The sequence below is a fragment of the Neopsephotus bourkii genome, unplaced genomic scaffold (genome assembly GCF_033783945.1).
Source record: "Neopsephotus bourkii isolate Nb327-2 ecotype Australia unplaced genomic scaffold, CSIRO-AGI_Nbou_v1 NB_1634, whole genome shotgun sequence".
NCBI lineage: Eukaryota > Metazoa > Chordata > Aves > Psittaciformes > Psittacidae > Neopsephotus > Neopsephotus bourkii.
In genome coordinates this window covers 7,632,511-7,776,689 of record NW_026902109.1, presented here as the reverse complement: position 1 = coordinate 7,776,689, position 144,179 = coordinate 7,632,511, and the positions used below count along the sequence as shown (strand labels likewise).

General features: G+C 39.8%; 2 protein-coding genes across 7 annotated transcripts; one reads left to right on the top strand and one right to left on the bottom strand.

Moving 5' to 3' along the window:
- The first annotated feature begins 24,641 nt into the window (after positions 1-24,641).
- On the top strand, positions 24,642-84,080 carry PHYHIPL (phytanoyl-CoA 2-hydroxylase interacting protein like). Of its 2 annotated transcripts, none has more exons than XM_061374073.1 (5): positions 24,642-24,797; positions 74,598-74,794; positions 78,125-78,299; positions 79,271-79,388; positions 82,828-84,080. In XM_061374073.1, exons 2-5 carry the CDS (start codon positions 74,630-74,632, stop codon positions 83,360-83,362), a joined length of 993 nt encoding a protein of 330 aa, XP_061230057.1. In that variant the 5' UTR covers positions 24,642-24,797; positions 74,598-74,629; the 3' UTR covers positions 83,363-84,080. The 2 variants fall into 2 exon arrangements, with proteins under 2 accessions (XP_061230057.1, XP_061230056.1); XM_061374072.1 differs by lacking the exon at positions 24,642-24,797 and adding an exon at positions 48,653-48,957.
- FAM13C (family with sequence similarity 13 member C) lies at positions 83,878-143,092 on the bottom strand. 5 transcript variants are annotated; one of them, XM_061374064.1, is made up of 15 exons: positions 142,934-143,092; positions 137,859-137,915; positions 135,920-136,118; positions 129,866-129,987; positions 120,684-120,747; positions 110,995-111,145; positions 105,311-105,521; positions 103,290-103,428; positions 101,787-101,868; positions 99,323-99,534; positions 93,614-93,697; positions 89,760-89,855; positions 88,399-88,598; positions 86,724-86,825; positions 83,878-85,912 (listed from the first exon to the last, which is right to left on the bottom strand). In XM_061374064.1, the coding sequence occupies exons 1-15, from the start codon at positions 142,993-142,995 to the stop codon at positions 85,789-85,791; spliced, it is 1,905 nt and encodes a 634-aa protein (XP_061230048.1). In that variant the 5' UTR covers positions 142,996-143,092; the 3' UTR covers positions 83,878-85,788. The 5 variants fall into 5 exon arrangements, with proteins under 5 accessions (XP_061230048.1, XP_061230050.1, XP_061230049.1 ...); XM_061374066.1 differs by lacking the exon at positions 142,934-143,092 and adding an exon at positions 139,953-140,041; XM_061374065.1 differs by lacking the exon at positions 142,934-143,092 and adding an exon at positions 138,664-139,138.
- Between the last annotated feature and the right edge of the window lie 1,087 nt (positions 143,093-144,179).

Below are 144,179 nucleotides of genomic sequence, written 5' to 3'. Positions count from 1 at the left end.
CTCAGAAAGTTTACAATAGCATAGCTTTCAGAAGCTGAATATTTATCTAGACAAGGGTATGCACAGGCCCCAGCTCAATAAGTCACTTCTGCCAGGATAAAATATGTGCTTTGATTCATGGGCAGAGTGGGAAAGTTCCAAAGCAGGCATAAAGCACTGCAACAATTTAAATTGAAAGCATCGCTTGGCAGACTTCAGTTTTCACAAATACCAGCTAGTGAGCTAGAGCAGTTAGCAGCTATGCGAGTATGTCCTCATCTTTAATGAATCTCTGATAACTGCTGCTTCTCCACAAAATCTCATTAAGGCCTTGGAGATTTGGAGCTAGGAAAAGATTGGCTTTATGGATGGGAGTCTTTGGCAATGCTTACCAGATGACCACTGGTCACAACCCACTAAAATAACTTGTCATTCACAGAGTTAACAAAAGAGAGCAGGGAGGGACCACCAACATGGTGCAGAGAACTGCTAAGAGGGAACATAAGAGGACAGAAGAGCAAGGAGACTTGGGGGCAAGGCGTTTACAGAAACATTGTCAAGAGACATGCAAACATGTTTTCTTTCCCTTTTGGGTGTGGTACAGATTTATTTCTGCTGCTGGCACAGCTTTTTTTTTTGTTTGTTTGTTTTCACTCTAGTATAATAGGAGGCCTTTTCTGCTGTCCATCAGCAACTAGCCTACGAGAAGGAGTTTCTTTTAGTTCCTTGCAACCAGTGCTGGCTTGTCACCCCTGCAGCTGGTGAAAGTAAATCAGCCTTCTCTGGTCGTTCTAATTCTTCAGACATTATGAGGGCTGCAGGAGGTTCAAAACACCCTGACTAAAATTTGCCTTATCAGCTCAAAGTGTCCAGTTCAATTTGAAAAACCATGGGTGAAAAACTTCTGCAACATCCAAAAGTAACAACAGGCCTTGAAAATAATCTGTGTAGCTTGTTGTTTTAGAGAGTAACTGTAGGCCATAGAGAACAGTCATCTTTCAACTAGTCACTGACTTCAAAAAGGAAATATGCTTTGAGTAGTGCCAATTACAGAACAGAAATTTCATCTCAGCTTTTGATCAGAGCACATATAAAAAGAAAAAAATAACACATGTATTTCACCTTGTATTTTCTCTCTGGCCAATACATAAATAAGGCTTGGGGTAACTGTCGGCTTTAAAATCGGATCAGATGTCTGCCTGCTCCAACACATGTATTTTGCTGAGCTCTATTTCTCGGCCTTCTAATTTGTTACTTTGGCACAAGCGCTTCACGTTTTTATTCTACCTTTCTGTTTTGAATTGTGGTTTCTCAGCTAAACGCAGACAGCACAGCTGAGTGAAAAATATACGAGGGCCTCTTTGCTGCAGCTTCCTGTGACATACACAAGAAGAGAACTTGACTTACTTGACCAGGCATGCATTTGTTTGTTGATGTAATTTCCTCATGATTCCTGGTGCGGGGAGCAGAGTGCTGATACAGTGTTTTCTGACCCAGTGTCTAGGATACTTCCTGTGGTACTCCCATGGCTTCTTTACTCACCAATGTACTTTGTTTACACACTTTTTAAGTAATATCATTTTAATTCTTGCTTTCTTTCTCTGGCAGTGTTCGGTTGAAGCCTTCTGCTGCAGTCAGTGTCATAAATCTTGTGTAAGTTGCCTGTACCTTTCTTGTCATGGCTTTCAATGAGTTCAGCAAATCTGTAGCCACAGTCGCTGGTCTTGTGTTCACTCACTGCTTTTTCTGCTTTAGTGCAGAACTGCTGGTTCCTGTTCATTGTTAGCTACAATAAAATTTCTTTATTATCTGTCTGCCAGAATGTTTTTGTTATGGGTGTTCCACTTTGTCTTTGGTTTGTTTTTTTTTTTTTTTTCCATTTCACACTGTTATTTTAATTACTGGTGATGATCCCTGGTTTGGCTTGATGACATCCATCCATGTCTGAAAGCCTGCTGGGAGCTCCCTGATTTTATCAGGTGTTCTGAAATAATTTCCCAGTTGATGCAGTCTCAGGAACAAACAAGCAGTGCTGACCATGGTTTGTATGTGCCCTACTGCCTGTCTCACCTCAAAAGATCATTTTCAGTGCACATGTTTTGCTCTTAGGCACACACCTGCTTTCAAACACAAAAGTGCCCCCAGTGCTTCACTGGACTCACCAGGCAGCAGCTTAAGTAATGCACCAATTTTCACTAGACATCCTTCTCTTGTGTTCAATGCATTCCTGAGCTATTGAGTTAGGGTGCATTTGTGGGAAAGCTGAGCTTTTGACAATAATTAACTAGTCATTTGTGCTGGCACTTGACAGCATAAACGATCTAAGAGTGCAATACCTCTTAAATGCAAAACTGCTTTCTCCAGTTTTGCGAGTTGGTTTCCTCTCTCTCATGTTGACCTTGGGAGCAAAAGCTGTTCTGGCCTGTAGCTGAGGCAAGGGAGAAGCTGGTACTCAAAGCAGTGTTACAGAGCTGTGTCACCACACCATTACATGGTCCTCAAAACACACCTGCTTGTTAGTGGTGAGGCCCCAGCAACTGCCAGCACCCTATCAGGAAAAATATTGAGAGGTTGTCAATTTCAGGAGTTGACTGGGATTGCTAAGGCTGTTGTTTTTAATAGGACTGTTTGTTTGTCAGAGCCTCGGCACTTAGGTAAATCCTGTATTTTCTTCCATTTTCAATCTCACATTAATCAGCTCTCTCCATAAACTTAGCATCACTTGACACTGAGAATGGAAGAAGGTAATTACAGGCAAAAATTGCTAAGAGAGAGTAAATTATGTCTCCTGATTTTACTTTTACACACTGATCTGAGCCTCCTTCACTCCTCCATCTTACCTCTTTTCTGCTGTCACTGTTTTATTTGTTTAGCCTCCAGATTAACTTTCTTGAAAACTTGGGTTTCTTGTGTTGCACATAAAACTGTTGCAACGCATTTATATAATGTCAGTTGAAGCAAGGACTGAAAATAGAAAGAGTCACACAATGTATTAGTCATCCATAAATAAAAAAATTACACAGCTTTGCACCTAGGGGTGGCACAGTATGAGAAGAATTCCCTGGTCTATGGACGGTTCTGGCGTAGCAGTTTTCCAGTGGCACTTCCCTTGTGGAAAAAGCACTGAGCACAGGTGGGAGGGAGAGCTGCAGAAGCACAGTGGACTCCGCACTGCCAGGATGGCTGTGCAGGGGCACACAGCAGCTACCTTCCCAGAATCAGCTTGTGCAGTAGACGGTGTCTTTATCCCAACTACATAAATAAAGAGGAGACAAAATTACAGCTGTCACAGTTGACACACGTGTCAATTTTCCTCCAGAAAAAGTTAAATTCGACTGTAATCTGACTTTCAAACTATTGTAGGCAGTTTATTTTTCTTCTACAACAGTGCTTCTAACTCACATAGATTTTACAGATAAGTTAAGCCATAAAGAATGGAGCGATCTCTACTAGGGTAACTGGAACTATTTAATTTGCCAAGTTTATCAAAAGCCTTTGGTCTGCATGGAGATCTGTTAATATTTAGTGAAAGTTAGGAATCTGAGAGGGGATGGATCTGAATTAGTTTTCTGATGGTGCATGTGCTGCAACCAAAAACCCAAAAAACAAAAAACAAGTTCTGATTCATATGTATTACTGCTGCAAATTGCATCAGAAGGTGCTGGTGGGGAGCCTTTTGTGGGTCATAAATAAAATGGAAGAACAAGACACACAACTTCCTGAGACCCTCTCCAAAAAAAGAACACCAACAAACCAGGGCTTATGGGCAAGGGTCAGTTAGAGCCTTAAGTTCATATGTTGAAGTTCTTAGGTACCTAAAGTGGAACATTATTTAAGTTCTTGATTGTAAAGCCAATTCTCTGTTCCAAAATTTCTTGCTCTTCTTATATACAGTATATATACAGTATATAATAAAGTAGCTGCATTTTGAGCCTAATTTCTAGGGAGGGACTTAGTTGGTGGACCAGAAATCAGCATGTACACAAAGCTGGTAATTGTGATCTGATTGCATCGAAGATGGATAAAAAGCAGTCCCAACCACTGCTGTCTATGGTGGCTGATTCCAAAGGTCTGCTTCGTCAGAGTTGAATAAAAATCAGGCCAAATACAACTTGTGTGCATATGTGTACAGACACAAAAAATAAATGTCAAAGATATCTCAAAGACCTCCAAGATTTTCCCAGGTGGCCAGAAGGGGAATATTCCTTGGCAATGTGAAAATACTTTTTTTGGCTAAACAAAATACTGTTTTGGCTAAAAGCATATCCTACTTGCAGAAGAGGAGCAGGAAAGATCCAAAATATCACCATCGTGCTGCAAAACCAGGGAATTTGCTTAATGACATTTCCAAAAAATGGAGTATTTCTCATTTTGTAGGGAAAGGCAAGAAAAATCTCAGGAAAAAAGAGTTCTGACAGAGAGAACTGAAGAACAAGAGTGGAATTAATGTGACCAGACATAGCTGACTTCAGCCTCTGAGGTAAATTTACTTTCTGACTGAGATGTGTATTTTTAGCACTTAGCATTGCAACACCAAACCTGTAAAGTGCATTTTACTGAATAATGAACAGGTCAAATGGTAGGTAATAACCATACTTTCAATAATCTGAAAGTAAGCATTTAAAATTGGATAACAAAGTGATTGGTAGAATATTATGGTGAGCACTTGCTGTATGACGAGGGCCAGGTCTGGGAGCTCTGCTCTGGCTGCCCAGGCAGTGGCCATCGTAGGCACCCAGACAGAAAAGATGAGAGGGGAGGCTGCACCGCAGAGCTCAGGGTGTAGAGAGTGCCTGCACTGGTCTGGTGAGGGGAGGGCGCACAATGGGCAGGGCTGCGCTCCGTGCACCCTGATGGAGGTCCTCCTGCAGCAGGGGCTGAGCTACGGGACACTGTCAATAGGCTGCAAGATGTCAGGGTAGCTGAGAGGAAGCAGGACTGCTTGCTCCAGGCCCAAAATGTGCAGGGGCCTCAAGCTTCCCCTCTAGCTCATGAAAGAAAGAAGGAGGCCGTTAACTGGCGAAGCTGGGGAACAGCAACAAAAAAAAAAGGGGGGGGAAGAGGACAATTAAAAGCAAGGGACTTCCTCCTAAGTCTGTTGTCCCCACGCAGAACCGCTTTGCTGTCCTGCAGGAGGCTCATGAGAAAACACACTCGCACCAGAAAAATCCGGCTGTGCACTGGTGAAGAAGATCCTTACTGGTGCTGCAAGGAAAAAGCGGCGGGTGGTAGTAGTTGGGGAATCTACTTTGAAAGGGACAGAAGCACTCGTCTGTCCGCCTGACCTGGTCTCAAGGGAGGTGTGTTGCCTACCAGGGGCATGGATCAGGGATGTTGCAGAGAGGCTGACTGCTCTAGTAAGGCCCACGGACCATTACCCACTTCTAGTGATCCATGTGGGTGCTAGGGATGTAGCTAGCAGTAGCCTGGGGAGCATAAAGAAGGACTACAGAGCCCTGGGAGAGGTGGTTAAGGGCTCTGGAGCTCAGATAGTCTTTTCGCCTATTCTCCAGGGTACAGGGGAGGACCTAAAAAAAGCTAGGAGGATTAGCCAGGTTAATAAACGGTTAAAAGGGTGGTGTCACAGTCAGGAGTTTGGGTGTCTTTAACATGGGACCCAAGTTTGTAGGCCAGTAGTGGGGGCTGGTGCAGCTGATGATAAAGGGGAAGAGCAGCTTTGGTAGGAGGCTTGCCAGACTGGTCAAGGAGGCTTTAAACTAGATGTGTTGGGGGAGGGGCATCATTCCATCCCAACACACCCAGTCAGTTGCCAACACCTATAATAAATGCTTGGTGTCATGTAGAGATATTCCAGCTGCTCCAGTCAATGAGCCAGCTTCATTTGGAGCTTGGCTCAGATGCCTCTATACAAACGCCTGCAGCATGGGGAGCAAACAAGAGGAATTAGAGATGTGTGCACGTCTACAGGGGTATGATATAATAGGCATCACAGAAACATGGTGGAATGGCTCCTATGACTGGAGTGTTGGAATGGAAGGTTACAGGCTCTTTAGAAAAGACAAGCCCAGAAAGCAGGGAAGGGGAGTTGCCCTTTATGTTAGGGATAGGCTGGAAAGTATGGAACTCTGTCTGGGGGCAGGTGAGCAGTCTACAGAGAGTTTGTGGGTCAGGGTTAAAGGGAGAACAGCGATGGGAGACATTACTGTGGGGATCTGTTACAGACCGCCTGATCAAGAGAAATCTGTGGATGAAGCGCTCTACAGACAGATAGGAAAAGCCTCATGCTCACAGGCCCTTGTTCTCATGGGTGACTTCAACCACCCTGATGTCTGCTGGAGGGATGGTACGGCCCGGCACAAGCAATCCAAGAGGTTCCTCGACTGTGTGGAAGACAACTTCCTTCTGCAAGTAATAGAGGAGCCGACAAGGAGAGGTGCCATGTTTAACCTCGTGCTCACCAACAGGGAAGGGCTCATTGGAAATGTGCCGCTGCAGGGCATCCTCGGTTGCAGCAATCACCAGATGGTTGAATTCAAGATCCTTAGGAAAGTGAGAAGAGCATGCAGCAACCTCAGTGCCCTGAACTTCAAGAGAGCAGACTTTGGCTTCTTCAGGAATCTGCTTAGTAAGCTTCCATGGGATACAGCCCTAGAGGGCAGGGGATCCAAGACTCTTGGTTGGTATTCAAGGATCACCTGCTACAAGCTCAGGAGTCTTGCATCCAAACTAGAAGGAAGTGCAGCAGGAGGACCAGGAGACATCCTTGGATGGATAAGGGCCTCCTGAGGAAACTTCAAAGGAAAAAAGAGTCTTATAAAAGGTAGAAGAAGGTAGAAGAAAGGACAGGCAGCCTGGGAAGAATACAGGGATGTTGTCTGGGAAGCTAGGGACCAGGTTAGGAAAGCTAAGGCCCAGTGAGAATAAACTTGGCTAAGGATGTTAAGGATAACAAGAAGGGTTTCTATAGGTATGTAGCGACTAAAAGACAGACTAGGGACAATGTGGACCCCCTCCGGAAGCTATCAGGAGAACTGGCTACCCTGGATTTGGAGAAGGCTGAGGTTCTTAATGACTTCTTTGTCTCAGTCTTCACTGGCAAATGCTCTGACCACACCACCCAGGTCTTGGAAGGTAGACATAAGGACTGTGAGAATGAAGACCTTGGGCCCACTGTAGGAAAGGATCTTAAAGAGGATCTTAAAAACCTGAATGTACACAAGTCCATGGGCCCGGATGAAATCCCTCTGCGGGTCCTGAACGAGCTGGCAGATGAAGTTGCTAAGCCACTGGCCATCATATTTGAAAAAACGTGGCAGTCAGGTGAAGTTCCTGACAACTGCAAAAAAACCCCAACGTTTTCAAGAAAAGAAATATGGATGACCTGGGAAATTACAGACCAGTCAGTCTCACCTCTGTGCCTGGCAAAATCCTGGAGCACATTCTCCTGGAAGGCATGCTAAGGCACATGAAAAACAACAAGGTGCTTGGTGACAGCCAGCATGGCTTCACTAAGGGGGAATCCTGCCTGACCAATTTGGTGGTCTTCTATGATGAGGCTACGGAACTGATGGACAGAGGTAGAGCAGCTGATGTCATCTGCTTGGACTTGTGTAAAGTGACGCTGTCCCACACAACATCCCTGTCTCTAAATTGAAGAGACATCAATTTGATGGATGGACCACTCAGTGGATAAAGAACAGGCTGGATGGCTGTATTGCAAAGAGTTGTGGTCAATGGCTCAATGTCCATCTGGAGACCAGTAACGAGTGGTGTCCCTCAGGGATCGGTGTTGGGACTGGTCTTGTTCAGCATCTTTGTCACTGACATGGACAGCGGGATTGAGTGCACCCTCAGCAAGTTTGCCGATGACACCAAGCTGTGTGGTTCGGTTGATACGCTGGAGGGAGGGAATGCCATCCAGAGGGACCTTGACACGCTTGTGATGTGTGCTAATGCCAACCTCATGAAGTTTAACCATGCCAAGTGCAAGGTGCTACACCTGGGTCGGAGCAATCCCAGACACAGCTACAGGCTGGGCAGAGAAGAGATTCAGAGCAGCCCTGCAGAGAAGGACTTGGGGTGTTGGTTGATGAGAAAATGAACATAAGCCGGCTCCAGTGTGTGCTCGCAGCCCAGAAGGCCAACCGTATCCTGGGCTGCATCAAAAGGAGCTTGACCAAAGGTCAAGGTCAAAGGAGGTGATCCTGCCCCTCTACTCTGCTCTTGTGAGACCTCACTTGGAGTATTGTGTGCGGTTCTGGTGTCCTCAACATAAAAAGGACATGGAACTGTTGGAATAAGTCCAGAGGAGGGCCATGAGGATGATCAGGGGACTGGAGCGCCTTCTGTATGAAGATAGGCTGAGAAAGCTGGGGCTGTTCAGTCTGGAGAAGAGAAGGCTGCTTGGAGACCTCATAGCAGCCTTCCAGTATCTGAACAGGGCCTACAAGGATGCTGGGGAGGGAATCTTCATTAGGGACTGTAGTGATACGACAAGGGTTAACGGGTTCAGATTTAAACAGGGGATGTTTAATTTGGATATATGGAAGTAGTTCTTTACTGTAAGGGTGGTGAGGCACTGGAATGGGTTGCCCAAGTAAGTTGTGAATGCTCCATCCCTGGCAGTGTTCAAGGCTGGGTTGGACAGAGCCTTGGGTGAAATGATTTAGTGTGAGGTGTCCCTGCCCATGGTAGTGGGGTTGGAACTAGATGATCTTAAGGTCCTTTCCAACCCTAACTACTCTATGATTCTATGATAATACCAAATAACAGGATGAGCAGGGTATCAGAGTTGTCTGAGATACTTACTAATCTGATTCTTTGGAAGAATGCATCTTTAGTAACAGGGACTGCCAGTTACATATAGGGAAAGAGGCGCTGTGCCTCTTGCTGGATATGACAGCTAACTGTTTAACATACGACAGGACAATTCCATGTCAACTCCAAGTATGTATTCAGCATTGGGAAGAAAAACCACAACAAAACAAAACAACCAAACAACCACAGATGGCTAAAAGAGGCATAATAAATAGGACAAATTGGGTGAGACTTTTTTGTATACCCTTGGTAAGTTGGTATTGGGAAAGATCTGACCATGATTTAAAAACAAGAGAAAAGCTAAAAAGTAGCCGCTAGGAAACAGCAGTGTGGTAAGAATTCCCAATCTGGTGCAAGGGCTAGAGATAATGCCTTCTGTAGAGAGGTTTAAGGAGCTCAATCTTTTTAATTTATCGGGAAGAGGCTTGAGGGGTGACTTGATTACACATATCAGTACTTCAATGGGTTCTAATGGGCTCTTGAATCTAGTGGTAGAAGGCATGAGGAGGATCATCAGCTAGAAGATGCAGCCAAACCAGTGCAAATAGTTAGATAAGGATGTTTAACAGTAACAGTGCTTTACATTGGATAAAGATATCAAAGAAAGCAATACATTCTGCTGAAATACCCAGTTCCTTACTGACTGCTTTTAAATATAGCATGCTTTCGTCTGACAAAAAGTCACAGGATTCAGTCCTGGAGCCTTTAATAAGCATGTCTGGCTACAAACTCTGTTTGTTTCTCTTCCACCCTTTTTTTTTTTTTTTACCTTTGTAGAATAGATACACTTGTGTATTGAGTAAAGAACACTAAAACTTCACTATTTGGGTATACTGATGGTCTCCAAGACATTCAGGTACTGTATAAATTGAACTGGCTGAAACATGATTTTATTTTCTTGAAAAACAAAAAAGTTGTGAAGTTTGAAACATTTCTGAAGCTTTCTTTAACTATGTTTTTGATAAATTCCTTCTCCCTTTCCTCAAAGCTCGGCTAAAAATGGGGTGTCTTCTGAGAACATAGCCTTTTTAAAAAAGTATTTTCAGAGCAAAAATACAAAAGAGGATTTTGGTTGATGCATTGGGGAATCTCAGATAGCTCCTGATGCATACGTACCATATGGCAAAAGCTATTTGTGGTATATTAATTCTCACATTTCAATTTTGGGATTTGTGTCTTTTTGAAAGGTACTGCATTTTCAACCCCAAAGCCAGTTTACCAAATTCATGTGTGCTTTTGTAGAGCAGCTGCACTGAGTTAGCAGTACAGTAGGCTTTCCAGTGTTTCAGCCCTGACCACAATAAACCATCCATTGCAGTGAGACTGCTTTTTGTAGCTCTTGAACTGTTCACTGTCTGCCACAGAAACTGGCAAGGCAGGCTAATTGTGATGAATGTCTGTGTCATTATTTTAAAATAAGTGGTCTCAAACAATGTCCTATATCTTACATAAACCACACATGGTGAATGGAAATTGGGAACTATACCTTGCAGCAGGCTGGGAGCTCTCTGCTGGTGCTTGCTGGCTCTTCCCTTCCCTGGCTTTGCTTATCTCAGAAACATTACAGCTCTGCAGTGTGTAGGCTTCACAGCACAGTAAACACTAACTTGTGTTATGTACATTGTGAAATGAGAATGCCTGCCACTATGAACAGTGAACACTATGAACTATGAACTGAAAAATTATTAATCTGAACCAGTGATACTGAGTTAAAAGGTTCCATCTTATTGTCCTGAGTTAGCTCACTACAAAATATGTTTGCTAAAGCGCACATGTAAATATGGGGAGAGTCAGTCCACAGACTGAAGTTAGTTCCAAAGTGAATTTTGATTTTGTTCAGCCATTCATCTCACTGAAATTTGAAGCAAAAAACTGCCCCCAGATGTGAACATGCAAACACTGTTCCTGAATAAATCAGTGTGCAGAGATGCATGTGCTTAAAGAGTGAGACAGATGTTTCTTGACTAGGCTTGGAGTACATTCCTAAAACTTATTAGTGTTTCATTGCAAGGCTCATTTTGATAGATGCAGGTTACCCTGCTTGCAAAGAACGGTATTGAATTTGCTAAGAGTGATTGGGTATTTAAATAAATGAGAATGAATGTACAATTTTATGAAGTTCAACATTATTCAGAATCTTCCTGCTAATAAAATTAATGGAGAATTTTTAGCTTGTGCACAAAAATATATGTTAAAGCAATTATAGGAAATGTATAGTAAATGTTTACAGAGGTTGCAGGAAAAAATCTGATGATAATTTCTTGCTCTGCAGAACAGAGATTCATGGTAAAACTGTGTAGCAAAGTGATCTATTTAATCTGATTGAAGAGTACTTTTCTTCTTTAAGAAAAGCAATTAGACAAACTCTATGAATATGATTAGAATCAAAATAAATGCCAAAAGGGCAAATATTTATATGGGCTTCAAGTTAGACTTTAGCTGTGAAGAGACCAAAACAAACACAATCCAAGAGCCAGAAATCTCTGATTGTATTTAGAACAATAGTTTTAAACAAAATAATCTGATCACTTTATTGTATAAAAGCCCACAGGGTGTATTGGTGCCAACATTTTATGCTTGAAGAGATAGCATGCTTTCAAAGTACTAAATAATAGAGTTTTTCCAGAACATCCTAATAGTGAAAATGAGGACACAGAAGTATCCCTTTGGAGGCAGAGGAACTCAGCAGTATTTATGATGAATTGACTACAGCTGAACTCCAGAAACCGTGGTCCTGTAGCTGTGTTGGTGAATGCAGAAAATGGCTGGCTATGTGCATTAGGCACCTGCTGCATGCAGTTGAGTCTTTAGATGAAAGATTTTGAGGACAAGGTAGAGTTTTTTTAGGTTTTTTCCATGCACAGTCTTTCTTGGAACACAACTGTGGAGGAAGATGGCATACTATGCAGATAAGTAACTGAGGTGCAACAGAAGTACAAATACTCAAAACAAGAAAGCAGGAAAAACAATTTTGTCAGTAAAGTAGCTAAACATTGGTTTGAACCTAATTGAACCTAAAAAGGTTTTTTAACACCTTTTGACCTGTGTTGACTGTTGATTCTTCCGTTTTAATCTCTTTTAGGTTTTTATAGTCATAATGAGCAAAATACATCGTGATAGAGTTACATTTTCAGGTGACGCTGGTTAGGTAGCGGCTGTCAGTTCCAGGACTCCCTCCCCAGCACATAAGCCAAAGCTCCTGCCTTGTGAAAGGCACTAAAGAGATGTTGGGCTGTTTCACCCTTACCTACTGCCCTGACTCCCCATCTGCAAATTAGCAGCTCCAGATGAGCTCCCTCAGCTTTACACACCTTTCTGATATGTGTTTGTTCTCTTTAAACACTGCTGCATTTCTTTCCTGGGTAATTTCTCAACGGCTTTGCTATCCTTACTGTTAGAAACATTTTAATTTTTTTATCTGTAAAATGGTGGGGGATAAGATGATAGTGAGTAAAGTGGCTTCTGATATCATTATCCTCTTAGTGTATTTGCAGCTAGTTTGATATGAGAACACAGAGTATTATTCCTCAACAGTCTCAGGCCAGGAAAAAAATCAGCTTCAGAACAGAAATAAAGCCTGTCCTTGGATCAGGTTTCTTGTCCTGTCTGAACAATTACAAATCAAAATTCATGTGCTCCTGATGCACAGACACATAATAAGCCAGAAAGAGTAACATGCAGGAGTTTTGTTACTATCTGAGAAAAAAAAAAAAAGCCACAATGCCCTCAGTGGTTTTGGACTTCTTTCTTAGTTCTGCCTCATGATAAAGGCCTCGTACGTTAAAACTGACACATGCTCTGAGATATCTTTCCATCCGCAGTTTTCCGCTTGTGGATTATGGCAGCATTTTCAGGCTGAACAGGGATTTATTGCCAGAAAAGCAGCCAAAGGTAGGCTTAAGCTTTCATGGCTTGTCTGTTCCTATTTTCTACCAATTGCTCGAGACTGAAATAAAAGTACTGACCACCCATCTTGAATATTTCTAGGGCTGGTGTGCCTTCAACAAATAACACTAAGAGCACTGTAGGTAAACCACAGCATTCAGTAACTGCTGGGTTTTTTTTCCAACCACAATGTATAAAGCATTTTGACCTCACAATATTGTCTACCAGCATCTGCCTTCATCACCCAAATTATTTCATATTATGTTGGGAAAAAAAAAAAATAAAGAGGTCATAAACTCACATTTTAAGCACAGGGCTTAAAAGGCCTGGAGTGCCCTAGAATTAACCTCAGCTCTAAATTTCTTTGGGTCTGCTCAAGCTTAGCAGGTTGTGCAGCTTCTTTGGTAGCTTATGCACAACATGGTGCCCCAGGATGTACCATTCCATGCAGTATAATAAACCACGAGCAGGGAGAGGTGCTTCAGAAAAGTCTTACGGTTAGCTAGGTTTCAGTGTAGCTTTGAGTAGGTGGATTATGCAGCACCAAGGACATCATTGCCTGTCTGGTGGTGAGGATTTATGCACTTCCCTCCCCTTCTCTCTTCCTGACTGTCTCTAGGAGCTACAGGGCACGCACATGCTTTTTTCCCCAAGCAGTAAGGTGTGTTCATGAGAAAGTGTTGAGGGTTTATATGTAAAATATCCTGGCAAGTAAAGTGTAAAGTGGTGAGGATGCTTGGGAGCAACTGGAGACACCAGTGTGAGGACTCCCTACAAAGCTCTTTGTCTTCTGGAATGGTGTGCCTTTGTGCTGTGAGCCGTCATGTCCCACCACAAAGAAGCAATTCCAAGCAGAAGGGTTAACTATTGATGTGGTATGACATTAAAGCTTGTATTATTAGTAGCTGAATGGTCCTATTAACACTGCAGAGCATGTTAAATATCTGTCAAACCCTTCCTGCTAAGATATGCTATATAAATGTAGTAGACTGGTGTGGAAAAATTGTTACGTGCTTACTGCATAGGTGCAATTCTTCTCCCTTAGTAAGGTCTCTGGCTCCAGTATGAGGAGGGTATTTCCTTGTGGTATATAGTGCTTGTGGAATAACACTGCTTTGACCTGCTCTTTTTTTGAAAAAGGATAGTATGTTTTACCTTTATTCAGTTGTTCTGAGAATCCTTTTGCTTGAACTTATCAAGGAACAGTAACTGAAACCTCCCAAGTACTGCTGCCTTCGTACTAATTTTTGTCCTGGACGTGGACTTGGACATGGCTGATTCCGTTCAAACTTGCACACTGTGACTGTCCTTACATAGCATCTGGGACTGTGGGATTCTTTCAGCTACCAGCTTTTATTTCCCCTTTCTTAGCTATGGGTTTTGTGTATCCTTTTGTCTCTATCCTGTCACAACAACAACACAGAGCTGAGGTCAGATTTTACATCTGAATGCTTTCCTCAAACAACTGGGTACTGTTTTCCCTCCTAATTCCATGAATTGGTACAATAAACTTTATCAAGCACTATATAATGACTCCTTTTAAAATAGCAAAATGTTTTTTCTGGCTCTTGTTTGTGTTACTCCTGGTGACTCAAAGGTCTGTAAAGTCACTTTCCCTGCCAAGCTCACTCTCGGTGGGATGCTTTAGCAGCTTGCAGTTTGGATGCACGCAAACAGACGTGTTGTTTTCCAAGGCAAGCACCCATTTGTTAGCTTGAGCTGCTCACTCTCTCCTCTCCACGGGAGCTCTTCCCCACTGAACTTTTGAACCACCAGAGCAAATCGAATCGTGTAGCACTACAAAATGGAAAATAGCATTTGGGCTGCATGAAAGAAGTGTTCCAGCTTCAGCGCAGTTGCCTGGGGAAGCAAAGGCAACAGAGAAACACATTGTTCTAGATGGCTAAAGAACAAGGGCCTGTTAAACAAGTTTTATCTCTCAAGTTTGTAGTATCTTTCTTGTGTGATCTCTTAGGCAAGACTGCATGTAAGATGATACATTTTTGCAAGATTTTTCCTGTTTGACTGTGATTGCTGAAATCTGTGCAGTACCTGCTAATAGAGCTTCCAGGATTGGTGGGATAGTGGGAACTAGTGCTAGAAATAATAGCCCATAATTTATAAAGGCTATATATACGTTCAGTCTTATGACAAAGGAATGTACCATTTCTTACAAACTTCTCTGAACCTCTCCAATTCCCAGGTTCCCTACGCATCACCTCCTCCAAGGTAACATATGTGTTCAGCCCTGCAAGCCAAGTACCTCCTCTAGATGCCTCAGGCCATATGTGGGGACATGGCCAGTAGCCACAGAGAGGAAAGGGGGATCTTGGAGCATAAGGTCTGGCAGGCAGGGCACCCATGGGCTCCCAGGGTAGCTCCTCTCCTCTCCTAGTAGTCCAAGCATGTGGCTGAGCAGAAGACAGGAGCAGTTGCAGTCAGTCAGCAAGTCTGGCACTAGGGCTGGCCAGAAGTGGTAAAGAAAGGTTCATATGACCACACTTCAGTTGTGACAGGCTGAGTGCAGTGAAAAATGGAGTCAGGCAAAACAAGGAAATGGTTTCTCTTTAAGCCTGCAAATAATAATTGAAGAGATTGATTGACCTATTATTATTGAAACAGCATCTTAAAAATATTGCCATGAAACTAGATGTGCTCTGGTGTAGGTTTCAGACATACCACTTCCCTAAAATGAGTTTAGAATGACCACACCTGCCCTCAGGAATGCTGTGTAACTGGAGTTAAAGTTCAAAAAGAAATCCTAACCAGAGGCATTTCCACAGCCAAGCAGAATTGTGTGTTAAAGAATACTTCTTAGTTGATCCTCAGTTGATTTCTTTTGCAGTAACACATTAGCTCAAATCTTGTTGCATTTCAAGTCTGTCTTCTTCAGAATAATGTCCTCAAGTCTGTCTTCTTCAGAATAATATCCTCTAAGCTTGAAAGGACAGTACAGATTTGAGTGGTCTCATTTGAAATGCCTTCATCTTTCACGCAAAGATGCTTACAAGCTTACACAACAGCAAGGAGTCATTCACATAGTGTCATGGTTTTGCTCACATAACAAAAGTAAAACTGGTATTCTCTGTGCCCAACGCCAGGATTGCTAATACGCAGGACACATGTAATGGATATGCTTTATGCCCTGGAAAAAATGAATTATTAGTGGGTGATAATACCTTCATAGTGGACAATTGTAGAGTAATTCATAAGTATTAACTCATTTTTCTTATTCCTTTTCCTTGTTTCCAACTGTAAATAAATCTGAATGTTATTTCTGCACTCCTTCACCTGGGAGTAGGAAAGGTCAAAGGTGCCAAAAGCCCCCGATACATTAGATCCACTGCAGATGTATGCTTACTCTTTATCCTTAGTACTGTGTTTATTAATCCTGTTAAGGATGACATATGATTTGTACAAGCTTTAACAAGTGAGCATCAATCTATTTTCTTGACTGAGAGCATGATTCAGCAAGTCCTTTTTCCATTTGCCTGACTGTGAGAATGTGCTAATCCACAGAAATTAGATGCAATTCATCGCTGAAATGAGGTATTGGGGCTGGGTCAAACCCATAAAATCAAGCAAAGCCAATTTTAAATAAAATCAGCAGCTTTCATTGCAACCGGGATTTGTGGCTTTATAAATTTCGGGTATGTAGCTGCCTAAGTGGGAGCTGGTCTTTGGAGGGGATCCCAAGATAAGGATGGGGTAGAGTGAGGTGCCTGTCCTACTGCATTAACTGTAGAGTTGTTTAATCTCTAATGTATGCATATCTAAACATGGCCAGTGAGGTGAATCTTAGCTAACTCCTGACTCTAGTGATCAGCTCATGTCAGATGTATAGACAGACCACATTGTTAAAAAAAAAAGAATAAAAAAAAAGAGGGGAAAAAGCCTGTTAAGCAAAGAGTAAATGGCAGCACAGTGTGTGGCCTCTGGGTTTTAACCTGGTTTTTGTTGGCTTCAATAATTTATCAACACCACGAGATAAATGAGCTTTTAATTTTATGTTATTTTAAATATCTAGAAACAGCACATCATGTTTAAATCCAGCAAGTAACCATTTTATAAAACCCTTGAAAGCAAGGATGGGCAAATTTAATATCTTTGCAGGCACTGACTTATTTCACTGTGTTCAAATAGAGATCTCTACCAACCACAAACTTAAAGACAACATAAATGCGTTATTCTAATGTATTTGTTTCATTATCTTCCTGGTATTACTCTGGTTTTGTGCTGGATGACATTTGGATTTACAGGTCCACTGTGCATTATAGCAGATTGACTGCAGACAAAACAGAAAATACGTGTGCTAAAATTTGATACACAAATCAATAACTCATGTGTCCCTTTAAATATAATGAAAGCAAAGGCTCATCATTGATCTACATCAACTCTGATTAGAGTTGCATGGTATTCTCTCTTGAAAAAAAAATATGCAGAATAGCTGACTATGAGTGAATTGTAGGCATCCGAAATTACGTAGCTAGCTCTCATTGCAGTCAGGCAGAGGAATCAAAACAAGTAGGGAGCCAAAGGACTTTACTAGCTTCTATAAAATGGTGTCTGAAAGCTGGGGTTTACAGTGTATTTTCCATAGCTCAAGTGTCAATTGCAATTTTCATTGGTGAGGAAAAGAGGAAAAAACATAGAAGGGAATCCCATCTCTGATCTGAAGAAATGTTGGCATACTTTGCAGTTCAAGGTTTTGATTTTAGGGAAATTTGCTAAGTACATGATAACAGGGCATATGCTGCCAACATATTCTGAGGAGAAGTAGAACCCTTTTCCAGTAGAAGTACCTGACCCTGAAGAAGTGTTGTTTTCCTCTTGCATTGGGCAAAGTATTGCTACAATAAACTTGGCCTCTTCTTCACCTGTGTGTTTTTCCTCAAGACTTGATCTCACCCCTTCTCTTACTGTAAATTTAGAGAGACAAATAACTATCATGGGTAGTACCATCACTACTAGGGCTGTGCCAACAGTCTTACGCTCTCTCTTAGCCCTGGTCTGTCAGGTAAATTCTTATTGTGTTAATCATTAGGCAGTACCATAGCTCAGCACAAAGTGCGTGCTGCTTTGGGTTATCTGTGGAGTCACCAGTGCACCAGAAGCTCTAATTTCATGTTATATGTTATCAAAGAATAGAATATAATCCTTTACACACAAGCTTTTCACGAGTTAAATCTCTACATTCTTCAACAGGCTTATTTCCATGCCATGCCCCAGCAGAACTTCTTTTCTGAAACAGTGCAAGACTACTGATAAGCATTCGTAAGAATGGAAGCATACATTGGTATATTTTATTGGAGTATTTGGAGCTTGAAGTGGAGGAGCACAATGGAAGTGGGACACCAGTGACTAAAGCTCCTGACTGGCATTTTTGGAGAAAACCACTTTGGGATTTTAAACGGGGTGTGCGGGTAGCTCTCTTCTGAGCTGAGGAATGCTGTGCTGTTCATTCACCACATCTTCAGATTATTTCTTGTAATCCTCTATGAAATGTGGACAAATCAAATAATAAAAGTGGTACTTTGGAAACAGTACATCTTCTTCCACTTATCAGAGGTAATTTTGTATGCCATACCTCCAAACTAGAAAATCTGTGCTTTTTAAATGTCGCCCATTCTTTATGTTTATTATTGCATTTTTTTTTTACACTGATTAAGTAGTACTGGCTGCCCACAAAAGATTAAGAATCCATATGGATCACTTATCCAAGCTCAAATCTTGTATACAATTAAAATCCTCCTGCAGTTTTAGCTACACTTTGAAACTCAGATAGATTAAAAGAAAAGCTCCTTAAGGAGATTGCAACTAGTTAGATATTTTATTGTATGTAATTGTACATACAAGCTAACAGGCAGATATGCATAATATGATAGTGTAGTTTGCTTTATCAGCATCATAGGTGGATTTAGACAAGTTCCCAGCTCCAAACTAGCAAAAAGCAATGCAGATCCTATCTCTCCATTTCAGATAAGATCTGTATTTTGGCCCTGCTCTTGAAAAATCAGATACTCAGCATTAGTTTAAACTCACATATGGAGGCCATGTTTCATGTCTAATAGCCTTCAGAACAGTACATCAGGGTTAAGAGGTCAAATGCTACTGAAACTCGACAGGAACTGGGCAGCTAGTTCTTTCAGACCCCTTGGAAAATCCCTGTCCAGTTGTGGAGGAACAAGACAGCTGCAGAACAGATTAAATGCTTACTTGGAACAAATCTGAATGTGAATTATTTTTAAGGCAATTCCTGTCCCATCTCTTCGCTTCTCATTCGGCACTAAATGCATCCTCAGCTCTGTGGAGCAAGTTGTGCTTTAAAAGCCATCACATTTTAATGTATAGAAATGCTTTTTTTTTTTTTTTTTCTTAATGGCCCAGGATTGAAACTAAGTTCTTTTGGGCTCTGAGGCAGGGTTAGTTTTCAAGAAAAGGTCTGTATTTTAATGTAGACAGCAAACTGGAAACACCAGCTGTCTGAGCCTGCTCAACAGTATAAAACTTCAGAAAAAGTCCCAAGACAGAATGGTTACTGGCCAGAAAGTAGAAAAGGGAATTAAAGGTGTATAGTAGGTGCATTTATAAAATAGCTCTGTGGTTTATCACATAGTTGTACAGTTTATCGCAGTAATATCACTTCCAGGCATTCCTGGCTGTATGTAAAATATGTGTGCTAGTCCTGGCTTTTTTTGTGGGAAACAGCAAAATTTGTAGAAGTCAGAGATCAAAACTGAATGTTATTTCCAAAATAACAGTAATACACAGAGTGCTGTCATGGAAACCTTCCTTACAGAGCCCTTAGCATAACTGGCAACCATTCCACACTATGCTGCAGAAGTACTCATGTGTCCCCACACCAGACTACATAGTCTATAAATTGTAGTCGCAATAAAAATACAAATTTTAGTTGCATGATACTGCTTTTCATGGACAAATGGTGAAGCCTGCTTTCCATGCCTGGATATCTATCTATACATTGAAAAGCTATGTGGGACCTCACTTGGAGTATTGTGTACATTTCTGGTGTCCTCAACATAAAAAGGACATGGAGCTGTTGGAACAAGTCCAGAGGAGGGCCAGGAGGATGATCAGGGGACTGGAGCACCTCCCGTATGAAGATAGGCTGAGAAAGTTGGGGCTCTTCAGTCTGGAGAAGAGAAGGCTGTGTGGAGACCTCATAGCAGCCTTCCAGTATCAGGCCTATGAGGATGCTGGAGAGGGACTCTTCATTAGGGACTGTAGTGATTCGACAAGGGGTAACGGGTTAAAACAGGGGAAGTTTAGATTGGATATAAGGAGGAAGTTCTTTACTGTATGGGTGGTGAGGCACTGGAATGGGTTGCCCAAGGAAGTTGCGAATGCTCCATCCCTGGCGGTGTTCAAGGCTGTGTTGGACAGAGCTTTGGGTGACATGGTTTAGTGTGATGTGTCTCTGCCCATGGCAGGGGGGTTGGAACTTGATGATCTTAAGGTCCTTTCCAACCCTAACTATTCTATGATTCTATGATCAGATGGATTTTGTTTCCTTAAAAAAATAGAATTTCTTATTTCCTCTGAAACCCATGTTAATATTAAAAACCACTGTAGTTTAATTAACACTTCTTAGCTTGCTTCTAACTTGAGATACAACTCTTCCTCCATCATGTCCCATCAAAATCAAAATTTAATTGATTTCACCTACTAACAGGTGGGGTTTTTTTATCCTTCACAAAACTCTCATGGTTATTAGTTGTATTTACTGAAGTAATTTTTCCTTTTCCAGACCATAAATAGAGGCACCATATCAAATTTCCAGACAACAAGACAAGAGAGCTTCTTTTCTTTATCAAGTAAAAAGCATATACAAAGATAAAACAGTGATATTTACACTGTGGGAATCAGAAGTAGCAGAGATTTTTGTATTTATATATGAGATTAAGTTTTGCAATTAAATAGCAGAAGGGTTTATAATGTGTCAGATCCAAGCCACATGCCTCAGAGAAAATCCAAATTCTCTAATGAGAGACCACAAATCTATCCAGATAGATAAGTTACAAGAATGCAGATATCAGCTTCCTTGGACTTAGTATATTTAAGTGAAGGGAACAATACATTCAGGCAAGTGTCACAGTATGGTTTTGGTTGTATCTTCCATTTTCAGGTGGAATAGAAAGGCTGAATCAGGAGTTAGTTATCAAAAACATGACAAAAGAAAAATAGAAAGATACATGCTCCTCTATGCCCATATAGGCACTGAAGTTAATCTTTGTTCCCCTTATAGGAATTGTAACTTCTGAAAAAGTCACAGGAAATGCTACAAGACAATATAACTGAAAACCTTGTTAAGATTGACTATTATTATAGGACTACCTCTAAACAAAAAGCCATGAAGATGTCAAATACCTCCTTTCTTATGCTACATATTTGCAATCAAGCACTTGAAATTAAGTCATATAAATTATACAGTTTGGGATAGAATTTTCCCTTTTCCTAGGTCTTACTGCATATTAAATAAAATGACAAGAAAATAATCAAAAGGGCTGCACAAAAACAATGATTATGATACCCTATCACAAATATGGAGCTGCCTGAAATTAGTTCTCATGAGTTGGGCTCCAAAGAATAAAGAGCTAAAAGTAGCAGATAATGTGCTTGGGAAATGTCATAGAAGTTAATGGTACTTGTAGCACTGCCTGGTATCAGCTTTGCTCTGTGGCCTCTTACAAAAGATTGTCAACACTACAGGAGGGAAATGGCATCTGTGCATTGTGGGGTAGTGGGGAAATAACCAAAATGTACTTTTCACTTTGTTTTTTTGGTGTGATAGAACATTTGTGATTCTCCCTCTTCCCCTCTTTACCAGATCTGTTTTTCAAGTGGGTGAATACTACTAAGTTTTATGCCGAAGGTGTTAGAGGATAAATTTCAATTGTGTTTCTATACAAAAGAAAATTTATTTTCAGGCTGAATAGGCATATGTGCTCTGTTCTTACTCCATGCTGTGTCACTTACTCCCCAAGAAAAAACATTTTTGATTACTCAGCTTCAAAGATCTCTCTATACTCACTGACGACTGAACCCAATTCTCTACTTCTGTTTTAGTTATGTCGTGACACTTCCAACAAAATGAGATTTGGGGGGAAAAAAAAATAAAAAAAATTAGTAAATTGTATGAGTTTCCCCTGCCAGATTTTGGGAGGCTTTCCTCATCGTATCAGAGAGCACTCATCCTACCTGATTTAAAGCTGTACGTGGGGTGTACTGCAAAAGGACGTCTCTTTCTCACATCTTTTTCCACCAAAATAACAGATCCAAAGTAAGAATTTCTGACTTTCTATTCAATATTTAAAATACTTAGAAGCTCCAGTAATTTTTGGAAGACATCATCTGCCTTGTGCTTTCATTTTCTCCCTTTTAATAGGAAAGTCTTTGTTACTGCATCTGAAAGTGAAGAAAAGTACACTTCATTAAGCCTGCAATTGTTTAGAACTCAGAAGTGTAGATTGATTAGCAAATACTCTACAATAGCTCCTATAATGGAGAGCTTTAAATAAATGGGTTTTAAACTATACTCACAGTTTCTAGTGCTTTTTATACAGTCTAAAGATGCTGTGTACACTATTCTTTGACTCTGCTGTGTTCCTGGAGGGGAATGAATTGGAATATTCTGAATGCCTTATGTAACGTATTTAGAGAACTTTTTTGTTTGTATCTTTGTTTGAATTTCTTGGACGGAATTAATTAATGGCAATGTATAAAGGCCAACTTTGAAATCCTAGCTGACTTAGACACTAGAGCTCAATTTGTATTCTACATCAAGGAAATGTTTGGATTTGAAAGAAGGACACCATTATCAAGAAGATTTCTGTAGATGGCTCTGTTCTTCAGAGCACTGTCTCTTCGCCACAGAACTGTAGCTTTAACATTTGGGTAATTCAAAAGGAGATTTATTTTTTGATCAGAATACATATTTAATTCCTTGTTAAAAATTAAAAGAACAGGAAATAGTAACTGATTTGGGATAGGAAAAGGAATTCTAAAGGTTGGATTTTTTTTAAAACGATGTTCATTTCAGAGGAAAGGTAGAGAGAATCAGGTCTGTAGGCTGTGCTTTTATGATTCTGTAGAAATCTGATGGGATAATGGCTTTTAGGAAAGAGAAAGATTCTTTCTTTTCATATCCATATTTGCATTGCAATTTCACAACTGTATTCCTTACTGCAGTAGTACATTAATGCAATAGTATGTAGTTTCTCAGTAGGTGTAAGTTTGTCTAGCTTCACTGAAGACAGTGAAATAAAGATAATATACACTATACTCCAAAGAGTTTGATCAGCTGATCACTGCAGCAATGGGGGAGTCAGCAGGAGAATCCTGCCTTTGTGGAAAAGGGGTTGTTTATGAAATGCCATGTTCTGTTTTACAGACAACTGAAGCACTATCTTACCATATGTTAGCATGTGTGCTTCAGCCCTCTTCTGTCTCTGTTGTGGTACCGGAAAAGGAGAGCAGATGGAGGTCCTGCTTGCACACCTATGCTTTTCTGGATTTCAGGTTCTACATTCAAGAACGGCTTTCCTCATAGGAACTCTGCCTGATTGATGACAAAGAAACTGAAAAAAAAAACAACAAAAAAAACCCCAAACAAAACTAAAACCAAAACCACCACAATTTAAGGTTATAGCACATGCACCAACTTCTGTTAAAGTTACTGGAATTTTCCCAGAGTATACTGTAGAAGCAACATTAACTCTTGGTCTGCTTGTGTTGAGGCCCAACAGAAGTTTGACAGTATTTGCAGAAGACTAGACCAGTACCTGTGTTACAGCTGTAGGAGACAGAATGCTCAACAATGAAGGCCAGAGGGTTTCAAGTCCATGCATTAAGTTCAGGAAGTACAGGGGAAATTTTTCAAGTCTAGAGATCTCAAGGGTTAGAGACGGCCAGCCTTGCTGGGTTTTTCCTGATCTATTTCTTCTGTTCTCAGACCTTGAAGTTTATGTGGTTACTCAAATCTTTGCAAAGTCAGCGTAATGCTCTGGTAGCTCATAAATAGCTTCTACCAGTAGGGTAGTAGATGAAAGATCTTGTCTTTATGTTTTCTAGCATTATTCTCCCTGTCAAAGAGAGATTAGCCAGGAGGGAGTAGAGTGTTGATAACATCTTTTATGCTTTTGAATATTTGTAGGGTAGAGAGAGGTTTTTTTGAGATGGTCTTTTCTGGTTTTAAAATGATTTTTCTCCTCTCACTAGTAACCCTCTTTTTCTCTTCTCAAACGTTAAGTACTTTCTGCCTCATTTATCTCATTCTGCTACCTCTGTAGCATCCTGCCATGGTCCTGAGAAATGTTAAGAGCTGTCCAGCTTGTTTCTTTACAATGGATTATTAAAGACAATTTTGTAGCATCAGACACTGGGTAAGAATATTTATCACAGTCCCACTATATTCCCTTGTTTTATTTCTCTGACGCCGGCAAACTTCCATGTTCCTACAAGAGACAGGAAATTAGGAAACAGACAGTAGCTGGTGTACAGAGAGTGGCTCAGTCCCAGCCTATTTGATGCTGCTTGATCATGGATTTCCTCCAGAGCTGTTGAGAGCACTGTGGACAAACTCGTGTTTATCCTCCTGCAGTACAATGTGAGCAGTGGCACAGAAATGCTGTTGGGCTCTTGCCAAAGGGCCCCACAAAGGCAGCCTGATCATCTCCCTGCCATGCAAATACGATGACAGTGGCGGCAGGGGAAGCCTGGTTTTGCAGTCACCCTCCCCAGTTCTGGTAACTGGAGAGTATGCGTACTAAGAGGGAGGTCACCAGGAGTGCTGGCTGTAAATGGGTTTTAGGAGGCAGGCTGCCTTCAGATCTCAAAGCTCACATCCACCTGACTTTGGGATGGGACGAGTCACATTACCCTTCAGGTGTCCTTCGTGTTTGGGTAGTGTCCAGAGTGGGCAGGACCATTCCCCTCATGGGGCCCCAACACAACTTGCAACAAAACCTCTCTTTTCTGTGCCCAGATGGGAAGATTGGTGGGAGCTAGGGGAGGAGCACCAGGAGGATAGCGCGGAACACTCTGCAAGGAGAAGAGCCCACAGGGAAGTTGCCATCTCCAGTGTGAGCGGGGAGACTCCTCAATCAAGGATTCCAGCCAGTCACCCAGTGCATGAGGTAGGGCACTCCTGGGGTAGAGGGAGATTGGAAGGACGGGAGGAATGGGAGCTGGCAAAGAGCTGAGCAACTAGGGGAAGCATGTGGCAAATAGAGGAGAGAAATAATGGAAGGGCTTGGAAGAGCATGACCCACTGCTTGCAGGGAAATAAGATTCAGTGAAAAGGTCACATGTGCAGAAAGTAGGGAATAGTGATGCTGAGGGGAGCAGAAGGAGAATTTGTTGTGGAATTAAAGGCTTGATACAATCACGAGTATTCAATGACTGAGGAATTTGAGTGGGAATACCCACATTATACAGGCAAATATGATGTGCATTTTTCTTTAAAATTTTATTGTTTATATCAAGTAGTTATTATTATTATTGTTATTATGATTATTATATGTCTGGTTTCTGCGTGTCTCCAGAGTTTAATAATATAAAATCATATTATTCTACATTGCTGATCTTCTTCTAAGCCATGAAAGCTGTCTGAAAATAACGTTCAAAATTAAATGTTTCCCTTCCTGAAATTAGCAAGTAAGGGATTCACTGCATCTCAGTCCATCAGGTTTCCCATCTATTCAAAAGGTTATGGCTGCTTCCATGCAAGGTATAAATTTTTTAATTTATTTTTTGAGGAGGGGTATACATGCATGTGATATGGGAATAAGATGTAAGAGATGGCGTCCTCTTCTTAAGAGATGGTTAGAACAGTTCTTTAGCATGTGTCAAAGCTCAAATATGATTTGTTCTCTTGGATGTGAATGCATTTGGACTCCAGATACTCAAGGATAAAGGTTTTCTTGTTTGTTGCTTCTTCTCTGAGTGGAGTTTTATTTATTTATATATGTCTGGAATGATCTATTCTACTGAGTGGGATGTCAGACTATTTATTTTAGCACATGGTTTGAGAAATAAGCTCTTTCACTGTACAGCTGAACGGGTTTTGCTTCAACAAAATCTAAGTCCCCTTAGGATTATAAAACCCAGTGAGCAGTGGTTCACTGCAAAATGAGGAGTACTTGGCTTTATACATTTCTCAAAACTTTCTACACTCTGTGTCAAATTCACACATATATCCTTTCGTTTTCATGAATCACACATGGGTCAGCATGCTTGGATTGGTTTTTGTTTTAATTTTAGTTCCTATTGGAAAGCTAGTTACAAATGGCATTAAGTTCCAGCTGCCCTTATTCTTATACAAGATTGTTTACTGATTAAGAAAACTTGTCCAAAATAACACTATATATATCATGGCAAAGTACTTTCTATATGAAATGTTATTTTACAGTATTTCCTTATTGACATTTCTCCTAAGACTTTTTTGGCACTTGGAAGGCACGCTGGAGACAGCTGGCCGGTACAGCTATGGCTTAAACCTTATTCTGTCATTACCAAATGCACAAAACATACAACTCCATATATAACATAAGATCGCTGTCCATGGACTGGCTATGAGCCAGATTTAACTCACCAAGAAGCATGTGCTCAAAGAGAAATCAGAGCTGGCAACAGCAGAAATAGTGATGCATCTCAGACACCTCTGAGCAATGTGTGAGTGTAAGCATTCAGGCTAATGGGGCTCTCCCAAGTCCTTAGGACACTGGAAACCCTAGGAAAGAACAAGTAGTAGATTCATCCCTCAGCTTTTCTATCCAGTCAGGCTGGTGATGGCTGCAGGAGGCTCTTCTAACTTCTTTGGTAAATACCAGTGGGGCAGCTTACAGTACAACCTTGGTCTCCAGCTGGAAGAGAAATGATGGCTTCGCTGGGTGGTCGGGCTCCTCACTCCTCAGTCCTTCATGGCGCTGGCCTGTCTCCATGAGCTCTTCACTCTTAGGCAGTGGGCTGAGAAGAAAAGGTCATAATCACATCTCCCATAGTCTTTCTTGGCTGCCTGCTGCTGAAATCAGTCTGCTGATATTTCACTTTCTGGAGCAGCATTTCAGGATCTTCATTTTAGGTGCAATTTTGTTATTTGGTTTTTGGTGTGAAGGAATTTTCCAGTTTAACATTTCTCTACAGATATAAATTTCAACCTGTTAGGCTTAAGACATAAGGTGAAAAAATTATCTTCCTTTTTCATGATTGTGACAATAACTGTGAATGCAAACAGCTACATTAATAAGGCTTATTGAGAGTATGCTACTAGGGAATGTACAAATCACTAATTTTTCAGTGAAAAAGTGTAAATGGCCTTTCTTGTATTTGCATGTGAAAATCCAAAAACCTATAAGGAAGAAGTTCTTCACTCTGAGGGTGGTGAGACACTGGAACAGGCCTCCCAAAGAAGTGGTAAATGCTCCATCCCTGGCAGTGTTCAAGGCCAGGCTGGACAGAGCCTTGGGTCACATGGTCTAGAGCGAGGTTTTCCTGCCATGGCAGAGGGGTTGGAACTAGATGATCTTAAGGTCCTTTCCAACCCCAACCATTCTATGATTCTATGATTCTGTGACTGATTCTATGATTCTATGATTCTATGCATATAAGCGCATTTTTGTCCATTGTTGCAGCCAAAGCACTTTAGTACGTCATTTTAGTTTGAAACAGTGCTATCATTCAGTACAGTCATTTTTTTTCTCCACCACCTTATATTCCTAAATTCTTTCATAAAAGACAGTATATAATTTGTGAATGTAAAATAAAAACACAGGTGATGTTCCATGGGTAGAATCCTCATTTTGGAAGCTACTTTGGAGAGTGGATAAGAACCATTAATATTGAATGAAAATTTCTTTTACCTGCATAGCCAGGCAGTTTTAATACTGGCTTGACAAGTCATTTTGTGGCATTTGTTTCAGAATTTCCTGGTGTTAAAAAGCATGCTTCCTCTGCAGTTCATGTACATGCTAGCAGCAAGATACTAGTGGACAGTGTAGGAAGAAATAAGAATGAGGAATTTATTAAATTGGTGAATTTTCATAGGTCTTGAACAGAAATAACAATTTACATCAGCTTATTAAATCTAGTGTGTTCATTTTCAATGAAATAAAGGATCAAGCCAACTGTCATAGTATATATTTTGAGTTTGCTCCAGTTCTGTGTTTGTTGCTATTTGTGTCTGCAGATCAACCTTTTTGAAATTCACAGACAAAACTTCTTGAAAATCTCAGTGATTTTGGCTCTTCCAAATGGTTATATTTCAATTGCTGGTGTCATGATACATTTTTATTATAGAGAACTTTCTTCTAAGGGAACATATCTGGCAGAAGTATAGAGCATTGGGCTCTGGGAATTATTTAAAATCAGTAGTTGCTTTAGGGATGAAACTCAGGAGAGTAGCAATGGTGGACCCAGGCACAGAAAGTGAGGAAGAGAGAAATGTTATGGCAAGATGAAAACAGAGCATGACTGGAAGACAGAAACCCACCACCATGGGTTTTTTTTCCTTATAGAAGAATGTAGTGAATCTTTCTGAAGGATTGTAAGAGTTCCACAGGGGAAAACCTCATAGCAAGAAATACTTGTATAAACATTTCCCACTGAGATCTAGTGCCATTTTTATCTACAATATTGTCTTTGTTGTTTAACTCCAATAGTTTAAAAATGCATCAAATTCATGTGAAACAGAAAAAATTTCCTTGGTCCTAAACCAATAATTTTAACAGCATTCCTATTTGTAACAGAAAGAAAAAAATGTTGTAAATAAGTGCTTTCTTTTGTGGATACACAAATATATAGCACAAAGAAACCAGGTCTCATAGTAACAAAAATTGTCACATATACTTGAAAACAGCAGGCCTATGTGTTTTTTCTTTGGGTCTGAGTCAGTTGAGAATAAGTTCCATGTTGAGCATTACACTTTTTTTCTCTGGATAATTCAATGTGTGAATTATTTCACTATTATGTCACTATTTCACTAGATTTCAATAAAGCAATTTTATGTATATGGTATTTAAGCACCTATGAAGGCCTGCTGACATTTACTGGGATTATACATAAAATCCTGCTGTGGATGCAGAGAATACTCAGTTTCTTCCTCCAAAAGGCTAGTCATATCTTCACATATGATGAGATATTTACTGAGTGCAATGTTAACAGCTACCATATTGCTGTACTCCCACGTTGATGCAAATGTTGGCAAAAGCTACTGTGCCAGCTTCCCACTTACACACCCTAGTGGCACCTTTGCTATTCCTCAAATACACAAATTGCTGTTTGCATCCAATTAATGCTCAAACACTAGTGGGTTTTTTTGCCTCACATATTTAGTAGGCTTCTGTTAGAAAATAAAAGATGAAGATGGATGCACAAAAGCCTATCAAACCAAACCAAACCCAGCAAAGTAAAGAATTTTTCAATGCCAGGAAATACCCTGGAGTGGTCTGTGGGATATTATGAAAGAGTACTAAGGATTAGTGCAGAGACTGAGGAGATAAAACCTTAATTAAAATAAGCAGTTATTTACAATACACATGGCAGACAAGTATTCTCATGGCTGTAATAGAACAGAAGTCTTCCTGCAGTTACACAGGAACTCATGCTAGCGAAGGAGTGGGTTTCTGCAGTGGCTGCTGGAGGCCACATTGTTTAGGTTAGTACAGGAATATGCAACTACCCCACGGCATGGTGCTTCTCTGTAACAAGATACGGTGACTTCCATGATCACCATTTGTATCTAACTGCACGTGTTTTTTGCCCTCCTGCTCATAGACTGTGCTGCTCCTGCCCATGGAGGATGGTATGTTTACTAGAAAGCCAAATCATGGGAACTGCATTCCGCTCTTGAGTGCACTAAGTGGAGGTGCCAATCATTTCTGATAATTTTTTCATCATAAAATGTATTTACCTCCAATCTAAGGTAGACTCTGACTGTTGACCTACAAAATATGCAGAAAGGGCATATTCAAGACTTGAATTTGTGCCCCTTTTTACTTGTAGATATGTTTCATCATTTTTTAATGGAGTTACATTTCTCATGGTTAAATAACAACAACAACAAAAATCAATTCAGTGCATGCAATTTCTCTGGTTATGTAATAATTTTTCTCTGTCTATTAATCTGTATTTTTATTTTATACTCTATATGCTTGTGATGGACTTGTAAAGATCACACTTCTGGTGGTGTTCATCATCAAATTGTGAGGAAAAAAAAAATGAAACTTTTGTTTTACATCCTTTCAGAACTTAATGGCCACTTCAATATTTTGAAATAGAAATACAGAATATCAAAATATATCTGAATGATATTCCGATATCTTTCCAAAATGGTTCTTTATATAAAAGGTCAAGAGGGGCTCTTCTGGAGTACCATTCTTTGAATGCTTTCAAATTTCCTGATATTATAATCCATTGATATCCAATATTTTATTATTCTCAGTAGGACGTTTATTGGCGAGACAAAACATGAGTAGGCATAATTTATTCTTTCATCAGTTCAAGTTGCATGGAACTGTTTACTCTTAAGAGAAACCTGAAGGGTCTTTACATTGCAATGGTGTTTGCCAATATTCCTTTCTGACCCAGTCTGTGTTTCAGTGTAAAGATAGCTGGCTTGTGGTGGCCAAGCGTTCATAGCAATGTCACTTTTTGATCCTTCAATGTCAACTCTTCCTATCATTGTGAAGCAGAATTCACCAAGTGTTGGATTGTTCACCCACTAATAGGGAACGTGAGGTGAGTTTAGAGCATCGTGAGACAGATTAGTTTTACCCTACTGATGATGTGTTGTTGCAGTAGTAATCCTGCCCAGTACAAGAGGAACCGGAGGTTCAGATCCCTGGTGCATGCACTTGGCTGAGGAGCCACTGGCACGTGGCTACCATCTGCAGGCTTATGACTGAACGCCTCTAAGTCAGAATCCTACCTAGACCTAGCAATACTGCAGCGCCGTCAGCACCTCGGTGGGCTCACGATAGTGGTTGCTTGAGATTGACCCAGGAAATGACAGTCTTGCTCAGAATGTGTGGGTTAAAGCCCTTCCTGAATTTTCGTTGGTGAAGACAGGTCTTCCTCATAGCAGAAGGAAAACTCCTATTTTCAAACCCGGGCAAATGGAGCTTGTCTAGCCTTGTATGGTCTTCCATCTAAGAGAAGGACACTCTGACAAAACCTATGACCTGTGGACTTTGCTGTCACCGTCCTAGCTAACTAGGCCGTGGCAGTCAAACCTCAGGTGTAAAGGGTGGGACCAGCTCTGTGCAAGCTGCGCTTCACATAAAAAATCTACTGCGCAGGCTGGAAGGGCTTACTGACACTTGCCAGATTTGCATATCCCACATACCCTTGGTCATCATGCTTGTAGTAAGCATGGTTAAAGCCCTTCCCAAATCTTCGCTCGCGAAGCCAAGCCATCATTTTAGGGAAATGTTTGATAGTTTAGAAGCAAAGTCTAGAAATAAACATTCACATGTAAATCTCTTCAAGTAGCGGGGCTTCTGATCAGACTCTGATAGCTTAATTCTTTTACTTTATTCAAGGGTTGCTGCACATATAAGCATTCCTCCAGATCCTTGCCAAATTATTTGTTCATAGTTTCAGGGCATATTATGTTTAAATTTCCTGAGATAGTGTTATAAGAGGTATAAACTAATTACTCTAATCAACATTGAAATACAGTGCTGTCAAGTTATAGATGTTATTTTAGAATGTTTTCCTGTGAAAATCCTCCTGTTCTGGCCCACTGAGGCTAATTGGGCTGCATCCTTCCATGTCAAAGTCAGTGAACTTCCTTATTGCTATCACTCTGATAAGAACTAACATAATCTCTGTTTTAGGGGACTTCGTAAGAGATATCTTATCCTTACACTTTTCCTTCCCCTCTATTCCTTACTTGGCAATTATATAGATGTTACATATACTTATTGGAGCCACAAAAATGATCAGAGGGATGGAGGACCATTCCTATGAGAAAAAGCTGAGAGAGCTGGGGTTGTTCAGCCTGGAGAAGACTCTTGGGAGACCTTATTGCAGCATTTCAGTTCTTGAAAGGGGCCTAGAAGAAAGATGGGGAAAGACATTTTAGTAGGTCCTGTTCAGACAGGACAAGGGATGATGGTTTTAAACTAAAAAAGGAGAGATTCGGCTGAATGTAAAGAAAACATTTTTTACAATGAGGGTGGTAAAATACTGGAGCAGGTTGCCCAGAGAGGTGGTAGATCTGCCACCCCTGGCACTCAACGTGCCACTCAAGGTAAGGCTGGATATGGTTCTGGGCAACCTGACCTAGGTGAAGGTGTTCCTGCTCATTGCAGGGGGTTGGACTGGATGATTGTTGAAAGTCCCTTCCAACCCAAACAATTCTATGACTGTATTAGTCTACAAATGCAAAAAAAATTATATTGCATGTGCTATGTTATTAGATGAACATATTAAAGGGGAACCTGGCAAAAGACAGTTGAAATGGGGGAGGATGAAAACCATGACTTGAGCACAGAAGAAAAAGCAAAAATTTTGCAGAAGCAGAGAAAATCTCTTCCTTCAGAATTCTAATAACCAGTATTAGTGTCTTAAAAAATTATAATGTGTGCTGGGGCATGTACAGAAGAGCACTAAGAAAGCTCAGCTATCTGGTGACTGACAAATGATACTGATCTGCAGCCACTGCCTCCAATACAAATAGCTCAACTTCATTTAAGTATCCTTACTGGAGGTAATAGATCATATACAGAACAGAGCCATTTCAAATAAGGTCTGCTGTTCATATACATTCAGTTGTTTTTGCAACTAAGCTATACTTGCATCCAAAATAAACATTTGGATAACCGAATGTCTCCCTCAGTGGAATTGAGGAAAAAAAAGTATAGGTCAAGAAAAATTGAAATTCAGAATTTGGTGCCTTGATGCATTTCATCTTCAGAACCAAAGTGTTGCCACCCTGTGCAACCTTTTGAAAGACACTGATGCCTTAGGCTTAAGTACCTGATGTCACAGTGAATGAAGAGATCCAGACAGCCAGCTTACTGCTTATGATGGAAAACAATACAGCAAGTGGAAGGAGGAGGAACACTATAAGAATAATATAAAAATTGCAGATATAGTTTAAAAAATTGTTAATAGAAAAGATATATTTGAGCAGACAGTCAGCTTCATGGAATACCCCATGTTTCTGTGTTTCTCAGTGGGACAGTAGCAGAATGCTTTAAAACAACTGATTTTTTTTAATCTTTTTTTCTTTGGGCCTGCCTCACAAAGAACACTTGTTTTAGGAATTTGAGCCAAGTATGTATCTACACACTGTGGGTTACCAGCTGAAAGGTCTTCAGAAAGGTCTGAAAGAGTCTGTCAAAAGTACTGAGACACACAAACAGATTCACTTGCTGGGCTCAGGACAGCAAAGCAGGAAGCTAAGTGCTGGTGTGTGCAACAACAGTACTGAGCAACAGAGCCAGAGAGCTCAGTAGGGCTAACATCAGCCACTCTGGTAACAGTGCTACTTGCATTCAGTAACTCAGTAATAAACATGGGAAAGTCTCATTTTCTTAATTGACTGAATCTAGTCAGATGATCTACATGTCATTACTGGTTTTCCCTATTAAACAACATGAAGTATATCTTCCCCTAGTTTGTTTTTGTTCCTCCTTACTTTCCCTCTTTTTGGACACTCTCTCTCCCTTGTATTTCCATGTTATTCTGCAGGGCTTAAGAGAAGATAAGTGCAGATGATGTGTTTGGGTTTGTTCTGTCTGTGGTATTTCATTGTAAATGGAACCAATGTCAGAAGCTTTAAACTTTTTTTCCTCAAGTTTGGTTTGATCTTCCTGCAAAGGAAATATGCAAGTGTTTAATAAAATATACATGCTTAGGCTGTGTTTTCCATTTGAAAGGCTGATAAAGTCCAGCATGAAAAACATTTTAATGCTAATTTCAGAACTACAGATTTTTTAACAGAAAAACAAACAGGTAAGAGCCCATTTGTTTATAACTAGTGTAGTGACAGGGCAAAGGTGAAATTTCCTTAGCTGTTTCTGTCTTTCAGAATCCAGCCTTTACCAATGCATTATTCCAAATACTTCACTGGATAATTTTCATAATGATTTCAGTTTCTGTGAGTCTTACCGCTAGCAAATTTGTTCATTAGAATGTATATGAATGACAAACATAGAAGGAAGTGAACACAGCTGAAATGAATTCATAAAAAAGTTTGAGCAAATGATGGTGGATTTTTTTCTCCAGTGTTTTTCTCAGCTCTCTTCAGAACTGATTCAAATCTCATCTAAAAGCAGTGAAAAATGTCCACCACTTACTGAGTTTTGTAAATCTATGAGCCCTCTGTACCTCATACTCAGAAGTAAAGACAGGACAGACCCTCTCCTGATTTTGACTTTTCCTCTGTAAGTATGAAACTTTTTGAGATACTGTCACATTACTACAAGCAGCCTCCACCCATAAGCATTCTTAACCTCTCTGGTATTTTGAGGTCCTGCATGTGCTGGCTTCTTGCCATTTTATCCGAGCACAATGTTCTTATAGCTTCCAGTATGGCACGTGATATAACAAAGGAAGATAAAGAAGGGAACAGAGCAGACAGTAATAAATATGAATGGAAAGTACAAAAGAGCTTCTCCTCATTTTCCATCCATTTCGCTACTCTTGTTTCTTTTCCCTTCTCTATCTTTTCTTTTACATTCTCCTCTCTCTGCCATCAAGATTTAAAGCATTATAAGTCATTCCCTCTGTCTTTTGCTACTACAAGCATGAGTTATGAGGAATGAGCGATTAATGAATGAATGTACTCTTCCTCAGGAGAAAAAGCACTTCTAGCAGGAGCTGCTGATACAGCACTTGAGGAGACTGAATGGAGTAGCACGGTACAATTTCATAAATCAGCATGCAAGAATTGTCAGACATCATGTGGTTATGGTTGGTTAGGAAAAGCAAAATACTCCAGGAACAACCGATTTGCAGTCTCTCAGCTCTAGGTTTTGGAGCTTTTCGCTCCGTTTTGGTTTAGTTTTACTTTGGATCAAAACTTACTTGCTTAGTAACCTCCTATTTCATTCACTAAACTGCTGGTTAGTTAGTGGATAATCCAGCTAGTGGATTATTGCACAGCATTCTTTGGTGAAGTACAACTCTTAAGATTCTTGTTTATATTTAAAATAGGGTGAATTTTATTTCTATTGGCTTTATAGTAGCTTTGAATATTCAGAAAACCTTTCAAGATGTCAGTACCTGTGTTGAGCTCCAGAACCACTGCTATTTTGCTGTTCAAATTCTGCTTTTTACATGGTTTCCTCAATCCTTACATAAGGAGATTGCATAAGAGAAGAATGTAATCTCCAAAATAATTTACCATATTAGACAGAAACTACCATCAGTGGATCTTTATCAGCCGCCTGGAGCAGAAAGGAGACACGTGGCTGTACATTTGGAAAATGGTTGTTCACAGTACTCATCAATGCTTGCTGCCAATTGTGGGCAGATGCCATCAACAGTCATTACGCAGTTCTGAAAATAGAATCAAACTTGACCTGGGCAGGTCCTCTAACATTGGATAAACTGCCTCTGAACAAGGGAAATGTGTGGAGCCTATTCTCTCTACCAGCCTCCTCCTGCTCAGGGATACTACAGACTGAGAGCTAGGGCAGCATGGGAAGGGGATACTTAACTTGGAGTGTACATGTCAGGTACTCAAGATGTCTCCTCACCCCTAAGAGTTATTATTTCTCTGTGTGTCCCTGATCTGTCCTTGTGGAAAGGAGCATGGCCAGCATGTTTCTGCTAGTCCCTGCAGCAGTGCTGTGTCATCTCTGGAAATGGCAAGTTACATTTGCCCCTTGCTGTTCTTCCTTTTTCTATTTTCCCCTAGAAACCACTAGTAAGCAACAACAGCAAGCAGAAGAAAGCAGTTGGGGAGGAGAAGGGCAAAGAAATTTTGAGAACACCTCTGCTGTATGTGTGCTTCCTTGGCTGTCACAGCCACTGTGCTGTGTCCTGGGAAAGGAAAAAACAGCATCAGAGTGCAAATGCCTCCCTCTTGCCCACTTTCCAAAACCATGTGAACTTGGCATGAAGTGCTCGTGTTGTGGCTTTGACAACACTCGTCCAATTACTGTGCTGTGTATAAGAGAACAGCCTGCCATCGTCTCTTATTCATATGTTTTCCCAAATCTGGCTTCCTCTGCTTAGCCCCATATGAGGATAAAGAGTACAGAAAGTGGCTTCCTTTCCCTGACCTCACAGAAGGCTTGAGAGGAACACTGTCTTTTCCTTTTCTTTGAGAAGTGCTGGCGAGCACAGACTGTTACCGTCCACTGCATACAGTGCTTGGCATCAGAAGTGGTCAGTTGTTCCCATGCTCCTGTTTGCTTGCTGGTGTGTGGCAGAGAGCATAAGAGAGAGGAAAGCAATGCTATACTTCTGAAATGAGGTATAGCAAGTGTTGTGTGCCCACAGCTCTGGCCCAGCCTGCCAGTGTTTATTCTTTAGTTAGCAGGTGGAACATTAAAAGTGATTTGCACTTAGTTGCTCCCCTGTGCAAACCCCTCTTATCTCCAGCAGGCCTGGAAGACATGATTTAAGGATGTAAGAAAAGTGTTGCTTCATCTTTTTGGAAATCACAGTATCACAGTATGTTAGAGATTGGAAGGGACCTCAAAAGATCATCTAGTCCAATCCCCCTGCCAGAGCAGGAATACCTAGATAAGGTTACACAGGAACGTGTCCAGGCGGGTCTTGAATGTCTCCAAAGAAGGAGATTCCACAACCTCCCTGGGCAGCCTGTTCCAGTGTTCCGTCACCCTCACTGAGAAGAAGTTTCTTCTCAGGTTTAAGTGGAACCTCTTGTGTTCCAATTTGTACCCTTTTCCCCTTGTCCTTTCATTGTTTGCCACTGAGAAGAGCCTGGCTCCATCCTCGTGACACTCCCCCTTTATATATTTATATACACTAATAAGGTCACCCCTCAATCTCCTCTTCTCCAAACTGTAGAGACCCAGCTCCCTCTCCAAACTGTAGAGACCCAGCTCCCTCAGTCTTTCCTCATAAGGGAGATGCTCCACTCCCTTAATCATCTTAGTTGCCCTGCGCTGGACTCTCTCCAGCAGGTCCCTGTCCTTTTTAAACTGAGGGGCCCAGAACTGGACACAATATTCCAGATGAGGTCTCACCAGGGCAGAGTAGAGGGGAAGGAGGACCTCTCTTGACCTACTAACCACCCCCCTTCTAATACAACCCAGGATGCCATTGGCCTTCTTGGCCACAAGGGCACAGTGTCGGCTCATGGTCACCCTGTCGTCCACCAGGACCCCCAGGTCCCTCTCCCCTACACTGCTCTCTAAGAGGTCGTTCCCCAATCTATACTGGAACCTGGGGTTGTTCCTGCCCAGATGCAGGACTCTACACTTTCCCTTGTTATATTTCATCAAGTTATTCCCCGCCCAACCCTCCAGCCTGTCCAGGTCTCTCTGGATGGCAGCACAGCCTTCTGGCGTGTCGGCCACTCCTCCCAGCTTAGTGTCATCAGCAAACTTGCTGATAGTACACTCAATTCCCTCATCTAAATCGTTGATGAATATATTAAATAATACTGGTCCCAATGTACAGCTAGCATTCATATGCCAATGTTATCTTTGAAATACAAGAGTGCTTTGTAAAGGTTACCAATACTGCTAACCTTAATGACAGGAAAAAATGATTTTTAAAATACATCTCTACAGCCAACAGTCCTCCCGCAACAGAAGAGGAATGGATATCTCTTTGCTATTTGCTTCTCCTCCTTTACACTCACTAGAAGGGTGTATGCAAAAGAACTTTTCTGTCTCCTTTGCCAAAACAAGGACACCACAGCAATAATCTTTGATAACAGAAATGTTGGTCTGAATCAAAAATTGCTATAAGCTATATATCAGAAGAAATTGTTACCTTTTACCTTGTGAGTAATCTCTTTATTTAACAATAGTTGCAGCAAAGGAAATGTTTCTGACTACAGTTTTGGGTTTATGCTTTTCTGAGCATTCTCCTCTCTGTTGGCTGTTCTTGAAAAGTTGTGACATGAGATCAGGAAAGCTTAAGAGCTTATGTGACTTCTTAGCTTGCCATCATTTCAAGATGAATAAGTGTTCATGAAGACAGCCTGCGGGAAGGGAATTGATGTACTATTTGGATGCCTTGACTTTATAATTCATACTAAACTCTCTCGGTAGGAGTGTGCCCAGTGCTGAAAACTTTGCCTTAGGGTTCAGATGGATCAAGCAGTAATAAGACTCCATGGCTAGCTGAGAGGGAGGGAGAGGAGAAAACAATTTAAAAGCAATGAAAGAAGATACCACTATCATTGTTGAAGCAAAGCTTGTGCTTCCACAGTGTGTGGAACCAGCACATAATAGGCTGGAGAACTGACCCCACTCAGTTGCCTGCCTTGCAGCTGCTCACAGGATTGCAACCTCAATTTGGGAACTGGCTCAAGGAGAAGCAGCTGGGTGATCTGCTCAGCTGTGTTTTGAGACAAGCCATTTTCTGTTAAGGTCACTGAGAGTTTGACAGTGTAAGGAGTTCAGACCACCATCCCCAGAAAGGGTGGAGAAATCGAAATTGAGAAAATAGGGATACGACCATACGTTCTCTCTAAAACTGGTTGCATAACCTATTTCAATCCGAATATATTTGTCGATAAAGTGTTTTTCCCAGCAAGATACAGGAAGGAGATTTTACTCCAAGATGAATTCACAGTTTTCATAAAGCTTGCAAAATATTTCCATTTAGACAGTGCTGTCAGACAGTCATTTTAATGAGTGCTGAAAACCTAAACCAACTGCAGCCTAATCCCACTGCTTGCTCCTATTTCTGTATTGGCACTCCTGGCACCTCCCAGTCATTTGCCTTCTGCAACCAAACAGCCGCACATTGGGAGTGAGCATCTTTGTCCAAACTGTCTGCTATTCAATAATGTTTGTTGATAACAACTGTTCTCATAAGTTCTAGATGGCATGGCTTCAAATGCTGAAGCACTGTGCACCAAAATGAAAACAGGACCCAGATAGCTTGGTTTTCCCTATGGTAACCATCATGTTCACTGAATATTTTGTTAGATCAGTTTTTGCAAGTTTTAACTAAGAATGTAGTTTTGGACTACTTGATGAAGGGACTGGGGGGACCAGCATCTACTTTCACAGCTGTATCTTGTTTGTTGGTAAGCGTCTCTTACCCCTTCTAAGCACGGAAGAAGACTTGAAAACATGTTGGAGCAGCTTCATGTGTTTTCTCCCTGAATTATTTGTTGTGGTGTTTTTATTGGACATCACTGCACCTGTGCTGGAAGCAGGAAGGCTTGCTTGTAATTCAGGTGAAGGCCAGTTATGTGCATTTTTTGGTGGTTTTGATAGCCTTGTTCTTAACTCCTGGTGGCATAAGACTTAGTGGTCAGGCTATAGATAGCTGATAGGTCTGATAACTGCTAATCTCATTAACCCTGTGACTTAACTTGATTTATACTTCATTTGCTCTCCCTAGTTTATAGTGATACATTACTCAACTTCAAGAAAGAACAAAACCACCGGGTAGATGATAAAATGTATCACAGAGCATTTTTGCTCAGGTCTCAAAGTCTCTGCAGGGAATGGAGGATTTGGATATAATTTAGCACCATTGACACTAATTTCTATTGCGCTATTAGGCAAATGTGAGTAGTCCTTAGTTGGTGCTAAAGAATTTCTATTTTCCATCTCCCCTTAGGCTCAATTTGCCATATCTGCCTTTTTGGAATAACTTTGCTTGAATAAATTTTATGAAGGTAAGCACACATGCAGTAACACGTTTCTAGAGTTTTTACTATAAAGAAATATTTGGCTCTGCTCCAGAAATATGCACAGGTTTCAGTACTGTCTTAATACCAGGGCAAATTCATCCTGGCAGGAGCTGTTTAGTGGTACACAGAATTTAAGGGGGGATTATGCTCAGTTTTTGTATTACATTAGCTGTATCACTATAGATGCTTGCATAATTAGGCTGGTGCAACGTCTAAATTAATTTGATGGAGCTACAGCTACAAAATATCTTTAAAAGGATAGTGACTTCTAAAAATTTAAGGAAATACACTGTAGCAGTGTAGCTATTGCACACGCAAAATGGTGGGACTAATCTAGGTGACTAACATTTAAAGTACAGAACTCTGTATAGCTACACCTTACACATTTACTTTTGTTGCTCTGCTGCCATTGTAGAACTTTCCTGGCACTTATATGCACAAATTCTTATAAATGGAAAAAAATAGTGAAATAACTCTAGTAAATTTGGTAAAAAAGCTCATCCGACATATCAGGTTAGCAGTTAGCATGGAAGGAAAAGAGGAAATTAGAGAAACAGAATTTACTGATGATGGGCTTTTGAAGTGAGTTCAGCAGGTCACAAAAAAAGCAGTGAAAAGACAAGTCTGAAACAGAACCACATTCCATCACACAGGAGCCACTGTCTGACCTCTGTCGTTGGGCAACAGCTGTGCCTGTATAAATGACAAGTTTTCTGCTTTGCAGCCAGCACTGCTCCTGTGAGCATGTGTAGATTAAGCACTCTGAACTTTGGACAAGGAGGTGAGGGGCTAGTGATAGCCTAGGAGAGAGAACTTTGCTGTATTTATCTGCTTTTCTCATTTCTCATTCCAGAATATATTGCAGGTTATCCGAGATGGCTGTTGCAAACACATATAAGAATAATCTGTGGGGGTATTCACAAAGACTAAGTTTAGCCACAGGATACTTCCGCTCCCGGCTTCCTGTAGAATCAAGGGAAAGCATTTCTTCTGAGGCCACTCAGAGCACCTACAGTGAGCTCCCATTGAGACACTCTGCTGAGGATTTTACAACTCCCCGCTGGCTGTGGAAAGATCCTCAGGCAAATAAGCTCCTTAGGCTAAAGGTGGCCTTTGCAAATATCCTCTTGTGCAGCCTGGTTTAAGACCCAGGAGCTGTGGATGAGTAATTAACAGATTTTGGAGTCAGTTCTATGATTTTCAAGGTTCTTATAGAATGCCACAATTCCTCCACTGACTTTAAGCCCCCTGAGGCACTGTGTATTGTACAGCAACTGGAAATCTGTATGGGTTGCTATAATATCAATAAATAACATACTGCTGTGCTGCCATATATTCACAACACAAGTAGCAGTGATAGGACATCATTCAGAGCAGAACATGGTTTAATTAAAATGCTTGTGTATGTTATTAACAAAACAGTGCTATAAACTAATGGTCACTTTACTGTCTGTATACTTTATCTAATCTGCATGTATATGGGTGCTAAGTGGGCATACATTTCTAGCAGAGTAAAACCCATGGAAAAAACAGCTCCTAAATGCTGTTTCTAACATATTTCCTTGTGAAATTCTAATTGTGGCTCACAGTTTAAATAATCATAGATCTGAAACACAGTATAAGAGTAAGTGGCTATGAGTCAAGTGAGTGAAATTTAAGACTAGTCTCACTACATATCCAGGCTCTGAGCCAAGGAGAGGGAATGTCTGGGTGTTGCTCCTCTTACTCATTTAACACAGTTTTCCTTCTGTTTCCTTTGCAGTTGATTAGCTATGTTCATGATAGCAGTGGGGGATAAGATAATGATGTCTTTCCTGTCTTGCCATATCACCTCATTCATATCATATCTTGATGGTACAAAAGCTGGTAGGCAGCAACATTAATCTGGAATGACCATTTTCTGTGCTTTACAGAAAGCTTAAAGCTCTGTAGTTATAAGAAAACTAGGTAAGTGGATGATACTGAGAAACTAGTCACTTAGACTTTCTTAATTAACTTTATATTACTGAACCATACCTCTTTCTTGGCTGTCTTTGAGGAGTTTTGACATCATCTAGTGAAAGGATGTAGTATTATGAGGAAAATCTCATTCACAGGATCAGTCAAGAGAGTTTAAGAAAAGTGCTTTTGGAAAGTTGAAGGGCAGTAAGAAAGACCTGAGAAGATAATGTAATGGAAAGCCAGCAGAAATGTGTCTTATTCCAATGAAAATGGGCAACACTGGAGAGAATGAGTCACTGTGGGCTACTTAAGCAAGTAAAAGTAAAATATGAACTGCACTGGAAACAGAAAACTGGAGGGCCACCAAATCAGGATTCTGTATTCCAAGCTTAGTGCACATGAGAAAAACAGGGACAGCATGAGGATACACTGAAACAGTTGCCAAGAGGTTAAATACGAAAGATGGTATTGTATTATAAGTCCTGAAGGCACAATAGCAAAAAATGACTTGACCAAGAAAATATCAGTTGTAATTAATTTGTAATAAGGAGACAAATTTTGAGACCAGTTCTTATTCCTACTGTTGGACTTTTGCCATGAAGTTTATTGGGAAGAGGATTAAACTTTGAGTAACAGCTTGGTTAAGAAATCATCGATGTAATTGTGAACTGCTGGGAAAAAGTAACTGAGAAATACATAACAAAATATCATCACTTGCACAAATGCATCAGAGGTGTCCCTTGGAGTATTTAAAGAAATGATGGAACAACTAGTTGCTAAAAAAAAAAAAAAAATCCCACACAGAAAATTGAGGAAGTAGCAGGAGACTAATAAAGTGTCAGTATGCCTCAAGTCTTTAAAAATTGAATTAAGAGTAACTATAGAAACTATTGTCTTATGGGCATGGCTCCAAATTGGAATATTAAAGAAGAAGGGGAAAATGTATTTATATGAAGGTGAGTAGTATAATGAGACCCTGATATGACACAGGTGTACCACAGTAAACTAAGCCAGACACATCAGAACTTTTATCCCTCCACTCCTTTTTAAGATCAAACCAGCAGCAGAGTACAGAATGGCACCAAGACTGTGCAAAGGCATTTGAGGTTCTGCCACATAATGTCTTAAGGGAATTACTGAAACCAGTCAGCTTGGGCTAAAATTCGCTTAAAGGTATCACATGCTGGCCACTGAACTGTAGACAGAAAGTAAATCTGAACAGCAGTCAGCATTGTCAAGGATAGGTGACTTCCAGTAACCTTTAAAGGTCAAGATATGTTCCAATATCTGGAGGATAAAGCACTAATTAAATGCGAAAACGATTACTTAAGTAGGAAGAATGATTAACAGCACAGGAGAGAGGAAACACAGAAGGTTCTAGTTATTCTCCAAGGATATTATGGATCTAATAAAGCAAGGCTAAACTTAAAAGCAAATTAATAAACAAGCATTAGCAGTACTTTGTGCCCATTAGGCAACAAACACATTTTATAAATCTTCAAATAATTTTTTTTTCTATGACTTTTTCTTTCTTAAATACTTATTCAGGCTTTATAAATCTGATCAGAAAAATTAAATTCAGAAAGCAGCACCATAAAGAGCATTAATAAAATGATAATTTGCTTGATATCTTTCTGTTTATCTAAGAGGAGCATTTCCTTTTAACTGTTTACATTGCTCAGAGGAAGTTGGGAGTTGCACACCAGCTGGTACAAGTGGAGGCCTCCATAATCTGAAGTGCTGATTATGAATGAAGACAGTGTGATTGTGGGTTGAGGAATGAAGGCTTACATACCAGGGTATTTTCTCAATTCTGCTGGGTTAGACCAAAGACCTGCCTAGGCCAGTATAGTCTCTTAGCAGTGGCTGAAAATCATAAAATCATTGAATAGTTTGGATTGGAAGGGACCTTAAAGATCATCTAGTTCCAAAACCCTTGCCATGGACGTTTACAGAAGATGAAGAGCAGGACAAGCGTATATAACAGCTTTAACTTTTCACCAGAGTGCCTAATAATTTTCAGCTTAGGGACTCTGAATCACTTGTGGCTTGAGTAACTCTAAAGGATTTCTTTTCCCTTAACTTTTCCAGCCTCTCCTTGAACCAAAGAAAAATTTTAGCTCTGACACTGTTCTCTGGCCTTACAACTTGAACCTAAGTTGCACATCTCCTTCTAGTTGTTGAAGCTTGTTACTATTAATAGCAATTGACACCACTAATTCTTATACTGGGAGACTTGGCAAACAGTCAAGCTTTGGCTACCCTGTTTATATTATTTGTGCTTTAGTGAATCTCTATCACATATCCCCTTGGTTGACATTTTCACAGACCAATTACCTTTTTATCTGAGAGGGAGATTAGCTTTTCCCCATACAGAAGCCATTTTCACATCATACTTCACAAAAACCTACAGATTGAGTAGGTCCCCTAGCACCAGAAGTCACAAGATTACCTCAGAATTATCACAGAGTACTTTCGATTGTAAGGGACCTTCAAAGGTCATCTAGTCCAACCCCCTCTGCAATGAGCAGGGACATCTTCAACTAGATCAAGTTGTTCAGAATCACATCCAGTCTGGCCTTGAATGTCTCCAGGGATGGCACACCTACCACCTCTTTGGGTAACCTGCTCCTATGTTTCACCACCCTTACTGTAAAAAAATATTGTATCTTTGGCTTTTTAAAATACGCTTTAAGGCCTTGCAAGAAAAGCCTGAATGCATGAACTGAATGCTACTGCTGAAATGAAGTCTTCCTAACGTTGAAGGACAGACTTTTTGAGATGTATGAAATACTGCATACATCTCACTGGAGTGTTATCAGATACAGCAAGGGCTTCCTATCACTGTGAGCAGCATCAAAACAGAAAAAAAAGCAGACAGACTCCTTTCCAAGAGAGCTACAGCCTCAGTGCTGGACTTAAGAGTCAGGGTGCCTGGCTGTTTGTTTTCTTTGCAGAGAGGGGGAGGAAGAGGGACAGACTTACTCCAGAGCTAAAACCGAGCACTGCTGCTCTGCCTTGGATTTTGCTAGAGAAAAAAGGGGGACCTGTGCCATCATCCTCCTTGTTTAAGTATTTGAGGAGGTTCCTGTTTTGCTATCTGAGTTAAAAGCAGAGTTTCCCTGTGAGATACCATGCCTAGTGCTCCAAGTTGTAATACATCACTGTATGTCTCCACATAGAAGAGGAAGCTGTGTCACACTGTACATTAGCTATACATAGTCAGGGCTCTCACTTAGGGCCTTAAATATTCTTTTGTCTTTCTGACACCGGTGTGTGGATTTTACTTCAGTTTCCACACAGCCCTTTGGAAGTATGTGCCTGAGCATGCTTGAAACACTGAAGACAAAGTATGACTGCGAAATTGCAAATAACTTTTTTCCATGAAACTTCAGGAGTTGGTTGCTAAGCTTAGCCAATGCTCCTTTTAGCACTGACTGAAAATGCTGAATACTGGCTTCGACCCTTCTGTTTATCTGTCCTTTAATATTTTGCTTTTCTCCTCAAAAGTGACAAATTAATAGGAGGGAAAAAAAAAAAAAAAGGCTGTCTTTATTCCCTCCTCCTTTTTCTTTCCTGAAAACTGTCTGTAGCCTTTCTGCCTTCTGCTTGCACAGTCCACTGAGCAATAACACAAATCTTTTTTATTCCCAAGTGGGAAGGAAGAGCTGGAACTGAGTCTTGCTGAAGTCTGAGAAAGGAGGTTTCTTTTATAATGTGCAAATAAAAACCTGCTACTGTGAAATAAAAGAGTGTTTTCAAATAGGAAGAATGGGGTTGCCTTACAGCTCTATGCTGTACTCTGCTGCTGCTGTGGAGCAGTTTTCCCAAGATGGAGTGCAACAAAGGCAGCACAGAACTTTGTAATGGTATGTGGGCTGGTTTGTGGGGAGAACAGGAGCACACAGCACCTTTATGTCCTGCTTTTATGGCTTGAATGAGGTTGTAGCTTGTAGGACAGAAGCCACACACCTCTCCAGCCAGCTAGCAGCCTCTGTCTGTCTGTTGTAGAACGGTAGCTCTGCAACAAAATCTTGGTGACCTACCTGGGAGGCTGTGAATGCCAGGCTAAGGCACAAGAGCTGAGATTGTTCAACCTAGACAGGAAAGACGTGTGTGTCACAGCTCATGTTTCCTGGTATGTGTATAGTGCTGGAAAATGCTGCTTCTCTTGCCTTATGTGGGGTTGCAGTAGTAACAGAGACACTCTTGTTGAACTATAGAAATTGGTTGTGTATTTTTCTAAATGTTGAAAGTGTGAAAGGTTGCTGTTCTGGCTAATTCTTTGCAAGCTTTTGCAGCTCTAAACACATGACACTGCTGTCTCTAATGTTGTCCTGCCTTTGGCAGACTTCCCATTACATAATGTTGACCCATACTTGTTATATATGACATTTTTTGCTAAACACTGTCAGGGATAATCTGTCACATAACAAACTTTCTGATTATACGTTAAGACTCTGTCATCTTTTAGCACAAGCGCAACTTGTGCTTCAGACATTGCCATTTCTTGTTAAGACAAGCAGAGTACAGTTCTTTCAGGTAAGAAAAACACCAAGAGAGTATCATGTGATTTGAGACTGAAATACCTAGGACTAAATTCACTGCTGAGTGATCGCATGGAATCACATCTGGGAGTAATCTGAGCTTTATAAAATGTTGAGCCCTAGCCCAGGTGATGGGAGTAGTGATTGGCTGAAGGAAGCATGAAGTCTGAAGTGTGACTGTGCAAAATGCTATCACAGGCAGGTCCAGCTTGGTTCTCGCTTTGGAAACATGGAGAGGGTTTCTCTCCTTTACTCTTCCACTGAAGTCTGACAGTGTTTGTAGACTGAACCAGTCTTTCCTTCAAAAAAAAAAAAAAATTGTAAAAAAAGAAAGGGTACTGGTGTGGGGAGATAAATAGGTATAGCTCAGCCAGGGGTTCTTGCTATAAGGCAGCTGAGAAATGAGAGGCCTTAGAGGAATAGAAACACCCCCAGAACTGCCTGCTTTCAAAGAGCGATGGAAAATCCATTAGTTCCTAAAAACCTGATTTCAGTTGCATAGAATAAAAAGCAGAGGAGAGAAAGGTGTATAGAATAGAGACAGAGAGAATAAAATGGGAATTGTCTCAGTATTCAAGAATATGGTCTGCTTTAAATGGACTTCATATAATGTTATAGCAAAAAAGTAACAAGATTGTGTGAACTGCTGAAACGTCTGCCACATTGTGGGGAGGAATGAATGTGGAACATAAGGCTGCGAGACTAAATACACTGTCTTCAGAGAAAGAAATTTTCCAGCCTGACGTAGGAGATGACTGTGTGCTAAGAACAGTTGCAATATCGAGGAGAAAGGTTTTGGTTCTATGCAAGGAATGAATGCTTGTCAGAGCCAAAATTAAAACCTGATGAATGCAGTCTCACCTGCTTTCATTTCTTCCCTCTCAAGATTCTACATTTGTCCTCATTCTGTCTGTGCATTCATTCATACATTCCTCTCCCCTCCCACCTCCCCATTGACTCACACTCTCCCTCCCTGTTTGTTATCGCTTCCTTTTAATTTTCTCTTCCTTTAGTTTTCCTTCCCACTCATTCCATTTCTCCTCTGCCTGATCCCTTTGCACACATTTTCCTTCATGGTGAAAAAATATCAGAGACACAAAGAGAAGGAAAAGTAGAAGATGAGTGAGGAAGGAAAGGGGCAAAGAGTAGGCAGTGCAGGAAGGGTGCTCAGTGTTGCACTTTCTCCCCTTGCTGAACTACAGATTTTTGAAGGTGTCATAGGAGTCAGGGCTCTTAAAACCTGTTTTTTTTCTTTCAGGCAGCAGCACTTGGCAGTGGCTTTGTGAAAGGCAATGCCAGAGCTCATTTCCTCAGATTAGCGTCCCTAGAAACCATCATAAAGAATAGAATAATCCCAAAGTCCAGTGGAAAGTCATCTTTGAGTGACAAACATCTGGCAGTGCATGGAGCTTGCTGCTCCAGACTGGGAGGAGACTGGGTGGTCTTCAGACTTCAAAATAGGAAATGGGAGCTTTAAGACTCTTTGGACTTGCTGGCAGGCAGTGCTGACTGAGAATCATCACAGCCCCAAGCTTGTCATGTACCTGTGTGCAATGAAATGGCGTTTCTCAAAGCAGCCAGTGCGTCCCAAAATCGATGGCCAAATGGTCCTGATTTTGGTTTAGTGAAACAACAGAGGTACCAGGAATGCTTATTGTAACGTGATAGGAAACGGGTTGAAACCACTTCATCTGCAGAGCGGTGATACCATCCCAGCACAATGAGCTGGATCCCAAAGTTAGTCTGTAACCTGGAGAAAGCGCTGTGCTCCTGCAGCCCCCAAAGCCGAGGCTGCTCCTTCGTCTAGCCTGCAGACCTGTGGGAGGAGTGGAGCTGAGCTGTCACACACTGATGGTGCACTGCCACACAAGTTTTGGCTTATTTTCCTGTTACTCTTTATTTTCATTCCTTCTCTAGCCCTGTTGTTCCTGAAACTGCTAACCAAGATGGGATTGTTTCTCCCCGACTGAAAAAAATCAACACTTACTTTTCACCAAAGCTTGGTACATACAGCACCATACACTGCGGGTTATTTCTCCTTCCCACAAAAGGAGCAGGAGGGAAGTGTGCGGGGCACATAGCCAGAAATTACTCTTTCCTTTACCCTGTCCTGCCACCTATAACCTTCCGCCAGCTTTCATATCAATTTAACATCGGCTAGCCTGTCTGCCTCCAATTTCTTGCATACATGAAGGATCAAAGTGGATGCTCGCAGCCTTTGCAGTTTAATGTGAATTATGTGCAGCGGTGGCGGAGGGCTGCGTGCTCAGGGAAGGGCAATCTGTGGCCGCGGGTTGTGGGGGTTTGCCTTAATGCGACTCTCGGGTTATGGAGCAGCCTGGAACCAAAGCATCCGGCGGCGCCCGCTCCGCGCAGAACAGGTGCGGGCAGCCGTGCCCAGAGCCCGCCGGGTGAACCGGAGGGGTTTGGCCCCCGGTACCTTCGGTGCACCTCGCGCAGGCCCCGCCCGGGCGGCAGCGCTGCGCCCCGGGAGACACTCGGGCCCGGCTGGGGGGCCTCCCCTCGGCCGTTAATAACGGTTGCCGCGTTCTCTGGGGCTGCGGGCGGTGAGGGGCGAGGAAGGGACGCGCAGGGGATCGCGGCACCGCTCCTCGCCGCCACCGTTACATAAGGACGGGTGGGGGAAGGGAGTGCTTTGCCGCGGCGGTGGCCCCTTTAAACGCGGAGCCTGGGGCGCGCTGAGCGCGCCTCTCTGCTGCCCCCTCCCCGCCTCGCTGCAGAGACAAATCCGCTCCCCGCCCGCCTCCCCGAGCCCAGCCGAGCCGGGCGGCGCCGGGAAGCGCTCCCGCGCGGCTCTGCACCGCCCGCCCGCCGCGGAGCCGGCAGCCTTAGCTCTAGACCCGGCGACGCGACAGCAGGGAGCGGTGAGAGGCGCGATGGAGGCTCCGCGCCTGGCGCACACCATGAACAGCCCTACTAGCCCCTGCGAAGAGGTGATCAAGAACCTGAGCCTGGAGGCGATTCAGCTCTGCGATAGGGACGGTAAGTCCAGGCTCGGCAGGGCTAATCCCTGCAGACGCAAGATGCTGCTGCCCTCATGGATGCTAATGCAAATTAATCCTCGCGGCGTATGGTCCTTTGTTATCCCCCATGTATTTGTAGGTTCAAGTGCTCTCCACACTTACCGCCGCCGCCACCACCCTCTTGCCACTGAGAACAAAAGAAAAAGCGAAGGTTGCACCTTGCTGGAGGGAAGGGAGGGAAAGCCGCCGCTCCCTAAACCATTCCTAGCGTTGCAGTGCATTTACCCCTGGGCGAGCCTGCTGCACAACCCTGCCCCTGCCAGGAATGGACGCTGGGGTTTATTCTGGGAGAGGCCATGAGAGGTAGAGCAGGCGCTGCCGGGAGCCCTGGTCTAGAGACAGGGTGATGGCCCTGATGGGCTCCAAACTCCTTTGTATCGCGGGACAGTTCCTGTGCTTAAAATACACGAACGAATCCACTGGCTGGTGGGGGATAGGGGCGAAACTTGTTGCCTGTCGCTTGTGCCACGATAAAGCGGGGAGAGGACTGATACTGGGGGTTGCAAGATGGGGCTCGTGGGGAGACAGAGCGGGAGGCGGCGGTTCCGGTGGGCCCCGCGTTTCAGCACCGCGGACAGCACCACGGCGTGCGGTTCTGTGCCGTGCCAAGCGGCCGCGCAGCCGGGGGACCGCAGTGCCCTAGAGCCAGCGGCAGCCCTTCTTCTGGGAGGCACAGCTACACCGCAAACAGGTGAAGTTTGGGGTTAGAGTTGCAGGTGCGGATATTAAAGGTTATCTGTGCCGAAGCAGCCAGATAAATGTAAGGTGGTGGTGTGGGATAGCCAGAACAAATTTACATGCTTAAAGCACACTGAGAGCTATGGTGGAATAGAGTAATATTGTTTATGCACAACTATGACTGACAAACTGGACAGAAAAACTTATAGTCAAGCAATGAAAAAATATTTCCTTGTAGAGTAGCATCTATTTTTTGTTCATGTACCAGATTATTCTCATCTTCTCATTTGATGTTGAATTATCAAAAATAACTCCTAATGTTTTGGTGCAAAATATGCTTTGGGTGTGGAATGTATGTTACCTGGTAAACATACCAAGGAATGGAATTACTGTGTCGGTGAATGGTACAACTGAGTAAATGAAGCTATTTCCTTTTCCTTGTTGTGAGTGTATTTTTGGAGCATAACTGCTATAGGTGATGATTATAGAAACAGTCCAGCTTTCTCAGTCATTCTTTTACAAATTAGTAGTGATTGAATATTTAGCTTTTTTTTTTTTGACTGAGGCAGATTCAATATTTTAAATGCTGGATTTTTGTAGGAACTTTATTTTTTCTGAAACATTCAAGAAATTGAGAAGGCATGAAAAATGTCTTTTCAGTAATAATTTTCATAGCTGCATTGCAAGTTCTTTGATTTTTCTGTTGTTTGAATTATAATATAATATGCACTTCGATCCATTCATGCCTTACTCACTGCCCAGAGAAACTGAACTATGTTTATAGTTGTGGAGTCTAGACTGTTCTTTAGTTAAGACACCTTTTCTTGTTTGTTTATTGTATTAATAGAGATAAATAATGCGATCTTCCTTGTTTGTCTACCTCAAATAATTGTTAATTCCGTGTTAATTATTACAGATTCTATGTGGTTCAGCATACTGTAATTAAGGACTGCTCAATTTCTATGGAACAGTGTCATACAGACAAGCAAATGGAAAAATTTAGTCCTTTTAGTTTTAATTCCCTTTTGGATAGGCTTTACTGCAAAACAACAACTTTCCTGTAGAACTGGCTTTACAAACTAATCTTTGTCAAGTAAGCCATTATCATACAGAGTCATTGTTTCCTACAATACATGGTTGAATTTCTGAAGGAGGCACCTATATTGGGCATGTCAGATGTGAACTCAGTGCCTCACTTGGCACAAGACTGCACTTGAGCATACTTTGCTATTTCCTACAGGTGGCACTTATGTATCAAAAAAGCTCATTTTAATGGGAACATAAAAACAAGCAAGTAAAGGTTAAGATATTAATCTTTCTAGGTAAGCATGTAAATGTATATTTAACATGCTTAGATTCCTAATTGTGTACATGGGTTTAGTTAGTTCATCATATTACAAATACTTACAATTTATTTTAGGGTATCTTTGTTGTAAAAGATGTGGTTCTTAAGGGGATATGTTGGCATCATTGAGATTAATTTAAATTTTGTGATAAATATCAATATTTTACCCACAGTGAAATAAAAATATGCTAGATTTTAATATTCTGAAAATGCCCTCAATCTCTGAGCTGTAGTAACTGTAAAGGCAACAGATTAAATGATAACATTACATATCCAACCATGATAAATTCTGCAGCACACTTAGTTTGGCATTTCAGACAATGCTGCACTATAAACATAAGCAATAATTGAATTTCTCTGCAGATAAAAAGCATTTTCCTTGGTTTATGAGACAAGGGAATTAATATTGAAACACTTTGTATTAAAAAACTGGGTTATACCTCCTTTGGAGGTATATGCAAGAGCCAGAAATCCAGGAACTGGAGTGAGCAATTAATAACATCACAACAATTAATATATTTCTAGATTTTGGGTGGTATGATATTTTTTTTTCCCAAGTGCCATCATCTTTGTTAATGAATCAAGACCATTTAGAAAACTTACAAATGCCAAATAAAAGAAAACAAATGTATGCATTTTGGAAAATATTCTTTTTTTAAATAAACACACCTGCTAAGATTTGGCTTAAAGCAAATGCAACATTCTAAAGCAGATTATCAGCTCTTATTTTCAACATTCTCTGTTATTTTTCTCTCTACATTATTTCTCTCTGCATTATTTTTCTTGTTATTTAAGGTCTACTAGCACAGCTTAATATTAGTCTCTTGCACAGTCTAATATGTAGCTCCTTAGAACTCTGCTGAACTCACTTTTTATATAGGAAAAAGTGTACCATCTGTTATTTTCCTTTGCCATATTTGAACACCACAGCCATATTTCTGTAAACTTAGGTCAGGAAAGAATGTTTAGTCTCTGCTAAAAATTCCGGTGCCATTGTTATAAAATTTGTATTAGCCCTACCTAGGGATTAATCCTTTAGTAGATGGATGGTCTTTGTGTCATGAGCAGGCCAATTCTATGGAAATATCAGAAAATCATACACTTTGAAAATACTGTGCTTTTTACAGACTTGGTAGAGCCATCTTGGATTTTAACAGCTGAATTTCCAGAAACTCCACATTGTGGTTGTGCAGTGCTCCCCCTATAGATACTGCATTTTGGCTGCTTGAGTCCTGCTAGAGTAAGAACAGTGATGGTGTCATCTGCTTCCCATGGTTTTACAGTCAGCATAGACAGGTGGAAAGCAGCAGACACCTGCCAAAATGCAGAAACGAGAAAAGCAGAGTGTCATGGTTTAAGCCCAGTTGGCAACTCAGCCACACAGCCCTTTCTCACTCCTCCCCCTTTTTTCCCCCACTACCGGAGGGATGGGGAGCAGAATTGAAAGAATGCAACTCCCATGGGTTGAGGTAAGAACAGTCCAGTAACTAAGGTATAACACAAATCACTGCTGCTTCCACCAATGATAATAATGATAAGGGAAATAACAAGGGAAGAGAATACAACTGCTCACCACCCACCGACCAATACCCAGCCTGATCTGAGCAATGATCTAACCTTTCCAGGTAACTGCTCCCAGTTTATATAGGGGGCATGATGTGCTGTGGTATGGAACACCTCTTTGGCTAGTTTGGGTCAGGTGCCCTGTCTCTGCTTCCTGCAGGCTTCCCCTCCTCCGTGGCAGAGCATGAGGCGCAGAAAGTCCTTGGTCAGATTAAACGTTACTTAGCAACAACTAAAAACATCGATGTTATCAGTGCTGTTACCAGGCTGAAAGTCAAAACCACAGCACTGCACCAGCTACTAAGGAGAAAAATGACTGCTACGCCTGAACGTGGGACACAGAGCAACAAACATTCAACAAGAATGCTGGAATTTCAGAGACATGGACTGGAGAAAAGAGCAAGAAAACTGGCCTAGAGGACACTAATAGAGACTTGGGAGTGGCTGGTCAAGGGTGAAAGAACAGGAAAGATGTGAAAACTGGGTATGTTTGTGAGAATTAGATTAAATGGGAAGGCGGAAATAGGAGACCCTGACTGAGAACAGGAGAAGAAGATGAAGGAGCAAGGAAGGTAATCCAACTTCAGCCAGGGTGCCCAGTGAAGTAAAACTGGGAAAAGAAGGTGAGAGGCCATTCACCCCGATCAGATGAATTGGATGACTGAGGATGGAATGAGAACTGGGAACCTGTAAAGAGTAAACCTGGAGATCTGTCTGCAAAGAAGAGACAGAGTACAAGAATAAGGAGGGGAGAATTGTACACAGAGGTTAGGAGTAAAGGAATGGAGCTAAGACTTGCTGAGCAAACAGGCTGGGACTGAAAGGAAAGCCTTAGGAATAAAGAACAGGACTTTTGGTGCGTGACTGGGGAGTAAAAGAAGGGGTGGGACAGGAAAAAGTTCAAGGAACAGGGCAGAACTGGCCATGTTTTGGTGTGACAGCCAGAGAAAGGTCAGTGTGTATCAGCACATGTCATCTTCCAAAGCCGCTCATGGCTCCAGGATACCAAATTCTTGTTTGCCAGCGAAGAATGGTACCATGGTATCAGGGCTTCAGGGATATTGAGAGTCAACAGCTGCAACTGACTTCAGCAAGTGTAGGACTTTGGAAAAACAAAGCACACTGCTAAATGCATGGAGAAAGTTATGTTAACCACCTTAAATAGGCAGTGAAAGTTAACCATGTTTTACTTGTCTGTGCCTCAGTTTTCCATGTGTAAAATGGAAGCAGTATTATTGCTTTTCCTCATAGAGGTGTTTTCAGAATAAACTAATGTTTGTTAAGCAGCCAGGCACTGTAGTAGCCTAGAAAACCCATGAGGTGCATGGAAAAACCTATGATGAGTGATGAAATCCATTTTTGTCTTCAGAGTAGAATATGAATAATATGTAGCAAGTAAGTCCTGGAACTACACACTGAACAGCAGTGGATAGCTGTTACAAGAAAAATAGTTCATTATGTATGCACTATTCATTATGTATGCTGAATGAGTCAGAATTTATGTGGAAAAATAGTATATCATCATGCAGTTAAAGACTGTATCATAATCTGAACATACAAAGGGGCCTATTTAAAGTTATTCAAGTATGCTTCATTCTGGTGTTTTCTAACTGTGGATGGCTTGAGCTACACAATCTCACTAATGTGCTTTTAATGTGTTCACTACATATATTTAAAGATAGCATTTGGGTATCAGGATCAGAACTGGAATTGGTGTCTTGGCCAGTTTCAGTTGCATAAGTCAATTTCATCACCTTCCAAACACTTGACACCATCAAAATTGTTCAGTCTAACAAGCTTGTATAAAACCATTACATCATGCAAACTAAGATGTCATTTCTGTTTTATGTTAGCAGCCTGCATCTTGGTCTTACCGTGTTATTTGAGCATGTCTCATGTTTTCTCATTTATTTCAGAGGTTTATTAGTATGCTGAAAGGTATTTCTAGAGTTTGTAAACAGGAGTTTTTATGGCCATATAATGTACACATTTGCCTTTAAAAGAGAAGGGATAAAATGGCATCATCCAGTCTCTGGATGCATTCTTCAAATCCCTTTTTTGGCATTGTGGAGCAGTGTCACTGCTATTTCTGAAATGTTATACTTTAAGTCTCAGAGACAGGGAAAAATTGAATTTCTAAGTAGACTTCTACATGAAGGACAACTGTGAGATTCAAATTTTACAGTAATACTTAGAGTCTTGTATGGATGGTCTTGCATAGCTGTTTAGGTTTTCTCCAATTTGAATTCTGAGCACAGGAATAAACAATTCATATTTTTGTAGTGAGCATAATAGAGAGCTGTTTGTAACTGTGATATTTTGATAGGAAACAAAATTCAGAGGCATGTTTATTGTTGTTCTTATTCCTCTCCCCAGCTGCAAGTTTGGAGATGTAAATTCACTCTACATAATACAAACTATCGCTTTTGGGTGATAGTATGGACAACTAGGAAATATATTTCTTCCATGAAATTTCATCTAACCTGGCTGAACTTTAAAATGGCATGGGTGAGGTTTGGGGTTTTGTGTGTGTGTGTTGGGGTTTTTTGTTTGTTCTGTGGTTTTGTTGATTTTGTGGCAAGCAATAATGCTGCTTCAGGTAGGAGCTAAAATCTAGTGTATAGCTTTAAAAGCTGTCTTGTTGCACAGAAAAATGCATATTATGGTTATAATTTTACATTCTTACTAGAGACTAAGATTTTCACATGTAATATTCCTGACTGTTAGGACACAGAAAAACACTAAATGGAGCCAAGCTATAATCTTAAAGGCTTCATAAATGGTCTTTATAATTGTGGAAGAGAAGAAAATGGACAATTTGCCTCTATCTTTCACTTCAGGCCACCATTGCAAGTATTTTATCCTGTCTCAGTTTATATCATAAGCAATGATGCCACTAATTACTAGCAAGGCTTTGACTATCCAACATCCCTGTGTCAAGAAACATAGTCATCCCCAATTTTCCTTTATATTATTTAATTTTTAGAGTTATTTTCCTTCCTTCTTCCTCACTCCTCACCTCTTTTTAGAGCTTTATGCCACTCAAATCTGTGTAATTGATTACTAACTGATTTGTCTAGCAATGACCAAGTTATATATTGTTAGCTACTTAAATCTTGCCTGGTATTCTATTTGTGCCCTATTGATTTAATTATTCTTCACTGAAAATTTTCTAGACCCTTTATAAAGCAACTGAAATGCCTGATGTGTAATTGTGCCAGATTCACATACAGAAGCACTGTGATATACGCTGATATCGCTAGGTTAAAACTCAAATATGCAGTGTCGGTCTTGTTAATTTCTACTTATTGTTATAATTAAGGCTTTTTAAACATTACTGTCTCCCATGTATGTCCCTTCTTCTTTGTGCTTGTTTCAGATTATAGTTCCCAGATGCATTCATTTATTCTGCCACTGAATCCATTTTATCATTTTCTGCTTATGTTTCTAAGCCATCTTGTGCTTTCAGCTCCCTCTATTTTAATGTTGTCTGCAATATAGAAATTCGATCTTCCTTTCCAGATCGTTCATAAAGATGCCTGTTTAGCCTGGAACTAGTCACAGGCCCTATGGTAGCCCATTAGACACTTGAACTCTTCAGATGTATCAATCTCATCTGTCAGCCAGTGTTCAGCCCTGCAGATCAGTAGCTCTTAATAAGTACAATGGCAGGAGGAATCATTTAGGGAAGAGAAATTCTATTCCCTCCAGCATCTGAGAAGCAAAAATGCCAAGCCAACCCCTCACTTTAAATTTCATTTATGTTCTGCAAATCTCAAAGATAAACCTCTTTTTCTTCAGTAAGAGTTAAGCCATTAATATCTTCTTCATCTGTTTCATCTTCCTTCTTAAACTAGATGTAGTGGTTTTCTTCTCAAGCCTACTTAATCTGATGGCTCTGCCACCTCTGGTAAGCTGTGTTCCGAGTTTACACCTTCGAATTCACTATTTACTCTGCAGTTATGCCTATATAATCTAGATCAGAGTTCGCCCTTCAGGCCACTTCAGCTTTTACAGCAGCTTTTCAGTGAGGTCCCTTCTCCCAGAGCCATAGCTTTTAGAACAAGCAGAATATCGCTTTTGTCATGTAAGGTGGGGGGAGGAGAGACTACATCACACTCTTATTTAGAGTCCTCTGGTATTTCATCATTCATTTCTGAATGGGTTCCAGTCAGACGTTATGGTGTTTGATTGTCTCCGAAGGCATGCTGAAGCTTATCTTACTGACCTTGGTTTTCCTTCTGAGGCTTCTCTGCCTCATTAATTTTTGCCTTCTTTTTTTTTTTTTCTCCAGAATCTAGAAGGATCTCCTCCTTTACCCATTCCTTGTAATTTCCTCACCTTTTGTTATTCACAGCCTCCTTAGCGCAGGTTTAGAGGCCCCAGCTTTTTCTGAATGAAGTAGTTTTCAATTCCCCTTGCACTGCTGAAGTAGTGCCAGCATTTTTATCCACAATTGAGGAGGTAATATTTAAAAATACTTGCAGTCTGGGTTTGTTTTTCTTAGTCCACTTGTTACAGTAGGTACATCTGCTGTGCTGCAAGTATGCATGGCCTTTTATGCTTTATGTGACCTGGAAGGCTATATTCAGTTCTGGCTGAATGCAGCCCAGAATCATCCACTCTGTTTTCTTTCTTTTGATAGAAGTTTTAAGCATTTTACTTGCAGACTACTTTCTTCAAAAATTTATAAACATGTAGAAAAAAATACTACTTACATTGCCAATACGTGATACATGTATAAAACATGTCACTGCTATAGGAAAGTATGAAAAAATACAATGTTTATGATGTTGGAATTCAGGAAAGCTCTGCTCCAGGATCACTTCCTGTGGTTTCCACACTAGGTTTTGTTATATGGTGGATCTTCCTTTATTTGACCTTGAAAATGTTTCCTTTTGCACAGTTTGGTTAGAATTTGTTGTCCTGTTTGTAGCTGGATCAATTTTCGCAGCAGTGTGTGTAGGTGAATCATTAATCATTTTTATTTTATTGTTTTCACAGAATGTTCTTGTTTTATTTATGCTTGAATGATCCTAAAAACAAGTTTGGTGTTACTCTCATTCCTGCAGAATGACAGAAAGTATTATCAGGGTTGCACTCTTCCTTAGTTCCAAGGTCAGAATGTCATCTGGAGTTTATTCCTCCGATACTGTTAAGTCAGACACAGCTGGTAGCACTCGAAGCAGCCTAGTTTGAGGAATTCCCTTATTAAGCTTTGTATATCAATGCACTCTCATTAGAAGAATTCTGCAATTCGCAATTGTCAGAAGCATCCCATGAATTTATTCCCTGAACCTCTCTGTTGGCTTCAGTAAGACTTCATGTAAAAACACATTTGTGTTTGTAACACAGCATGATTCAGAATTTACAACTACTGTACTTTCCTAAATTTTATGTATTCTACCTTACGTCATATAGATAGGCATCTAATTTGGAATTTCTCTCTTGAAGTTTGTCTAGATTTCATCCTTACTTTTTGGCTAGAAAATATTTTCAAAAAATTATTCTGGGTTTTTTTGCGCTTCATTTCTATGTGTACTCATAGTTGAAAACATACAGACTTCAAAATCACCAGGATAAAAAGATGTTAAAAGGCTCTTTCAGTCTTGGCTTGCCATAAGTACTAGTGTACAGTATCAGTGGAGTGATTCATGCTGTTGTTAGTCCTTGTAATCCAACTTATGTAAAGGGAAATTATACGTTAGTTTATATAAACTAAGAGATAAAATTAACAACAAAGTATGCAGCAGATTATATTTTAAATGCTACTAAGATGCATCTCATGACATAAAGTAAATATTATGCACTTACACTTTTATGATGGAATTTATACTGGTAGTTTAATATAAATGCTCAGTAGTAAACATGTGGCTTTCAGAGCAGTAATGTTTCTGACAAATTTCTAGCCTTTACACTTTCACTATAATTTCTAGGCATATCTCTAATCAAAGGAATTAAAATTCCCCAAGCCTATCTTCTCACTGAATCCATTGCATCATAGAAAAGCTCTGTCCCTCTGGTGTGAACTATACAGGAATTTTAGCCAGTGTCACCTGTGCACTCATGATACAGCTACCACCTTACTCTTCATGAAAGGACGGGTTTGAGCAGTAAGACTTCATGTACATTTTATTGGTATTGTTTCACCTCTGGCCATGTGTAGAGGTTACTTTCCCTTTCCCCCTAGATGGAGGCAACTGAAACTACTGGTGCATTTCTTTGTTTCCTCTGCCTGTGAACTGCTTTGTACCATGCTTTGGAACCTCAACCTATTGAATGTGTTGCTTCTGTACTTCACTTTGTCACTCTGTTTAGGTAGCATGGAGTTCTTAAATTATATTTGATTTACAAGGGATCTGAGTACAGCAGCCTTTCTAGAGTATGAGAGTTTAATTTCAAGTTGCGTGACACATCAAGTAGCAAGGTGCCCCAGCATGGCCTGTGTAGTGGGAACATGTCCATGTCCCGTACTCTGCTTTCTCATAGCTGTACAGGTGCAGGGCAGACAGAATTAGGTACCCATATGTGAAAATAAAATACCGATTCTCCTCCTTCTATTTTTGCATATTCTCTAATGCTTAGCTGGTTTCTGTATTGCTTCCTTGAGCAAACCTTCAGCAAACCGAGAGGGCTGCCTAGTGAGGCTGTCAGCCCTAATGCAAGTCTGCAGTGCTTGAGATGGAAGCCATAGAGTGAAACTAAATTCTTTGATGTATCTCACTGCGCTTGTTATATTTAGCTCTTGTAGCAGGGAGTATGAGTTGGAAAGCACTACTTGAGATGCTTTTAAATGCTATAAATCCAAAAGATGAAAAATTAATCTAAATATGAATTCTTTTTAAGTAACATACCGAAGGGGACTTAGTTCACTTAGTGAATTTGCAGTAGGTTGTGCAGCTGTTCCTATGTAAGTAGTAATCCAGTTTTGTTTTACCCCGATCACGGTTGATCACTTATTATGATCCAATGATTGTTTGATGGTCTGAATGATAAGACTACAGAAGACTTTGTAACAGAAACTAAAGTATTCAGCTGAACACTGTATTAAAAAAAAAAAAAAACTATTGAGGACCATGGTGTTCCAATGGGTTTGGATGTGATGGTTCAGAAATGTTTCTTTTTACTTAATTACATTGGAACTTCAGTTTGAGTTTTCTTCATTAGACAATCTCCACTGAAGAATCTACATGAGAGATCTCTTATGAATGACAGCAGGACAGAAAAATTATGAGGGGAAGTCAAGTCTTGTAATAAACCCACACAATCTATATGTTATACCATGTCTGAGTGAGGGGTGAATTCTAATGCAATGGTAACTCTGCTTAAAGATTTCTTTTCACTGCTGTATTCATAGCTGTATATTTGTATATTCTAGTATCTGTGAAAAGGTTGAGCTCATTGTAGCCTTCCCCTGGGTAGGGAATATTTAAGGGGGTTGTCTCTCATTTCTGCATGCTTGCCTACCTTAACTAAACTGTCCACAACCTAAGTTATCTATGAGCTCTCTGCTCTTGTCAGAGGTTCAAAAGTTGGTAACAGTCACCCAATGGCAGACCTACATTCAAAGACCCTGACTAATTTTGGTTGCCCTAGGAAACCAGCTGAAAATGAAACAGAACAACTCCACTCCTGCCAAAAAAGGATCTCAAAACCCCTATGTCCTTTATTTGTTGGCTGAAAGTCTGATACCTGCATAAAGAATAAATTTTAAAGAATAGTACAAGTTACATAGTAGAATCTCCTTAAGTATTGTGAATATGTAACACATTTCAAAACACGCACAGTTAAAAAGGCACAAAGTGGTGTAAAACAGAGCCAAAGCCTATTCCTTACAAGAGATCTGTGTGAAAAGCACACAGCAATTAATTGCCAGTGTGCTGAAGTGAAGAAATGCTCATTCATGCTGCAGACTGCCAGGGTATCCAGTGAGTTACAAAAGCCCACTTATACAAAGCACCCTACTTTCTCAAGCAAAATGCATCACAGAATTGTGTTACCCAGCTTTGAGTTCTCTCTGCTGCCCTCCAAGTGATGAGTTTTGTGTTTCTCTCTGGGCTTCCCTTTGCTTGAAAGGAAAGTGGGTCTTAAATGAGAATCCTGTGTTAGTTATCAAGGCAGTTGCAGTTTTCAGAGAAGCTGGCAGGTCAAATTAAAACTCATGTGAATACAAGGCTGCCTCTCCTTGCTAGATTTGAACTCACATGACTTAACTTGAAGTAGAGAATGTATTTTCAGTTTTGATTAAGACACAGCTGCAATAAATGGCACGAGTTGTTGCCAGCCAAATAAGAATGAGGTAAACAAGTATGTGCCTGAGGTTCATAGTAATGAACTAAAATAAAAGCATTTGTCTCTCTCTTTTGTTTAGTGATATGTGAAAATGCAGATTGTGAAAGGCCACTTCTCTAATGCACAGCTAATATTAAAAGAAATAGAAGATTAAGGCCAATGCTTTGTCCTCAGTTACTGTGTTAGATGAAGAGCATTGGAGCAATTAGGCCAGTGACCCAGGGCAGTGTAACTTGGATTGGAATCTGGCCCCAAGCAACTTGTTCAGGGTCATACAGTCAGTGCTTTCATCTCTGAGGTCTGTTTTCTTTCACTGCTTGTCTTGGAGACATAGGCAGTTCCACAGTCCCAGAAGCAGCTCTACTTGTTCATTCATCAGGAGAGAAAATTCTCATGCCATAAGAAGCTCCAGTTCCCTTCCTGCTCTGAAATCTGCCCTTTAGTAATCAATAGGATGGAAGTCTGCTGAAAAATGTCACTTCCCTGTTTTCCAGCAAAATAGTACCAAGATAGCATCCCTCCAAAAATACAGTACAAAATGGGTTTGAACGAAGTCTGAAGTATGGCCAGGATTTCATAAGGAGGCATAGACACCTGACAAGATAGGCTTCTCCTGACAAATGAATAAAGTACATGTGATAAACTGATCTGCTTTTATAGTAGTCTTTCTGATGTAGTTACTTGCTTTCAAAATCTGAAATTCCATGTAACTGAAGGTATGCATTATATGCAAATTATAGTATACATAAGTGGCTGTAAAGTTCATTTTAATTTTTAAATGACATTTAAATTAAGCTAGAAGATGGCTTAGAGCTTTTTGCATCCCTTATTACCTTCTTTCCATTTCAACATCTGAGTAATACTCATTTTAATTAAAATCTGTTTTTAAAATGCATCTTGTAGTCAACCCATGCTGAGAAGAGCCACTTACCACCCATGCACTATAAGCTTGCTGTGCTGAACAAAATGGGAGTATTACTTTAATTAGTAGTAAATATTGTCATGGCTTAGTGTTTGTGGTCTACTATAATGTCCTGTTTGATTTTAAGAAGGTAGAATTGCAGTAGCCTAGCTTAGATGATCAGAGGCATAAAAACTGATGATGTGCCAGTAGGAATTTCAGTGCAGCTGTAGCTATTTTTGTCATACTGCAATTCTCATTCCACAGAAGGTTGCAGAGAAGCTTGTTTAGATTCAGTGTGATGAGGGATAGTAAAAAAAAAAAATAAACCCACATCTTTAGTGTAAGCAGCCTAAGAGAACTTCAGTGGGAACAGTTATCAATATCAATCTTTTTGCATATAAGAGTCACTCAGCAGACAGGATGAGGAGCAGGGTGCTCATGTTCGGTGGTGGTGTTCACTCTCTCTTTCAGTTTATCTGGCCAATTCAGTTTAGTTGGTTTTGATATCTATGGGTAATAAAAGGAGTTCCCACCGCTTCTCCTCAGTTGTCTACCACAAAGATTTGGTCAGGACTTAGAGCATGTTAGGATCAGTAGATCTGCATATCTTAGATAAGGGAAAAAGTAGGCATGATGGCATGTCAATTTAACCTTCTGGGGTAGGTGTTTTTTAGCATCTTTCCTGGTCCTTAATGATGAAATGTGTACCTACATCACAACCTTCCAGCTGCACCCTTTTATCTGATAATGTTATTCTTAATTTTTCATAATTTTCCCATGCATTTTTTAACAGTGAAAATTAAATTCTGTGTGCACGTGTTTGTTTAGCTTAGCATTTTACTGAGAAAACACTCCTCAACTTATGAGTAATAAACTTGTGAAAAGGAAAGAGGAAAAACTGGGTAATAGTGGCCAAGCCTTGTGGAACACCAAGTACTTTACAGAGGCATAGAGACATCCAGTTTTCAGAAAAATGTTCTTTAAAAAATATCCATCAAGAGTAAGGGAAACTCTAAAAAGGTATGATTGTATCAACAAAAGTTTGTGTCTGTTTCCATTTTAGTACTCAGTCTATCTGAAAGTCTAGGGGTTTGGCTGCTATTGACATTCTGAAAATGTGGTTTAGTTTTGAAAGAATAAAGTGTAAATACTAAATACTTCTAAGACATAAGGATATCCAATAATAATGTAACTTTAGTGAAAGAATAAGGTCAGCTTTGCCATATTAGCCATGGACCAGATTTTTGCCAGGTTTTGTCTTATGCTTTGGGTTTGTGGAGATCGTGTGTGCCTCCACTTTCAGCCATAGGTATGGATTGTCAGATATTTACAGTCAGGTTTTCAGAAGCTCTCAAGTAACTCAGCTTAAATCCTGTTGATTTCAGTAAGACTCTTCTATATCATTTAGGTACTTCTGAAGATGTTACCAAGTGTTACTTAAATTTTTGCTTCAAGTAAAGAGGAGTCAAAAATCAAAGGAAGAATTAACATTAAATTGGAGCAATTGGCTGACAACAACAGAGGGCAACTCACAGTGATATAACTGAGCTTTCTTTATGGTAATAAGAGGAAACAATTATTTTGAGAAATTAGTTTAATGATGCAATGTAATGCATTATTTATTTTTAATTAAAATTAATCAAAATACAGTTATTGAATAACTTACCTTTAATTGCAGTTAGCATGGTAGAAATCCATCCACATTCAAAATTAAATGGTCCTGAGATGTTTGATCCTATTAGTGCTTTCAGAAATAATAATGTGGGATTAAGTGAAAAACTCTGAAGTATATGCAGAGAAATTATTCTTGAAAGTTTATCCCTTTGAAAGTATCGGTCTAGAGGGTATTTATGAGTCAGATGTAGATTTTTTTGCTCTAGGAGTTCAGAAACTGGCTGCAGTGTAATACTTACTTTTTCTCCCATGTGCTTTTCCTTGTTTCTCTCTAGCAGGAATCTTGCAAATTATCAGAGGTTGCTGCTGCATCACCTGAATCATCAGAAATGATGAATGCAATTTTGGAAATAATGACAAAGGGTGGCTTTGGCTAGCTCTTAACTTCTATGGCCACCTCCCCAGTCTCTGGAAAGAATTTAAACTTCTCCAGGGCAAAGTTAAATATGAGAGCTACCTGCAGGTACTCAGATTATCTGGTTTAGGACACTGTCTTTCTTCACTGAGTGGTAAGTGAGCCTGAGGATACTCACTGCCTAAAGCTGACGTTGGTCTTTGTTATTATTTATGTTATTATTCATTCTTAGCATAGTAAGAGTATTGTGGTTTCCACAACAGTATATCATATCAGTGTTGCAGAGGAACATCGTTGCAAGCCATATATATATAAAATCTTTTGGAAAGTAGACTTTGCTTTTGAATTAGAGGATTCATGTTTTGTATAAAATTTATTCCAGGTATAATTTCACAGACATCTGTGGTCTTCTCTCAGGACAGAATGTTGTTTCTGCTTTTTTCTTGTTACTGTATTTATTGCCATTTTTAAGAAGCAAATAAATGTTTGGGGTTTATTATCCTTAAAGCAGTGCATACAGCCCAAGAAATCCACTCTTGGGAATTTTGTATCTACTCCAAAATTTATATTCCACAGAAATGATATAACAGGATTATTTGGTGTCTCCTTACTAATTATAGTAAACTTCCCTGTACAGATACACTTAATTTCCTGTTGAACCCAATGTTGCATTCAGTGTCTACTGAGAGAATGCTTGAGCTGTAAACCAAAGCCCTACAATTCTGACGACATAATCGCGTTCCAAAATATTCCAGTGTAACTCTTTATTTGCTACTACTAGCTTGCCAGGTTTGCCACACTTGCATTGTGCATTCCTATTGGTGTTAGTCTGAGAAAACTTAGACCCTGAAGTCCCATCTGCACAAGATTGCAGAATACATGATAGTCAACTGCTTTTTCTAAGGGCAAATGAGTATCTCAGTTGAGTTAGTATGCAAGCAAATGGTGAAACTTGACTGTGCTGCATGCTTTTCTTTCATTATGCACTGTCCTTCAGTTGCTATACCACATGTCCTGTCAGGTAGTAACTGAGCCTCAGAGACCTATTTGTGAAATGGGAAGCTGCTTGAAGAATAAGGTTTCAGTCCTGTAGCCAGCAGCAGGCAGTGAGAAATGAGGCTTGGGACAGAGTGGGGTGGTGCTCAGTGGGAGCTAACAACCCACACATTCTTTGCTGTCAGTGGCAGGATTGAGATATTGGGCTGCTCCTAATTTGAATCAATGGGATTACTTGTAGAGTACATTTGTTCTCCATGTGAGATGGAGGAATAATTGAGTGCAAAACTAGATAATCTGGAGATTGATCAGTGCTTTATGTAGGCATAATTTTGAGTACCCTCTCTGCTGAAAGAAATGTCTGTAATAAAGGCAAAATTGTGCTCACAGACAACAGTTGCGTTCTCTTTGTTTTGCAATGTGGAACATTCCTGCTGAAGTCAATGGTAGATTAGTAGGAAACAGCTAAATTAAGCCTTGAGTTAAAATGAAGTAACAAGAGAATCTGAATGTATATGAACATTTCAGAAACACTCAGTAAATGCAGATATACGTATCATAGTTGTACATGGCGATGCTTTATTTTCAAAACTTTATTTTTATTTTTTTTTTACATTTTGGTCAGAGTGCACATTATCTTACTAGAAAATGCACAACAGCAGTATCAGACATGGGGAAGAAATGAGGAGAAGATTTAGCAGGGTTTATCCCTCTAACGGGATTTATAGAGCCAGGCATTTTCTCTTTATCTAATGTAGGAACTGGTTTTGCAAGGACATCTATTTAGAAATTATTCTTGAATGTGTTTATAAAAATATAAAAATCTGTATTGGGAGTTAGTTTACCAGGATTGTGGGGGAGAGGAGAGAGACATCTAAGAGTCTGAAACTATTCAGTCTCTTATTTGTACATGAAAAAAAGCACAAATAAAGTGTGAATGTTACTTAAGTGGTTATGGATAGCAAGTTGAACTTTGAAATAGAATAGCTATCCTGGAGCTATTTGTTATGTGGCCTAACAAATAGCACCCTTGATTTGATAGTTTTACGATTGTTATTGTATTTGTCTTTTCTCAGTCTCTTCTGAGCAAGGTGTCGTGGTGAACATTGAAATTCTTTATATTCAGGTTAATTATTTGCTTGGTAGGGACATATTGTCCTTGTCCTGTAAAAAGTTTTATGTAGCTAGCAATTGGACAGGGACCAGTTCATTCCAAAGCTTAGTTATTTTTACTTAGTTATATTTAAAGTCTGAAGCTCATATGGAATTTCCTGTCATTTTCCTGTCATTTTCGATGGCTATACAGAAAGAAGAATTCTTATTTCTATTGTTGTTTTTTTTTTCTGGAAATACAATGTCTCCACAGTAAGTTGGAGAACTTAGTCTGAATTATAGCACTCAAATATTGTTAGTCTGTATAAGTTTTATGGAATTACAAACTTAATATTTCACCTCTATAGAGCTAATACATGACCAACTAGCTGAATTATCAAGACAAGGAAAGGCAGAAATTCCCAGATGTCTCTGTTCCTTTCATGGGAGTTACTGTTTCTAAATCAGTTGTTTTCAATTGTTATATCTGTATCTAATAAGAGGATTTCTTATGTCGTGTGTACATGATCTTTGTGAAGTTGATCCCCCCCTTATCAAACATTTCTACTTCAAAAGGTCAGAGCTAATGTCTCTCATTTGACATACATCTCTCATGTACTGAAAAAGTTAACTTGAGAAAAATACTTTTTGTTTTACCTAATGTATACATTTTAAGATCTCCAAAATGAGACATTAAAAAAAAAGTGATTTGTATTACAAGGTTTTGTTTGGCTTCTAGTGTGTTTATTAAATGTGCTATCTGTAACCGTGTATAATGTAAACCTGATCTTTTGGGGTCTCAAAAATTGCTTCACCTTATAGTTTATTGCTCTATGCCTCTCAACCTTATGTACATATCTTTTGATTTTCAGATACCTTCTCAGAATGTGTTAAGGATCCAGTATTAGCTTATAATGTGCTATCTGGGTACAGTTTCACCTTGCTTATTTTCTGTCTCACAAACCCTAGTCACATTTCCCTTATCAAATTCCTAGGTTTTCATGGAGCTGACACTTTACAGAAATAACTGCAGGGGTTAATATCTTGTGTGTCTTTCTGAAGACAGTACAGAGCCGCACTTTGCACTATGTTCTGCATGACAACAGCCCACATAAACACCAAACTACGTGAACCAGATGAGTGAAATTACATCAGTGTGGGAGAATATTGTGGTGACATAGAAGCAGCATAATGACTGTTCCACTGGCTTTCCTTTTCGAGTTGCTGGTTGTGGGATATCACAAAGGCTTCCTTGTGCTTTACGCATTCCCAGTTAGTTCAGTAACTTCCAGGTATCTTACCTGCCATAAAAAATTGCAGCAACCTAAAGGCTTCCAGGAGGTCCTTTAGCACCGACAGCCAGCGTTTGGATGAATGGAACAATTACAACTGAATCTAGTTCTTTTTTGTAGCAAGCTTTCAATCCTGGACCACAGGTCAGTGTTAGAGGTGGAGATTCTTCAGGAGCTTGGCATAATACACAGGCTTAGTGTTCTATATTTCCTGTATCGTACCCCTGAAATATGTGCTTTGTATCACCTAGGTTTCCATATTATTTTTTTTCCCATCACAAAGCCATTTTTGACCATACAAATGTCACAAGATCTTATTTTTTGAAGGTGTGTTGAACTGTTTTCTTTTTTGTTGCTGCTGGTGGTATATTCAGAGAACAGCCAGTCTTCAGATAGACTTTGAGTAGGACTTCTTACTTACTTTAACTTTTGTCTAGCAAGTTTTAACTAAGCCTTAAATAAGTGCCTTGACTTTAAAAAGTATTGACATTTCTGTATCTTAATTAGATTCTTTAGGAATTATTAGATTACATGATTTTTAACACTATGTTTGTTTGAAATCTCTCAATACAGGCATGTCTTCTAGAAAATTAAACTGAGTTTTTTAATTGTTGGGTTTTTTTGCAAATCATTGTGAAGTTGAAGTTTAAGAAACTGCTGTCCTCAAGTATTAGCTGTCACCTTGTCAGCTGAGAATGTGGTAGCTAAACTAGTGACCTCTTAGGATGTTTCACTGTAACTTACAGCCATCAGTAACAAGCATTCCACTGTTTGCGTTGTGTTTTGTTTTAAATTTAGACTGTAGTAAATGCAAAGAGTTCTATCCTCAGATAAAGAAATTTCTTAATAGCAACCATCTCAGATGCAAGGACAAGCATGAGATTTACAAATTGACTGTCTCAAATGCCTTCATGGTTTTTATGAGTCTTTCTAGAATGTGTTTTCTCAAATGTGTTTTTATCCATGGCAATGGTTTGGCAGCTCAGGAGAGGCATAATAGTGATTTTTGAATGTCTGCCCCATGAGCATCAGAAGCTCATGTTTCCCACAACATGACACTAAAGACACTGAAGTTTTATTCCTGAGTACAAAAAAAGTTAGAACCAAATGATTTGTCTTTGTCCATACAAAGACAAGCTCTTGGTTTAGAACGAGGTGTCCCTGCCCATGGCAGGGCGGTTGGAACTTGATGAACTTAAGGTCCTTTCCAAGCCTAACTATTCTATGATTCTATGATTCTATACAACTGAAGATGCCAAATGAGGCAAACCTATTTATACATGGTGAGGAGGGTTCGTAATGTGTTTAAATGAAAATGTTAAGTTACACTTCATTAAGCTGATGCAATTTGCATCTTGAGGGACAGAAGGACAAAGCATTAGCAGGAAACACAACTGACAAGAAATTTTAAATTATGCAAGGGAAAGCTATTTTACTGTTTCTTCTCCTTTCTGTTGGTTGTTGTCTTGGCATGTTCGGGCTCAGTAATATAAAGCACATTTACATCACTTCAGAGATGTGCAACTTTCCACCACTGCTTAGGACAGCTCTGATTTTGGTGGCATGAGGGTTCAAACAGACCCCCTTTCTCCCCATTTATTCCAAGTCTGGTTAGATATTTACTTTTTTTTCCACATACAAACTGAGTAAATTATTTTTGTCCAGATATAGAACAAATAGCTGATTTGGTTGAATCTAAACCCCATGAAGGGGAAATAGCAATCTGAAAAGCCTTTGTATATTACCTTGGTCATTTCCCCTAGTATTCAAGTCCAAATTGCAAAAAAAAAAAAGGTAACATTTTACAGCTATATTTTGTCATCCACGATTACTGAAGGGATGCTTTCACAGCTCCAGCAGAGAGAAAAGGATTTTACCTGGCACTGCCTTCTTTTAATTTCTCCAAATTTGATGGACATCACTGCAGGTGAATGAACATTCCACGAGTTTATTTCACACTGAGTAGAAGCAATCACACTCATTATGGCTGAAATATCTGTAGTTTTTCCTCTGATGATGGATGGCTATTATGTCATTGTATTCAGTCATTGCGGGTTCTGTATTCTGTGAATTTGTTTCTTGACTGATGGATAATTTTTCGTGCTTACATAGTTCAGCAGGCTACATAGTTAAAGCTGTGAAAGATGATGTATTAGTGTTATGGATGGAGTTAGGAAATAGGGTGTGATTTTATTGCTGAATACAAATTGCATGAGTTCTGAATACTTAGGAGTTCTTCAGTTCTACTGCAGCATGTCTGGTATACAACCTTTCAGCATGAGACCGTATTTTTAATGTTTTCAACTAAATAATAACATTTGAACTATGGGATGTCTATATAGGGATTGTATATTTTCATTAAATGCATATCATACTGCTGTAGTTAATTTTTTTTCCATTGTTAATGCTCAATAGCAGGAGTCTGTTTGCCAAGGTAATACGAATCAAAAATTCTATAAGCAAGGTCAGAGGAACCTGGAAATGTATTATTTTATTGACCTGGTTTCATAAAACTCAGTTCTGTGAGCTGTAAGTATGCTTAGAGGATAGGTTACAGACTAGCCCTTTCAGGATTTCTTTTGTGGATAACTAAGAGTTTGTATATGAAATTAAAAATCAGTAGACACATACTCCCTTGCCCTGCTGTGAAGTTACATGGTTTTAGAGCTAAGGGGTAAACATTGAACAAGTATTCTAAACTGATAAAAATTTATGATTGCAATTGCCCAGTAAGTACCAGTCAGAGGGTGTGTTAAGGTTCTTTTCACCATCCTTCCACTGCTGCAGATGTAAGGGTTCAACTTGTTTTGAGTGATGAGGCAAATTAAAAAAACCCATCATTCTTTTCAGTGTGGACTTAACAAATTCCAAGTCTTCATCGTTTGTCGCCAGTAGTGACAGATGAAAGCCGTGAATTTTCAATGCGAATTTTCTGCCTTTTTTTTTTCCCCCATTCAGAAATAATTTATGTAAGCAGAAGATATAATGCGGATACTAAATTAAGTGTGTCTGTGTGTATATAAATAAAATTGGTTTGCTATCCATTTGCCAGCATTTTGGCTCAGCTGCTGCAGTGAGTATCATAACTGCTTTAAAATTGATTAGACAATTTAACTTGAAATTTAACTCTGGATATGGCAGAGAGAGATAAGCCTGTGAATAGGAGCATAAAACATTAATCCTGCAGTTCTCCAGCTGATCTCAATAAACCTGGCATGTTGTATTTATTCTTTGGCTTTCAAGAAATTTAAAGTCTTTCGCTTCCAGTGTGACCTATGCACACACGAGTGGTCTTTGTCTTCCTATTATATGGGTCAAGAATCATTGGACCCTTTCACTTGTTCTAAAGGTTAACTGTTTTGGGTATTTTGTTAAATTAGAGGTGTTTCTGCAGCACACACGGGTGACATGCCTGGGATTTTTAGCAGAGGAGACCAGGTTGGTTTGACTACTAGTTCTTCTATAAGCTTCTGCCCAAAAGAGACCTGAAAACAGTGACTCTATAGTCTCACTGTGGCTTCCAGTGTTAAAGCAATATGAATGTGCACAATGAAATAGCCATTTTAACTGGACACTAATCTTATTTTGATATGGAGCTGTTCAGAGCAGCGTTTTCTACACTACTTTGATGTTCAGTTTTTGTCTGTGTTGTGATGCTTCATCAAAGAAAGATCAGTTTAGCCTCAGTGAAGTGGCAAAGTGATGAACATGAAAGCAGCCAGATCTAAGTCCTTGTCCACCTATTTTCACATCTGTATCAGTTGGAGTTTTTGAGTGCTTTAGGGCAACTATATGCTGGTTTTGAGTAAGTTCAGCTGTTCTTTCTGTTTTCAGTAGACATCCTGTTTCCTGATGTTGATCTATTCTTTAAGTTGATCCTGGTATAAAGAAGTGTCTTGAAGTGGACATGCTTTCCAGCATGAAAACCAGTTCAAAATGCTCACCAAGCACAAGTGGGAAAAAAAGGCAAGGTACAAATATGTTACCTTTTAGTCAGTCATATCTGTCAGGTTTTGATCTCCATGGCACCTATAGTACTCTCACAACACCCTTGAAGTCTCCAGTTTTAACTAGCAGGTAGTCTGCTAAGCAGTGTTTTGCAGCAGCCAGCGTTTTTAAGTGTTTTGGATGACAATACTATCACACCCTAACTGAACCCCCACTTTAACAGTAAACAGTATTTTCTTAAACACCTGGCTTCCAAGTTTAGCTCAAAGTTACCCTTGTGCTATTGAAAATTCTGCCTGTTCTTACTATTTTGACTTACAATATGTAACTGTGTACTGTAGTAGTTGTGATGCTTTTATAATATTGATAAACTCTAATGGAAATATTCAGCATTATGTGCTTGTTATAAATGGTATACGTATATTATAAGATTGCATAGGATATTCTTACTCTTTCTGTGCTATCCTGTCATCTTAATTAGGGTGCAGTGATATTAAGTCCTCTATCTCACATTTTTATGTCATATTGCAGTACATCTCAGGACAGAATGCTGTTCCTAACATTGGAAAGCACTAGCTTTTTCAGAACCCAGGTTCCAGTTAGAGCTTATTCTCTACAAGAGAATGCTTCTTCAAAATTTCTTGGTGGTCTGAGTGCTGGGGTGTCTGCTGCATGGGCAAAGCTGATCGCTGTATGTTTGGTTCCTAGGATCAGTCAAATCTAAGAAAGGAGGAGCATACTCTGTCCTTTTTTATCTTGTTCCTATGCAGTAGTATACTGGTTGGTATTCAAGAGTCACCATTTACCAATGCTCACTGCATCATCATCCTCCTTATTAGTACTACATATCATTATCAGGTTCCTTTTACTGCCTGTCAACTCAATGGATTCCGACATTCAGGACAACACAAATATGTATCAAAATAGAAGTATGCACTACAAATATCACAGATATTTCATATTTTAAACAGAAGGGAAACCGGAGTATTGCTTGCTGGTGACGATTGTGTTGTATTTTACTTTCTTGTTTAATATTCTGTTCATATTCTGTTTGTATTTAGAAATGTGTGAAATTATTCTTTTTCACTCTCAGAGAGCTTTAAATGCTTCAGGGAAGTGTTTATGTTGGATTTTGTTCCACCATAAAGAAAAGGATAGCTTAGCACTTAGTAATGCAAGTGGTTTTGTTTTCTTAGACTGATATTAAAATGTTGCTAAGGATTACCTGAAGATTTTCTGCTAGACATTTACTTAAACTATTATTCACTTCTCAAGCAACAAAATTAAAAGGATCAGGAGTGCAGACATCTAAAGGTGTATGCCAGCCATCAATTCCAATAAATGTACAGAAGACAATACCTATTTACAGAAGCACTTTTGCTCCTGAAAAAAAAGTGTTTTTTCATCTCTGTTACTTTTTGTCAATGGTCGTTACTGGTTTGCACGTGTGTCCTGAAGCTTAAACTACTGTGGCTCTGTGTAACTTGACTAAGGCCCATAGGTATGAAGTACAGAAGGTTACTTTTGGGGTAAAGAAGTTGCACATTAACACATGGTGGATATATGTGGTTTGGATTTCCTAACTGCATGCCTATTCAGTTACTTGGTGTTCTGGGATCCAAGTCTGTCCAGCTCTCCAGGTCTGAGAACTGCAGCAGCATCACTCTGTCCTCTGCTTAAGCACAGACCCTTGCTCCTAGGCAAGTGATCATATGTAACCCTTTCAGTGTACTTAGTAGAGCTTTCAGTCATTTTTCAAATAAAAAATGCTTATAAAAGAAAGCAGTGCCATTTTCTCCCTGCTGGCTTCCTGAAGTCTCACGTTGGGAAAAGCATTTACTATGTATTTCATATGAACAGGAAGCTTTCAGTAATGACTGCTGTTTCTGCATCTACAGCAGCCAATCCAGCTGTTGATAATGTCATTGTGGATGGCACATATAGGGTAGGATTTTAGAAAGACCATGCACTATCTGACTTTGATGTTAGTTGAGAAGAAAAAAAAAAAATAAAAAAAAATTGATAGGTTGTGGGAAAAATAGATAACCTGTTGGATGTAAAGGCACAAAATGGAACAGAAAAGAGAGAAGTGTTATTTTTGGTTCTTGAAATCATCAGTAAAATTACTTTCTTCAGAATACTAGCTGCGAATCTGTGGATTTTGCAAACTCTATGATTGAATTTCACATATCCATGAGAATTTTGAACGAGGCCAACGTTAATATTCCTGCATTGAAGTGTTGGTATAATTCTTTGACAGAGCATGTTGGGGGGTTGAGATGTCCCTAATGTTTCCAAGTCAAATTTTTATTATTATTACTGACCAGATTCACCTTCTGTGTCCAGGTTTTCATCAGTTATGGTGGAAACATAAATAGTATGTTTTTCTGTAATTAGATGTGACTAAAAACAATCCTGACAGTGTGTTGCCTCACATCTCTGCATGAGCTTCCTGTCTTCCTCATCTGAACAGATTTTGGAACCTTTCTTTCTTACACAGGCTTTAGTCTTGTTTTTCTCCTTTGTTTCTTTATAATCTTATCTATGTTTGATTTTTTATTCTTTTTTTTTATGCTGTGTTTCTTTACCTCTTCTCTTACATCCTCTTCTGTATTCTTTTTTACCCACTCATTTTTCTCTTCTTTATTCACTTTTGACTTGTGTCTTACATAGTACAGTATCACTTAATGTTTCTGAAGTTTAATGCTCACGGAATGCTCTACTACAAGGTTGCCTTGGGAACTAAGGGAAAACCTGGTTTCAGAACCTGTGATGCTTTTTGGGGTCAATGGTTGTTTGTTCATCTGCCATATGCCTTTAGAAAATTTAGAAAAAAAAAATCCCAGGAACACTGCAGGATCTCAACTGGGCAAACAGAATAGAAAGAATAGACCAGAAAATGAAATGGGGGTGTATGCCCCTTTTACTGTGGCTCAACAAGGTGATCATTGTTGTTTCATTGTGAAGGATACAGTACTTTATGTACATGTGTACTTACACATGCCATCTGTAAATCTCGAAGAGATTGGTTTTACTTTGTGCTTGAAAAATAGATTTAGGATTAATAAGATTTCTATTTGTATTTATCTCACTGACAGGTACAGGTAGGGCCATTACATGAACTGTGGATGTTGCTGCCATCTTAATAAAATGCTGTAGGACCAGATAGCTTCAAATGTTTTTTATTCTCAAACTGTAGCTGCACATAGTTGTGACATTAGCCAGTCTCTGCAGCCTGCTTAAATGTTATTAGTGCTTATTCACATGAGGAATTTCATCCCTTTCCAGTGTTTCCCACCACTGACATGGACACTTGCATAATTGTAACTCATAGTTGCTTCTGAGTACCACCTATGAGCCTTTGTTGAAGGCTGCTCAGAAATGGGATTGTATCGGAACACAGAAAACATATACCTAATAGGTCTTCAAATGAACAAATTGTGCTTATTTTTTTATGCAGGGAATAAATCACAAGATAGTGGGATTGCAGAGATGGAGGAACTTCCAGTGCCACACAACATCAAAATAAGTAACATCACATGTGATTCCTTCAAGATTTCTTGGGACATGGATTCTAAATCCAAGGACCGTATTACTCATTACTTCATTGATCTCAACAAGAAAGAAAACAAGAATTCCAATAAATTTAAACACAAGGTAATTTTCATTTAAAATCTTGAGTTTAAATAGATGAGTCTCAGTGTTTTATTAACCTTTCAAAGGCAAACCATGAGAGACAGGTATTGGACATCCAGCAAAGGTGGGTTTTGACAATTTGATTGACTTGTTTACTTTTTTACTCTGAGTATCTTCTCCATCTCTAGCCTGTGTGCTTGTACACACAGATGCATTTATTTCAAATAAAACTGAATGTTACCTTTCCCGTCTTCATTCGAAAACAGTTTTTGTGACTGTACAATGTATTGCAAGACAGACATTTTTATTCCTGATTAGTTCTTAATCAGTCTTTAAAGAATTTATGTGTTTTGTGCCTCTCCTTGTTCAGTGACAGACTCATGAAAGCAACACATCTTTTCAACAGAAGAGTCACAAATTCTAATGCACTTCTAGAAGGCTTCCAGCAATTTTAGGTTGTAGCATTCAGCACTGTGACCTGAATATTCATCTGTCCTCTTTCCTCAAGCCACTGATGCAGGGACATACTGAATGCACTGCAGAATCTGTACTTATCAAGCCCAGCAAAATTTGCTTTGACCTCAGAATAGTTGAAATGCTGACATATCCATGGAAACATGGAATGAGATAGAGGATTAAACAACACAGTCATCTGCAAATTTAAAAACTATTTTGGCAATATCTCTAAAAGATAAGGTTTGCCAAGGCACAAATGCCTTTCATTTTATTAACCTACGTGGGTTTGTTGTTTTTTTTTATTCACGTGCAAACTGGTATAAAGTTGTAAAATTTGGTTTTGTATAAAGTAGAGCCACCTTGGCAGATCAAAACCTGTATACACTTCAAAGCCTGTTTCACAGTGATGAGACTAGTGTTAAAATATTTGCAAATATATAAAGTATATTCAGCATACTCAGGGTATGCACAGTTTTATTATTTAAGAATATTGTATCTGTGAAGGAGGAGGTTTCTATTGGTAGTAGTGTGCAAAGACTAAAATTTTAATAAGGCTTTGTCTTTTTCTCAATGCAGTTTGCATACCTCCTTTCTTTTTTTAAGACATGGAAGTATGATTCTTCCCATGTAATAGGAAATGAGATATTCAGGTATTCAGCAAAAATAGGACTAGAACCTGAGCGTGCTGAGTTCCCAAAATGTGTCCTGAGAGCAGACTTGGAAAAGAGAAGCATAAGATGAAATGGGAGAAAGTCAAAGCTGAAAAATGAAAGCTGCTGCTTTGGCAATGAAAAGGAACTGCAAAGCAGGCATCTTTTCCCAAAGAGGAGAAGAGGTAGTGTGACTCCTGTAATAGTTACTCAGTGCTTGCAGGTTGTTCTTGGAAATTATTGCCATCTAGGTACTTTCAGAGTTGTCTGGTGGGTGCTGGTGATGGAACAGCCATTTGCTGCACCAGCATCCCTGCTGCCCTTGAGCTGGCATGTGACCTCCTTTGCACTTCTTTGGGGGCTCAGCCAGCAATAAGAGCTGAGCAGAAAAGAGATGAAAGGAAGAAATGGAGAATCCCCAGAGGAATTCCAACATGAACATTTGAACATTCTTTTTCTGAGGTCAGGGACCTGAAAAAAAAATAAATAAAGTGTTTGCTTAGAAAAAAGAGCAACAAATTAAGAGTTTTCCAAAAGCATCATATCTGCCCATCCTCCACAGCTGTGCAAGAGATAAAACCCTCTGCCCTCTGTTTAATGTGGGATTAAGTAGTCAGCCCCTTTTTTGGTACATTCAAAGAGTTTCCTGATACACAGCTCAAAGGTAAGGCTTTGATGCATGGGGGCAATGAGGCTTTTAACATTACATAAAAACTGGCAAAATTTATGGGAGTAAAAGCCATCACCAGTGTGTGGGCACAGAGACCTGACCCCATTGGAGGCAGTTTTTAACATAGCCAAAGAAAAGATGGCAAGAAGACTAATGATTTTCACTGTCACAGCTGTTGACAGAATTAGCAGTAGCAAATTCAGTCCAGTGGGATGCCTTTGCAAGACAGTTCCAGGGTGGCAGCTTTAAATGTCATTTGTGAGTTCTTTTATTTTCCCTTGTAATTTTTCCCAACTGTTATATGATTTAAATAAGAATTAGCAAAAAAGAAATCATGACAACAAAATGTTACCCTTGATTATCAGTCAGTCACATTTCAGTTCTTGTTACATCACAAGCTGCTAATCTTACACTTTGTTAATACAGAAACCAAAGAATATTTTTTGCTGACAGAAAAACAATGAAAGAAAAGTATTTTTCCATAATAGAAGACAAGTACAAAAAAAGAAAATGGTTTAGGTCTTGCTTACAGATCATGAACAGAAAATGTCTCTTTTCTATTTCTTTTTTTCCTTAAGGGACTATTGTGCTGGTATTTATGACTATGGACTAGTTTATAGGTGGAGAGCTATGGATGTTATCTAAAATTCCTGCTTCTCACAAGACAGCCACCTTATTATTCTGTGATTACTGATATATCCAAGAGTATATCTCTATCTATACCTCTCTCTATCACAGCTCCTCGGGTACACTGTGCAGAGGATCATTCAACTTCACTGGGTGTCCTTTCACCCACAGTTCTAGCATAAACTGTCCAGTTATTCAGTTGTTTCCTTCCCCTTTGTGGTCTGTGCTACAGCCTTTGATGTTGTGGAGATGAGGCATTTCAACAACAAGCAGCTATTCTTTGTTGCACTGTAGTGTGATACACTGGAAAAGCAAAAGAGTATCTATCTGAAATGGTGACTGGGTGGGAAGCAAGAGATGCAATGGCAGGCACAAACTGCCTATCGGGATGGCTTGCTCTGGCCCTTCCTCTACCTGAGGGTATTTTGATACATGTGAACCACACAAAGTTACTCTTGCTATGTGTTTATCTGTTAAGGTTTGTTTTGGAAGATATCAACAGCAATAGAGGTGGACAGATTGACAGCAGAAGGAATTTTGTTTGAAAGAAAACTGTGGCAATGAGAGCACAAGAAGATCTTAAAGATATCCTTGTTCTCAGTAGCGTGTCTTAGGCCCTAGTCTGAATTATATGTTTGGGTTATATATAATAGTATCAGTCTATAGTCACTTGGAACCAAAAATATGCATACAAATTATCAGCGTAGCTCTTTTATAGCAGACTGTAGACCACTGTTCTCTGCCACTCTGATAGTTTCTATTATATTTACTTTTTATTATTGCTTTTATTTGTATAATTTTCATTGCTGCAGTAATCAACTGTGAGACATAACTAAGGTTTATACAGGAGAGACAGGGGTTGAGAATTACATTGCAAAAACAATGGGTTGTGAATTGATTTGGTAGCATGCTGACTTGTGTATTGCTTTGTCTTTTTATTTCTGTCAGGATGTCCCTACGAAATTGGTGGCCAAAGCTGTTCCTTTGCCTATGACAGTCCGCGGGCACTGGTTCTTGAGCCCAAGAACAGAATACACAGTAGCAGTGCAGACAGCTTCAAAGCAAGTTGATGGTGATTACGTTGTTTCTGAGTGGAGTGAAATCATCGAGTTTTGCACAGCAGGTAATATTGCTGAGGAAACATGCACGACAGGATGTATGCAATTAACGTTTGTTGCGCTGCCTGAGTGGGTGAGCCATCTATCAGTGCCAGCTAGGCTGGTAGAGTTAGAACAGTCACACTTGGAAACTAGAATTGTAACTTCAGGCTTTGCATGTGCTCAGGTTTGGTGCTTTAATGAGAGGCAGCTGGACTGCCCCTTTGTTTTGCAGCAGCGTAGCTGCCTCAGAGTGCTGTGCCTGGCACCACTGCTTGTGCTAGGGTAGGAAAGCAGGCTAGTGAACCAAAGGGGAGCAGGGCCACTTGTATGCCTGCTGCTGGCTACTAGCACTAGTGGAGAGAAACAGTATGGCAGCTCCCTAGCAGAGAGCTTGCTTAAGACTGCTACTGCTCTCCCTCCTCTGGATGCTCCAAAGCCTGAGTACCCCCAATACCTTATCTTGATGCTTAGTTTAGCCTGTCATTGATTTATAAGTCTTCCTTTGGATGTTTGTCACCTAGTGCCAATGTGCTTACCTGTGTGAAAGCTGAGTGCTGAAGTGAGCTCTCTGAATCCCATTTTGGTTGTGATACTGTTTAGACTGGGGTCTTAAGCAAGCTATTTTTATTTTAATTGTTATTGTCTCACAACTGTGCACATTGTAGCAAACAGTTGATCAAATGACACGAGCCAGGGAGGGCAGTTCTCACCCTCTCTGCAGTCCCAAATACAAGGAAACCAGCTCTAACAAGCACAGGAAATTCTGAGCTGAAAGTTGGTGTAGGCTTGCAGAGTATTTTCAGGGAAAGGAGTGGGGAGAATCAAACATGGGTATTCCAGCCGTTTGCCTGTTGCCACCACTGGAAGCTGGTGCTGCTGCGTGATGTGAGGTATGTTACTGAGGCTGTGTTCCCTGCTGCACATCTGTGTAGCTTTTGGAGAGTAATGTGGGTTTTCCTGCCCCCTGTACTAGCAGATTGTCTTTTCTTTCCAGATTATTCAAAAGTTCACCTAACGCAGCTACTGGAAAAAGCTGAAGTGATTGCAGGCCGTATGCTTAAACTGTCTGTTTTTTATCGGAATCAGCACAAAGAATATTTTGATTATGTCAGGTAAGGAAGTAAACACATGCAACATTGTTTGTCAAATTAAGGGAGTAGTGAAAATAAGTAAATGGAGGCAGCTGTGCTAAAGCTGGAGCACAATGTCTGTATGCTTTATTTGCCAGTTCAGAAGAAGGGAAAAAATATATAACTGATTTCTTCCACCTTGCTTAACTCAGCACTTCCATTAGGTAAAAAGAGTTTGTGTTTTGAAGCAGAAACTGAAGTACACACAGGGTCTCCAGCCCGATTAAAGTATCTGTTGTCATAGTGGAGTGTTTAGTAACCAAATACTCCCAGTGTACTGAGAAATTCGGAGTGAGATGTCTAATGGTAGGAGGGCACAACAGTGTGCGTAAGGCATTTGGCTGCATATAAGAGTTCCATCTCAAATATTTCCCTTTCATATACAACCACCCACTTCTATTTCCAGATGTAGTAAGTGGGGCTCTGCAATCTGAATGTTAATTAACAGCTCAAGTGGGGAAGGAGAGGGGGTGATATTTAGACAATTTTACAACATTGCTTCAGCTGGAATGGATAAATGGGATAGCTGGAGGTAGATTCCTTATTCCTGTTGGAGACCCAGTGTGCCTTTGTACACATATCTGGAAGCATCATTACAACAGGAAAAGAAAACTTTTCTGTAGAAGGCGTCACGACTCACGCACTGACTGAGCAGGAGCAGCCACCATGCAGAGGTAACCTTCCACCACTAGAAGGACGTGGTTGAGAGGTGAGCGGTGTGTGGAAAGCTGTTTCAGCACTGTGTCAGAAGGGTGGCAGCACTGACTGCTTCTCTGAGAGATGGGGCTGCCGCTGTGGCACGTAATTCCAGTTTCCTGTGGGTGTCACAGTAGCACCTGTCTAGAGCTGGAAGGTTTTTAAAACTGGTGAAGAAACAAAATAGTCAAGGGAGTCCAACTCCAAAGGGCAGACTCCACCACCCTTGGAAATGTCGCCATGTTGTACTCATGAGTATCTGCTCAGTTCCAGAAGTGTTGTGTATATTACAGAGCATGAAGTTTGCTTCTTCCCTTTGTGTTTTGGAAGAATTATTTTATTGCACATAGTGACAGAGCTGCAAATCTCAATGAAGGTAGAAAATGAATTGCAGTTGTTGAGGCTCTTTGAGGACTTTATAAATCTCCGCTGCCATCCTGGACTAGATACCACAGAAGGGAAAACCCCGTGGTGGCTCTGATTTATCGTATAGCTTTGTTTTCAGCTATGTGACCATAGTCACCTGCCTTTGTATTCATAGAGCTTTGAAGATTGCTATGGAGGTGGATTTGTAGCTGTGCGTTCAGGCTTGTTCAGCCAAATGTGACTCTGATTACATGGTATCTTTTTCCCTCCTTCCTATTATGTTCTCTCTTGAGTCACTACAAATAGAGACAAGTTTGTTTTCCTTTGTGTTAGTGAGTGATAGAGACAAAAAGCTGTGTTTCATCAGGTCAATATGCACTAATATGGTCACAAGGGCCAGTCCTTCTACAATACACCATTTCATATGTTAGATTAAAAACCCTAACTGCATGCTTCCTTTTATGAAAAATTCCTTGTCATACCATGCCTGTCAATGGCTTCTATGGTGTCATAACTAGTAAACAATCTTGGAAAACCTTATAGAGCAGTTCTAGTGTCACTGCCAAACAAGCAACTGTCACGGTGCTGAGACAGCAACCCCTAAATGCAGGGTTTAAAGTGTGAGCTTGTAAGTAGTGTTCATGTCACTCTGCTGCTTGCCTCAGCCGGGAGCATCATAAAGCAGCTCAGATTCCCGGGAAGCGTGACCTATAATTAGCCTAATTGGCCACTGGATGTCAGTATCTTGCCATAGAAATGGCACTGCAAGAGGCCTGGATTTTTAAGTTGCAGAAACCGGGGTTATTCAAGATGGTTTTGTTTTTGTTGGTTTTCTTTTTATCCGTAGTAGTAGCTTCAGTCATAAAATAGTAATTTTACCCCCATACACATGCCCCCCAGTCAACATCTTGTGAAAAAGGGCTTGAGACAACTGTAGTCTTTGAATGGCCAGAAAACTTTTGTAATAATTTATTTTAGAGTTAAATGAAGATATGCTGCTGGGGAGAATAGAAATAATGACAAAACCACAGTTGGACACATTACTGAGTTGATTTAGAGTTGATTTGTGTGTGTACACCTGTCTGTTTGCTTTGACTCCTACCTCCACTTTAACCAAGTAAAACCTTCTCCCACACAGCATCATTTACCTGGTGCTCTTAAAAGTTAAAACCAGCACGAGGGAGGGGACAGGCTTTCTTGGCTAGTTTCCTCTCTCTTCAAAAGAAGAAAAAAAAAGTAAAGCAAGAGGTGGATGAAAGACTCTCCAGCCCCACAGTCTCATGCATTTTTGATCTGTCATTGTGTATAATGGCGCTTTCATAGGGTGCTAGTAAACATGCTGTGTTGCAGGACTTACAAAAGGGGATGCTTCCCTTTCTGGTATGTCCTGGGTGCAGAGCATGCCAAAACTGTCACTATGGCATTTCCAGAGAGGTGTTGGGCACACATTCTAGGAAACATCCTGCTAGACACAATCTCAGGTGCTAAGGAGGATTAGATGAGGTGTTTTGGACTGTTCTCCTGAATTCAGCGGCCTAATGCTCCTCAGTGCAATTTGGGATTTAGGGTTTTAAAAATTCACTTGTTGCACTGAATGTTTCTTTTCACAGGAACCAAACTGAGCTAAGCTTGCAAAAAGAAAAAGGAGTTATAGTCTTGTACATGTTTTCCCCTTAGGATCAGTGACTGCAGGAGCTGGATACCAACCAAAGTGGAAAAAAAACAATATTCTGTGCCCAGCTCTGCTCTGATTAGTCAGCAGTAGAGAAACTAGACCTGAAATTACCATTTGGGGGGGGGGGGGGGGAGAACCAATGGCAGACAGTAAATTTGTTCCTATAAGCTCTCTGAAAAGCATCATTTAGAAACAACTTTAGCCAGCAGTTTTCTATGTTAAGTATATACTGCCTATGTTAAAAATACATGGTAACAAACAGTATGTTCAACATATTGAGACTGACTTGCAATTTTCAACATATGATTAAATTAATATGTGTTTATTGTTAGAACTGTAGTGGAAGGCTGAACAAATCAACTAATTAAAGATATTGGTGGTTTGGGAGCTTTTTGTTTGTGCTATTCTTTGCCTGCACATAATACCCACACAGCTCACAGCTGACAGAGAAGCCAGACTGGAAAAGCAGCTTTTCCCCTTCAGCAGGAGTTACTCTAGCTCTTCCCAAGTCTAGCATCACTTGGTTTCCTTGCTTCTAAAATCATGACACTAACCACACTTCTCAGCTTAAGGGTTTTCCTTTATGTCCCTTCCCTACTATTACCAAAGAGCATGACGACCGAACTTTCCACTTTTTCTTTAACATGTGTTACAAAATAAACAATACCAGTCATTCATTTGTAGAGAGCATCATGGGAATGCTATGCAGCCCTCTGTTAAGGATAACAGTGGCAGCCACGGCTCTCCAATCAGTGGGAAGCTGGAAGGCATCTTCTTTAGCTGCAACACTGAGTTTAACACTGGGAAGCCACCACAAGATTCACCTTATGGAAGATACAGATTTGAGATTGCAGCTGAAAAACTCTTCAACCCAAACACTAACTTGTACTTTGGAGACTTCTACTGCATGTACACAGCCTACCACTATGTCATTCTCGTTGTCGCCCCTGTTGGATCACCAGGAGATGAATTCTGTAAGCAGCGCCTTCCTCAACTAAATATAAAAGATAATAAATTTCTAACCTGCGATGAAGAAGATGGTGTTATGGTTTACCATCATGCCCAGGATGTTATTTTGGAAGTAATTTACACTGATCCTGTGGATCTCTCCCTCGGCACAGTTGCAGAAATTACCGGTCACCAACTAATGAGCTTGTCTACTGCAAATGCAAAGAAAGATCCCAGCTGCAAAACCTGCAACATCAGTGTTGGACGTTAAAACTTCCCTCGTTACTTAGGAGCCTTCAAACCTCTGTTGCCCAATTCCATAGTCAGACATTTCTGTCGGAAGCATGCACATGCCGCTGTCACCAAAAGCAAACACGAGTCTTCAGAATCTCCAATAGCGTTTTTAGTATTTCTTCTCTCCCTCTTTCCCTTCTGTTTCCCTAATGCTTTAAATGATTAGAAGTCCTGGATTTCTTTCTGGCAACCATTTATAACTAGATGCTGCAAAAATTGTTTTCTGTTTCTTGCCAAATGTAACAAAATCCTATATAAACTGCTTTAGCAAAATAAAAATAACAGCTTATAAATGGTGTTTAAATATGCATTCATTTTAACTACTGAACAAATACTGGGATAATTCCAAACAGCATGAAAGGTTGTAATTGCAGCATGATTTGAATTTCAGAGCCTAGAAATGTCAGCACTTCCAACGTGTTGTTTGACAGTGTTATTTATGTTATTTATATTAGCTAACTGAAAACAGAAACTGTGTCTCAACATAATAAATATAATAGAAAAATATTTTATTTGTACTGTTGTATAAAATATTATACAATCATATAGAATATATAGATTACATTTTAATATCAATTGTATACATATGTCGTGAAATCATTTTCCCTTATCAAAGATGTAGTTTGTAAACTTCAAATAGCTCTGTATCTGTTCCTGTTGCTCTAGATGACTTTAATTAAAACAGATTTATGAAGGAGACCATTTCTGATTCATAAATGTTACAAATTAAGTCACTCCACTCAAACAAACAACAAACCTCTGAGAAATAAAAAAAAAAATCCTTTTTTAGTATTCCTACTTTTTCCTCCAACCTACTTCAAGATGTGTATGTCTTCAAAATCATGCCGAGCCATTACATACAATGTAAATACAAACACGAGTGGTACATAAGAAACTTTATGAAATGAAAATCTTCTTACAAGATAGAAAAGAGGTTGCTTATACAACAGGGGCAATACAAAATGACAGTTAAAGCAAAATACCAAATGTGATTTAACTTATTCAAGTCCCCCTTTTTTCTTTTTATTTTTTGTTAAATACTTCCTTCCTTTATGTCTGGGGTAGCTATTTCCTAGAATCCCTGCTTTTCATTTCTAGTATAAAAGCCATTGATAATCCTTCTGTTAATAGTCTACATTTCGCACAAATGGTCTATCACAAATAGTGAAAAAATCTTAATATTACAAAGTGTGGTGCTCTGAAAGTTAAGAAAGACACATAATTCCAATGGAAAAATAACCTTATATAATCTCATCTTTTAGTAAACAAGAAGTCTAGCATTCCTCATCAGATAACCGTAGCAGTTATATGCCATGTACTTCATCTATCCAAAATATCTTAGCATAATGCAATTATCTAGCCTTTTTTTAATACATATATATATATACGTAGCAATCTGTAACACAAGAAATACTTTGACATTTTACAAAGTGCATGCATCTAAATGAGCTTTGGTACTTCGAAAAGCAAATATTTGTTATAGCATCAGGCAAAATAAAGTGCAAAGTTTAATACAGAAATTAAAATTAGCATGTAGTTGATCTATTTACTGAACTTTAAGTATGGTGAGCCAGGTTGTATGAACTGTATTGAAAAGGACAGCAGCCAGTACATTTGTTTTATCTCTTCCCAGTAAACCGTATCTATTTTGTTTTGTCAAAAGTCTTTCTCTTATTTCTGAAAAAACAATAGTTTTATTTGGCAGTCACATTCCATCCATTCTTCCTTTTCTTTTTCTTTTCTTTTTTTTTTTTTTAATTTAATTTGCTTAGGCAGCATCACTTTATTTTACTCCCAGAATTTTAGACAAAATCCTGGTTCTTTGAATGCAGCTTTCTTTGAAGCTACTGTAACTGAATGGCACCTCTGTCTCTAAAGATTAGAGTATGGTCATGATTTTTTTCTTCATTTGTTTTACGCTCTTGTTTCTTTTAATCTAGTGAATTACACATTGAGAAGCAACACTAATAGTTAATTATCATGCAAGTTAATTCTGGTAAGAAATGTGTGGTACATTACCGTGTACTAAGAAAGATGTACTAAAAACCTGGAGAGTATTTCCTCGCACCTTTTTAAACTAAGAGCAGGTCAAAGCGAGGCTCAACATTACATCAGTATACTTTTAATTTCTAATGTTCTCACAGTGCATTTCAAGGCTTTTTTCAAAACAAAAAAATATATACTATAGTCCACTCACCTGTGCTTTATATTCCTGCATATTGCTGTCCTCTCTCATCCCAGCTAGTATAACTGGTAAAGTGCATTAAAAAATCTCAATGTTAAACAATTGTGCAGCAGACCAAGATCTGTAAAATTGCTTCCTCTGTTTCATTACTTGTTTGCTTGTGTTTTGTTTTGTTGGTTGTTTTTGTTAGAGGACAATACCACAGCACTACATTCACTTCAAATCGTTTTGGAAATATCATGCTTACTGATGAGAACCTCCAAGAGCCTAATTTTGGCTTTTGTGTGCTTGTACTCTGTGTATTCCTCAGCCATTGGCGCCCGATCTTCTTTTTGGGGACTTCTAGGAAAAACAAATGAAAGTGCCATCACTTTTACAAGTATGAGGACAAAACAGTCTTTAAAATTAATTTGGCAACATCTAGTGAGGATTGGGTTGTGGTTTGTTTTTTTTCCCCTTAACTGTGGGTCTCTAAAGATAACTTGACAGGACCAAAAAGTTCTAATGACTAGAAATGAAATAATAGTATTTAAAATATTGACTTTTCATATACCAAGTAGTTTTATTTCTTCTCAGCTATGCAAGCTTAACTATTTCATTTTGAAATATGCAGAGAAGACACCACATAGTGCTTTAAAGACTGTTACCAGGGTACTACATGCCCATATCTTCCACCGTTTTCACCAAACAAGTTTGCTAAATGAAAGGAGGAGGAGGTAAGCAAAGAGTGAAAAGTAACCAATATTTAGCTTTGGGTGAAAGAAACAGTGGCTTCTGGTTTGAAAACTGGTCTTTTAAAAATGACCCACCTGCCAAGTGTAATCCCTGCAGATTCACATCCTCAGAAAGGGTCTTTAGCAGCCTCCCTTCAGCCCAGGAAAGATTCTGTGCTGAAGCGGGGTTTATACCCACTTCAGACACGTCCTGGAACATCCCCAGGTCTAGACCCTCCTCAGGGATGCCCACATCCCAGAGGAACTAAGCACAGAAATGGACATCTCCACAGAGACTAAACACCTCCATGGTATCTTCAAGTCTTTAGCTGCAGCTTTCTTGTCCTGCTCACCTTAGAGTAGCTACCCTAGCAGAACCCAACACACCTGCATAGGAGCCCAGTGAGGAGGAGAGGGTTTTTGTTGAGCTGGTTATTTACCTTCCTGTCTGTTTATAGAATTGTTCCTCAAACTCCCTCAGAGCTTTGCGAAGCCTTTTCTTATCTGCTCTTGTTTCTCTGAGATGTTCAAGCAGGACAGGCCTGTAAAACGGAGACAAGAACATGAAACCCTCATGTGTTTGGAAGTATTGTAAAAACTGCAGATTTGGGTAATAAGCCTGCTGCTATGGGCCACAGCAGGTTCTGCTCTCAGTGCCCCAAGTTGTTCCACCGCATCCTTCCCAACTATAGATATAACAGGCTGTACCATCACATGTGATAAACAGTTGTGCACGTTCCCTTACACTACCATTCCCCCCTTCTAATAAAGTGAAGACAGAGACTCTGTGGACAACATGGGAGGAAAAGTTTTCAGGATTGAGTCTTGCTTGTGGTCTTGATTCTGTGTGGAATTAATGGAGTTTACAGGGCTCGGCATCTCACAGGAAATGTTGTGCATCTCTGTAACTGATTTAATAAAGTCAACATCCAAGCCCTACCCCTGAAAACAGCTGTCACTAGACATTACTGCGATGCAGTGGAGATGATAGTGGTACCAAGAATCAACATTTTTGGAGGCCATGCCAGCTGGTGTTTGTAGATTAAATTTTTAAGCAGAGAAAAAATTCTGTCATGATATATGCAGCTGGTATTTTTTTTTTCCATAATAACAAACTTCACAGAAATATCTTCACAGCATTTGTGACCAAACTATTATATACATCATTGAGTTCCTTAGAAAATCAAGGTATTTTTATTTACTCAATTTTGGTAGAGCCCAGTCAACTTGATTTATGCCCCTAAGAGCTCCCAATCAAAAAAAAGAAAAACAAAAACCCCAAAAAACAAGCATCCATAAGCTTTCTGTTCTATCATAAGCTACAGCAACATGACAGTTCTGTCATAAGAGCATCTGTTCCTGGCAGGCATATTCCCCAGCAAGTTGCAGGGCTGAGTGATAAAAGCCCATGTGCATCATGAGATTTGTTCTCTCATGCAACCAGAAATTCTTAACTACAAAATCAGAAGGTTTTGAGTTTTATAATGGAAGGTAGGAGGGTGGTGCTAAGTTTTCTGGGCATGCGGACACTAATAACTATTCTTATGCAATGAAGAAATTGATTTTACACACATTCAGTGGCCTCCCACAACTGAGCCTTCATTCAGTTCACCTGTGGCTGTTTGTATGCCTCAGTCTCTGGCCTTTTTACATCACTCACACTGTCAGTCCCAGCACACGAGAGCAGACTACCCTGCTTGGCCAAACTGTGCTTTGTTTTATGACTGCTTTGTAAGAACATAAGTAACTAGGTATCTAAAATTTTTGCAGCAATTATCTGGTAATAACAGGTCTGAATAATAGGTCTACATGTCTTTATTATGCCATTGTGTTGTACCTACCACTCTGTATATGTATTTCTTTTTCCTACCTGCTTACATACCTCCACCTTTCTCTTCATGCACTTGGCACAAAAGTTTGAATAAGTTATTCAAACCGTAGGTAGCTGGCCAAACAACAAATATCCTGTGCCTCTTTTCTCCAGTAAGAAAACACAGAATCACTTGTTTTGTATAGAGTATTCCCATGCAATAAGTATGGATCATGTTTAAGTTACAAAGTCTATATGAAATATTTTAAAATATTTGGGGGAAAAAAAAAAAAAAAAGAACTTACATTGTTGCCTCATGTAAATTGGACATAGACAAGGCTGTTTGCCTGAAAACCTTCTTTTCGTCCAGGGGTGAAACATATGCAGGCTCACTTTCCTCCTGAGAGTAACACAGGTGCTCGTCAACAGGAAAGCAAGATATTGGACCAAATGACAACTCATGGCTGCTTTGAGAATGGTCTTCATCTGAGTCTTCCTCCTCCTGCTTGTAAGATGTAAAGCATTATTAAATTAGTTGTTTACATTACAATACTAACAATGAATAGGATGACAATGTAAAGAATTAGGATCTAACTTCCTGAGTATATTCATTGAAATAGATTACACATATTGAAAGCTTCACCCAGGTCTGCCCAAAATTGTTCATAAGAGCTCTCCCAGGGCCCACTGGGTTACTGTGTACTGTCCACTGAGGCAAAAAACCACAGAAGTTTGCTCTGCTTCTGACTATCTCCAGCCAGCAATTTATTTCTGTTTACTCAAAAGCCTGCTGGAACTTGTACTCCTCTTATATGCTCTACACTGTTTGTATTATGTCCAGAAATTCTGCCTGTAACAAGAGTTGGAGGTAGAAATTCCACAGTTTCATAGCTACAAACGTTAACTACCAAAATAGAGCGATGTTCACTGCCTTCTTCATGTTCCCTCATCCTCAGAAGAAAAGCTGAGCTTTTTGAAACTGAAGCTTAAGCATAAAAACTCCATGGAGCAAAGCTCCTAAGAAGTAAGACAAGGGAACTTCAGTTAAATTTTGAAATAGAATGTCCATGTGTATACAGATCTACATTGGGATTTTTCAAATAAATCTAAAGCTGCACTGTCATCTAAGAAGACAATAGTTCGTAATTTTTAAAATCAACCAGTTACTATTAGATTAGCATTTTTGGTAGGCATGCTAATTAACTTCCAAATAGCCAGATTCCATTACCTCTACTCACTGTGAGACCAGCACTGTTACATTGCATTGATATTAAAGTACTACAAATTATGTGCTACATGATTGATAAAAACAAAATATAGAACATAGATAAAGTGACTCCATAGTGCTTCATGGACACAGGTAGGTTTCTTTCTGTGTGGCATATGTTAGCCTTAATGGAAAACTAACACCAGCCTTTGACCTGTTACCCAGTCATTTGAAGTGATTGCCTCAGAAACCACTGCCACACATTGCAACCTCTGACATGCTTAGACATTGAATTTTGCAGAGCAATTGCTCTATGTGATGCACCCTGCTTTAACCACTGAGCAGAGTCTTCAAATATCATCAGTAGATCTATTGCTGCCAAACTCCCATGCAGGTACAAACCAAACACAACATTTAGCATGTTTTATTGACAATGGATATGAATTCTTTCCAACTTACAATTGTTGTGATCAAAGATGGAGTTACAAGAAGTTTCTTGATAATTCTGTATCTGTCGTAAAGAGGTTTCATGAGATTCTTTTCTTGCTTAGTTACCTAAAGAGAAATCATAACAAAATATACTCCTCCAAAATAAAAAAATACAGAAATTTTGCTCATGTAAAGCTGAGAAAGATGTTAGAATAATATGACCTGACGTGTGTTTTGCTTTCATAGATACTTCATGGGAACTGTAATTTAATTCATAAAATTTCTAAAAAGGAAAATGACAATCTGTTTTCTAATGGAAACACCCAATGTGGATTCCTCACTTCCTTGAGCCACATGGCCTAAGCAGAGGGTAAACTATTCTCTGTCTCTTTCTGAAGATGCTAATAGAGTGATAAGGTTTAAGATATGCTTCTACTGTGCCATTGGTATCTCAATTAACTCTAATAATGGCAGCAGGCTAGCTACAGCAATGTGACAGTCTACCTGGGACAATATACTCAGAAGCCCAGGGGGACAGCTGTGAGTGCAGCTTTACAGCCTCAGCGAGTGAGCTGGCTCCATGCAGAATTGCTGTGTGCATCCCTTGCTGGAACTGCCTTCCACAATAGGGATTAACTGTCTATTCATTTTGTTTGGGTTTTTATGAGCGCTAGGAGCATGTATTTGGAGGAGAATATTATTTTAGAGCAGGTATTAAGAGACTAATCTAGCCACAAATGTTTGTAAAAAATAAACCTTACGGAAACTAGCTGTGCAGTAGACCAAGTTACTGTGTTTAGGAAAAAAGCAAATCCCGCAAGAAGAAGCAAACAAACAGAAAACCAACATGTTCTCCAATGAGTAAATGCCAAAACAGTCATTTCCAAACTAGTCCACTATCAGCCCCTGCTCCTCAACTCACATGCCTGTCAGCACACATGAGGTACAATTTCACTGTCTTTTGACACTGCAGTACTGCATTGAAGCCCAGCTACACACGCTCAGATGAGTGAACAAACAGCAGGTCTGAAGAGACAGACTGGCTGACAGTATGAGCAATAGTTCAGAGCTGTGCAAAAACAGATATCTGATCAGCAGGAGCAAGGGTGACAGCAGACAAATGCAGGTTGGTGACACTGCATATTTCTGGCTGAGTGAATATTTAGGGACTATTCCTAGAGCCATGTTTCACCAGGAAATGTCAGGGCTTGCTGAGGCAGCCAAGTCCACCTCTTTTCCCCAGTCTTCATGTTCCATTTGATTGCAGCACACAAGAGCACCGGGAAATGCCAAACAAGCCAGAATAGATAGTTCTTTGTTTAAAACCTTATGAGTGCCCTCTCCATCTGACTTTGCTGGATAAAGATGGTGTTCACCCACACTACACATCAACAGGACAAACATCATCACCAGTACCCTCTACTGTTTCCAGGCTGCTGTAGTCAGAATACTCAGAACATGCAGTAGCTTAATAATTTTTTCTGGTGGGTTCTCTTTTTGTAGTCCCAAAGAAAGTTTCTACAATAACTGACATTGTCTAGGAATTTTGCTTTTTGCTTCCTTAAAAAAAAACAAACAGCAAAACCAAAACAAAAACTGCAGCAAACCACCAACGGTTTTGCATAGTTGGCTAAATTTCTGATTATTGTCATGAAAATCCAGTACGCTCCATTCAAATTAACTTTTTGATAATGCTATGGTGTGATATTTGTTAAATGACAGGCATGTCATGGGTTCCTCGGTCAAACATCTTAGGTAAGGAATGTTGAGTTGTCATGGTTTAAGCCTAGCTGGTAACTCAGAATCACGCAGCTGCTCACTCGCTCCTCACATTCCCACCCCTGCTCCCAGAGAGATGGGGAGGAGAATTGAAAGAGTGTAACTCTCATGGGTTGAGAAAAGAGCAGTCCAGCAACTAAGGTATAACACAAACCACTGCTGGTACCACCAATGATAATAATGATAAGGGAAATAACAAGGGAAGAGAATACAACCGCTCACCACCTGCTGACTGATACCCAGCCTGACCTGAGCACTGATCTAGCCCTTCCGGGTAACTGCTCCCAGTTTATGTACTGGTCATGATGTGCTATGGTGTGGAATAACCCTTTGGCTAGTCTGGGTCAGGTGTCCTGTCTCTGCATCCTCCCGGTTTCCCATGGCCCTCCTCACTCAAAGAGCATAAGAGACTGAAAAGTCCTTGGTCAGACTAAACATTACTTAGCAACAACTAAAAATATCGGTCTGTTATCAGCTTTGTTCTCAGGCTAAAGTTGAAAACAGCACTGCACCAGCTACTCAGAGAAAAATAACTGCTATAGCTGAACCCAGGACAGGAGACCTCAGCAGTCAATATTCCAGTATTGTGAAAATACATTTTCTGCACTGCCAAACTCTTTGGTAGTAGAGAGGCATCTGTTTTGTGAACTAATGTCACTGGAGTTCCACTACCTGTGCACTCATCAATTTGCCTTCTCCAAGTCATCACCCCCTGGCTTTTACAACCTGTGCAGGTTTCCCTAGGAGGTATCTCTTGGGCCCCTTCAGCTCTGAACTGTGCACAAGGCCTGCGCTGGCCACTGAGTGCGGCCCTCGCTGGCCTCACTCTCCAGCTCTGTTTGGTGCCCAGGATGCATGCAGACTCCTTCCTTCAGGAAAATACAATCATATAGATACAAAGGTTGACATTTGCTTCTCTAAGACACATGATTATTTAAGCGTGCAACCTTGTGTGGAGCATCTCCAGATTGCTTGTTCATTTTCAACAACAAAAAAAGAGATGTAAAAATCTTGCCTAATTTCAGTTTCCTTGCTTAAAATGATTTCCTGTCCCTGATCTTTGTGTGACTTCAAGTCAGAGCTGTTTGGCAGACCTAAGGCTCCCTCATGACAGCTTAGTATCACTGATCACCTCTTTCCTTATGCAGTTAGCATCCTCTTGCTTATCTGGTTATTCACCTCCTTCAACCTTGAGAAGAAACAGCCTCTCTGAACCCCATGCTGCAAAGTACATCCTATTATTTTCTTTTCTTTGAATCTTCAAATTTCTTTTACCTCTATATGGCACTAATAACTCAATTTCTTTTTTGTTCTTCTTCATAGGAAATACAATTTCTTCATACATGTCCTAGGTATTCTCTCTCTCCCTCAGCTCTCATTCCAAGCCCAAAGATGGACAAAAAATATTTTATCCAGGATGCAGAGAGATCAGACACAGATCACAATAATAACAGCTGGCATATTTTTGGCACTTGCTGGTGCCGTTCCCCTTTTCCTCTACCACAAGAATTACAAGTCAGAAACAGAGACAGTCATAAGAGACATCAAACAGGAATTCCTCAGTTGTGTGTAGACAAATTTTCAACTCATCATCTCACCAATGGTGGCAATTCTTTGTTTTGTACCTGCATTCGGCAATGAAGTCTCTTGAAAGGATTTTAATTAATAGTTAAAAGTGCTGCTGGGAAATAAAGGAAAACACGGATGACAGGTCTTGTCATTCATGTCTCAGCCAGTGCCCTATAAGCCTTTCACCACTGCAATGCATTCTAACCTTTCATATGCTACAGCAGAGTTATCGTATGCATGAGCAAAGTCTGTTGTGGATATATAATCATCCACGTTTACCACAAAAACCTGCAAGTTCCAATCATGAAAAGAGATACAGGGTCACTAGGAACTTGCCTATTTAATTTATTTTTTTAAATACAAACCAAATTCATCCGTATCCGGCAATAACATTTATACCTGAAGATTAGTTTTAAATAATTAAAATTATGTTAATTGTGTAAAATTCATTTAAATATATTTAATATATGAGTCAAAAAAATTGTTAGAGAAGTTAGATAATTTTTAGTTTACCTATCTTTCCATGGTATACTTACAGGTTGTCCATGAATAGTCTCAAAATATAGTAGACATTTCTGAAGACTGATTTTTTCCAAAGCCATTTGTTTTTTTGTCATATCCTATTTAAAAAAGTTATTTATAAGATTATGAGTCAGGATTTCATGACAAGGGTACAGGTGCGTATCTGCTCAATAAACTTTTCTCCCCAGATAAACATTAATAATGAATTCTGCTTCTGTCTGAACTGAGGTCATGGGGACTTGGCATTAACTTAGCAAGAGCAGAGTCCAAATTTACATGCCTGAAGTTTCAAGTTAATCAATGTTACCCTCTGAAAGCCTAATGCAAAGCTGAGGAGAGCTGTGGAGATGCTTTACTGATTAAAGTAGGCTTTAGGTTAGGCCTTTCCCAGCAGAAAACACACTTTATTTACTTTGTCTGGCCAAAGTGGACTCCTTGAGGTCTGAACTTGTGCTCTTTCTTCTGAAGAAAGAGGCATGAATAAAAATCTACTAAAAGGCTGGAACCTTATTTTTCTTAACTGTCATTATACAAAGATGTAATACTTGATTACCTTGATTTCTTTCAAAGTCACTTTTCTATGAAAGCAATTTAACAAGCTGAAAGTCAGGAAGCGGCATTAGGCTATTGATAGAACACTTCATCCTGAGCTGGAAAGATTCCAAGGGTACAAACTATGGTCTCAGTCAATAAGGCAAGAAGCTTTGTGTTGTCACTCAATCAGAGCCTGCATCTGAAAACTGTTTCTGGGAATACTGGTTGACAGAAAGTCTAAACAAGCATAGGTTTTTGCTTCAATATTGTAGCCAAACTGCATGCACATGAAGTATATCTCATCGACTGCATTTTGGAAAGGCTGGCTCACAAAAGACCACTGCAGCACATGAGTAGAAGGTTGCACAGATTTAAGTGCAGTACTTCCCTAGAACATTTTACAATGTTTGGGTAACATCTATGAATAATCACTGTAACAGAAAACTAAAGAAATATTTTTCTCATCCATCCTAGGGAGAAATTAATTACTGAGATCTGTATGTTGGTAACTTCTACTTGCCAGGTCAGTTCACAAATCATAGATAGCATTCCCTGTTATATATTAAATATGATTTAGCTGTAACAAATGAGAACAACCACCATTCTAGACAAAATCATAGAAACTTGCAAAACCAGAGAGGACATGACTTTTTAATTTTTCTTCGAGAAAGAGAGAGATTTGCCTTGGCTTGTAAGGGATGAAGAACAGAAAGCTTCAGCTATGCAAACACATGACATTTACAGAGTGGAATGATAGATTCACAATGAAATCTGTAAATGTCCAGCCATCGTGATACTACGTGAATAACCCATAAATGCTGAGCCTACTAGAAAAAGGTGCTACCTCTAAAATGAAATGGAAGAATAATCTGATCAGCCAGCAGGAAATTGCAGCTGAAGTGTACACATCTGTAGAACCACTATGGGGAAGCTGCAGAAAGTGCAGCCCTTTAATAATATTGGGAATGTGGGCAGGCTTTCTTTCTGTTGCCTCACAGTTTTTGCTCTGCTGACGACCTAACACTGCAGTTGATTCCTGTTGATTTCTGTTCAAAAGTAGCAACACGATACACTGGTACCAGAAAAAAAGAATGCTTATTTTTCATCAATGCGGTTCGTCAGTTGGTGATTTATTAGTATATGTACAGGTGAGCATATTAGTATATGTGCAGGGAGCACACAATTTAACTGGTTGGTATTTCTCTCCTCTCTCCCTTTCCCCTTATTCCCAAAAAGATCTGCTCCTGGCACTTGCATGTTTTCATCTCTGTTGGAACAGCAAGAAGCACGTGAAACTAATGTCCTTTTCCACAGTCTCTGCCAGGCATGACAGATCTGTATAAATGAGGGCCAAGTGTTTGGAGGTTTGGAGGAGAGCACATCCACCACAATGAAGTAATGTGAAGAAAAGTGGCATTGAGGGCTGGTGAGGGAACACAGTGCCTTTCTGCAGAAAGTTGATGACTAGGTCATTGTATTGACAACTTGCAGAAGTGTTTTTTATAATTAGCCTCTACTTTTTAAAAACAGATCAAGTGCAGAAGAAGGAATGCTTTTCTGATATCAAAGGAGTGCCTTGCTATTAACTTCAGCAGGAGCAAAACCTTTTTTGCTTGTTGCCAAAATGCAAAACCAGTGCAGAAGCACTAATCACATTTGCCTTGAAGGTCTGTATGAGTTAATCACTCCAAAACTCTGTCATTCACGTGAAGAGAAGAGCTGCTAACTAGAATGCAAGAGTATTATAAAGTAGCTAATTTGTTTATTTATAATTAATACAAGGTTAATTCTTTCAAAACCTATTAAGCCTGGAGCAGCTGCATGGTTAGGAGGAAACGGGATGATCATTAATATTGATTTTACACATGAGAAACAATCTCAAGAGGGTTTAACATTTGGGCCTATTTCATTAGCTCATTTTATTAGCAATCTCAAGACAGTTTATATTCAGCTAAGTTTGAAAGGATAACAATTTCAAAATCAGAGAAAGCAGGCAGAATCACAAACTACGGAATTATCTGAGACATCTTAGGACTGTAGGCTGCATACAACAGCACAAACTTCAATGCTAATTAAATAAAAACACTGCTTGATAGCCAAGGAGAAGATGAACTGAAGCAGATCAATAAAGAGAGGACATACATAAAGGCAGCCAGACTGAGAAAAGCCTTGGGGGACAGACTGCAAATGCTCAAACTAAACATAAGGCAGAAGTTATTTGCTGCATATAAAGAAAAAAGGTACAGACACATGCAAATAAAATAAAGTTCAGGTTGTAGTTTGGTTTTCAAAACTCAGGACAAAGGCACACAAAATATTGTATGAAGTTGTCTTCCTCACTAGATAGTTCCCTGAATGATTATGCCTTTTAAACTCACTGCCATTTTCCCAGGCAGAAAATACAAACTCTGGGGACAGGCAGTATGATAGTGGGGACTGGTCCTCGCTGAGGCCTTTCGCTCTCAGAGGCAGCATTTTGTTTCCAAGCAGGAACAAAGTCTGGGGTCCCAAGGCCTGCTATGTCTGACACATGGTTTTGGGGTAGCAGCTTCTAACCCAAAAGCAGTAAGAAAAATTTTAAGGGAAGGCAACAAGTGACATGACACATCCATAGAACAATGCCCATTTCTTTCAGCTGAAGATCAAGCCAACTCTGACTATAGCCCCACTGTGAAAGGCCATGTTTGCTGGTGAACCACAGTGGAGTACCACAGGGCTGCTGGTCCTCCTTAGTGTGGCTGAGGCACCAATTACATCCTCAGCCATTAAACATTCAGATTGGCTTAAAAATCAGGAGCTGGGGTTTGAATTTGGAGTTTGGGGATTTGGTGGGGTCTTTTTAATAGTATAATTCCAATTACATCAATTTGCCTTTTGGCTTCTGAACAGGATCCTACGTTCATGGTCTTTATTTATTATTTTCCTGAAGCCTTGTACCTAAAAATGATGTGAACTGTTAAGATAAATTGCCAGCTCCCAGCACAAGGAGCTAGTGACACAAACAGCAACAGGTGCCTATCCTTTTTTGAGTTACTGAATCACTCACAGGTTAACCCCAATTTTCTCTACATCTTCTCATTCAATAAATTTAGTCACAGGCTTTTTTGTGAGAGAGGTGTTTTGCCCTTAAAACCACATTTTGCTATTTCATATTCAGATCTTGTGGTTTGTCCTTTTTAAACATACTGGCTGGTTCAGGATTTTACTCTCTGCCTCTCTCAAGGACACACATTCTCTCATTTTTGTTTCAGCAGGGCCTTAGAGGTTTTCTACAGCTGAACTTTAGGGAAGAACTTGGCAGGCTTTTATGGAAACACTATCCTTTACCAAAATAACTAAATCTTAAACCTTGAAAGAAGAAACATGTAGCTCCTATTAGTTTATTAATAATCCAACTAACTCAGATTCTGGTACAGGATTTAAATGTTATATACAAAATAAAATGTTGCACATAAAAAGTATCTACAGTAGCACTACAGTTGCCTATAGCTGAAATGAAGACTTTGATCTACTGTAACCTGCAGATATCCTTGATTCATTTCACCTCCTTAGTGTTATAAACTTCATTCTCCTCCAATTCAACTAAAAGCCAATCTTTTTTAATGTTCTACTTAAAGACTGACTAAAATACATGACTTTGAAATAAATAGTTTTGACTTCATATTATCCATTTTCAAGCCTCTATTCCATAGCAGATACCTAGAGCTTACCAAATGCCTCTGCTAACAGGTAGCTCTCTCAAAGCAAGTTCTTTCCACAAAAATACAAGAAGAAAATAAATAAGATCCTAAAAAATATTTGAAAATATTAACTGTGCAAACATTTAATTTGCATTTACAGAATTTTCTGTGAATATTTCAAGCCAACACTGCCACTGCATAGATTTAGGAGGTCCTCTTTTAGAAAATCAGAAGTGCAATTAATCAAAAAAATGAGTGGGACAGAGACCCACACCCAACTTATAAGAGATTTTTCCTGGCCAGGATTTCCTCATGGCATCTGTTTTGCTGTCATCTCACCTCACTCCTTGCATAATTAAAATAAAAAAACAAATGAAAATAGTATAGTACAGTCTGCACTGTTGGGATTTTAGGACTACATACGGAACAGCTTGGTTTTGTTGTCATCCTTTGTTTTCTTACAAAGGAGTTCTGGTTATGAAACACTTTTTCCATCTCAGGTTTTCCAAACCAGTAGTTTATAAAAAGAAACTATTAAAAAAATCAGTCATGTATGCAGAGCTCAAGATCCTCAGAAGCACAGCATCATTAAACACAGTTCTATGTAGTAACTAGTTGTTTAAGAACAAACAATAGAAGAAAACAAACCAAACCAAACTAACAAAACAAAAACTTATCTGCTGGGTATTTTTTGCTACTGAAATCCACCCAGGATCAATTCATTGCCTTGGTCAGCTGTATATCATCAGGAATAGCAGCATCATTTGACAGCAAAAATAGCCAAAAAAGCATTCTTATGAACAATATGTCTTGCAGAACAGCTTTTGGCAGACTCTATAACATGCCAGGGGTGTAAAGGTACAGCAGGATTTGAAAATATATACTAATTTCAATACAAAAATAAATTGCCACCCAAGCAAGCATGTTTCATGGAGTATTGCCTCTACATTTAGAACAATAATTGAGAACATGGAAGAGCAGAAGCAGTATCAGATCAGAAGGGCAAAGCAGTCTGGATGGTTGTGTTATCCATGTGATCCTAGTGCAGTGCTATCTATTGACTGGACAGAGGCTTTCAGCATTTCTCAGGTGAGAGGGGAACTTCAGGAATGTTTTTACTCACACATTTTCTGTGGACTCAAAATAGGAATGCTTTTGCTGACGTTACCTTCAGTACACTGGAATACACACTTAACTGTACACACAAGCTTAAGTAGGCAGTTTTCAGCAGTGCCTGGCAAACAGATTTATACATGCATCTCTAAGCAAAAAGCACTTAGCACTATATGAAAACTCCTTTTGCACCTCTTTTTCTATGCAACTCTTGACAGAAAAGTAGACTTCAGAAAACTGTGCTAGAGTTCCCATCTTGTTTGAGAGAAAATGCACTGCAGTGCCAGAAGTCATAGGATGCACATGCACGAGCATACCCTGAGACAGCTACACTCTAAATAGTATCTGCCTCAGATGGTAATGTTCTGAAAGAAAAAGCCATAACTTCTTAAATACCTTAATAGTCTCAGGAAGATTGAAGTGCTGTCTTTTCTCCTTTAATCTTCTCAATACACTGTCCACGGTTTCTTCTACTGAGGGAGCTGGTTCCGTGCTTGTGGCCTCCTGTGTCCCAGCCTCTTTAGAGGTCCCAGTGCTTTCACTATGATCATTTCTTTGGGGTGCTCTAGAGGTACAGTTTTGCTCTTCTGACATTCTTAGTTTCAGCTCTGAAAGGCAGATTACTTGGTAAGTAAATTGATTAGAAATATTTGCAAAGAAGTTTCCTCCGACAGTACAAGAAAAAAATATCGTATTTCTTGCACACAGTTATGTATTTTTCTTTTTCCTCCCAGTCCATCTTTGACATAAAAGGTCATGAAGAGATACAGGGTTAAAAAAGTGGGTCTGAGTAGGAGAATCAATTCAGAATTTCTGTGAGAGTGAGATTAGGAAAGGGGCTTAAAAAGACAAACAGCCCTTGAGAATATTTGTGGGAGGTTTGAGGGGGAAGAAGAGGGGATGTGGAAGCAGAGCTCTCTCTTCCCCTCTTCCCCTCACCAAACCCATGAACTCTCAATTGATTTGATGACGAGTAAAAACATGTCCATGCATGCTGTGGGGATTGTTGTCTAAGGATGCAGTCCTTCCTGGACACCTTCCTGGACAAGATGTAGCATCTCTGCAGGCACTTGCCGTGCTCTCACTCCAGCTGTGCTTGCCTGCTCTCCTGTGCTGCTGTGCAAGTGAGGAGAGCAAAAGCCCTCACCTCAGCACAGCTGGGGAGCCCAAACTGTGTCACAGAGCCCACCATGGCAGCTGCCAGGCTTCTGGAGCCATGTACTCCAGGTCTGCAGAACCAATCCAGCTCTTCTCTAGGGCAATTTAAACGATAACCCTCCCTTTCAGAGGCTGCATTGCTATCCCAGACAGGCTGCTGAGCTGGTCCTTACATGGAGAATCAGACACTTTGTTTCAATGACCTCCCTTGGCAGAAGAGTACCTGAGCAACCAAGCAGAAGACATAGAGGTTAGCTTGGCCTAGCTTCCCAGTCAGCAACCTGCCTGGGTGCAGTGAAGTGTGTAAGTATACTAGCCTGATACCAAGCCAAAGACCATGGAGCTCTAGAGACCTGCACAGACCAACAGGGAAATTGAATTGAGGCTGGAAGCACACACAAACTCAGGCTTTGTACCTATCAGTCGTATGCCTGGCTGGAGAGGGACAGTGGGCAAGGCAGGAGACTGATGGCTCCAAATATGTTAGATTTATTGAAATCTGCACAGAGACATTTTTTTTTTTTTTTTTCAGCTGTAACAGTCTGAGGATACAGGTCAGGTTTGTAGGGGAAAACAATAAACTCGTAGAGCTAAGATGGACAAAGCCTTAAAGACTTTAAGGACCTACAAGCACTTGAGTGTTTTTCTTTTTTAGTTGTACTTGTTTCGTGAACATTGTGAATCTTGCTTCACTTAAAAGTGTGATAATAAAATCAAGGGTGTTCACAGGATTGAGGCATTTTGGGTGTGAAGGTGAGGCTGATTTGTGAAAGCTAGGCTCCTTGGCTAGTTGAAAGAATGGTTTAGTTGGAGAGATAATTTTCAGAAAGTTAACTATTTCCTCTCATTTGCCCTTCCTGGATTTGCAGCACAAAGTTCAAGGGGGAAAAAAAATTAAAATCTAGTAATCATGCAGCATAGTATTTAAGAGAGATTTTTCCAGAAGAAATTTACCGAGAGATGTTTCTAATTCTTTATTCACTACAGTCACTTCTATAGCTACATTCTTAACTATATCAAAAACAGAGATGAAAGATAATACTACCATTTAGTTAGTAGTGAGGATCCATTTATAATGGAAAAATAGATAAATTATAAATAGCCTTTAAAAAAAATAATCAATCAGTCTTGTCTACACTCTCCCTGAAGGCAAGCATGTGATAACACCCACAGATGTTAGTGGGGTGGTACGCAGACAGCCAAGGGCAAAATTTGACCCTGAAGACCAAATCTAATATCAGGGAAAGATCTGGTTTTATGATCAAAAAAGTAAAAACTTTAAAGTTTTAAAATTTTAAAGTTGTATAACCTCAGTCCTAAAGGAACATTTTGCACTACATTTGAACTATTACAAGGACACTTTCAACTTTGTAGTGTTGTATTTCAGACACACATAAAAATATCCATAGTTGCCTTTCGCATGAATGTTTATAGTGATGAGGGAGAGGTGACATCTTTTTTCCTCTTCCCCTTTTTAGCCTTGTTATGAGGATTGAACTGGCTTACATTTATCCCTGATTTCAGGAATCAAGGCAAATCATACCCTCTAATAAACTTTGTTTTGTACATTGAGAGAATTATCGTCGTGCATTGTGAAAAGTAAGCATGACACAGAGGTTAGAAAATTAACTCTAAAATATTCCAGGTACATTGATGCTTCCAAAAGCTTTAGCAATAAAGTGAAGTGACATGCTTTATGTACCTTTGAGCTGCTTACGACCTTTGGCCAAATCATTCATCCATTTCAGAACTTCAGGATTGGAAGTCTTGTCACCATGAGAAGGCTGAAAATAAAGAAAAAGGGAAGAATACAACAAAGGAATTGGTGGTTATATAAGCAAACAGATAAAAACTTAATCCACACACAGTGTGCTGAAAAATGTCCATAGTTCCAACCGCACTATATCATAGTGTCACGCACAGCATTTGGCTTGATCATGATACAAATTTATCATGACTTGTCTCTCCCTGTTGTGACACAGTGCTACATGGGTCTGAGTATTTTGGCTCTGATCCTAAAAAAAACCCCAAACTTTTAAGTCCCTAACTAATTGGATAAGTAATTTGAGTGACTTCAAAGGACTAATCAAATACATAATGTTGGTCAAGTTCCTAAGTAACTTCCAGCATGGTAACACAAGTATTCTTTCCCTTACAGGGATAAGCTCTTACTGCTTTAAGACAGGGATTCTCTTGTGAAACAGCATTTAAAAAATTTCAGCTGAACTCCTGTATTAATCAAATGAAAAGTCCCATGCAACAGAGGATGAACCATAGAATCTTTCATATCAGTCCTTTCTTTGCATTTAGAAATTGCCTCCAAATTAAAAACAATTTACACTGGATCTTCAACACTCAGACATTTAAAATGGCAAAACAGTTTTGGAAAATTAAACCTCTACAATAATTTTTTCTGGTCACAGTGCCAGAAATTACTGTTTAGGTATGAAATCTTACTCCTAAACATATATAATGACCATAAGGCAGTATAATTCACAAATGTATGATTAAGTTTGCAGATATTGATGAAATTACAAGGTAATATATAATTTGCTTAATTTTCATTTTAATGTAGTCATAAGGTATCACAAACTTCCCTGTTTCATACTGTACATAACATGACAGATGTTTTGATACGTTTATACTGCACAATTCACCTTACACAAATTAACTTGATATGAGCAATGATCTTGCGTACACTGCATAAAGGATACCATTGACCTCAAACAACCACATCCCCCCACCAGCAGCACATCCTAATTTTTATTTCTCTCATTTCTGCTAGTAGCTTCTATTGAGCTGTACGCTTTCAGTGCTTCCAAGAGTCTGCCCAAATGAAGGAATTTTCATTGAGAAGCAACAGTTTACAAGCAAATGACTTCTACAAAGTAAATAAGTAGCTTTCCATCTTTTGGATCCTTTTGGTTCAAAAGCAGTCAGCTATGCTTCACTGACTCACACCTCTCACACATCGAGAAGACGGGGTTTTTGCAACAAAGGTAATTCAAAGAAAACGTAAATTAGAGTCTCAGAACTACTGCATACCCTGAAAGATAATAAAAACATATTCCCTCATTGATGATTATCCTATTTCATTTTACCAAAAATACCTTTTCTGTTATTTTTTCTGTGTAAGTTTTAATACACAGAGATCCTTGCCTGCCTCTTGCAGTGTTTCCCTTTATCTTTTCAGTTATTATCTTACCAGGTATTTTCTTTCTTGCTCAAACTTTTCTTCATACTTCCTAATTTTTCTCTTGAGACTCTGAAGATGCTTGGTAAGTTGTGCTACTGTGTGTGGTTCTTTGCAGTCTTCACAGTTACATCTAGAAGAACTTCTTGGCCTGCAAAAGTCGAAAACACAATAGCTGGATCAAAGAAGTGGCTATAATGGACCATGCCTTGTTTCAGGCACATTTAGTGCTTTCCTAGCACTTCAGAATACATATTTAAGTTCTTTCACCTAAAGGCAGTTTAGTTTTACAAAGTAAGACTACAATAATTTCTTTTGCTTGAAGATACCCCTAGAATATACTACTGGGTTCACCATATTTATTTTACTCTTTTTTTTTTTTTTTTTAATTAATTGTAGGATTTTTGAGTATTTTTCTAAAGTTTAATCTAGTAGGTCACAACCTGGTCCATTATTTACATTTAATACCCTCATCTTATTTCACAAATCTTCCAAATGTAATGGGAGACTGTAACACCATGATTTGTCAAAGTAAGCTTAGGGAGATTTTTATTACTGGAAATAAACATTTTCATTTTTGAAGGCCCTTGAATTTGTGATTTTTTACATTTTCAAATAATAGGTCTGATTAGTGTTCATATGCAACTGAAAGCTATATACATAAGATTTTAAGGAAGTTTGGTTTCTGTCTGAAATGCACAGTTTGGGATTACATATATAGGCTGTTCATATGCTCTATGACATTCATATCCAGTGAATGATGGGAGCTATAATCTTATTACAGCTGAAATTTTTAGTATTATACCTTGATAGCCCTCTCTTACGTTCACTCATCAGAATAATCACTAACTTTTAAAACTGTTTCTTGCTAACTATAATTAACAAAGATGACAAACAATAGCCTGCTGTGTTATCAGTGAAAAAATGCTAAATCTTGTTTCTTGTATTGCAAATAAACCATGTCAAATTATGCTACACTATGAAAAAATGGTAGCTGAAGTATGTATGAAAAAAATAGCTGAAAAAAACTGAAGAGTCAAAGACAGCCTTACAATATCTGAAGGGGGACTACAGGTATGTCAGAGAGGGACTCTCATCAGAAACTGTAGCAATAAGACAAGGGGTAATGGGTTTAAATTTTAACAGGGGAAGTTCAGGTTAGATATAAGGAATAAGTTCTTTACTGTGAGGGTGGTGAGGCACTGGGACAGGTTGCCCAAAGAAGTGGTAAATGCTCCATTACTGGCAGTGTTCAAGGCCAGGCTGGACAGAACCTTGGGTTACATGGTCTAGTGTGAGGTGTCCCTACCCATGGCAGGGGGGTTTGAACTAGATGATCTTATGTCCTTTCCACATCAAACCATTCTACAATTCTATGATTATATGATTCTATGACTGTAGATTGTATAAAAATTATTTAACATATTGTCCTGGGTTTAGCAGCAGCAGTCATTTTTTCTCCTTCTTGGTAGCTGGTGCAGTGCTGTGTTTTGACTTTCGGGCTGGGAACAAAGTTGATAAAAATGATGTTTTGGTTTGGTCAAGGACTTTGTGAGCCTCATGCTCTGCCAGAGAGGAGGGGAATCCGGGAGGAAGCAGAGACAGGACACCTGACCCAAACTGACCAAAGAGGTATTCCATATCACAGCACGTCCTGCCCAGGATATAACTGGGAGTGAGCTGGAAGGGCAGGGTGGACGGCAGGGTTGAAGGAGGTATCGGTCGGTGCTTGGTTGGGCTGGGTGGGGGGGGGCGAGTTATCGGTCACCTGGTGATGAGGTGTTGTTTTCTCTTCCCTTATTATTTCCTTTATCATTACTATTATTGGTGGTAGCAGTAGTGATTTGTGTTATACCTTAGTTACTAAACTGTTCTTATCTCAACCCGTGGGAGTTGCATTTTTTTTTCTGATTCTCCTCTCCGTCCCTCCAGGAGTAGGGGGAGGGCAAGAAGAGGGGGGGAGTGGGTGAACAAGCTGTCTGGCTGGGGTTAAACCACAACACATATATAAGAATTAAAATATAATTTCTTACATCATGAAAGGTTGAGCACTTGGTGGAGAAGGGGCAGACTCTGTGTCTAGATTAAATCTCTGGCTTTGGCTAAAGATAGAGCAGCGTGGTGACAAAAGAGGCTTGTCGCCATCCGTAATGTGATACAGCAGTCGACTGGTCCCTAGGGAGTGATGTTCTTGTGGGCTGCTGTCCATGTCATTCTGCCAGTCTCTGTGAGCTGGAACAGGCTCTATAAAGAAAGCATAAGCCAATACGGACTGAGGGTCACACACAGGATATTGAGCTACCTAGATAAATACATATCTATACTTACAGAAGTATTCAAAGCATAAGTATTCAAAGTAAACAGCAAATAGCTCAGCAAAGCATCACATGCAGGATGAATGTACTACAAAGGATAAGAAAATAGAAATGATGGTTACTACCTTAGCATAAAGAAATTTTGAGTTCCAGGAGAGAAGGTAGATAGGTGTGTTTGTTAGCTATAATGTAAAGTATAATACAGAGATGGAAAGCTTTCCAGAATAGCAGCGTTAATTACATTTTCGTATATATGTTTGCTTTTGAAAGCCACATTTCTAAAGAAGACAACGAATGTACAAAACAAGTTTATTTTATGATGGAACATTTAGTCTCTTGGTCAAGAGAAAGGCAGGTCAAAAATACAACATGTCCTGATGCTAAGAGCCTCCACAGTTGATTGCTGTATCCTGCAGGATTTCAGTAATGTTTGAAGTTGCATACCCATGGGTCTAAAGAACACAAGATGTGAAAATAAAATAAAAAAAACGGTAACGTTCAGGGTAGTTATTCAAGGTAGTGTGTAGTCACTGCTACTTGGAAGTCATGCTTACAGTACTATGTTAATATTGTCTTGGGCTATACAGGGAAGCCTCTCCTTGGGTGCCTCAAAAGATAAAAGATGATTTACAGAGATGGTGAAGCTAGAAGTCAGACAGACTCATTCTGGGCTGGAAAAGTAGGAATCGGTGAACTTCATTGCACTGTTTATGGACAACATGGAAAATGATGGGCACATTACAGAGCATACCTCCAGGGAATACCAAGAGTTTATCTTCCCAAATGTTCCCCACCCTCTGTGGGTGAAATGGGTGAGGATGATCTAGCCTAATCAATTGTTTGCTATCAGATGATTGTGCTTTAAAGCAGATTATACTTTCAGGAAGAAAATCCATGATCTCATAAAAGCTCTCCCTCAACAAAGAGTTAATATATGTTAAAACAAAGAATGAGCTGGGTCTCAGGTTCCCCTATATCAGTTTCCATAGTCCATAATATTTTTACACCAGCCACATCATTTTTTTTTTCCTCTAAAACCATGTATTTTCAGGCAGCATGCATTTCTAATCAGTATTATACCTGCAGTCTAGCATGCATTCTAATACATTTCACAGAAACTGTTTTTTCAATGGAAGTCTAAAACTGCACAGAAAAACTGTACATGGACTTAATCACAAAAGAGCAGGCAGGTTTAGAAAAGTTCTTTCATCTTCACTTTCTTTTCATTTTCTCCTTTGTACATGGGACAGGACATTCCCATACTGAGTTGGCATTTCTTTCTGGATTTTAATTGAACCTTTGCAGTAGCTTTTATTTGACCTCTGCCCAAGAGATATGGAAGCTACAAATCCCTGTTGCTGCCTTGGGACAGTGGGAACAAAACACCTCTGAATGGCACCCTTGATAGAACCATTGCCTTCATAGAACACAACTATTGAATTAAAAAATAATAGTTGCAGTGGTCTAAAATACCACTTTATTAGGCAGTATCCAACTCTTCTTGCTTTACAGACAACAAAAAATATAACTTTATACTACATAATCACAATTTAGTGTGTTATGCAAAGGCTACACAACTTTTGTATCTCTAAGTTCATCTTACTCTAACAGCACCACCAATTATAAATATGTTAAGCATTTCCACAATGAGACAATGTATTTGGTTATTAATTCTTTCCTCTAAGTACTTCATACTCTGTGAGTCAAATTCAATTCTCCAAGACACCAGAGCAACACCCTAAACTTCAAAATTGTGTATGAGATTCAAATCCACACATAGAGAGATCCAGAAAGGCATGTGGGAGAAGCAAGGGTAGAGATTGTACCAGTCATTGGAAATTATGTACACAGACAACATACATTGATAAATGTTGTTCTACAAACAAAAGTATTGTTTCTTTATGCTAAGTAATCTTTCCTTACCCCATAAGATGTAAAGAAATTAATAGTTTTGTTTGAGTTTTGATTTGTTGGGTTTTGGTTTGTTTGGGTTTTTCTTTTACTTCTGAAAAACAATACTGCCAATGAGAAGAAATTGGATTCCTTCCTTTTATTTGACCATCTTTGAACTTCAAGAAACATAACCACAGCGAAGTAGAGTGACTAAGAATAGTTTCACTATTTCTCAAACACTGTTACTAAAAGTAATAAATTCTTTTATAATCATGTTAAGTAGCAGTCTCCTTATTATGAAAGGAAAATAATGTTATAAAAAAATAAAAATGAATCCAGTCTGTGTGTGGTCAGTGTAGTAAAAGTTTCCAGCATTTGTATTCTCATTTTCTGTGGACCTAGAAGTACTTGTCTTGCAGGAGACAGTCTGTACTGCTGATAACCTACACAGTTACAGGTATTAGCTGCTTTTCACATTTACAACCAGGCAATTTTACTAGCCCAAACCAAGACTCAAAATGGAAGAAAAGCACACATTCAAGACTAAACACTCCTAGAAGATAAATGCAAAGGACAAGTAGTGGCTGGAGCAGCTTAGGTATAAAAGCAAACAAACTTAGCTGCAGAGAGTTAAAGGAGGTTTTTTTATTCAGTTGTCAAAGAAAGGGAGACAACCTGTGTATCAGGTGAATTTGAGAATTTTCCCAAGGCCAGGGATCTTCAATTTCCTTGGCACCGGGGCTTCCTGACAGCATTGCTCCACTAAAGCTTGCAAATAGGTGCAATTTTGGTATGGCTCCAAGAAAGGTTTTAGTTCCAATGCTGCTACAGATGCATTAAATCATTATCTAACGTCCAGAAGTGGTCAGCAAGTCATTCAGACTGATTCATTTACACAGCCTGATTACTATAATAGAGGAACATCTCTGGATGATAAGTTGTAACCAGACCCATTTTTAATTAAAACTTTGTGCCATCATCCCTATTCCAGTTCTGCTCTAAGCATTATCCTGGGAGTAGTCCATGAATGGACCAAACATCTGCCTGTTTTCAAGTGTCTGATTTTAGCCTCTATCTTTGCCAAAACTGTGAACTAAAGCCATCTTTAGCTAAGCCAGTAAATTACCCTTTGGCCTGTATTTACTCCATCTCATCTACTCAGCCCACTTTAGGACTGGCAAGAGCTTACTACACGAGTTAAAGCCAAGATCTGGTATCTTATAATATGCAGTATACTTCATAATGTGGACTTGGATCATATGACAAGTCATTTGGTACAATTCTGTATTTCTTTTTCTGAAGTAAACCAATAATACACAGAAATCTGTTGTATCTAAAAAGATTATGCAGATGTAATGTGTGCATTGTTATGTCTGTGAATGCCAGTATCAGGATTTATAATTTAAAAGACATTTAGAACACCTTGTAGTCAAGTTCATCTGCTCACTGCTCGAGTCACATAATCAATTTATACTCATATTAAAAAGCTATAGAAATTACTCATGTTCTGCTTTTTTTTTCCCTTAAAAAAAAAAAAACTTGCAGTTCTTCATACCCTCTTGTGATTCTTCATGGTCTCACTTCTGGTCTAATTCAAGTATTTACATACACAAGTAAACTGGAATTTTCTGACATTGCTCAGAGATAAGAACTCCTGTTCACTTCTTAAAATCTGCATTCTGAAATACCTAAAATAATGTATTTTTTGTAATTTTTCTTGACTGGAATGTGAAACAAAATAAATAGACTACAGAATCATGTTTATTTTTAAAATAACATATTTGTACATTCTTAATATTAAAATTTTCATTGTCTAATTCACTGAGCAAAGGCTAATAACTAGAGATGTAGCATATATGGCACATCCTCTAACTGTGTTCTTTGCCAGGGACAACTCTCTGGACCTCTATCCAAGTTCAAGCTGAAATAGCCAACAGTCCCATGTGACAACTGTACTTAATGTATCAGAAGATTTTGGTAGTGATTTAAGAGACAGAATTAGAACTAGCTCTCTCAATGCAAAATAGCAAGTTATTATACAAAAAATACAAACCACAAAGCAGACACTAGCAGGAATGAAAGTACATTGAAATGCTTTAAATAGTTAAGTTTTAACTAAAGCACAAGTTTGAACTGCTAGAGTGACAAAGTATGCTCTGAACTGTGTGAGAGAAATGCTACATCATCCAGTATTTGCCTGTGTACCTGTAAACAGGCAAATAGGAGCTAGAGAGGGTAGCAGAAGTCACTACCAGTATGGATTAAAAGAAAATCCAGTCAGAACAGCATAAATAAGAAAAGGAAACAGTTATGAACTATCCTAACAATGAATTAAGAAATTACCAGAACAAAATAGTTCAGTAAACTACTGAAAGAGGAGGAAAACCCCACCCTGACATAAAGCAAAAGAGTCAGTGCAGATATTCTATGGGCTACAAAATGTCTCTGCCTGTGCAGCATAGACATGAGATCTGTCTCTGCCTCAGATCCATGCTGAGGGACTAGCACCAGTGCAAGTTTTATAAGATATCAAGGTTTGGGGTTTTTTTACCTAGCCCCCAGGATATTTAGTACTTTTTACATTTACAATTTTCCTTAATTGTGCAACGCAAGCCTCGTACTCTAAAATTTCTTAAGTATATCACTATCATTTGTGCTTTCTTTTTTTCGTAAATAACATTTCTTGCTGAAAATTCTGAGCAAACAGCTTCTAAATGTGTTCTTATACATCCTGTCTTTATTCTGACATATAACATCAGTTGCAAAGGGGTTACTGACCTATCTGCTTTAATTTGAACCATACATGGTGAATGACTTAAGTATTTGTGTATTCATGTCATTTGTCTGTGAGATGTGTTAGTCATATTGCCTTTGACCTATTTTTCACAAACAGCGATTCCTCTTCTACTGAGCATCACGACTCTGTCAGCCCTGTGACTACAAACTATGAATTGACAAAAATAGCACTGAGCCTTAGGGCTATTCATTTCCATATTGAGGAAAGAAAGAGTGATAACACACCACAGATTGCCCAGACAGGTAATAATACAGGTTCGTGACTGACTAAAATCCATATGCTATAAAACTCATCTTCGCTATTTCTCTGCTGATGCATTGAATTAAAATCAACAATAGGAGAAATGAAGTGATATTACTCTGACAAAAAGAATGACAATAATAGAATTACATGATATGGCAGGTGATCTCACACAATACAGAAATAGGAGCAGCATAGAATTACTTGAACAAAAAAAAAAAAAAGAAAATAAAAGAATGAGGATTCTTAAAACCTGTCTGAAAAGCAAGACTCCCTCTCAGAAAATCAGAATGTTATACCTCTTTTAAGAGGTATTGCCCCTTTTTACATTACACAGCATTTGCCTCATGAAACCGTGCTTAGCATTAGCTCTGCACTGCTTCCCAGAGAACTGCAAATCTGATATTAAACTGCAAGTCACAAGTCTTTTTTATAATTGCAAATGAGAACACACCACGACATGATCGCTTACCTCCACAGCTGGCTCCATCAGCTTGCACACTGGTTTGGGCTGATGAAGGGGCTGGATCCTTGGATGCCGGCAGCTGAGATGTTTCTTCCTGGGTTGGCAGAAATGCAGAGCACAGATCGGTTTCAAGGGCTTGTAGCTTCAACAAAGAATTCTGCAGACAAAAGCAGAACATTGGGCTAGATTGAGAACAACAGAACACAGCGATAGCTCTTCAACTCACTGAGCCCATTAGCAGCGCCTGCAAAGGGGTGTTTCACTAACAGCTCTGAGAGGACGTGCAAAGGAACAAACGTGCACTATTCTGCGAGTTTCTTCTGGTTATTTAAGTCCCAATTCACATGGATTATTCATGACACGTGGGAAAGATGACTTCGTCAGCAAAAGATGACTTATTCTAGGAAGCCAAACTGAGATGGTGTCCCTTTTCCTGGTCTCAAAGCAATACATTAAGCAAGTATTTTATTCATTGGACTGACATCACGATCTGATGACATTCTGTCCCTCCCCACTTACCATTCATAAAAAAACAAGTCTCCCTCTTCCAGCCACTGAGTGCCTTACACAGCAGTGAACAAAGAGTTACTGAGAACACAATCCCTCATGGGATTCTTGGAAGAAATATTTTTTAATTGCTTTTTTTAGAGATACTTCTTTATGTAGATGTAGCTTTTATGTAGGCAGCAGCTGCTGCTACAGGGCAACCAGATCATTTCCTATCCATTGGAAAGGTAAAATTAACAGATCATTGTCACTTGCTGAAGACAAATCAATGAAGACAATGCTCGTTATCTATAACATCACAATATAACATCAGCTACTGTGTCATGCTTGGTCCATTTCTCATTTTAATCTTTAATGCTGCACGCAATATTCAGCTGTACAATCTGACACAAGCATCTTGCTGTGATGTAAATCCTGTGAAAGCACTTATCACCATCTGACTGGGCAAAATGAGTCTCTACCAATACATCATGCACTCAGTTTCCCTCTTTCAAGGGAAACACATCTTGTCACATAAACAAAATCACACAAGGCTGTATTAATAATCACACAGCTGGCACAAACAGAATATACATGAAATGTTAAGTCACTGAAATGGTACGTATTTGTAGAGCATTTTCTTGGGGGGAGGGGGAAGAGGGGGAGAAAGGGGAAACCAAAAAAACCAAAACCCACCAAACGACAACCAACAACCAACCAAACAAACAAAAAAATCATCACAAAAAAATTATCAACCCACCCCAAAAAACACCACCCAAAAAACCCCACGAGTTGCAATAGAAAAAAAAAATCCTCAAAAGCTTCTTTCCCCACTCTGTCAAAGACACAAAATCAATTTACTGATTAATGAAATAACAAATTTACTCGAAACATTTCCTTTGTGTAACAGTTTCTCACCTATGTAGTGAGTATTTTAATGTCTTTGCATTGTTTTAATTGTAACACAGATCTGTTATAAACCTAGAGATGCCAGTGGTTTTAGGTTAAAAAATAAAAAAGGAACCTGATTTGGCTGAAAACAGCAGGGAAGACTTTCAGCCTTGATCCTTTCATTCCTTTTATAGAATTCAGGTGGTGAAAAAGGAGCAGAAAGTAGTGCTTTCTAGGAAATACCTCAAAATAGGGAAGTTTCAAAAAATCACAAGATCGCCATAGCTAGATCCTGTGACCCTCTATGTGCTGTCAGGAGTGCTTCAAAATCTGTATCCTGTTCCACAAAACAGATCAGGTTGCACACACCTGGACCTTGGCCTCAGCTTAGGCCAAAAAGGAAATCCAGAAAAACTTCTTCTGGTCCCAGAGAAAACAGGAGTTCTGACCATTCCTATCAGAAGCAGTTTAATTAGAGACATGTGAGCAAAGAAATGCCTTGTGTTATACATTTTAGGACTAAGTTCCTCTCATCTGTTGTCAAGATATATTTTGACATATCCTCCTATAATACCAGAAAGGAGTGACTGCAAGATCAAGCACTACTGTTCTTTAAGATTATGGCATGATCTAGAGCTGGTTTCTATAATATAAGGCAGAAGATACCCTTACTATTGACAGGTACAAGTTGCATTAACAACCTAGAATCCTCTGTTCTTGTTGCCATTTGTAAGGATAATTTATCCATCTTGGCCAGCATTACACAGTATCACTGTATGCTAGAGATTGGAAGGGACCTCAAAAGATCATCTAGTCCAATCCGCCTGCTGGAGCAGGAACACCTAGATAAGGTTACACAGGAACGTGTCCAGGTGGGTTTTGAATGTCTCCAGAGAAGGAGACTCCACAACCTCCCTGGGCAGCCTGTTCCAGTGTTCTGTCACCCTCACTGAGAAGAAGTTTCTTCTCAAGTTTAAGGGGAACCTCTTGTGTTCCACCTTGTACCCATTACCCCTTGTCCTTTCATTGTTTGCCACTGAGAAGAGCCTGGCTCCATCCTCGTGACACTCCCCCTTTATATATTTATGTACACTAATAAGGTCACCCCTCAATCTCCTCCAAACTATAGAGACCCAGCTCCCTCAGTCTTTCCTCATAAGGGAGATGCTCCACTCCCTTAATCATCTTAGTTGCCCTGCGCTGGACTCTCTCCAGCAGGTCCCTGTCCTTCTTGAACTGAGGGGCCCAGAACTGGACACAATATTCCAGATGAGGTCTCACCAGGGCAGAGTAGAGGGGAAGGAGGACCTCTCTCGACCTACTAACCACCCCCCTTCTAATACACCCCAGGATGCCATTGGCCTTCTTGGCCACAAGAGCACAGTGTTGGCTCATGATCATCCTGTCATCCACTAGGACCCCCAGGTCCCTCTCCCCTACACTGCTCTCTAACAAGTCGTTCCCCAATCTATACTGGAACCTGGAGTTGTTCCTGCCCAGATGCAGGACTCTACACTTTCCCTTGTTATATTTCATCAAGTTATTCCCCGCCCAACTCTCCAGCCTGTCCAGGTCTCACTGGATGGCAGCACAGCCTTCTGGTGTGTCAGCCACTCCTCCCAGCTTAGTGTCATCAGCAAACTTGCTGATAGTACACTCAATTCCCTCATCTAAATCATTGATGAATATATTAAATAATACTGGTCCCAGTACTGACCCTTGAGGCACTCCACTAGATACAGGCCTCCAATTAGACTCCGCCCCATAGACTACAACTCTCTGGCTTCTCTCCTTCAGCCAGTTCACAGTCCACCTCACTACCCGATCATCCAGACCACACTTCCTCAATTTAGCTGTGAGGATGCTGTGGGAGACTGTGTCAAACGCTTTGCTGAAGTCAAGGTAGACCACATCCACCGCTCTGCCATCATCCATCACCGTGTTATTTCCTCATAAAAGGCTATGAGATTGGTCAAGCATGACTTCCCCTTGGTGAAGCCATGTTGACTGCCTCTCATAACCCTCTTATCCTTGATATGCCTTAAGATGCCACCAAGGATAAGGTGTTCCATCACTTTCCCAGGAATGGAAGTGAGGCTGACTGGTCTATAGCTACCCGGGTCCTCCTTCTTGCCCTTTTTGAAGACGGGAGTGATATCTGCTTTCCTCCAGTCCTCAGGCACCTCTCCCGTTTCCCAAGACTTGGTAAAGATGATGGAGAGCGGTCTAGCAATGACCTCCGCCAGTTTCCTCAGCACCCGCGGGTGCATCCCATCTGGACCCATGGATTTATGGATGTCCAGATTGCTCAACTGGTCTTTAACCCATTCCTCATCGACTAAGGCAGACCGCTCCGTTGACCTATCTTCATCTGAGGTCTCAGCGGTACAGGGCTCTTCAGGACTGCCTCCGGCAGAGTAGACAGAGACAAAGAAGTCATTCAGTAACTCTGCCATCTCTGTATCTTCTGTCACCAGGGCACCCATCCCGTTCATCAGCGGGCCTACATTGCCTCTGGTGTTAGTTTTATCTGCCATGTATTTGAAAAAGCTCTTTCTGCTGTCCTTGACCCCTCTCGCCAGCTTTAATTCCAAGGAGGCCTTAGTCATCCTAGCTGCCTTCCTACATCCTCTAGCAGCAGCCTTATATTCCTCCCAAGTGACCAGCCCCTCCTTCCATGACCTGTAAACTCTCCTCTTCCACTTTAGCATACCCAGCAATTCGCTATTTAGCCACGCAGGTCTCCTGGCCCTCTTCCTTGACTTCCTATGTGTTGGGATGCTCTGATCTTGAGCTTGGAAAAAGCAGTCCTTGAATGCCAACCAACTATCTTGGGCTCCTTTACCTTCAAGCAGCCTAGCCCATGGGATTTCCCCTAGGAATTGGTTGAAAAGGCCAAAGTTTGCCCTGCTAAAGTCCAGGGTTGCAATTCTACTTGCTATTCTACTGGTCCTACCACACAAGATCCTGAATTCCACCATCTCGTGGTCGCTGCAACCAAGGCAGCCCTCAACTTTCACTGCTTCAATCAGACCCTCCTTGTTAGTGAGGATGAGATCCAGCAGCGCACCTCTCCTGGTTGGCTCATCCTCATTGAGCATTGCCTCAAGTTCACACCTCGGTTTCTCCAGGACCCCTTGAATGATTGGTATCTTTTCCTTGTCACTTACTGACAGTTTGGTCCAGTATTTTACATATATTACTTCAAATTGATCTGTCTCCTTTGACCTGTCTAGTAGATTGTGCCAGGTATGCAAATGTCCCCAACATGGTCTGTGTAAGTGAAGACCAATATAATGAATTCACTCAGCTTCTCTGTTTACAGCCATATCACCTAGTGATATGAAATTAGTATCCATTTTATGTGTCATCCAACAGTCACAGCGATCCCTACCTAGATTCCTGTTTTTGATGTATTTAGTAGAGTTCTTATGATCAATTTGAGCATCTTTTATTACCTATTTTCAATCCTCTTTGTCCTTTCAGTCTTCTTTAATCATCTACAGGGCTTTCTTCAATTAGAGACAGAATGATGGAAACTACCTCACCTTCAAAAGCTTTCAAGTAGCAGTGAATTTTCCTTGTCAAGGGGAGGATGCTGACTTGAATTATACCCATAACACTGTTTTGGGGAGGGATTCCATAATATGACAGGCCTCATTTTCCACTTCCTGTTATCCCAGCTAGGCACCAACAAAGTGGCTGTGTAATTATCACAAGTGATGGGCTGTGTTTTATAGTCAGTAATATCATCTAGCAAAAGATGATCATACCAGTTACACACCAGTGAAGACTGATCCCAGACCAGACCTTTTCCAGAAGAACTGCTGATGGCAATAAGAACATAGGCAAACATACCAGAACATACCAATAAGGAGAACATAGGCTAATAACTGACAAAAATACCTAATCATCACAGGCTGTTACTTCAAACATTTGAAAAAAAAAATTCCATATCAAGAAAATGCAGCACTTTGCATCACTATTTCTTATGATACATTAATATTTATGGAAAATTCAGCATAAAAGCATTCACACAGACTACTACATTGTTAAGCATTGTATTTTGGCAATGCTTAAGCTGTAATTCACCAGCTGGTTTATATTCAATTGCTCCAAATGATATTTTTCGTCCAGCTTTGGAAGGTGGGTAGATGGTAAATTTAGAGTCACTACCAAATACTAAAAAAAAAAAAAAAAAAAAGAATTAAAAAAAAATCATAATAATAATAACAACAACAGTAGAAAAACCTTACAGAATTTCATGAATGTGTCCTTGACATGGATTTGATGTATCGAGAAAAAGGGTAAGTAGCTGTGATCACTTTGATGTTACCAGGGAGATGATGAATCTGGAGTATGCCATCAACCTCATCTTACTCCTAAAACACAGCTGAGTACTAGGTACTGCCACAGCACACTCTAAATGAAAAGCCATCACACATTTATGGGAACACATGTAAGGAGACATAGCTTTAGCAAAGGCCAAACACAAAGCTGCTCAGTTCACCAACGCATCAGCAACAGCAGCATCCTACTAAATGCTAGGGATGACGCTGCTGCCTGCCCTGCCGCATGGCCTGTCCTGCCCCCTTCAGGGCTGCTTGCAGTACTAACAATGCCAGAGCAGCTGGGTTGGATCCTTCCAGCCTCAAACTTCTTGCTCTCTGGCAGCAGTGTACCTGCAGCCCAACCATAGAACGAAGGTGCTCTGCAAGAGGACATGGCCAGATATATCAGCAGCTGGCAGCAGGTTCTCTATCTTTGGGCTCAAGAGGGGCTGGCTAACATGCTACCAACTGTTGGCAAAAGGAAGGCAAGAAGAAAGATGTCTTCATCTTCTAAAACTTTTCAGGTTAATTTTAAATATTGCTCACCACTTCCAACTTCCCCCTAGTTCTCCAATGCTTTCCAGTACCTGTACAGCTCTGATGTGACTGTAGGCATCCTGCCACAATGGTGGGGATGTGTACTCTTCTGTCCTGCCCACACTCAGCAATACATCTGATCTGGAGATGACCGAGCCTGTGCACATGTTACTTAAAACTCTGCCATGGTCCAGACATGTCCCGGGGACCAACTGGGCCATCTCTGCTCTTGGTCATTTAAAAGAAGTTGCAAAACAAGTCAGAAGCAAACACAAACAGCTAAAATACATAGAGAGGGAAATGTTAGGTCATGTTGAGTGCCACCACAAATTTTAGTAAGCTCTTCTATGGAAAACCAGTATCACTGAAGTAATTTAATATATGGCATATTATATCAGCTAATTATCTAAGTTCAAATATTTCAGAACTGATATTCATTCCACTTTTACTCTGATGACTAACACTAGTGTTTCTGATGCAGTAATTCCTGATCCGTGCTAATGCAAATGAAAGGACATTATAATATTTTAGATGGGTCCTTAATTTTCTTTGGAAAACTAACAAAATTGTTGCCTCTTAAGAACAGCATTTTGCAAGCTTGAAAAGGAAGCAATTATAATTGTCTTGGAGAAAGGTTTCTTGTCTTTTCTTCTGTCCTCTTAAAGTAACTGACAGTTCAGAGAACTTGAGCTATGCCAATTCTACTAGAAGAGAAAATATCTTGCATTATTCCAGTTCAAAGATAATGAAAAAATAAAGACATTTACAGGAAGTGTGAGAAAAACAGAAAGAAGTCTCTTTATTAATTTTGCTAATGCTTTAAGAAAACATATGCATAAAGGAATCATATTCTCACCTGCTGGAGAACACACAGTACAAAAGGATTATCATTTGAAGAGGTAGTTAAAAGCCTGCAGTTAATAAACCAACTTTACAAACACTGACTGTCTCTCCTTCCATCTACAAGAGTTGAGGCCTTAGGACAAGGAATTATCAAGAAGATAGATAATCTAAATTCCACACACCTACACTCACACTGTTAAATGACTCTGGAGGATGGACCAATTAATGATCAAATTCTTCCAAGTTATCACCAAAATGCTTTGGCAATGAGTGATAGTCTCCTGAAAGGGCATCAGCCTTTTCTTGGTAAGTGCCATCAGTAACTCCTTCTCCACTTGGAGATCCTAACATGGGGCCACCGGGATCAGTGCCATGTGACGGCTTGTCAGCATGTCCAAGGGACCACAGACTGGTGGGAAACAGCATGCCAAATGAAGCCTCATCAGCATCCTTTGTTTCAGCTTTGCAGACATCCTAAAGACTGGTAAATTTAGTAACTGAGGCAAGAGGGAAAGAAAATATGTCTGCCAACCTATAGACCCTGCTTTGTCTCAGTCTGAAGGCTGATGGGCAAAAGGGACGAGAAGCAAAGCCCAAACTTAGTGCTTTCTGCCTAAAATGAAAGCACCCTGCCCCACACACACTGTTACTGAATATTAAGCATGCTCGCACCCTATCCCTGAGCCTGCTCCTGTCCCTCCAGGACAAGAAGGCAGCTATTCTATCTAGTTCATTGATGGATTTACTGGAAGTCAGCTGGGGCAGAGAGGGGGAATAATCCAACCCTTCAGCATTTAACAGCCTTTGAAATGATTCATATAGAAAAGAAACTGAGCAAATATCAACCTGTTCAATTCCTTCACTCTAAGGAAATTAATACTTTTATATGTCACATTAGAACAGTGATGTATAACAGCATCTTCTTGCTTTTTAATCTGAGAGTTCAGGTTAAGATAAAATAGGCATATTTTTTGTGAACATAAATAAATCTCTGTGGTATCTGTTACGGCAATATTTGTGTCTTGAGGCATATGACATTTTCAATTCAGAACTTCCTTTATGGGGAATAAACAAGCAACAGTAAGATAGAACAAGATATGCCCTGGGTCTGTATAGTGCCATGGGTGAGCAGTGAAGAGAGTCACCGCTTTCTCTAATCCAAAAAGAGAATTTATTTTCTTATGACCCATGTCCATTTGGGTTTGCAGTAGACCTGAGACACCATAAAATCTAAAATTTTGCAGAAGAAACCACCAGAAGGTAACCCTTCCTCATTCCTCATAAATTATTGGCAGTTTGCTTTAATGTTTAATTATCTGTTTTAATACCTTACACTGATTTTATTACATTTAATCTTAACCTTTAAGGAATCCTTTGCAAGGATTTTAAATGGAAGCTTTCAGACGGAAGCTTTGGTGATTATTTGCACTGGGGCTTCTGAAAAGAAACAATAACTTGATTTCTTCCAGAGCCTTAACTGGCTAGACAGAGGCTGAGCATACTCCCTTGTATTGGTCATAGGATGTGCCTCACTACTTAGCATCACAATTTTCAACAGTGAGCTGCACAACAATGTCACAAATGCACAGGAGATAATTCACTGTAAGGAGAAGATTAAGTCTGAATTCCTTTAAAAGGACACATTGTGGTTTTCTCCTAATGAAAGGCAGGCATCTATTAATAGACATACATGTTCTCTGGCTGATTATGGAAACAAAGCTGTCTTTTGCATGGTTTGAAAGGAATGGGATTCCCTTCCCCCCAACTCTTTTTTTTCCACTGCTTCTGATGTTCTGTTGTCTTGGTCTACACTTAGAAATATTACCTGTTCTGTGTTTAAATCCAGTATTGTTCATTGCCTTGCCATGCGTAAGCATACTCTATGCTAGCATGCAGATACCCTTGTTTATGGAAGATGCTTTATAAGGTTTCTCACTGAATACTTACAAAACTTGGATTTGACCTCCAGCATTTTGCTGATTTCGAGAATCTGGCTCGGGCTCATCTGTTTTTTGCCATGATCACACAAACAGCTTCTTTGTGTTCTACCCTCTCACCATCCTCCTAGTATAATCTGTTTGAAAACAGCTCATTTCAAGTGTCACAGGTGCTATTTGACTTTCCTTACTTTCTCTCTTCAATTCTCCGTTCTTCCCACCTTACAACCAAAGTATCTTTTAGACCACAGTGTACTGTTCATAGATTATTTATGTAGGATGTAGAAATCTTGAGAACTCATTTTTAAACAAAACGTAACCGATAGCTGAACACTTTTAAGCTGTAATATGAGGAAAAAAATAAAATGTTCTAGAAAGATGGCATTTCACTCAGTCAATATTGAATGTTTAATTCTTTTCTGAGCACGAAAGGAAAGCTGGCTTAAAATATTTTTTAAATCTCTCGCCTCTAGCATTTAAACTATTATAGCAGTCTTGTATCACATTTTTAAGCTTTTCTTCAAAAACATGACTAGGATGATTTAGTAAAAAGCTAACCTTAAATTCTCAAGAAATTACATTATTCCAAAACCTTAAAATTAACAAAAAAACCCACAAACATCTAAGTTAAAAGCTGTAACATCATATTTCAACTTTTGGTTAAGCTTACCTCATTTAAGCTGTTAAATTGCTCAGTTGCTTCTTTTGGTGAAATGCATGTGTTCTGATCTATTCTACAAAACAAAATAAGAATGTTCACTCAATAGATTGCTTATCTGTGATGCCAACATTTAAAACCTTTCATCATGTCTGCACATAAATTACAAGTTATAGGATAAAGTTGTTTTATTTAAAAAATAACATTTCTATCAAAGTTACATCTGTATTTTATGCCTCATTCAAAACAACAGTGATTTTACTGGAATCCTAAATAGTGTATTTAAACTGTGAATAAGGTCCTGGAAACTATGACATTAGAATCTGGCTTGCTCTGCCACAGAGAAAAAGTTCTACAGAAGTATGATCAACTCCCAGTATCTTTGTGAGACAATGGAATTAAAGCCAAGAGAAAGCTCTAGCATATGTTTATATCTAAGCACAGTTTGTCCCCCATGCTTTAAGTCAGGAACAAGAGTTTTCCTGTATCAGAGCCATGGAGAATACATCTTTCCATATTTAAATTTGATAGTATTTCAGGCTCCCAATCTTCTACTTTCTGCTTAAGTTCTGTTTTGCAAATTTCACAAAGACCCAAAGGACTCTTATGTGGAGCTGGAAATCCTTTGAGTAAGAAAGGTTTTCTAGTGTCACTTTGCAGCCATCGGATATGTCCATACCTTTGTTTTTTCCCTCAGTGTATCGCTGCTTCTCCACATAGAAAAAGGGAAGGAAGGTCCTGAACTGGCAAGGGGAAAATCTTTTCCCTCAGACTACAGCTACAGACAACTGTGCCCCATGAGGCAGATGTGGTCATGACCTAAGACTCCACACACCTACCATCCTACCAGCTTCAGGATTAGTTAGTTACAAATTAACTTTACCAATGAATGAAATTGAAGCCTAAAAAATCCTTCCCATGGATTAGGTGAGAAACCTGAATAGTCTCATACCACAGCACTGTCCTTCCCCAAAGCAAATGAATGATTTCCCCAGTCAGCTTCAAAGCCTGACATGGGTATGTCACAAGCTGATTTGCAAGAAAGCTGAAGAAAGAAAACTATAGCTGTCTCAGAGAATGAGATTTCTCATTGCTGAAAAGGTATCAATGTTTGCTGGCCCCTGTGAGACTCACATGATCAAAAGTAACACAAAATCCAGGTTCCTTTGGCCAAATTTATTGATATTTTTCAGCCTATTGTGCTCAGAGTCTTCTAAGCAAAACCAAATGGTGTTAAGTCTAGAAACCTCAAAAACAGTGCAGACAGATGCACAGGACTTTGTTGTAGCTCTTTGTATTTATGAGACGTTTAAAGACTGAAATCATGGCATGCTGCGCGCATTGGCATACAGACATTTCAGGGAGCGAGCCGAGCACACCGATTTCACCCTAGGATTACAGGAGGCCTCCCAGTCTTCATCAATTCCGGAGCGCTGTCCCACTGAAGCAAGCCGAGCTACAACCCCATCCCCCCATAAAGTGGATATGCCACTTTCTATACCAGAATAGACATATTAGATATCTACACTAGAGTAAACACTTGACTCCAAACAGGATACCAGGTGTGCAATTCACATTGAAACAAAAATGAGTCATAGGTGGTATACATCTAGCACCAGAATGGGAAGTCTCACAGACCAGCCAGACCAGCCAGCTTTAACCCCCTCGAGATTCTTTATCAGCAAGGTGCCTTGACTGACTGCTGCACAAGCACCTATCTAGATCTCTGTGTAGCTCTCTAGACATATATGCTTTCTGCCATTTCACCTGAAAATGAATAGCAAATGTCGCCATAATGTGAAGCAAAGAGAAAGAAAATGGAATTACAGAAGCAAAAATTTTAATGCCAAACAACTAGCTTCTAGCTTTTAGGGATCAGAGAGAACTGTAGAAGACTGCAGAAGAGAATTAAAGAAAACTAAAGCATAGGGAGAACAAAAGAAGTAATTTAATAGAAAAAAATTAAATATTCATAGTTTGGTTTAATAACATGTAAGAAAGAACCAGCAAGGCTACAAACAGCTGGAGAATTAATTCAGTAGTGAAAAAAAAAAAAAAACTTAGAGTGATTTATTGCACTGAACTAGAGCTAGACATAAAAAAATAGAAGAAAAGGACACATGACAGATTTGTACACTTCTGGTATTCATTTGGATGACTCCTTTCAAGGTCATAACACACAGCAAATGTGAACTCTCCTTAGAAAAAGAAAACAAAACCCCAAATGCTAGCAGCCGTTCTTACATGTGCAATATGATGTTCTACATAATTCACAGCTGTATCACTCACACAGTCTTGAAATTAAAAAGTTCAGAACATCTCTGAAGTACCACCTCTCTCTCATCCAGGCTGATGATCTTGTCTGATTTTTTAGAATAAGTCTTTTAGCAGAAGTCTTGCATTTTGCTGCTTACTTTTAACTAAAAATGATGGAGTAAGATGCTTTTTGTTTGCATTTTTTTTTTGGATCCTGGATATATTGAAATCATTAAGGTGAATAACCATTTTTGGGAGAAGACCATTTACATAACTGTATGCTGAACTGACCTTACTCGATATAGAAAATTTTGGGGTCTGTTTTTTTTGTTTTCACCAAGATTAACTGCTCTGCTAGGCAAATGCAGGTTATCTGATTGTCACCAGGCAACAAGGGGCTTGCAATTTAATAACTATGGGTTGGATTCTACTCACATTAAAAGTCAATCACAAAATATCCATTAACTTCAAAAGCAGCAGGAGCAAACCCTAATTTTCCATCTGTGCTGAGTACATTAAACGTATTTTAAGACTTAGCTGAAATTTTGAATAATTGCAGGCAACCCTTATTTTGTATAATTTTCATAATGTAAAATAATGAAAAGGGAATGCTTTCCATGGCTACCACTCAAATATATGTTATACCATATACTTTCTAAAATATGAAAGGCCTGATCTCCCACCCTCCCTATAGACTCTGGTTTTGGCAGAATTACCCTCTTCTATATGGCACAGATGAGAAAGATGCAACTCAGTAACATGAAGGTTGTGGACATCACAAAACAAAGTCCATATTCTAATTGTCATAACAGAGCTTCAACCAAACTGCAAAGGGAAGATCAATTTGCATGAGCAGTACGCTGTTTAAAAAACAAACCAGAACATGTAAATTATTGAATTATGCATATCACTTCTAAACTTGCATAAAATTCAAATAAAACCACATAATTAAAAAAAATAAAAAGAATGTTTAAACATAACCTAAGAAAATTCACTTCTTATTTCCCAGACTAAACCCTTAAAGGAACATTACATTCTGTAATTTTGCAATCCTTAATCTAGTCCAAACCTGGATTACACTAACACTATACTCAGGAGACTTACGTGTCTATGCACCACAATGCGACACTTGCTCCATGTCTTGGCCCAATTAATGAATTACTGGTGCCAAGATAAATTCTGGCAAACAAACCCTACACTACACTGTGGTATGAACCCCCTTTTTCCAGATTCACTTTCAGACTATCCTGACCCAGTACTCCTTCCCTGTCTCTAGTCTAGTAATCCCAGCGTGGGGGTGACCCACCACGTTAACAGCTCAGAAAGGGTAGCCTCAGAGGACTGATCCAGCCTATCCAGGGGTTACATTACACGAGTTCACAGAAGAAAAGAACCTGCAACCAACACACCTCAGTGCCAGGAAAACACAAAGGTCCTTTCTGAGACCTCCACAACTGGCAAAAAGTGTTATGAAATTCATAGTCACCACCTTAATACAGGGCTGCAGGTGAATGCTTCAAAAACAGGCTTATGAGTCCTTATAAAGCAATACAGAACTGCAACAGGCCTTTGGATGAACGTAAAGGGCACTTTTGCAATGAAAGAAACAACACCATTAAGGGCCCAAGGCTGTTTGGGTACACCCTAGGCTACTCCTTGGTCAGTCCTTGAATGCTGGAATAAGCAGCCAGCCAGAGAGCTAGCATACCAGTGCGTGTTTCATCAATCACAGCACTTACATAAAGGCTGGCTGTGGGCAGCTGGACAGCCACACTTGTTTTTCATCTTATGAGCACCTCTCCCACTCACCAGGCACAATCCTTACTTGGGCTACAGTAAGATGCCTCTTTTTTAGTATTTTCTTTTTTTTTTTTTTTTGGTCTCTCTGCCTGTTTCTTTTTCTTTTTTTTTCTTTTTGTTTTGTTTTGTTGGTTTGGGTTTTTTTTTCCTTAAGTGTATTGCAACCCAAGAGCTTGCTCAGGCATTTTCCATGGCTTGATACAAGAATTATCATTAAACCAATATTTTAATATCAAGATTCCTGAAGAAATTGTTCTTAGGAACTGGTCAGTCATTTCCCAGCAAATCAGTGTTTCACCAGCAAATCCTGGTTTGCTGACAGAGAGCTATTCACAGACACATACTGGCTTGATGAATCTTTGCCAGGTCTGAGGAAAGACTCAGAGGGAATCCAGCCAAGTTCTCTCCCTCCTCACCTGGCTGCCTGTGTGGGAACACAGCCTTGCAAGCTCTGTCTCACTGTGCAGGTCTGCCATATGGCATGAGGACATCAGCAGTTCTGCAGCTTCCCTACTTCCTCCCACATATCCCTCAGTTGTAGCTACTCAGCAGAAAGCATGGAAAATACAAGTCCCCACCTGAACTGCACTCTCAAAAGCTACTTGCCTTGAAAGCTTAAATACTAAAAGCCTCACTAGAGCGTAGTTTCCCACAGGGCAGCACAGAAACTGGCTGAGTCCAAGATCCAGGGCAGACTGCTCCTGGCATTTCCAGTTTTCCTGAAGAACAGTCATAGGTCTCACAGAAACTGCCACCCTACAGCCTCTGTAGAAATTAGGCACCAATCAAGGGACCAGCTGATTCCTACTAAATTAAACCCCTCTAGTCCCATTTTATTTGGGGAATGGAGAAGAGGAAGAGCTTTCAAAGACTTTTTCTTTGGCACAGAATTTAACCCCAAAGTGTAATTCTGACACTGACTTGGAATGCAACCTTCTGTAAAACACTGACGCTCCCACTGCCCAGGAGTCCCATGTTTCAGCTCCCTCTCTGTGTACAGGCATCTGAAGAAAACACCATCCTCTATTCGGGCAACTGCGTACACAGCTCTGCAATCCACATCAGCTTTGCTGACTGCCTTTGAGAAGGCAATTGGTAAAAGCAACCTTTTGTAATCATCTGTATTGTTCCACACTGGCTTTCCTATTCTCTGTTAAAAAAAAAAAAGGAAATTCTTTTTATTTGTTCCCGTAGCCTGCATATATCTTCTACCTCCCAAAGGTGCAGATTATATTACAATCATACCCAAACCCAACTACACACAATGTCTAGAGCAGTATTCAATGTAATCACTTGCAATAGTATTAGAAATTCATGTTCTTGTAATAAAATGTAAATGTTTCCTTCCTGCAGATGGCATTTCATATTCTAAATTGATGCTGATTTTCATAAATCATGCACAATACATATCTCTTAAAATTAAAATTCTTGATTTACAGGTCATGTGTAGTTTAGCCAAGAAAAATACAGTATTCCCTCATTCTTCTGACTATAGTGTTTTCACAAAGTATTTTTTCATTTCCCTCAAACCCTGCTAAAACTTTTCTTTCACTGTTTCAGTGGTTATCATATAATGAAAGTAAATGTACACACTCCCCCCCCAAAAAAACACAATTAACATATATACTTCTAAGTTGTATTTTTGTAGATTGTTTCTCTTATATTGCCTATTTTTTTCTGTCACATACCTGTTAATGAATACCCCTTGTTACGTTACCCTGAATTTAGATTTCTCTGCTTAACAGGGACTATACTGAAAGTTTTTCATATCTCAGCAGTTTTTGATCCATATTTAGACAAATTAAAACTATCCTGGTTTTAGCTGCTCCATACTCACTAGAACAGATCTTCTAAAAACTCTGTACAGTTCAGAGGCATTTACCTGAAACTCCAGTAAGACTAATGACAGAGCTACAGAAGTCTGCAGAAAATGAATTAGAGCAGAAGTAACAAGCCACACTAGAAACAATTGACATTGCTTCTTAGTATGAGACAAATAAATCCTTCTTCTCCTACCCTCCACACATACATCTATGACTGTATCAAGTGGCACCCTTGTAGCAGTGGGGCCACCTCCTGTTCTCCAAAAGACCAGATAGCTTTTGGTCTATGACTTGGGGATCCTATGAAGATGTAGTGTTCCAAAGCACTGCTAATTTTAGCAGTAACCTAGCAAAAAAAGGGTAGAAGATAGTAAAACTCGAGTTTTGTGAGGCTAGCAGATGTGTTCTGTCAAAATCTAGCTATGGTTGTTGTCTGCTGCCAAGGCTGAATACTTAACCTTTGCCATGTCCTAGAGCAGAAAAGGCAGAAAACGAGGCAAGACGTCACACTCTGGCAGCTATGTTTCACAGCTTGTTCATGAGCCAGTTCTATTATTCTGATGTAGCAGCCAGAGACATACAGGAGCTGAGATATGGGCATGTAATTGCTCAGGCCCTATCAAAGCTGACTGACATCAAATGGTTGGGGCAAGCTGCTGGCAGCACTTCAAAAGAGCCACCAGGAACAGTCACCTTCAAACTGAAAGTAGTAACTTCAACATATGTGACTCAAAGTTCTCTGCCCCAGCTGGGTGCTGGGAATGTTTTTTCCAAGGACAGTTAAGGCAGTTAAAGTAAACAAGGAGTGCGTGTAAGGCCAAGGACTATGCATTAATGCTTTTCTACTACAAGTTCCTTATTTAAGAGTAAAATCTCCTCTGTTTTGTTGTAATATAAACAAATAAAGACATGGGCAGAGTTGAGATTTTATCATTATGCCTTCACAGCTCCTAGCATGGTAACTTCAGGTACCATTATTTAACAGGACAGCAGGCTTCCTAAGGAGCTAACCTGATGTTAAATGGGAATGAATGGCGTAATGAACAATGGTTTAATACCAGGCAATCTAAAAAGGCCAAACTGTTGAAATGAAGCGGGAAACTTTGCTGTGGCTTGTTTTATTCAGGCATACTCTACTCCTTATCTTTAAAGTCCATATTTATTTAATCATGTTCCTTTCATCAATCAAAATTAGCCAAAGTTATTTCATTACCTACCCATACACAGACCACCTACCAGCAAAGCCACTAGATAGGTCTAACTCTCTGATACCAAACTCACTATTCCCCTTTGTACAAGAAATCCATGTAATTTTTTCCTACCATTGAAAATGCCAGAAAAAGAGAAGTCAGGTTTCCTTGGCTGGGTCCAATCAGAAACACTCAGAGATGCAGTGTTTCAACTGCACATACAAGCACTGTAGGGTGGAAAGGTTATTTGTGAAAGCTAATTAAATGCTTGGTCATTGTGCTAAAACTTCCTTTGGGAGCACAAATTAATATCATTTACCACATCGCCTACTAAAAGCTGTAGTGAAGGCAACCAGTTCATTTCATATAAAGCACTAAACTGACATTGGATGGCAACTGTCACTGCTAACCTAGCCCTGACTTGAAATACGTCTTGGAAGCAACTAATTCTGCATGCCAGCTAGTTGTGCCTGTAGGCACTGAGCATCCCTGGGATATACAGCTGCTGCTCCAGGGTCCCCAAAGTGAGCCAGAGCCCCTGCCACACAACACCAAAACTGTCATGCACCTCAAAACAGAGAACAAAGAGCATAGACCTGGCTCACCTGACTGAAATTCTATGTGCACATCAAAGCAGGGTCAAACCAGCACCTGAGCATGGGAAATGGGTAAAAGAGTGCCCCAAAAACTGATGGCTGTGAACAGCATGATCTCATGCTCTGTGAAGGGCATGATTGCAGGCACAGCTACAGGTTGGGCAGAGAAGAGATTCAGAGCAGCCCTGCAGAGAAGGACTTGGGGGTGTTGGTCAATGAGAAAATGAACATGAGCCCGCTTCAGTGTGTGCTTGCAGCCCAGAAAGCCTGCATCCTTTGATGCAGTATCCTGGGCTGCATCAAAAGGAACATGACCAGCAGGTCGAAGGAGGTGATCCTGCCCCTCTATTCTGCTCTTGTGAGACCTCACTTGGAGTATTGTGTGCAGTTCTGGTGTCCTCAACATACAAATGACATGGACCTGTTGGAACAAGTCCAGAGGAGGGCCATGAGGATGATCAGGGGACTGGAGCACCTCCCATATGGAGATAGGCTGAGAAAGTTGGGGCTGTTCAGCCTGGAGAGAGAAGACTGCGTGGAGACCTCATAGCAGCCTTCCAGTATCTGAAGGGGGCCTATAGGGATGCTGGGGAGGGACTCTTCATTAGGCACTATAGTAATAGAACAAGGGGTAATGGGTTAAAACTTAAACAGGGGAAGTTTAGATTTGATATAAGGAGGAAGTTCTTTACTGTGAGGGTGGTGAGGCACTGGAATGGGTTGCCCAGGGAGGTTGTGAATGCTCCACCCCTGGTGGTGTTAAAGGCCAGGTTGGACAGAGCCCTGTGTGAGATGGTTTAGTGTGAGGCATCCCTGCCCACGGCAGGGGAGTTGGAACTAGATGGTCTTAAGGTCCTTTCCAATCCTAACTATTTTATGATTCTATGATTCTGTCATTTGCACAGTCCAAGCCTGCCAATAAGAGCTAAATTTTATCTTTAAGACACACCACTGATAGATTGGGTCAGTTGGTTGTGCTGAAACACCATTTTTAGCCTTTTGCACAGCCATGAAGGATTAGAGAAGTAACTGTGACTTCCAGCAATCACTACAGCTGAGTTACCTGCCATCAAGACTCAACTAATGCCTAACCTGCACCCTTCAACTGGGACATGCACAGTTGCCATAGCACCTCGAGTCTAAACCATACATAAATGCATACCCTTGCTAAAATCAGGTGTGCTGATTCCCATTTTTCAGTGAGAATACAGCTCTGAAAAGCAAGTCAGCACTTGGGGGAAAGGGAAAGAAGTGCCAAGATATTTTTGAAACTTGGCACAGAGGAATTGAAGTTTCTGAACTGAGGATGTTCTTCCAGCTTAAAATGTAAGGGGTTTAAAGAATTATGAAATTTGCATTCTTATCTTCATCCCTTTCACTTTCCCCAACCAGTTCTAGTCATATAAACACAGATTACACCTGCCAATGAGAGTCAGGAGTCTGAATATTTTATACAAAAGGCAGCAAATTAATTAGCCTTCCCTACAGTTAATCAGAAATGAAATGTGCTGTCTTATGCCAAGGCTTACCTTGGTTGAAATCTCACGACTGCTTCCTGGCATCTTAAAGGTACATTCTGTGCATAGTCATTAGCTGAGGGTCCAGCCTTCCCCTGCCGCTCTGGGGGGCCTGGCAATGCAATATCCAGCTCCTGCACAAAGAAAAGAAATGTTGAACGCCCTGTCAGTACTAATCAGGCTTAACTGATTATTTTGCTTTAAGAAAAAAATAGCTCCATGAGACCAGATGCTGATTGTGTTTCTCTGTTATTTTTTAGTAATTATCTAGAAACAACTGGAAAATAGACTAGAAAAGGTTCTAATCAGAGTAGTGTCTTCTTTCATTCTTTCACTGTAAAACATTTTACAAAACCAAAGCAGACTGTAACCCATTTTCTGTTTATTAGTTAGATAAGAAATGTCAGCTTCTGAGCTAAGAGGTGCTATACACAGAATTTAATATTATTTTGCTTACATATGCACTCATATTTAATTTGAAATTATTTACTCATATGTCAGTAATATTTTATTACTTGGTCACTATCAGAAAAATTTTGGTTGACAAAAGCAAATGCAATTCTCTTAAGTAAGATTTGCAAGGTTTAACCAGTTTCCTTTTTCATTTTGCTCTTTCCCTTCCCTAGCATATGCATAGCTTTATGAATAGAGCATTACTGCAAAAGGAGTGAAAGGCAGGGAGGAAAAAAGAAATCATTTTAGCCAACCTGCCATACAGAAAATAAAAAAGCCAATTTATTCCAACAAATTGAGGGAGTAGGAAATAGAAAACTATGCATTTTGCTTGAGGCTTTTGAAAACCAGTTGTATGGCTGTGGCAAGACATGTTCAGCTCACCTTAATTTCTTTACCTATAAAGTGGGTTATAATATTTTCCTTGCATTCAAAGGGGTAAGTTAATGAAGTTCTTTGAAAATGCTATAATAAAAGTGTGACTTTTTCCTACTTCTTTATTAGCTTTTATCATCTAGTATTTTATTCTAATAGTTTATAAAATTAAAATACAACATGCTTTGCAAAACAGTAGTGTTCACTTCCTCTGGTAAAACCATATATCTGAAAAAATGGAGGTCAGAAATTTGGATAGGACTGTTCGAATGGGAACATGGAGGGCTAAGGTCATTCTACATTTAGATATGCTTAGTTTCAGACATTGACAGCAAAAGCTGTTAATACAGTTAGAAAGAAAACTTTGGGTGCTATGTAAATGAGTGAAACAAGTGCATTTCAAATTAAGCAACTGTTTCTTATGGCAAAAGATTGTTAGTGTTGTAGTATTTAAGTTAATCAGTTGAAGCAAGTCAGTCCAGCTAAAGTGCAAAACCAAACCTGCATTACAGTAGTAAACTTACTTCAGCAGAAGCATCTTCTGCAACATATAACCCTCTCCAATATCAGAGGAGAGGACATGGCAATTCAAGATGCTTTCTGCTAGATGAAAGGGAAAGCTGAGGACAAGAATATATGCTGGTCATAAGTGCTCACTTGCAGTCTTGATGTTTGAGGACATAGGTGGGTTTTGGTTTGGTGGGTTTTCTTTTCCTTTTCTTCTTTCCCTTTGTTGTTGCTCATCAGTAATGTGATTCAGGTGTAAAGAGTAATCTCTAAGGAAACACCCTTGAAGTCTCTGTTTCTCAAGAGCAATGAAATCCATTCCTCATGTGTCAAAGGCATTCAACAGTATAGTGCTGTCTTATATTGTATTTTACTTTCCTCTTAACTATGGAGTGAAGCTTCTACAATGAGGTTGTATCTGGTAAGAAGTCTGTGAAGAAGGAAATCTCCAGCAAGTCTTAGTACTGCATAATCACTGATACTTGCCATGATACCTGCTTTATATACTAAATAATATGTGGGTTTAAAAGCAGACAAAAATTAAAGCTTCTGCTTCACAAGGTATCCTTTTTTAAATCTATTTCCCTCAAAAAACCCACAGCATGTCATAATCCATCTCTGTCAGAGCATCTGAATTATAGTACAGGCATACAAACTTTTGCTGTGTTTATGGAGTAGCTTCATCTGCTCTTGGACTCCAGAAAGTGCCTTGCAGCTTTTATATGCTTTATGCAAAACACAAACACTTCCATCTCTCTTCAAATGCAAGCACCATGCAAATATTGTACTGGCACTTTGGACCCCAGCCCTGGCATACCTCATGGTGCTGTGTCAGTTAGAAAATAGCCAGGACTGAAGTCCTGAGCAGAAGTGCCTCCTACCCCTCCTGAAAATGCCAGTTCATACAAGAAAATAAGTAGATACAGTGAATGGACAGTGAATTGAACAGATTTAATCCATGATGGAGGTACTGTTTAGACATAAACAGAGTGTAACTAAAAACTGAAGTGGAACTTGCAGACTGCCTGACATGTTTACGTGTTTATGTAGCTAACATGTTACTATCAGCTCTGTGGTTTTTACTTTGAAATCCGTGCAATTTGCCCACATAATTTATACTCAAAATACAATATTTCACACAGCAGTTTTCAACATTCCTATCCTGGCACTGATTGGCAAGCCACTATTTAATTTTATAGTAATTTACCTTAATAATAAAACTGAATTTTTACAGTCTCTACCTACCAGCTAGCATATTTAGTGTCATTTTCTAAGTATGTCTCAGTATCAATAAGGAATTTGAGGATGACTCAGTTAAAAATCTATATTCATGAGTGCATCAAAGGTGAGTGACAGGAGAAAGGATTAGGTAAGGAAAGCAGACTTTCCATTCCTAACCACCTGTTCTTACACTGACTGTCCTGCGTATGGTCTGAGCATATGCTTTCTCACCAACTGAAGCCAAATAAATCCTAATTAATTTGATTTCCTATAGATTAACACTGCAGAATTGCTAAAGAAGCTCATGAAACCATAGGAAAGATGAAACTAAGTAGCTGGAGTACAGCAATGTAATCACATTCCAGCAGCCTGCCTCTCTTTCCATACTTTGGAAAGGCTCCAACTGCCCCCATACCCAGCTCCTGCCCCCAGATAAATAACTGCATGCAATATCTGAGGTACCGTTTTTCTCTAGTGACATTTTATCAGCCTATGAGTGCTCAAGTGAAGTTATTTGGTACTGCACTATTATTAAACTTGATCTTGTTAATTATCTGTAGATGTAGTAACCTCTTCTTCATTAAGACCTAGGTTACATGACCACAATACTACAATTGTGTCCAAAATAATCAGGGGTACAGGAATCACACTTCAGCAGGCTGTGAAACATAAAATCCCCAAGATGGCCATCTCTTGTCTATTTCAACACGGTGGACTGTTCTCTCTCACTGACCTTTCTACAACGGAATTCCCCTGAATTCTCACCAGTAGAAAGGCATGCAAAATTGGCTCCCATACAAATCTGCTTTAATCCTTTCAATGCACATAGCAAACTTACTTATTCCACAGTAACCCATGATTTTAAATGGGCAAATTTCTGAAACAGCAGCTCGTGGGTTTATAACACACAGGAGCAAGTAGCAAACATTTCCTTGGCTTATCAGAGCAATGCCTTTAAAAGAGATACTGTCAGTGCAATATTGTCACTGTTTGATGCTTCAGAGAAGTCAGATTGGGGAATTGAGGAGACTGTTGAAAGAGCACTCTATCAATAAACTCAGGAAAATGAGGATGAAGTTTGAACACCATGTGCAGTGCATCATGCTTTTTTTGTGTGTAAGTGCATGTACTCAGATATTGCTGTTTGTCAGCTCAACCTCAGGTGCTTCTAAGTACATCGTTTGTTTCACTGAGTGACTTGGTGTCAAGGTGTTTCACAAAAGGAAGTTATATGGAGTTCACAGTATTTCAAAGCATCAGCCTGGCTCACATTTCCGGGTAACAATAAACTGCCATGTACATATGTAATTGTAGGAACTAATGAATTGTAAATAAACTGATTCTTTCTATCTATCTAACAGCTACTAGAAACCACACAAGAGCACCTTGCTTTCAGTTTCAAAATGGAGAGGAGCAATTGCTACCAGTTCACAACTAGGGTTGCTAACACAGACAGCTGCAATAGTGTTTGGAAGGTCATAACATACTGAAGATCCCAAGGAGAATCCACTTACAGAAACAAACCCTTTGCAGAAGTCTTCTGCAAGCACACCCTTGTTTTCATGGGTGTTGCAAACAAAGCCAGGAGCCAGATGCTGGCTTCTTTAAGAATAAAAGCCCTTATGGTAGCTGAAGATGCAGAAAGGCAAGCACTCAGGGTCAAGGAGCATGCACATCCTTACTAATGAAAATGAAGGCTGTGCAAACTGAAAGGCTTTGTAGATGTGTTCTCCAAAACAGCTTCCTTCTGCAAACAAACTATTCCAAGAGGCAAGCTCTTTACAGCAAGCACATCTGAAATCAGGGTGGATACAAGATACCTATCGAAAAGTACTAGGATACAATTCCTTGTATGAACGACTGGAGTTCCTACTGTGGAACAATGTTTGCTTTGTGTTTGTGTTGTATATTATACTCAAAGCTCTACATGAGCTCTCATCCCTCAAGTGAGATGAAATGGTACCTAAACATCTTACCTCTTCCAGTATGCCAGAAATGGGAGCAATGAGTTCCGTAGGGTCCCAGGACCACTTTGGTCTTTCCTAATTCAGGCCTTTGAGTCATGTGAAAATTATCTGCCTGACACTGTTTTTCCTTCCTGAAGCTGCACATCTAAGTTTCACTGGTATGTTATGGCAGTCTAATTATATGCTTAAAAAGTTTTCCATGAAAGAATATCAACATTTTCAGTTAACCACTTCAAGCCACAGAAAATACTATAGAGCAGTAAATCTGTGCTGTTAGCTTTCAGTGGATGAAAGATATATGCATGGCATATGCAGGGAGCAGGCAGACAAGAGACTCGGAAGTGGTTGAAAGAGCAACAGATGGTCTATGATACATCCCCATTTATGACTTCTTCATGACTCTTCTTCCTGATATGCCTCCACTTGCCCCTTATAGGGCAAAATTTCCTAATTTTTTTTATCTGCTGATAAACATGCATATCTTGCCTCCCTGCAGCCTCAATAATATTTGCTAGTAAAGCAATACAGTTGCAAAAGATCAGAAGTTAGTACATCACCTCAGGGGTGAACTCCAGAAAAGCATGTAAGAAGAGTAGGACAAGAGCTGACATTAATACTCTGAAATGAGACTGTGATAATACCATTTGGATGCCATTAACTTTTACTTTTTCTTCTGGAATTCTAAAGGATATTCCTCACTTAGAGGGTAAAACTTGCCATCCAAAATTATGAACTCCCTAAGTTTGAAAAACTGGACCAAAATAATTCCTGGTCTATGATGGGTTCAAAGCATTTTAGAAAGTGCTCTGCAAATTTCTAACCACAAACAAGAAAAGAGAAACAGTAAATGACCAAATAATTATACATCAAAGAAGAGATGTAAATGCAAACATCTGTATTTAACAATGTCAGGCCTTGTGCCAAATGCAGTCCAACAATCCACCAACACATTAACATCAACTCTATTGGTTACGAAAATATTTCCAGCTGAGGGGTTAAACCTGGACCAGAACTCTACCCTTTAGACCTCACATAAGACATGACTTGGGAAGCACCAGAGAAAATAGAGGCACCTCCAGCAGCTGCTGGGAAGTGGTAACTGGAGTCTACGTAGCAATGTACCACCACAGACAGCAGCAGAAGCTTCTTCATTTCTAGTCTTCTTTTATAGCCCTTAGAAAAGTTACAGTTCTGCTCCCTCAGCTCAACCTGGGAAGCCTGTGGGAAAGAGTGCTGGTACCAAAATCTCCACTGGAATAGACTATTATTTTAAAATTAGAAACAAACAAACAAAGCAAACCACAAACAAACAAAACCAGAAAGTAAGATAAAGTATGCAAGCTCTCTGTTGACAGCCCAAATACCAGCGTGAGAGATCCTCAGTAAAATAAAACAGAAAAAGCCTTGTCAAAAAATGAGGGTAGATTACTGTGGGGTCTCAGTTACATCATGGATTACCAGGGAGTCCCACTTTGCATTTCAAAAGGTGTATTTGCTCAGACACTGTGCCATAAACCTACCCTTAGCAAGTTCAGTTCTTTACCTGACTTTCCTCATGGCTTTTTCCATTTTCTAGCTTTGCAATGGGCTTAGGTTTTCTCAGCTTCAAGTTACCCATTTCAGGCTTTAGAGCATAGTCAATTACAGCCTGCTGCTTGTGATGCTGAGTATCTTGCAAAGGCAGCTGCCTTTCTTCTAAGACAGCAGTGTTGTCGGGATAATTTTCTTTGTTATCATCATCTCTGTAAGAAAATAAAAATTGAAATGTATCAGGTAGGACTTCCGACACCTGTCAAAACATTATGAAGGAAAAACAGCTATAAGTTCTTAACTCTTCATGGCATTTTAATTTTATGAAGTTGAGTGGTCTTACACCTCAAACACTGCTTATGCTAGTAACATGCACCTGAGAGGCTACTGTTTACTGTAAAATCACAAGTTAAACTACTGTTAGTATTATTACACATTCAATTGTGGAGCCATTTAAATAAGACTAGTTTTAAAGGCACTTTCTGGCTTCAGCCCTATAGTTCATATACCCCCAAAAAACCCTGAAGCTGTCTTTTTCATGCAGAAGACCTTTGCCCATCTAGGTTATAATGTCACAAAAACATCTTCACATCCAGTAATTCCTCCCCATTTATATAGTCACACTTCCCTTTTGACAGTCTGCTTTTGAGGGCTTTTGGACAAAATGAGGGAGGCAGGCGTATGAAGTAGGGTTTGGACAGCCAGAGATGTGTTTGAGTGGAAGGGACAAGCATCATGTACCCCCAATTTGGAGCAAAGGTCCTCCTGTGTAACAGCACATATGGTGGTTTAAACAGACACTGTTGATCATGTATGCTCAGGTAATCACTGAATCTGGGACAGATATTTTCAATCTCCGCCTAGCCTACAGCCTGTTCTAAGACCCTGCTAGCCTTATCCACACCCCATCAATCCACACTTAGACTGGTCTAATGCCTTTCACTGGGAGCATTGCCCTGGTACCATTAAGAAAGCTACCGCAATGCACAGTGTGATGCTGCCTGCTTAGTTGGCAGGGTGAGTAGATTGGCGTTACTGCTCCCTGGCTGTTGCACAGTCTGCAAGTGGAATTTTAGATGTTAGTTTCAGCTGGTAAAATCCTAATGGTCAGCTGAGAGATGACCTCTCTCCTGGTGTGGAACTTCCATAACTGAGGGGTTCAAGAACTATTGAATTAATGCCCCTGAGATTTTTTTTTAGCAAGCATAACTTGTTAATTCGATGTTTTCTCCTAAGGATTCTGAGCTGCCAAACTCACTTTCCATCTGTGGCCCATCAGCATCCAGATGGACGCTTGCAGGGTGCCTATGAGTTAAACACCATTGCTGCCCAAGCCTTATGCAAGTGTGCTCCAAGCCAGTTGTTATAGTTACAGGGTAGGGTGCTTTATATCCTAGGGCATTTCAACAATGTGGAGAAGTGTTGCTAATTTTAAGGTATCATCTGATTTAAAGTTTTAAATTCTTTCTGAAATGTTAAGTTGCATCCTCTAACAATCAACATAAAATAACATAGCCATGAGAAATACATGCCTCAAGAATACTTCAGTTGAATTACAATTTGAATTATGTTTTTTTCAGAGATACTCATCAATGAGCATATCAGCATATCCTCATAGAGTTGCAAAACTCCACGTACTAGTACTTTGTACTAGCTGCTATACAGTAAAATTGCCATCAGTGCTGCATCTGAATGAAAGCAATTTGATGTGAAGTTAAGAACACAGACCATAATATATTTACTTACATAATAACTGCTGAAATTAATATTTTTTACACAAAAGCATGCAAGACAAATATGCATTTCCCAGAAATACTAATAGCCTTAACAGTTAATACCCTAGAAATTCTGCATGCCCTTGAGAATAACAGTTTCTTTCTAATGGTTTACAGAAGCATCCTGACAGCTTTATTTGTTGCCAGTGATTTCAGACAAAATTTGCAGTAGAATACCTGGGGCTGGAACTGCCTGCTTGATCTTGATGTACAGAGTCTGAATCACCGTCACACCTTGAAAATCAATAGAAAATAATTGCTGATTTTCTGCCAGCTCCAGAAATTTAGCTTTTAATAACACGACAGTGCAGCTCAAAGCATAAACACATTTCTCCTGCTCTCACATTAGCCGTGGTCATTTAATTCCATAGCTGCTCCATGATAGTCTGTATCTCAGAGGAAGGAAAGGATTTGAGATTTTAAGTGTACATGATTTGGTATGTCATCCTCAGCCAGATAGAAATAATGATGACAAAGAATTCAAATGTTACATAAAAAATACAGGAAACTTGCTGTGTTTAAATTGCTTATATGTGCTTCACATTAAAAAAAAAATAGAAACAATTAGCAAAGGGTGTTCTCCAAGACTCTCAAAAATATTAACTATATCAGAGCAGTCATTCTTTGTACAGCAGGAAAATAAATCCCCGAATACATTAGAAAGTCTTAAAAAGTGAAGTAGCAGATTTTTTTTAAGATACATGAAGAATCATAATCAATTACATCCCCTAAGTTACAAACATAAGGCTGCCTAATCAAAAGAGAAATCTGGATAAATATGCTAACCACTCAGTGCTGAACACTATATTGTGTAGATTGGCTAAACTTTGTAGAATAACTGCAAAGCCTATGAGCAGTCTTTCCTCAAATAGTAAACGTACATATATTTACATACACTTCTAAAATTAGGCATACATCCTTTCAAGGTATTATTTGGGGGCAAAAGTTGGGGCCCTCCTGTCACCCCTATGTTCATACTCACAGAGCACAGACACTAAGCAGGCCTGGATCACTTGAAGTTTGCTGGCAGAGGAATCTCTTCATTATGGGGGAAGCAGCCTGTACTTCCGCTGACTTGTTAAATTTTCAGAAGAGCTTAAGGGCAGAGCACATTGAGTGATAACAGCTCTGTGCTGCAATTTGATAGCAAGGTTTTTAATATATTCCTCTTTCCCACCAATCTTCTGCTAGTATCTTTATCAAAAGCCAGATTGCAGCAGAAAATATTTAAAGGGACATTCAAGTGTTTACATTTCCTGAATACATCAGCATATGGATGAAAGCATTTGCTGCTTACAACTGGAACACGTAACTACAGTTGCATATCCCCCCTAATCGCACAATATTCCTTCAATGAGTGCATTTTTCCCCACAAGGCAAAGTGGGGTGACAGATGGAAGACAGGGGCTGATGTACAAAATGGATAAATTCACTGTAGAAATCTAGTTGCCTTTGCCTCCAAGATGCCAGTCACACCTTCCCTGATCTATCTGATCTATCACTAATTACACTAATTACCTTATGGACACCAGAAAGGTATAAGGATAGGACATACTGGGGGTCAAGAAGGAAACTCAAAGACTCCCCAAAAGGACAAACTTTCTGTCCTGTATGTGCCACAGGAAGAGGAGGTAGGAGGAAGCAGCTCTGCTACCAACTTTATCCACCTCCTTCTCTCACCGATCACCACACTTGGCAACCTTTGGTCCCGAAAGACCATTCTGGGAACTGGGAACACTCACTGGAGGGACAATGGATGACTGAGCACAAGTCTATAATACAAGTCTATGTGCACATACTTATGTGCATGCTCCTTAATTTGGGAAAGTGCCCTGGGGGTTGATTTCCCTAAGCTGACTGTAATAAGGTGATCTTGAAGAAGCAGAGATCCTAACTTAGCATCCGTCAACTGATTAAAGTCGTAAAGCAAGACAGAACTTATAAGCAACACAAGTGAGCATGACAAAATGTATTTGAATAACCAGATAGCACTAGATAAGAAAGATAAGCAATAATGAATCAGAGAAGACTGTGGCCATCATGTAATAAAAGTTTGCAAGGAAGTTCAGAAGCAACACACTCTGAAATTGTTAACAGAAATTTTTCTCTTCATAAAAATAAATACTAACCAAGAAAGCTTATTCACACAGACTGTGCTTGAGGGTAAGACCATAGCAGGACCTTTAAAGAGATGAATTCCTGATATAATGCAAATATCAATTACTAAAGCACAGTGTTTTTACCTTGGCTTCTTTAAGAAATGCAATTTACGTATTCATGCCACCTGTCTGCACATATCAACACAGACATGCACACAAACTTCTCACCAGGAGCTTGCAAACCTTGTTGCCCAACTTTAGCTATATTTAACAGATAAAGGGACAGGCAAGAGTTTGATCAGTTTTGAATATCTTGTGGCTACATGAGAGTTCTCACCAATCCAAAAACTATAGCAGCATCTCATGCATTCCTGAAACATCTGACAACATGCCAGAAGTGCCTCAAGATATAAATCCATACTGGTTGAAGCTTACATTGGGCAGGAAGCATGTCTTCTGACAAAAACAGTGATGTGAATCATTTTCCTTCAGTGGCCAATCTAACTACTGATTGATGGATATGTCTCTCAGAAGTAAGTACATCCTCTCAGCAGCAAGTACATCTCATAGCATGAGTCAGAGTCAGGTCAGAGAGGGATCCCAGTCTAAATGGACTGCTGCTCATATTCTTTATATTACTGCCTCTTTGTTTCTTCCAAGGATCTCTGGTTTAACAGGATTAACTTTTTTAACTTTCTTCCATTTTCACCTTCCCATAGGAGCCATTTCAGTATCACTTGAAAACTGCTCCCTTTTGCTGACTTGACCTTTAAGATGTTCACATGAACTACTCAACCAGGCTGCACACATGGCTTGCTTAGCAGCCCCAGGCACTTGCCTTGTCTGAAGAAATGTTCCTGAAAGTACTGCATCACCAATTTTATACCATTCAGGAGCATTTGATTTTGCATTTGCCACAAATAGAGACAGAAAATGTCAAACAAGGATGTCTAAAGTTGCATGGCAAGCTCTCTCTTTATTCTGCTAAACAAAAGTAACCTATTTTCAGATCTGACCAGCACAAGCAATTAGAGCTGAAATCAGTAAGAACTGCAGCTGTTAAAAACAGGCTGGGAGGAGGGGTTTGTGGGATGGAAGGAGGCTCTAAACAGGAATTAGAGAAATCAACTCTGGAAACCAAGTTTATTGATTTGTACAACACATTCCAGACATCATTGCTCACTTGCTTTGTTTTCTAAAAGCAGGTTTCTACTTCCGTGTTTGGAAAGATAAGATTAAAAACCAAAGCCCCTGAAACAAAACCAAGAGCAGCTTAAATGAGGGAGATTCCTTCTTCAGGCAATGCCTGGCCCAGTCCCAGCTGTGCTATGCTGCTGCCTTGCAGCTCAGCAGGGCACAGCACAGCACTGTCTGCACCCCTCTGCCCTTTCCCCAGGGGCAGTGCTTATACTATGCAGCCAACTTTCATGCCAACCTGGCTCTTGCCATAATGGTCACACGTAGCACTACAGAGAAAGGCATCACCTTCAGGTCCCAGAAACCTTAAGGGTGAGGCAAGCACAGGGGCTGCTCCAAGGAAATCTCTGTGGGAAACAATGGATGCACTCAGGGAGAGAGAAAAAGGAAAGAGAAAGAAAAAAAGAAAGAGAAAAATGAAAGAGAAAGAAAAAAAAAAAGATAATGAAAACTGTACTATCTATAACATGGTAGGACAAGGGGCAATGGGTGTAAACTGGAGCATAGGAGGCTCCATGTGAACATCAGGAAAAACTTCTTTACTGTGAGAGTGACAGAGCACTGGAACAGGTTGCCCAGGGGGGTTGTGGAGTCTCCCACATTGGAGATATTCAAAGCCCGCCTGGACAAGTTCCTGTGTGATGTACTCTAGGTTACCCTGCTCTTGCAGGGGGGTTGGACCAGATGATCTCTCGAGGTCCCTTCTGGCCCTTGGGATTCTGTGATTATGTGGTTATTCTTTTGCGAAGGGGGAGCGTCCCAGAATTTTACAGACCACAATTCAGCACTTAACTAATAGGGACATGGGAAAATAATTAAAAAATTACTTAATAATTTATTATCTTTTGTTAAATCTTCCCATATCTGCCAGAGTCACACAAAACGTGTGACTAAGTTAACATGTTAAATAAAGCAAGACATTGTAAACAAATAAAGCACAACAATGTAAGAGAGTGAAATTACTTGAATCCCTATGAAATGTTACTTTTCCTGTAGGGATTTTGGCAACACTTGGGGATGGCTCAAACAATTACAATGTGGCCTGCTTTCAGAATGTATCCTGTCCCCACAACTCTTAGGAAAACAGCTCACTGCCCAGCTAGTGTGTTTTGAATTATGAACAACTTTCCAGTGCAAAACTCACCTAATACACAAATAAATCTATAAATCATTTCCTTCTTGAGAAACTGTTTGGCACATTATTGCTGAAGAATATTCCCAAGAAGCTTTTGAAACAATCAAAAGCATGTAAAGTAATAACATAGAGAACATCAAAACTGAAGTGCTTTAGACTGAAATAAAACAAAGGTGGTTTCATTGGTAATGGTTTCTTAAAACCTTTGCCTTTCTAACTTCTTAATGTTCTCTCTTGTCCTGCTGTCTCTTTAAGACTACAAAAAAAAAAAAAAAAAAAAGAAAATCAGCACATTTATGTATTGTTATGCTCATTATATATATGAAAGGCCTTTTAATGAGTTTATGGAATTGGTTATAAAGAGATGACATATTTGGTACTTGGTATGTCTAAATAATATACAAGGGTTTTTCACAATATTTGCAAATATTTTTTTCTAATAAAGCTTGCATGAAGTACAGACCATGTGTTCTTAGAAAACTGACATACTTGGGTTTGTCAAGTACCATAAATATGCAATATTTTCACGGAAGATTTATTCTTCACTGAAAATCATGCATTTAAACATGTGTGACGTGCAGCAAACATACATTCTCCCAGAAAAATATTTCACTGGTAAATGATCACAGAGCACATAAAGGCAGCTGTTTCATGCAATCTTTCCCATACAGCCAATAATATACTTAGATTACAGAAAACTGAATTAAAATATATGGAAGATAGCTCCGGAATTCTCACATACTACTTACAATTATTCTCTACAGTAATTAAATTCATCATCCTTATCTAGAAATAAGGACATCTTTAAAGTGTTCACTTACTCTGGTAAAGCTGTTGAGTTGAAGGATTTATCCTGAATGCTGAAACAGAAACAAGAAAACATCAGATAAGTCAGCAAGGCAGGCAGGCTCCCTGAATCCTTCTCAGTTGTAGGAGCACATGCACAAACATGGCATTGCAAGGCAAGTCTCTGTGTGTTAGCTCTACATGCACGACTGTACCTTCGGCTGCTCTGCACATGCTCATAATCAAGGAACCATAGGGATTAGTCCTACAACACTCACAAAGCCCATCCAGCAGCGCTTTGAATTACTACAGGGATCCAGGTAGTCTGTGAGGCTCAGAAAGGGATCATATTCTTTAATAACTGTAACAGTGCTGCTAATAAATGCTTGGGTTAAGAAAGTATCTGCCATTCCATCCTTTAAACATTTGCTCTATGTAATTAGCTCAAACACACTTGTTTTTATTACTTAAATAGGGTTGCTCAGCTAAGATCTCTGGAGGTTTTTTCTTCTTGTCTAGTGGTCCCTTACACACTCAGCCCATGGACAAACCCCAGGGGAACCTATGAAAAAATAATCTGGCAGAAAAGATAGTAAAAGGTTATTAAGCTAACAGCAAGCAATAGGTGAAACCATTCCTGTGAAAGGCATAGGCTGATGTGCTCCTGCCACAAAACATTTCAGACCTTATGAAACACATTCAGAAAAAAAAAAAAAAAAAAAAGAGAGAAAGAAAAGAAAAGAAAATATCACTACATACCAGAGCTGGATTTTTTTTTTGCTTGGGTGGGGGAGGAGAAGACAGTGGAGACAACATCATCTTATGAGCTTTGCTGTTTGTGACAATGACAACAGCACCAAGCAGAGCAGGGGTACAGAGGAGTGCAGCGTCCTCCCTGCAGCAGCTTGTGCCACTGCCTGGTGTTGACACACATCCCAGGCAGCAGCAGCCAGGAGCCACAGCTGTGACAATTTCCCTTCTTCACCAGCAGCATTAACAGTGTATCTTATCTCATCTCTTCCCAGCCTTCCTACCTGCTTGCACACACTATTTAGCTCTTTTCTTTCCCATATTTGTACATATACATCAATTTATACAATAGCACATATTACCTGGGGATCAGAGTATCACAGACAGTGTATAGGGATTTCTGCCCTAGATATCAGCAGGTTTTGTGAGAGAAGGGTGAACAGAAAAGCTAAATTTAATGGTTAGCATATAAATCCTACCTTAGACCTAAAATTCCATTCTTTTCCTATTTCCAGGTTTTTGGGTCTGAGC

Coding starts and splice junctions, on each gene's coding strand:
- PHYHIPL (XM_061374072.1), top strand. CDS start 48,852: ATGGAGGCTCCGCGCCTGGCGCACACCATGAACAGCCCTACTAGCCCC. Junction 48,958..74,597: donor TCAGCTCTGCGATAGGGACG/GTAAGTCCAGGC, acceptor TTTTTTATGCAG/GGAATAAATCACAAGATAGT. Junction 78,300..79,270: donor CATCGAGTTTTGCACAGCAG/GTAATATTGCTG, acceptor TTTTCTTTCCAG/ATTATTCAAAAGTTCACCTA.
- FAM13C (XM_061374064.1), bottom strand. CDS start 142,995: ATGTTTTCTTGTTTCTGTTTCAGCATTCAGGATAAATCCTTCAACTCA. Junction 120,748..129,865: donor GTCGTGAGATTTCAACCAAG/GTAAGCCTTGGC, acceptor TTTGTTTTGTAG/AATAGATCAGAACACATGCA. Junction 101,869..103,289: donor AGCAAGAAAGAAAATACCTG/GTAAGATAATAA, acceptor CTTTATTTTCAG/CCTTCTCATGGTGACAAGAC.